Source organism: Trachypithecus francoisi, unplaced genomic scaffold (assembly GCF_009764315.1).
Source record: "Trachypithecus francoisi isolate TF-2019V2 unplaced genomic scaffold, Tfra_2.0 Lachesis_group0, whole genome shotgun sequence".
NCBI lineage: Eukaryota > Metazoa > Chordata > Mammalia > Primates > Cercopithecidae > Trachypithecus > Trachypithecus francoisi.
In genome coordinates this window covers 15,934,298-16,077,183 of record NW_022681453.1, presented here as the reverse complement: position 1 = coordinate 16,077,183, position 142,886 = coordinate 15,934,298, and the positions used below count along the sequence as shown (strand labels likewise).

General features: G+C 44.3%; 5 protein-coding genes and 1 long non-coding RNA gene across 24 annotated transcripts; 3 read left to right on the top strand and 3 right to left on the bottom strand.

The window, feature by feature from the left end:
- Positions 1 to 48: 48 nt before the first annotated feature.
- FBXW12 (F-box and WD repeat domain containing 12) lies at positions 49 to 14,982 on the bottom strand. Its single transcript, XM_033206136.1, has 10 exons — positions 14,574 to 14,982; positions 14,086 to 14,123; positions 13,727 to 13,884; positions 12,064 to 12,182; positions 9,024 to 9,233; positions 7,973 to 8,131; positions 6,628 to 6,838; positions 5,619 to 5,797; positions 5,412 to 5,542; positions 49 to 327 (listed from the first exon to the last, which is right to left on the bottom strand). Exons 1-10 carry the CDS (start codon positions 14,661 to 14,663, stop codon positions 231 to 233), a joined length of 1,392 nt encoding a protein of 463 aa, XP_033062027.1. The 5' UTR covers positions 14,664 to 14,982; the 3' UTR covers positions 49 to 230.
- Positions 14,983 to 32,896: 17,914 nt separating this feature from the next.
- LOC117076377 lies at positions 32,897 to 36,238 on the bottom strand. Its single transcript, XR_004434348.1, has 3 exons — positions 36,107 to 36,238; positions 33,591 to 33,787; positions 32,897 to 33,448 (listed from the first exon to the last, which is right to left on the bottom strand). It is a non-coding gene; the product is annotated as an uncharacterized LOC117076377 (long non-coding RNA).
- Positions 36,239 to 54,436: 18,198 nt separating this feature from the next.
- On the top strand, positions 54,437 to 87,596 carry SPINK8 (serine peptidase inhibitor Kazal type 8 (putative)). Its single transcript, XM_033206124.1, has 6 exons — positions 54,437 to 54,624; positions 56,197 to 56,276; positions 68,040 to 68,089; positions 69,497 to 69,618; positions 76,850 to 76,892; positions 87,132 to 87,596. Exons 2-6 carry the CDS (start codon positions 56,210 to 56,212, stop codon positions 87,141 to 87,143), a joined length of 294 nt encoding a protein of 97 aa, XP_033062015.1. The 5' UTR covers positions 54,437 to 54,624; positions 56,197 to 56,209; the 3' UTR covers positions 87,144 to 87,596.
- On the top strand, positions 78,501 to 79,383 carry LOC117080812 (60S ribosomal protein L7-like). Its single transcript, XM_033206115.1, has one exon. The coding sequence runs from the start codon at positions 78,542 to 78,544 to the stop codon at positions 79,286 to 79,288; it is 747 nt and encodes a 248-aa protein (XP_033062006.1). The 5' UTR covers positions 78,501 to 78,541; the 3' UTR covers positions 79,289 to 79,383.
- Positions 87,597 to 92,797: 5,201 nt separating the features above from the next.
- On the top strand, positions 92,798 to 100,648 carry NME6 (NME/NM23 nucleoside diphosphate kinase 6). Of its 9 annotated transcripts, none has more exons than XM_033206004.1 (7): positions 92,798 to 93,053; positions 93,771 to 94,119; positions 95,822 to 95,918; positions 97,814 to 97,916; positions 98,483 to 98,522; positions 99,409 to 99,569; positions 99,841 to 100,648. In XM_033206004.1, the coding sequence occupies exons 2-7, from the start codon at positions 94,106 to 94,108 to the stop codon at positions 100,005 to 100,007; spliced, it is 582 nt and encodes a 193-aa protein (XP_033061895.1). In that variant the 5' UTR covers positions 92,798 to 93,053; positions 93,771 to 94,105; the 3' UTR covers positions 100,008 to 100,648. The 9 variants fall into 9 exon arrangements, with proteins under 9 accessions (XP_033061895.1, XP_033061903.1, XP_033061909.1 ...); XM_033206012.1 differs by having other exon boundaries at positions 92,798 to 93,110; XM_033206018.1 differs by having other exon boundaries at positions 92,798 to 93,127.
- LOC117080711 (zinc finger protein 875-like) lies at positions 100,465 to 142,679 on the bottom strand. 11 transcript variants are annotated; one of them, XR_004435924.1, is made up of 6 exons: positions 142,216 to 142,656; positions 136,991 to 137,043; positions 132,559 to 132,685; positions 120,917 to 124,930; positions 117,294 to 117,500; positions 100,465 to 100,860 (listed from the first exon to the last, which is right to left on the bottom strand). XR_004435924.1 is itself a non-coding variant. In XM_033205949.1 (4 exons), exon 4 carries the CDS (start codon positions 124,251 to 124,253, stop codon positions 123,138 to 123,140), a length of 1,116 nt encoding a protein of 371 aa, XP_033061840.1. In that variant the 5' UTR covers positions 124,254 to 124,930; positions 132,559 to 132,685; positions 136,991 to 137,043; positions 142,216 to 142,656; the 3' UTR covers positions 120,278 to 123,137. The 11 variants fall into 11 exon arrangements, 5 of the variants coding, with proteins under 5 accessions (XP_033061840.1, XP_033061849.1, XP_033061858.1 ...); XR_004435941.1 differs by lacking the exon at positions 100,465 to 100,860 and adding an exon at positions 115,242 to 115,853 and having other exon boundaries at positions 120,917 to 121,229; positions 142,216 to 142,679; XR_004435940.1 differs by lacking the exons at positions 100,465 to 100,860; positions 120,917 to 124,930 and adding an exon at positions 115,242 to 115,853 and having other exon boundaries at positions 142,216 to 142,673.
- Between the last annotated feature and the right edge of the window lie 207 nt (positions 142,680 to 142,886).

Below are 142,886 nucleotides of genomic sequence, written 5' to 3'. Positions count from 1 at the left end.
GCCCAACCTGGAGTGCAACGGCACAATCACAGCTCATTGCAGCCGCAAACTCCTGGGCTCAAAGGATCCTCCCACCTCAGCCTCCCGAGTAGCAGGGACTACAGCCATGTGACACCACTTCAGGCCACAACATCTAAATTTCACTAAAATAATCATTCTGGGCTTGCAAATGGAATTCTCTTTACTACATTGCAGAAGATGATGCAAGGTCAATTTTGTTAGTTTCCATATTACATATTCAAAGAATACATCACCAGAGTGCTGGATTCACTTACTGTCACCTTAAGTACTATGCTTGCATTATCACACATCACACTGGAGATGCAGCTGTTAATGGAAAAATAAGATCATCAGTGAACAAAAGAGAAAGTAGGTATATCCATTGTTAATACTGAATTAGAACTTGACTAAGATATCAATATTCTTTCCAGGGAAAGTTACACTGATTATTATTTGCAGGAATAGCAATCTCAACCTGCTTTCAAATATTATTGCCAGAATTGTCAGCATCTGATTTGACAGATTATCTAGTTTAATGATGATTGGAGAGGTTTTTTGTTTTTTAATACAGGGCCTCGCTGTGCTGCCCAGGCTGGAGTGCAGTGGCACCATGTCAGTTCACTGCAACCTCCATCTTCTGGTTTCAAATGATCCTTCCAACTCAGCCTCCCAAGTAGTTGTGACTACAGGCACACACCACCACGCCCAGCTAATTTTTAAAAATATTATCTTGTAGGCCAGGCATGGTGGCTTACGCCTGTAATCCCAGCACTTTGGGAGGCCGAGGTGGGTGGATCACGAGGTCAGGAGATCAAGACCATCCTGGTTAACACGGTGAAACCCCATCTCTACTAAAACTACAAAAAATTAGCCAGCATGGTGGTGCACGCCTGTAGTCCCAGCTACTTGGGAGGCTAAGGCAGGAGGATTGCTTGAACCTGGGAGGTGGAGGTTGTAGTCAGCCGAGATCGTGCTACTGCACTCCGGCCTGGGCGACACAGTGAGATTCCATCTCAAAAACTATATATATAATATATATATATTAGATATATATGTATATATATTTTTTCTTGTAGAGATGGGGTCTCAGCATGTTGCCCAGGCTGGTCTCAAACTCCTGCACTCAAGTGATCTGCCTGCCTTAGCCTTCCAAAGTGCTGGGATTATAGGCATGAGCCATTGTGCCCAGCCCTGGATTTTTATTTTAAAATAGAATTCTGCTCCCTTTTGAGTATACCTGTTCTACTGCAATAGAATATCATAAGAGATGCCACGCTTCCCTCCCCACTGTGTGATGAGGAGATGGTGGGATCATAGCTCTGTTGTCAATCCTTACTCTGCATTAATGAAGTGGCAGTTTTACCCTCTCCACCAGAAGCCCAGAAACTGTAGGGTTAGTACCCTGTTGACCACTCCTGCCTTGCACTAACTCAAGTAAAGGTGATACTTCTCCCCCTCCCCACCAGGCCCTGAAGACACTGAGATGGAATCCTGTCAACTATCTCCCCGAGTGCACTGACGTGAGTAGAAATGGTACCCCAGAGCAGGTGTGGTGACTGACTTCTATAATCCCAGCACTTTGGGAGGCCAAGGTGGGTGGATTACCTGAGGTCAGGAGTTCTAGACCAGCCTGACCTACATGGCAAAACCCCATCTCTACTAAAAATACAAAAATTAGCTGAGCACAGTGGTGCATGCCTGTAGTCCCAGCTACTTGGGAGGCTGAGGCAGAAGAATTGCTTGAAACTGGGAGGTGGAGGTTGTGGTGAGCCGAGATCGTGCCACTGGCACTCCAGCCTGGGCAAAAGAGTGAGACCGTCTCAAAAAAAAAAAAAAAGAAATGGTACCCCTTCCTCTGCCCACAAAGCACTGCAGAGATAATAGCTGAAAATGTCCCCAAATTCATAGACCTATAGATTCAAAAAGTTAATCAAACCCAAACAGGTTAAACTCAAAGAATTTCATACCAGACATATCCTAATCAAATTTCTGAGAATGAAAAACAAAGGAAATAACCTGTACTCAACCAGAGCAAAATGACACATTATCTAGAGATACAAAGATTTGAATGACAATGGATTTCTCATCAGACATCATGGAAGCCAGAAGGAAGAGGCAAAACATTTTTCAAATACTAAAAGAAGTTAATACACCGATTAAAACAGAGTATCCCTGGTCAGCAGCAGAATGTTATAAACAAACAACAAATAAAGCACACAGAGTGTAGAAGGACCCCAAATAGCCAAAGCCATCTTGAGCAAACCTCATTACCACATTTGCTGGAGGCATCACATTACCAGATTTTAAAATACATCACAAAACTATAGTAATCAAAACATCCTGGTTGTGTGTGTGTGTGTTTTTTTTTTTTTTTTTTTTTTTTTTTGAGATGGAGTCTCACTCTGTCGCCCAGGCAGGAGTGCAGTGGCGTGATCTCGGCTCACTGCAAGCTCTGCCTCCTGGGTTCACGCCATTCTCCCGCCTCAGCCTCTCAAGAAGCTGGGACTACGGTGTCCGCCACCATGCCCAGCTAATTTTTTTTGTATTTTTAGTAGAGACAGGGTTTCACCATGTTAGCCAGGTTGGTCTTGATCTCCTGACCTTGTGATCCACCTGCCTCGGCCTCCCAAAGTGCTGGGATTACAGGCGTGAGCCACCACACCTGGCCAGTTCTTGTGTTTTTATCCCCAGAGACAAACCGTAAACAAACAAAAAATCCAGCATGGTACTGACATACATACAGTTACATTGTTCAGTGGAATGGGATAGAAGGCCCAGAAATAAACCCTCACATTTAAGGTCAATTGATTTTTGTTTTAAACAAAAGTACCAAGAACAGTCAATGGAGAAAGGACAGTCTCTTCAATAAATGGTATTGGCAATGAAAAAGGAAAACTACAGACTGATATCCCTGATGAACACAGATGCAAAAATCCTCTAGAAAATAGTAGCAAACTGAATCCAACAGCAAATCAAAAAGCTAATTCACCATGATCAAGTAGGCTTCATTCCCGGGAGCAAGGTTGGTTCAACACATGCAAGTCAATAAACATGATTCCCCACATAAACAGAATTAAAAACAAAAAACCATATGATCATCTCAATAGACACAGAAAAAGCTTTCAATAAAATGCAGTATCCCTTTGTGACAAAAACCCTCAAGAAACTAGGCATTGAAGGAGCATACCTTGAAATAAGAGCCATCAATGACAAATCCACAGGCAATGTCATAATGAATGGGCAAAAACTGGAAACATTCCCTTTGAGAACTGGAACAAGACAAGGATGCCTACTCCTACCACTGCTAGTAAACATAGTAGTGACTAGTAGTGACTAGTAGTGACAGCAGTGATAGCTCTAGCTAGGAAGCCCCAGCCAGAGCAGTCAGCCAAGAGAAAGAAATAAAGGGCATCCAAATAGAAAAAGAGGAAGTAAAACTATCTCGTTGTGGACAATATGACAATATGATTTTGTGTGTGTGTGTGTGTGTGTGTCTGTCTGTCTGTCTGTCTGTGTGTATAGATATATATAATACGTTTTTTTTTTTTTGAGGTGGAGTCTCGCTCTCTTGCCAGGGCTGGAGTACAGTGGCCGGATCTCAGCTCACTGCAAGCTCCGCCTTCCGGGTTCCCGCCATTCTCCTGCCTCAGCCCCCCGAGTAGCTGGGACTACAGGCGCCCGCCACCTCGCCCGGCTAGTTTCTTATATTTTTTAGTAGAGACGGGGTTTCACCGTGTTAGCCAGGATGGTCTCGATCTGCCGACCTCGTGATCCGCTCATCTCGGCCTCCCAAAGTGCTGGGATTACAGGCTTGAGCCACCGCGCCCGGCCCAGAGAGGGTCTTGTTGTGTCACTCGGTCTGGAGTGCAGTGGCACAGTCATGGCCCATTGCAGCCTCAACTTCTGGGCTCAAGTGATCTTCACACCTCAGCTTCTTGTGTAGCTGGGACCACCAGTGCACACCATCATGCTTGGCTAATTTTTTTTTTTTTTTTTGTAGAGACAGGGTCTCTGTATGTTGCCAGGGCTTGTCTTGAACTCCAGGGCTCAAGTGATCATCTTGCCTCAGCCTCCCAAATTGCTGGGAATACATGCATGAGCCACTATGCTCCGCGCCCGGCCCATAAGATGGTAATTTAAACAATCTCTTATGTTTGGGCACTTAGGGAGTTTCCAGCTCTTGACTATCACAACTGCTGTAATGAACAGCCAGCGTACTTGAATGATTAGAGGTATAGCTTCACAGTAAATTCTTTTTAGTGGTGTTGGCAGTGCAAAGGATATATGTATTTTCTTAGATGTCGCCAAAAAAGCACTATAAGCAGTATAATGACTAGCAATAATCTGGAAGAAAATGCCTGCAAAGCCTTGAGAGTCAAGACTTCTATGTATACTACGTAAAGCTCAAGACAAACAATTTAAAGGCAAGCAAACCAGGGGCAAAAATCAACAAAATGGAGGGAAAGGCAGCTCACTGAAGCAGCAACCAAGTGGCTAATGAATTCACAAAAGGTACAACTTAGCAAGAAAACACAGGGCATTGAGGACATAATCTATCCACTGCTCATGGGAATATAAATTGAGAGCCACTTTGGGAAGACTTTTTTTTTTTTTTTTTTTTTTTTTTGAGGCGGAGTCTCGCTCTGTCGCCCGGACTGGAGTGCAGTGGCCGGATCTCAGCTCACTGCAAGCTCCGCCTCCCGGGTTTACGCCATTCTCCTGCCTCAGCCTCCCAAGTAGCTGGGACTACAGGCGCCCGCCACCTCGCCCGGCTAGTTTTTGTATTTTTAGTAGAGACGGGGTTTCACTGTGTTAGCCAGGATGGTCTCGATCTCCTGACCTCGTGATCCGCCCGTCTCGGCCTCCCAAAGTGCTGGGATTACAGGCTTGAGCCACGGGAAGACTTTTAACATCTATTGCAAGTGCCATGACTTCAAGAACTAGCGATTCTCTTTTCAGGCATGAGTTTATTGATATCTATCCTCAAAGAATCTTAAAAAAAAAAAAAAAAAAATCCCTGTTCTCCCTTCATTCCTCTTGATGTAGAAATTAGAAGTTTTTGGCCAGGTACGGTGGCTCACGCCGTAATCCCAGCACTTTGGGAGGCCGAGGCAGGCGGATCACGAGGTCAGGAGATCGAGAGGTCGGGAGATCGAGATCATCCTGGGCAACATGGTGAAATCCCTTCTCTACTGAAAATACAAAAATTAGCCAGGTGTGGTGGCACCATGCCTTTAATCCCAGCTAGTTGGGAGGCTGAGGCAGGAGAATTGCTAGAACCCGGGAGTCGGAGGTTGCAGTGAGCTGAGATCACGCCACTGCACTCCAGCCTGGTGACAAAGGGAGATTCCATCTCAAAAAAAAAAAAAAAAAGTGTTCAGGGAATGTTTAGGTCACAAAACAGAGCTTACCCGTGTGTTGTGGGATCATGCCATATGTTTTCCAGGTGACAGCAGCTCCTGAGGTATGGATGGCGGCCTCCTTCTTCCCACATGTACACGTGCACAGAGTTCTTGGATGTGGTGAGCACATAGCGAGGATCCTTCCAAGGATAGCCAGAGTGAGTGGCCAAGGAGTCAAAGTCAGATCAAAAAGCAGTGGAGGAGAATCATACATACCACCCAGAAGTTGTTGATGGCTGCCTGGTGGTCCTCGAATCGTTGCAGCAGAAAGCCAGTGATGCTGAAGAGTAACAAGTATGGCCCATTGGTAAAGACAATCGTATATCCATCGTTGGCTCCCATCCAAATAGGGGACTCCAGATGAGCTGCCAACTGGAAACTTGCAATCTCATATGCTGTTTTCATGTAAAACACACATATATACACACACATAAGGAAGTAAATATCAGATCATTGAATAAGAACAATATCCTCATACTGAATAAAAAAGCATAGTCCCCACTTCCACAGACTTCATTCCAGGGAGGAAAATGAAGGGTAGCCCAGTGGCCTGACAAATACATATCACTGACTGTGGTTAACAGGCGCTAGGACACGTGAACAGAAGTTTGTGGACAGTAAACAATCCCCTGGGCATTGAGGCAAAACCTGTAGTGGGAAGGAACATTGGAATGCAGGACCTAAAACATGATGGAAATCTATATGTGTTCACCCAAGAGGGCAGGGTCGGGGTAGAGATCAGCATGGGTATTAGAGCCAAACTAGGGAGGGTTCACCCCTAGCTAAAGAAATCCCCTGCTCCTGGCTGGGCACGGTGGCTCACGCCTGTAATCCCAGCACTTTGGGAGGCCGAGGCAGGCTGATCATGAGGTCAGGAGATCGAGACCATCCTGGCTAACGTGGTGAAACCTTGTCTCTACTAAAAATACAAAAAATTAGCCTGGCGTGCTGGCGGGCGCCTGTAGTCCCAGCTACTTGGGAGGCTGAGGCAGGAGAATGGTGTGAACCCGGGAGGCGGAGCTTGCCGTGAGCTGAGATCGCGCCACTGCACTCCAGCCTGGGCGACAGAGTGAGACTCCGTCTCAAAAAAAAAAAAAAAAAAAAAAAAAAAAAAAAAAAGAAATCCCCTGCTCCCTTTTTACAGACTGACCCATTTATTATAGCTAACATGAATGACTGTGTAATGAGGAAGAGAAACAAGCATTTCTAATATGGCACAGCCTACCTTGGATGACTGTTTGGCCTCCAGTCCTCTTGGTTGTTAGATCAAAGGTGATAAATTCTGTCTTTTTTCCGGTGTTACTTTGGGACATCAGTGTTATTCTGTTTTTCACCTCTGGGGTCCAGCAGGCGCTGACACATAATTTATGTGGGAGAGAGGTAGACAGAGGAGCACTGCCTTCTGATGGTCTCACTAAGGACTCTGTGAGGAATACCTAAAGAGAGCATCGCGTGCGCGGTCAGGGGAAGGGAACTTATAGCCTCTCAGTACAGGAGTGACTCCAGAAGAGCCTTCTTAGAAATTCTCATCTTGTGGCTAAAGCTTTGTTCAACATCTCAGGAGTGATGAGAGGTCACTGCTTATCACTCCAGCATACAAGGAACTCACTGTCTTCCTATCCTTCCTGTCCCATTCACAGAACAGTGTCCCTGAAGCATGCCAAGGGGTTACAAAACCATCTCACCATGTTGAACCCTTGGTCAAGTTGAGGTTGGCTAAGCAGATTTTCCCTTCTTGGAGAACAAGTCAAGGACTGTGTGGCTTTTACTACCTGCCTTCTGAACTCCTCCCTCTTTGGTGCCCAGTCCACCAGTGCCCCTCTACAAAAGGTCTGCTCAAAGGCCAAAGCCTTCCTCAGAGTGATATTCAGAGGCTGTTGCATATTCAGTTACTTTTGGACTTCTCTATACTTTCCAGCCAACATAGATAAAAGTAAAGAAGGCAAAAGAGAACAAGGTCAAAGATATTTTTGTAAAAAAAAAAAAAATTTTTTTTTTTAAGAGGTAGGGTCTCGCCATGTTGCGCAGGCGGGAGTGCAGTGGCTATTCACAGGAGCAATCCCACTACTGATCAGCATGGGAATTTTGACCTGTTCTGTTTCTGACCTGGGTCAGTTGACCCCTCCTTAGGCAACTTGGTGGTCCCCTGCTCCCAGGAGGTGAACGTATTGATGCCAGATTTAGTGTGGACACCCTATCAGCATAGCACTCTATGGCCTGGAACTCCTGGGCTCAAGCGATCCTCCCGCTTCAGCCTTCTGAGTAGGTAGGACTATAGGTGCATGCCACCATGCCCAGCAATCCCTATTTCTTGATACCTGTCTCACCCTCCTCCATCTCTTTGGCAAATTCGGGCTTCATGAATGAGTTTTCATTAACATTTGCCACAGCAACTGGATGTTGTTGCCTCAAAGAACATTGTTTCCTGACCATCACAATGGATTCCCCTTGTGATGTGGTCTGAGAGAGGGAGCAGTGTGCCTGGTCCTCACTGAGCTCTACAGTTTCTCTGCATGCTTCCTAACTTGACATTCCCATCCTGAAGTTCAAATACACAGAACAGCACCTACCTGTGGCAAGGTACGACTATATGTCCCACATGCAAATACCCATTTCTTGTCAGGAGAGCAGTGTAGAAGTGCAATACCATATTGAAATGCAGTAACTTTAGAAACATCCCTTAATCCAGGCAGTGTAAATGTGTAGATGTCACCTGCAACATCGCCAACCTGAAACCAAAACATCCCCACCACATCAATAGGAAGATATGTGAAATCCTAAAGTACAGAGTAGGCAGCACTGTCAGCTACAAGATATGCCACCGTTTCTTCAATCATATAATGGAGATCAAAACCTCTGACCAGTCTAGCTTGAGACACTGTTGGGATAATCCCGTGGAATACAACTTTCCAAGACCCAAAGCATTCTTCTCAAGGACAGTTATTCATTAGCACATCAACACTATGCTTTTTCTCAATGTCACCCAAAGCCATCTCTCTCCCTCGACTGTCCCCAACCAAGTTCATGGACTGGACAATAACACACACTTGAAAGAAGAGGCACATATAAAGTAATTCAGAAAAGTTTTTGGCTTTTTGTTTTTAGAAGAATGGCTGGGGAAATGTACTTGAGGCAAGTCAAGGGCCAAGATAGCATGGAGGCTTGTATAACATTCATTGATATATTGTGATTGACTCATAGGGTATGTAGAAGGGATGACTACAAGAGAAATAGGCTGGGTGCGGTGGCTTATACCTGTAATCCCAGCACTTGGGAGGCTGCGGTGGGCAGATCACGAGGTCAGGAGTTCAAGACCAGCCTGGTCAGCATGGTGAAACCCTGTTTCTACTAAAAATACAAAAAATTAGCCGGGCATGGTGGCGTGTGCCTGTAGTCCCAGCTACTCAGGAGGCTGAGGCAGGAGAATTGCTTGAACCCAGCAGGCAGAGGTTGCAGTGAGCCAAGATTGCACCACTGCACTTGAGCCTGGGCAACAGAGTGAGACTCCATCTCAAAAAAAAAAAAAGAAAAAAAGGCATAGGACAGTAATGTGACACAGATGCCTGACAAAACAGCAGGCATTTGATTTTTTGGTCCCCTGTAAATTCAGGGCTCACTTACCGTCAGGAATGGGCCATCCTTTGTGAGATAGGCTTCCATGCAGTAACAGGACTCTGGCATGGGGAGAATGGCCAGAGCATCCCTGTCCTGACAATTCCACACTTTGATAGTTTTTTTCCGATCCATAGTGATGGCAAGATGCATCTGAGGGAGGGTTACCAGATTTGAGAAATAGAACTCCTGGACTGGGCTTGACCAGATCATGGTACCCTAGAGAACAAGAGTAACGCAATCTGTGTTCAAGGAACTCTTACATCTACTGTACTTTCATTCTGTCCATGTTTATTTGGAAGTCTCTTCCAAATCAGATCTTCTTGCTTCTGGCAAAAGATATAAAAATTCCCCACATCTCAATATTTTGGAGGAGTGAACATGAAAACAGGCACTACGCACTATGCTCAGAGACAAGAACTTGGTACATAATAGGTGCAAAGAATGATCAGACTTCCTGAGTTCAAATCACCTCTGCCTCCTACTAACAGTACAGCTTCAGCAAGTTGCTTTCTATCATGCCTTCTAATGAGGCTGTCATTACCTTTCACAACTCATGAAACATACTTAGAATTCTGCCTAGGACACAGTAGGAACCCAGAACGTATTAACTATCGTTAAAATTGTTATTCATTCATCAAGCTTGTACATTACATACAAGATAGAATAGTTCTTTCTAGATGATTCTTTAGCCTTTAAAAAAATTGTGAAGTAGGCTGGGTGCAGTGGCTCAAGCCTGTAATCCCAGCACTTTGGGAGGCTGAGATGGGCGGATCACGAGGTCAGCAGATCGAGACCATCCTGGCTAACACGGTGAAACCCCGTCTCTACTAAAAAATACAAAAAACTAGCCGGGCAAGGTGGCGGGCGCCTGTAGTCCCGGCTACTCGGGAGGCTGAGGCAGGAGAATGGCGTGAACCCAGGAGGTGGAGCTTGCAGTGAGCTGAGATCCGGCCACTGCACTCCAGCCTGGGCGACAGAGTGAGACTCCATCTCAAAAAAAAAAAAAAAATTGTGAAGTATATCATACAAGAAAAGAGCACGAAGTTTAATGAATTATCACAAGTGAATGCCAATGTGCCACTTGTAAGCCCTCCCAAAGTCCTCTTTGCATGTGCTCTATTTAACAACTCCCCCATGGCTCCCCACACTCAAATGTAATCACTATTTTGATTCCTCACACTATAACAAGTTGCCTATGCAGTAATATCTATGGCCACATAACCAAGCACCCCAAAATTTAGTGGCTTGAAACAGGCTTATTGCTAACTCAGTTTCTTTTGATCAGAAATTCAGGGGCAGCTTGACTGGGTAGTTCTGGCTGTAGGTCTCTCATGAGGATGAAGTCAAGTTTCACTTCCAAGATGGCTTCTCATATAGCTGTGTAAGTTGATGTTGGCTACTGGCAGGGGTCCTCAGTCCCTCACCCCACAGCTCTTCTCTGGAGGGCTGCTTGAGAGCTCTCATAACACTGTGACTGGATTTCCAAGAGCTAATGACCCATGAGTAAAGAATTGTCTTCTGTGACATAGCTTCAGAAATTACACATCATAATTTCCACAATACTCTATTGGTTCCACAGGTCAGCCCTATTCACTGCGGCAGTGGACTACACAAGATTGATTGTTATTGTTGGGCAAAGATATTTGGGCCATCTCAAGAGACTGGCAGCCATAGCCTGCCCCATAGCCTCCAGTGATTCACTTTCCCCTACGTGAAAATATATCCACCATCTCCCAAAGCTCTCAAATGTCTCATACCATGATAGTATCATTGCAGAATCTAGGATCTCATTGTTTCTAGGTCCAGGTATAGATGAAGCTCTGTAGATTCAGTTTATCTTGATGTGAAAATCTTTGAACTAAATATACAAGTTATCTGTCCCTCACCATCCCCAAAGTACAAGTGTGGGGTAAGCACAGGATAATGGTCGCTGTCATTCAGAAAAGGTGAAAATGGAAAAAGAGGAATCACTGCTACAGGAAATTTTGAAATCCAATAGAAAACATGCTGGCAATTTGTTGATTAGGACTCAAGGCCCAAGAAAGATTTTTGATGACTCTTGGTTCTACTCTCTAGGTTCTTGATTCTGTCTGAGTCATCCTTTACTTTCTATATATGGTGGCCCAATTTTTTAGCTAAATTGTTTTGGTAGTCTGCTTCCTGCCAAAGTTCTGAAATCCAAAAAGCCTCTTTTCCTTTTGTGTGTTTTGGCCCCTTTAAATCCAAGTTGGCAGTGTTTCTGCCAATGTAATTCTCTTTAACAAAAACTTTGTGGGTCTAAGAACCTCACTGCAGTTTATACAATTAGACAAAAGCCACACTCAATTTTGAGATAAATCCTCTGTGCACCTTGGAGATCATCTGAGCTAGAGACCACTTTCTGAAAAAGCCAGTATAACAAATGCCACTCATTGACAAAGAGGCAATAGAACAGGTAACAAACATGCACAAAACCCAAAAATTGTCTCACAAAGGCACTCCCTGTTATTGATAGAAAATAAGACCTTATACACATTTATAGATAGAAACACAAATTAAAAAGTAAATTCTCAGCCAAGCGCAGTGGCTCACGCTTGTAATCAAAGCACTTTGGGAGGCCGAGGTAGGCGGATCACGAGGTCAGGAGATTGAGACCATCCTGGCTAACACGGTGAAACCCCATCTTTACAAAAATACAAAAGAATTAGCTGGGCGTGGTGATGGGCACCTGTAGTCCCAGCTACTTGGGAGGCTGAGGCAGGAGAATGGCGTGAACCCGGGAGGCGGAGCTTGCAGTGAGCCGAGATTGCACCATTGCACTCCAGCCTGGGCAACAGAGTGAGACTCCATCTCAAAAAACAAACAACAAACAAAAACAACAACAAACATGAGTTCTATGTGTGTCTATGGTCCAAATGAAAAGGTCACAAATTACATGATAGAAAACCTGATTTGACACTTTGTTTTTGTTACCACTTCCGAGTATTTTTCTCTCAGCACTTCCGTTTCACATACAGAACAGGATGGATGCAATGCAGTACTTTTGCTACATATTGGCCAGACTCACCTCTTGCACATCCCAGGCACAAAGCTCTTGCTTTGGAGATACACTACAAATGATTGATTTCTCCTGTTCTTTCATTGTCAGGCTATTTCCTGAGAGATAAGCCAACTCCATCTCATATGCTAGAAGGAAACACAGGAGACTTGGCCACCAGATAGTTAAGGGATGATCCAAACCAAAAGAAGATAATTTCAAATATTTCTGTACCCTCTTAGGAAGGTTTGGGTAACAATATGGAGAAGATAGAAATTGGGGTCCAGAGTCATCCAAACACAGGTTCCCATGGCAGACTGGCCATTTGGGAGATGTTGGCCAACTTGCTTTTCCTTTTCATCCTCAGTTTCCAAAGATATAAAAGGCATATTAAAATATCTCCATCAGAGAACTTTTCTGAGTTTTAAAAGAGTTATCAAGTCCAGGCACAGTGGTTCACGCCTGTAATCAGAGCATTTTGGGAAGCTGAGGTGGGCTGATCACTTGAGGCCAGGAGTTCGAGACTGGTCTGGCCAACATGTTGAAACCCTGTCTCTACTAAAAATACAAAAATTAGCATGGTGGCAGGTGCCTGTAATCCCAGCTACTTGGGAGGCTGAGGCATGAGAATTGCCTGAACCCAGGAGGCGGAGGTTGCAGTAAGCCAAGATCATGCCACTGCACTCCAGCCTGGGTGACAAAATGAGACTGTCTAAAAAAAAAAAAAAAAAATGTTACCAGGGTTAGGTCAGGTACAATGGCTCATGCCTGGGAGGCTAAGGTTGGAGGATCGCTTGAGCTCAGGAGTTCAAGACCAGCCTGGGTAACAAAGTAATACCTAATCTGTACAAAAAATTAAAAAACTATGGCTGGGCATGGTGGCTTATGCCTGGAATCCCAGCAATTTGGGATGCCAAGGCAGGTGGATCACTTGAGGTCAGGAGTTCAAGACCAGCCTGGCAAATATGGTGAAACTCCATCTGTACTAAAAATACAAAAATTAGCTAGGCATAGTGGTAAATGCCTGTAATCCCAGCTACTCAGGAGGCTAAGGCAGGAGAATCACTCGAACCCAGGAGACAGAGGCTGCAGTGAGCTGAGATTGTGCCATTGCCCTCCAGCCTAGATGACAGAGCAAGACTTAACCTCAAAAAAAAAAAAAAAGTTAGCTGGTTGTGGTGGGACACCCCTGTAGTCCCAGTTACACAGGAGGCTGAAGCAGGAGGATCTCTTGAGCCCAGGAGGTTGAGGCTTTATCTCTATAAAATTTTTTAAAAATTAGCCTGGGTGACAGGGCCAGACCCTGTCTCTAAATAAATGCATACGTAGGCTCTACTGCTACAGCCTCAACCTCCTGGGCTCAAGAGATCCTCCTGTTTTTTAAAGTTTCCCATTAATTTTTTTTAATTTTTATCCTGGGAGGGATGAGAAGCCTTAGGAAAAAGGGAGTAACAGGACCTGATTTTATGTTGTGAAAAAAATCACTCTAGTTTCTTCATTCAGCACAGATGGTGGGGACAAGAGAGGAAGCAGGGAGACATCGCATGGCTATCACGACAAACCAGTCTGGTTCAATTTTAATTCCTTTTCCTTTCACTGAGTGAGAACACACAACTGCGCACAGCAAAAATCAAATCGAGTGGACCTCTGAAAACAAGTTGCTCATGTTCCTCTAGGGCACCTGTCCCCATACCGATGTTCTTAGTTACTTTGTAGATAAAGTTATGCGGCTGTGCCAATGCCAACTGAAGCTCCTTCCTTCTTTGATGCAGGAAAAATTGCTTCCATGTGTGTGTGCCCAGGTGTTGATCGGTGAAGTTGCTGCAGTCCCATCTCTGCAGAGATAGCGACCTGGAAACAGAATCACAGTCCCATCAGGCTGTTCTCAGTCAGTTCACCTCCTCAGAGCCCCGGTTATATCACAACCCCCTACTCACACTAACTTTCCTGTGTATATCTCACAACACAGCCACACACAGGCCTCGGCACACAGCACGGGTGCGCAGTCAGATGATCTCTCCCCTTCCCTCCTTACTCTTTCCCTTTCCTTACCTCCACAGGAAATCGCTCTCTGCAATCCTATTCCAATGCTATGGGAGAGAAGGGAAGAGACAAGCAGGCAATCAGTTACATCAGAGAGTAGGGGCAATGTTCTGCTATTATTTGTTCTGGGAGCTGGGCCCGCACAGGCTAATCAGCTGGGATTCCAGCTCTCGAAGCATTCCCCAGTGTGGGGAGATAAGGAAATGGTAACAACAGAGACCTGTCACTGCTCATACAAGCACTGGGTATTCTCATGAGTTCACACAAAGACATTCTGATTTCCTAGGGCTTGAAATGGGAGCCTCAAGGACTGTTTAGTCAGTACAACTCCTGGATGTCAGCTTGTCCTTTCCGTTTAACAGAATATGAGGCCTTCAGAGTGAAGGATGCTAACCCCCAAAGCCTCAATGTAGCCCTCTGCTATTCTGCAAAGTGGTGCTCAAACTGGTCGAGAGAAGCAGCTGGAGTGGGGGCAGAGGGAGGTGGAACACCTTTACCTTGTTCACCTGGGAAGCCTGCAGTAAGCCAAACAGGTCCAGGAAAGAGAAGATTCGCTTCAAAGCTAAGTCAGGCAGTTGGATCTCCATTTCACACAGCCTGAACCCACATCCACTTTCCTTTCTCCTCTCCGGGCTGCTCTGAATTTAAAGGCTTTGCCAAAGTCTGCAGCACTTGTAAAGATTTTCACCTGTGCCCATCCGTGTGCGGTAGAAACAAGCTGCAGGTGTGCAGACTCCCGGGCTGACCTCCATCCCGGCCTGTCTCCGGGGCCTCATCCACACAGCTGGCGGCATCCCTACCTAAACCCACTTGTTAGTGCTGTTCATTGTTTACAGGAGCTCAGCAACACCTGTGCACTGTGAGCTGGAGGTGCAGAACCTGGGGCAGCCCCAGCTGCAGATGAAGTTGTCAGGACCCTCTAGGAAATGTCACCGAATGCACTCACTTTGATCAGATCCCAGTGTCTCAACTCCTGGAATTGGAGTCAGTTTGCCCCATGTCTGTGCCTACCTTGGGATCTTGAATCTGGTGAGTGGGGCTCATCTCTCAGCGCCAGCATGGCTTCTGGGTTTCTACCTTCTCACATTTAACTTTGCAGTGGAGGAGAAAGAACGTGCCAAGCCAGCTTCTCCACAGAGGTCCACGCAAAGGGGACAGGCCTTGCTGGGGATGGCTCTCCCAGCTGGTGGCTTTCCCTGGGATGTGACGCTTTCCCACAGTTACAGATCTCCCAAGAACCTGACAACTCATTCTGGGATTTTCTAAAGACCGTGTCATAGCCTGAGTGTTTGTGTCCTCTCAAAATTCCTATGTTGAAATTCTTACCCTCAGTGTGATTGGAGGTGGGGGGCCTTTGGGAGGTAAGTGGGTCACAGGTAGTGAGTCCTTATGATGGGACCAGTGCCCTAATAAAAGGGACCCCAGAACACTCTCTAGCCCTGTTTATGTCATATGAGGACATGAGAAGGTGTCAGCTGCAACCTGGAAGAAGGCCCACACCAAACCTGACCGTGCCAACAGGTGAATCTTGGACTTCTCACCTCTAAAATTTTGAGAAATAAATTTGTTGTTTGTAAGCCACCCAGTCTATGGTATTTCGCCGCAGCTTAAAATGGGGGTCCCTCTGTGAGGCTCAGCAGCCAACCCTTCTTAAAACTGCTGCCTCCAGGCAGACACACAGGAGTGGTTGTCGGGAGTCCCATTTATTACACAGTAGTAAGAGAGAGGAAAATTACAAATTGAAATGGTGAGGAATTAAAAAGGAAAAGCAAAGATCAAGAAGCACCTAAAGGGGCATGGGGAAAGGCGAGACAAGGGGTGTGTGGAGAGAAGTGAGAGAAAGACGAGGGGAAAAGATTTGTATTTCATTAAAAGGAAATAATGCAGAGAGCCAGGGCCGTGGAAGGACACAGGAAGAAAGCTTGGAACAGACTCTACTGTAGAGGAACAGAATTAATGCAAAGATATAGAGGTCTGAGAAATAAAACACTTTAAAATATGACAAGGGAAGAGAAGAAACAGTAAAATAAAGGATATTTTTAAAGTATTAAAACACAAATATTATAAAACATACAGATAGGAAATATAAGTGTAAGTGAACTGTGAGACAAGACAGAGGAGAAAGAAGGCAAACATAAGGAAACTGAAACAAATTGCCAAATGGTGAATGAATGAATTTGAAATAGAGGAACGGGGGCCAGGTGTGGTGGCTCACGCCTGTAATCCCAGCACTTTGGGAGGCCGAGGCGGGTGGATCACCAGGTCAGGAGCTTGGCCAACATAGTGAAACCTTGTCTCTACTAAAAATACAAAAAATTAGCTGAGCATGGTGGCGGGTGCCTATAATCCCAGCTACTTGGGAGGCTGAGGCAGGAGAATTGCTTGAAGCTGGGAGGTGAAGGTTGCAGTGAGCTGAGATCGCGCCACTACACTCCAGCCTGGGCGACAGTGCGAGACTCCATCTCAAAAAAAAAGATATAGAGAGAGAGAGAAACGGGAAGGTGTGTTGGGGGGTGGTGGGGTGGGATGCTACCAGAAAAGGGCAGAGAAAGACATATTGCAACAATAAAGACACATCTAAATGTCACAGGAGTCAAGAGATGTAAAATTTGAGAGAAGTGAAATGGTAACTCCGTAATAGTCTAAGCACAAGATAAGATGCAGGTGAGAGAATGGCCTGGACATTGTCTAGGAGAATGTAGATTAAAGCAGGCAGCTGGGGAAACCTGAGAAGAGGGATCGATAAGGAGTCGGGCAGCTTGAGAGTAGGACAGGGAGGGAGGGACGGCACAGCACGGGAAGTAAAGGGGGCATAGCAAGGGGAGAAGTAACAGCAAACATTTCATGGTGCCTTCTGCAGGCGAGGCACCTGTCTAAACAATTTACATGGGCTCATCTATTTAATCCTCACAATGACTAGATGAGGTAAGTCCTATTACTGGCCACCTTGCAAGGTGCTCCGTGTTCTCTTAGATTCTGAATTTGTCTGGCATCCATTCATCACAGGGCCAGTTGTATTCTCTCTATATTTTTAATTTTCTGTATTCTTGATGCTCTGGCATTTGTGATCTTGCTAACTGGGGAGAGACTCCCCCTCCCAGGCCTAGCCAGATAGCAAAGGGGAGTGCCTTTTAAGCAAACGAACCAAGCTAGAGCCCACACCCCCAATCATCTCCTTTACCAAACTCTCACACAGCAAGTTAATATTCCTCCCGCCCTAAATCAACCCAGGGCCAGGTACCAGACAACTAGGGACAGCCCCTATGCCTCAAAGCCAGCCAGAACCATTTAAACTGCCCATTCTAAAAGGCTTACCCTATTCTGCCCTCTGCCTTTCTTACAGAAAACACAATAAAGGCTCAGGCCTATGCTGCCCCGCCCCTTCTGCCTCCTGACTGCCCTTGGTGCTCTCCATGTGGCCCTGCATGGGGAACCAGGCCTCTTGTTTATAGGGATCCGTGAGTATAAACTCCTTCCTTCGTGACAATCATTGCTGTGTCTACACGCTTCGCCACACCTGATTAAAACCAATCCCAGGCACCAGTTTTAGAACACATAGGTGGGAGCCAACACATACAGAAGTTAGGTGACTTGCCCACAGTGACACCCCTGGGAAGTGGCACCGGGTTTGAACCCCAGCAGTCAGCCCCAGAGCCAGTGCTCTTAGCTGTTATGCTCTAATGGCTCAAAGAGAAGAGGGAATTGGGAAAACTTGGAATGATTAGGAGAAGAATGAAAGTGGATATATTTTTAGCCTTGAGTTTAAAATGCTAAAAAACTGAACAAAACGTGGTCCGGTAGTCCCAGCCACTCATGAGGCTGAAGCATGAGAACTGCTTGAGCCCAGGAGGTGGAGGCTGCTGTGAGCCATGATCAGGCCACTGCACTCCAGCCTGGCAACACAATTAGACCCTGTTTCAAAAAAAAAAAAGATACAAAATGTGTTCAAAGAGATGAAGTAAAGACAATGCTGACTAAATAGGAAAGAACACAGAAGATACATTTTTTAAAAATGGTGACAAAGGGAAACATCAAAGAGAGGAAACATGAAAGAGATTTTTAAGAGAAATAAGGAAGGACCACAGAAGTCAGCCTGTTGTCCCTGGCTCAGCCTGGGGGACTCAACTGTCCCCAGTGCAAACAGGGCGTGACTGACTTCTGTCTGGCTCCAGAGGTATGGGGCTCAGGTGGGCAATCTCAGCCCACATTGGGGTACAATTATTGCGTCACATCCACTGGCCCTGATACATTCCCTGGTGGGAGTCACTGGAGAGAGTGCAAAAGGGTAACAAATTATGCTTCCACTACAAAGTAGCTTTGGGACAAATTTATGGTTCCATTTATACAGAGAAGCAAAATGATAGACTTGGTACCCTGACTCTTCCAGAGGCACGTTTTGTGTTCATGGGAACCTCAAGGATGTAAGAAGCCAGGGATGGGGACTGAGTGCTGTAAGCTGTATAGTGACTCTGCAGAGCCTATCAGAGCCTATGTAAATGTGAGACATCGAACTTTGTGAAATATGAGGAAACTTTTAAAAATCATGATTGGGAATCCATGTGAAATTTAAAATGTAAAATTTACAGTTAAACGGTATCAAGTAGATCCTAAATTGGTATTTTAAATTTGCTCACAATTACTTAAGTAAATATTCATGCACATGGATAATGATGGAGGAGAATATATTAAAATGAATATATTCCTGCTATGGGTTCATGATTCTGTTTATCTAAAACTTCCTTTTAATATTTTATTTTTGAACTGGAAAGGATAACAGACAAAACTTGATACAAATAAACATATATAATTCTGTCTCCAGAATGCTAGGCTAAGAGGGTTTTTTCTTTCCTTCTGTGGTTGCTGGGCCTAATGTAAAGAAATAGAGGCACCTTTGATTAAGATTCATGCAACTGATAACTTGTTATAATGGAAATAAAAATCATAATTTTAAAAGGTTGTGCAAATGGTCTCACAGGAGACTAACATGTTTACAGGGATGACACTGGCTTCCAGTTCAAGGGAGTCCATGGGTAAGCCACCCACGGTCCCCAAGAGAAGGAAGCACAGCCATTCATGTGAGAGAACAGTTTTTCCCGATTCTCAATTCTTAAGCAGGTTTTTTTTTTTTTGTATGTGAAATATTAAAAATCACTCCTACCATGGCTACCACTCTCAGTAGCTTTACTGAGACTGGGGCTTAAAACACACCCCAGCCTCTCCCAAAAGTGAGCTCACTTCCTCCAAGCGGGGCAAGGAAGGTTTCCTTTCAAATGTGGGTGTTGTAGTTGAGGTGCATGATTCAGGTGTGAGTTTTGTTCACTGCCACTTATGCAGGTTTGCTCAGTCATGGTGAGGAGGCCCTGCTCTAAGGGGTCCCTGCAGGGGGAAGGAGCTAGGCTTGCCCATCAGAGGAAGGTGGGAGTTCAGCCCAGCTGTGCCTCTCTCTGGGTGGGAGTCTCTGAGAAGATCACGTAATTTCAATGTATCTTGGCTCTTTATCTGAAGAATGGAACTCAGGTGGGTTTGCTGAAAGGCGTAACTTTAAAAAGAAATGTCTAGCATGGTTCTGGCCTTATGGTAGATGCTAAAGTCTGTGAAATCTGTATCTCCGAGCCAGGTGGAATTTGGGGAACACTTTCCCAGAAAGTCTGGTCACCAGTCCTTCAGGTCCACCAGTGTACTCCCTATAACAACTCTGAGGGGGCAGTGACACAGGGCAGTTATCACCTGGTCAAAGGCACACTTGTTGATATTCTGTCTAGTTATTCTGTCAATTGTTGAGAAAACAGTGTTGAAATTTCAACTATAATTGTAGATTTGTCTATTTTTCCTTGCAGCTCTATCCATTTTTCCTTCATGTATTTTCCAGCCCTGTTATTTGGTATATATACATTTAGAATTATGTCTTGGTTAATGACCCTTTTACTATTAGGTAATGTTTCTCTTTGTCCCTGGTAATTTTCTTGCTCTGAAATCTAATTTACCTGATGTCAATATAACTACTACTGTTTTCTTTTTATTATTGCTTGCATAGTATATTGTTTTCCATCCTTTTACTTCCAATCTACCTGTACAATTATATTTGAGGTGAGTTTCATGTATACAGCACATAGTTGGGTCATTTTAAAAATACACTGTGCCAGGTCTTTCAATTGATGTATTTGTACCATTTACATTTAGTGGAATTATTGATATTTTAGGTCTTAACACTGTCATTTTATTTATTTTTAAGTTTTCTGTGTTCTTTTTCATTTCTTTGCCCTCTTTTCCTTGCCTTCCTGTGGGTTACATGAATATTTTTTAGAATTCTACTTTGATTTTTCTATGATGTTTTTGAGTGTATTTTTTTACATAGATTTTTAAAATGATAGTACTATGTATTTTTTGAGTGTATTTTTTTACATAGATTTTTAAAATGATAGTACTATGTATTACATTATATGTATATAACTTATCACAATCTACTGAGGCCCACATTTTATAAGTTTGAGTGATGTTTAGAGACCGTATGTCCCTTTAAGTCTATTTACTCTCTTCTATTTATAATATAATTGTCTTAAATATTTCCTGTGTATCCATCTAGAACAATATCAATGTTATAAGTTTTGCTTCATCTGTTCAAAGAGAAGAAAAATATATTTACCTATAATTTTTCTCTTTCTGTTATTATTTCTTCCTTCCTGATGTTCCAAGATTCCACATGAAGTAGGATCATGCTGTATTTGTCTTTGTGCCTGGCTTATTTCCTTTAATACTGTTCTGTAGGTGCATCCATGTTGTTGCAAATGACAGAATTTCCTTCTTTTTAAAGGCTGAATAGCATTCCCTTTTCTTTATCCATTCAGCTGCTGATGGACCCTGTGGTTGTTTCCATATCTTGGCTATTGTGAATAATGCTGCAGTGAATATAGGAGAGCAGATACCTCTTGGACATAACTGATTTCAATTCCTTTGGATATATACTCAGAAATGAGACTGCTGAATCTATGGTAGTCTTGTTTTCAATTTATTGAGGAACTTCTATACTGTTTTCCGTAATGGCTGTACCAATTTACATTCCCACCAGCAGTGTACAAGAGTTCATTTTTCTCCATATCCTCATTAATACTTTCTATTTTTTGTCTTTTGATAATCAAATAGCCTTCCTCACAGGTGTGCGGTGATATTTCACTGTGGGTTTAATTTGTATTTCCTTAATGGTTATTGATATTGAGCATTTTTTCCATATACCTCATGGCCATTTGTATGTCTTCTTTGGAAAAATATCTATTCAGGTCTTTTGTTGATATTTAAATCAGGTTATTTGTTTTCTCACTAGTGAGCTGTTTGAGTAGTACCTTATATATTTTTTATATTAACCATTTAGATGTGTCATTTGCAAATATTTTCTCCTACTCCATAGGTTGTCTCTTCACTCTATTGATTGATTTCTTTGCTCTGCAGAAACTTTTTAGTTTGATGCAATCCCATTTGTCTATTTTTGCTTTTGTTGCCTGTGCTTTTGGGGTCATATAAAAAAAAAATCGTTGCCCAGACCAATGTCATGGAGGTTCCCCCAATTCTCTTCTCTTACAGTTTTACAGTTTGAAGTCTTACATTTAAATCTTTAATCCATTTTGAGTTGATTTTTGTATATTGTATGAGATGATGGTATGATTTTGTTCTTCTGTCTGTACATATCCAGTTTTCCAACACTCCACTCAACCTCATATGACACACACATGCCAGGGCTGGGGATGCAGTTAGTTGTTACTGCTCCCCACTGACAATGTGGAGCAGAGTACATGTTTGTTACTGTTTGGCAGTGATCAAAATTCTGCTTTCCATTAGGTGTCTTCTGATAGCACCCCAATAGGGATGAGGAGAGGTGTCTCACTACCACCAGGTAGGGGTGAAAATCCAGAACCCCCATGTGGTTTCCAGTAATACCATGGGGAAGATCTCATTACTGCTGGGCAGGGATAAAGAGTTCTGGTTCTTCACTCAGTCTTCTGTGACATCCTTTTCGGAAGAGCACTTTGTTTCACCTTGGTGAAGGTGGAAGTCTAGGTTCCCCATTAAATTTTTGCTGGCATGGAGAGGGGTGAGGCCACAGCTTTTTTTCCATAGTGTTTGACTGCAGTAGAGCTGTTATTGTGTAAATGTTTACTGTCTTAGTAGAGATGGTAGCAGTGGTCCATCTAGAGTGGCTACTGCCAAGACACTGGCTGAAGCAGGGAGGTGGGCTAGGGCCTCTAATTTCACACAGGAGGCAGGAGCTCTGCCCTCCCGCCCCCCGCCCCCCGCCCCGCCATCCTGTACAGGGCTTCCAGTTCCACGGAGCAGGCAGTAGCCCTGTCCTTCCAGGAACAGCTGCAGCAGCCCAAACCACACTGCAGACCTAGGCCTCTCACTCCATAGAGCAGGCAGGAGCCCCATCCTCCCAGGTGGGGCTGCAGCTGTCTAAGTCATGGCTGTTGCTGCCCAAGTCGTGGCTGCTGATCAAGCCTCCCCGTGGTCTTGCAGATCTGGAAGTAGGCAGGAGGCCTGCTCTCCTGGGTGCAGCTGTAGCTGTTCAAACTGGCTGTAGACTCGGGCATTCTAACACTCTTTGGGGCCCAGGAAGGCCCCCCTGCCCTCACAGGCTCACAAGTGTCTGCTCCTACTGCCTGGTCTCTTCCCGCTTCCAGCACCAGCTCTGATCTTGGAGCAAAGTCAAGGCCAAGCCTGGGTGCCATGAATAGTAGCAAGAGGCAGACAGATTCCTGGGTGGAAGGGGGCAGGTTCCCAGGTAGGGCCTGAAGGGTGGAGGCTGAGCTGCCAGTCCCACCAACCGGAGTGGGAAACTGTGGTGCCTTTTCTGGGCCTGCCCATGGCCATCCATGGACCAACTGGCAGGCACTTCTTCCCTTCTGAGGCCCATAAAAGCCCTGGGCTCAGCTAGAGCTGAGGAGATGACAGGATGACCAGCTGCAGAGAGGAGCTACCCTCTTTTTTTTTTTTTTTTTTTTTTTTGAGACGGAGTCTCGCTCTGTCGCCCAGGCTGGAGTGCAGTGGCCGGATCTCAGCTCACTGCAAGCTCCGCCTCCCGGGTTTACGCCATTCTCTCGCCTCAGCCTCCCGAGTAGCTGGGACTACAGGCGCCCGCCACCTCGCCCGGCTAGTTTTTTGTATTTTTTTAGTAGAGACGGGGTTTCACCGTGTTAGCCAGGATGGTCTCGATCTCCTGACCTCGTGATCCGCCCGTCTCGGCCTCCCAAAGTGCTGGGATTACAGGCTTGAGCCACCGCGCCCGGCCTGAGCTACCCTCTTTGCTGAGAATTTCAGAGACCTGCAGAGACATCAGGACTATCAGCTACAGAGAGGAGCGACCCACTCCAGTGCCTCCTCTTGGCTAGGAGCTGGGCGGGCGTCAGGATGACTAGCTGCAGATTGGAGCTACCCTCTCCAGGACCTCCTCTCTGCTGAAAGCTACAGATGACAGGACGACTTGCCGGCAGAGAGGAGCCAGCCATATCAGGGCCTCCTTTCTGCAGAGAGCTGAACACTCGATGGGACACCTGTCTGCAGAGAGGAGGTACCCACTGTGGGTCTCCTCTGAGCTGTTCCAACACTCAATAAAACTCCTCTTTGTCTTGCTCACCCTCTACTTTCTGCATACCTCATTCTTCCTGGATGCAGGACAAGAACCCAGGCAAAGGCATCACCAGCTGCAGAAGTTTCCAGCCAGAAAAGCAACACCCCAAAGATGCTGTAACACTAGGCTGCCCCTTTCTTAGTTACTTGGCTGAAGGAGGCTTTTCTGGGAGCTTTTTTTCTGCATGCCTGTTGGTGTTTTGGGGTTGCCAGCTTCTCCAGCACACAATCCAGAAGATATGAGGCAAAAAGAAAATCCAGGGAACTCACAGCTGTGTTGTTCCTCAGGTCCTGAGGTCACTAGCTGGCCTGACTTCTTCTTCCCACCTTTCAGAGTTGTCTTATATTTGTTTTATAAACAATGTTCAGAGTTACAGCAGGAGTATAGGGCTAAGTGTCTCTTCTCTATCTGGTCCCTACAGTTAATTTTAATTGTTGATGTTTAGAGAGGTGAACATTAAATTCTATGAGTGCTGTATACATTGAGATTTACACATTCACTTTCTATGCTCCTGAGAAACAAAAGCAGAAGTAAGTCACCTGTTCTCTCAAACCTTCAATTTCCTCAGTCTCTTCTGTGCCTCCAAACTGCATCCCTCTGGTCACAAATTCAGCTCTGTAATTTATCATCTATTCAGCAAATATTTAGTGTGTACCTACTCTTTGCATTTCCTTATATAAGCCCTGGGGCTCACCAGAGAAAGAATTCAGGCTTTACTTTTCCTGTTCTGTCTGACTAGCTCAGAAGATTCCAAGGAAGCAAAAGAGCACAGGTAACGCTAGGTTGGCAAGCTCTAGGGAGGCGAGGCAGTTGCTCTGCCAATCCCTGTTGAGTTCCCAGCCTCTTGCAGTTTCCTCTGACCAGTCCACAGACCTGGCCCAGTGCCTGACACATAGTAGGTATTTAGTTAATATTTGTTGAATGTGTAACTGATTGAGTGGATGAATGAATATCTATATGAGAGAGAAAAGTTTGGAAAGATGAAGAAGAAATAAAAGAACAAACAGAGACCATGAAAGATAAAAATAATGGCAGAGACAGAAACTTGGAAGCAAGACAAAGCGATCCAGGAGCCTGACCCAGGCTCCTCTGCTCACTGTTCTCAGTTGTAGGGATCTAGGCAGAGTGGGAAGAAAATTCTGTTCCACCAAAGTGCAGTTGCTTGGTTTTGAAGCCACCAGATAATCCTGAGTATCTCTGCCCCAAGATGCTTGGAGGAGACCTATCCATCCTGAGTGTCAGGAAGAAGGACCACACAAGTACTTGCCTGGGCCTGGCTGAGAGTCCCACCCCTGTTCATTGTACCACACGGTGGCACTTATGAACTACCACTCTTAGTATTCAGGGAAGGCTGAGGAAGGGGACAATGACAGTAGAATGGAAATTTGCATAGGTGGGCAGCCACCTACAACTCATGCCAGCCTGTAGGGCTGTTTGTGGGTAGCAGGAAGGCTTGGAGACCCAGGGCTAACAAGGAGCCCTGCCTCTACCCAGTCATGTCCTGGGGAGGCCACACAACCTGAGAGTCTCCCCCTTATCTATGTGAGGAATCTGGGGCTGTTTCATGCCAGAAGGGGTCTTAGCACGTCCACAGCCAGCAAACTCAGGCCATGAGTGTCACTACTTCCCTCCTCCCCTCTCTCCACACCCCATCCCAGGGACCATGACTTGGTCCTTGTACTCTGCCATAATGAGTCCTGAGCCACCCCACGGTCTTCCTCCACCCTGCTCTCTGCCTGGGCATGGGATGAAAGTGTTCTCCCATAATGAATTTCAATTTACAGGATGGGCATGGATCTCCCAAGGCCACACAGGAGCCAGAGGAGACAATGTAAAGGGCAGGCCCAATGGGCAGAAATGAGAGCATCTGGAAATGTGGAATGGGAGAGAAGTCTGGTCAGGAGGTCTTGAAAGCTGCACTGCCAAGTGGAGTCATGAGGGTCCTGAGCAGTAAATAAAATCATGTGGCCAGAGGGTTTGGGAGGGCCCTCAAATGATCCTGTGGGACATAGGGTTGCTGTGGACCAAGGCAAGAGCATTGGGAATGGAGTGTGGGGTTGGGACCAAGAGTCTCAGCAGAGAGGGAAAGGGATTTATAGGTTCCAGTGCTTTCATGCAGGAAATGGGGGCCACAGAGAGGTCCATGGAAAGAGGTGTCTAGGCTGGGCAGATAGAAGGCAACGTGATGAGACATTCTTGAAGACCAGGAACCCAGCAGAAAACATGAGTCTGTGGGGAGAGGAGGACATCGCTTTGCATGCATTGAATTTAGAAGCTGCCTGAAGGGCTGTGAAAATGGAACTTCATGTGCTCATTGAATAACCATGTGTTCGGCGCCCTCAGGTGCACTCAGAAGGTACATGGCTAGAACAGGTCTTCACAGATTCAGAGCCATTGTCTTGGGTGAGGTGACAGGCACATGGGAGGGAGATGGTTCGTATGGCATCTGCCATGCACACTGGGGCACTCGATACAAACCCAGGTGGTAAGGGAAGCACCAGCGCCATGGCAGTCTGACAGCAGAACTGCAGGCCGGGCACAGTGGCTCATGCCTGTAATCCCAGCACTTTGGGAGGCTGAGGCGGGCGGATCATGAGGTCAGGAGTTCGAGACCAGCCTGGCCAATATGGTGAAATCCCACCTCTACTAAAAATACAAAAAATAGCTGGGTGTGGTGGCGCATGCCTGTAGTCCCAGCTACTTGGGAGGCTGAGGCAGGAGAATTGCTTGGGCCCAGGAGGTGGAGGTTGCAGGGAGCTGAGGTTGTGCCACTGTACTCCAGCCTGAGCAACAGAGCGAGACTCTGTCTCAAAAAAAAAAAAAGAGCTGTGGGCCCATGGCAGGGCCAGGGCTTTCCCTGGACCTGCACAAAGAAAGAGAACTCATTGCTCATGACTTGTTCCTTTCTTCACCCACCAGATGTCCAGGAACTTTACCATACTTTGGACACTTCCTACCTTACTGCCATTGTTCCAAGTACCAAATCCTCAAAGTTACCAATGAAGACATTTCTATTCTGTTTCCCTCCTAAAAGAAGAAAACTCTAAGGCCCAGAGAACTGCGACACACTGAATATTCAACTTCCAGTCTTGCTGGCACATGTTGAACAGGCCCTGTAGTTCCTCTGTGGTATAATTCCTCTCCTCCCTGAATATGGCCAGTATTTCTCTGTGGAGAATATTGTGAATTAACCTAGTTAACCCTACGGTTGTGTAATGACACCGTAATTGAGGTATAGAACACTTCCATTTCCCGCCTCTCCTCCCAAATTCCCCTGTACTCCTCTGTGGTGGCTTTTGATAAATTGAAGTTATTTTACGAAATCCAGTATGTCAATTTTGTTCTTTAATGGACTGTGTTTCCTTTTTCAGATACATTTGCCCACCACAAAGTCACTTATTACTTGAATCTTTATTCTTTTTCACATTTCATATATAAACCTGTGATTACTGTGAATGACTTTTTCTGTAGGGATAGCCAACGGACATGGCACCATGTGTTGAAAAGACCATTCTTTTTTTTTCTTTTCTCATCCTCTGACTCTCAAGACTGTTCTTTGTTATATTTCTCTGACCTCTTTGCTTAAAATCAAGTGATTGTATATATGTTGATCTGTTTCTGGATTCTCCATTATGCTCCACTGATCTATGTAAGTGATTAATTTATTCACTTCTTTATCAAGACTGAGGTAAAATTATGTTAATCAGACAAGGCACTGAGATGACAGGAGACCAATTTGCAGCATTTTAAGATTGCATTTGTTTTTTTTTTTTTTTTGAGACAGGGTCTTGCTATGTCACCCAGACTGGATTGCCATAGTGCAATCTCTGCTCACTTCAACCTCCGCCTCCTGGGTTCAAGCAATTCTCCTGCCTCAGCCTCCTGAGTAGCTGGGATTACAGGTGCCTGCCACCATGCCCAGCTAATTTTTGTAATTTTAGCAGAGACGAGGTTTCACCATATTGGTCGGGCTGGTCTCGAACTCCTGACCTCAAGGGATCCACCTGACTTGGCCTCCCAAAGTGCTGACAGCTGAGATTACAGGCATGAACCACCATGCCCAGCCAAGATTGCGCTACATTTAAGATCTACTTCTGGATCACCTTGATGTTACCTCAGGTGTGCACCTTGAGGTCACCCAGCCCAAAGCGTAGTATATTTACTAAGGGGGCCCTTGACTTGGTTGGGCCTTGAAATTCATTGTTTTCCTTTTTAGCCAGGAGAGACTGGGACATATGTTAGGGGCTTTCTACCCACCTTCTTATTCCCCTACTCAATGCAGTCCAAGAATCTGACACATACCTGAAATGGAAGGAAAAACCAAACCAGGTGTTAGGGTCTCATCCTTCTACCTCCTTTCCCTGGGATATTGGCCACCCACATCCTGACTGCTTGCCATCGTGCATTCCAATTTTGTCACTTTGTTTTGTCCACCTCTTGGTCTCTTAGCAGCAACTCCGCCTAGACCTCCTTGTGCCCGGGTTTTCAGGCTCCTTCGTGCTATTAACAGCCAAACGCCCATAGGCAAAAATCAGATAATGAATTCTGGCTTACCACACCAGTTCACTTCCTTTTGCCATCTGCCCACTCAAATCCATGTTGCCTAGGCAGCTCTCTGAAGGTTTCATACAGATTAATTTTTAAAAATCTTATTTCCTTCTTAATCTGTTTTTCATGGGAGCACAAGTTTTCCACAAATCACTCCAACAGCCAGAAAAGGAAGTCTGGATCCCTGGTTTCAATGAGGTCTATGTACTGATGACTCCCATTATCTGTATACCCTTCCCTCTCTCACACTATATGTGAGTTAAAAACTGTACAACTAGTTGTCTTCTTAGCATCTGTACTTTTGTGTTTAAAAGGCAGCTGAGAGTTTGCATGTTTGAAACAGAATTATCTCCGCTTCAATAAACATACATTCTCCCTGTGTTCCCACTCACAGTAAAGGCCACTAAGATTTATTACCTTGTTCAGGCCAGAAATCTCAGTGTTTTTTTGGATTTCTCTTTGCTAATGAAGCTAACTGCCCTCATCGTCTCTGTAGTCCTTCATCACCCCCTTCACGGCTCAGCTCAAACACCATCGCCACATAAACCTCTTCCTAAAATAACACTTCTCATCCAGCTTGGTCCTTCATGCTACTTTATTTGTCATTACCCTCAACAGCCCCTGTAATTAGATTGTAAATAAATTATTAAGTAAATGTATTTATTTATTTGCTTACTGTCTGTTTCCTTCTGCGGAATATAATTTCTTTGATGAAAGGAATCTGCCCCTCTGATTCACTTCTGAATAAACATAGTCCAGGCTTGTTCTGGTGCGTGTGATTTAATTATAACCTGATGAATGATGGGATGGATGAATAAATTCTAAGCTGATGAGAATTACAAGTACTCTAAACATGGTCACTAGCAACCATGGTTAACACAGAAGAACCCTTGCTTGATGTAAGGGCACACAAATTTAAAATGAGGCTTACTTCTGGTTGAAAATAAGGGAAGAAATTTCCCTCCCTTCCCTTTTCTTAGAGTATTTACTTTAGAAAATTTGTCACTGTAAATTCTTTTTCTGTCTCAAAATGCATGTAGGCTGAGTACAGTGGCTCACGCCTATAATCCCAGCACTTTGGGAGACTGAGGCAGGTGGATCGCTTGAGCCCGGGAGTTTGAGACCAGCCTGGGCAACAGGGAGACTCCGTCTCTACAAAAAATGCAAAAATTAGCTGGGTGTGGTGGTGCACACCTGTAGTCCCAGCTACTCAGGTGGCTGAGGCAGAAGGATCCATTGAGCTTGGGAGGTCAAGGATGCAGTAAGCCATGCTCGTGCCACTGCACTCCAGCCTAGGTGACACAGTGAGACCCTGCCTCAAAAAAAAAAAAAAAAGGAAACAAAACAAAACAAAAAAACAAACAACAACAACAAAAGCTTTTAAGAAGCTAAATATGCTTCTTGCCAACTTTATGACCCAGGATGTCTTTGTCAAAGACCTGGGAGCCATAGGGGCACTGTCTCCCTTGATGTGTACATTTCATTGAAACATAAGAGCACCCCTATCTCCCCGTTTCCATCAGGGGTAGGAGTATAACTCCACTGGGTGCCTTGCTCCCAGTTGCAAAACTACCTCCTGTCATAAAGATCAAAGTTTATTTTACTTTTGTATGAAACCATTACTAACACAGATGGATACCCCAATTACCAGGTGAATTTAGGCTGAACTATGTGCAATAAATGGTACTATCAAGTTATCTTACTTGAAGACTAATTAAGGACTAATTACTGTTTATTTTTGAGAACATGTATGTAACAGATCGTATCTGCTTGGCTATATGAAAGGGTGAGATTTCTTTCTGTCTCTGCAGTCTCTTAGTGCATCGTCTGTGATGCACATTACATTCTGGTTGAGTGCTTATTAAAACTATTTTATTTCTCAGCCGGGTGTTGGGGCTCACGGTGGTAATTCCAGCACTTTGGGAGGCTGAGGTAGGAGGATCGCTTGAGGCCAAGAGTTTAAAACCAGCCTGGCCAATGTGGCAAAACCCTCTCTGTACTAAAGAACACAAAACTTAGCCGGGTCTGGTGGTGCATGCCTGTAATCCCAGCTACTTGGGAGTCTGAGGCACGAGAATTGCCTGAATCCAGGAGGTGAATGTTGCAGTGAGCCAAGATCGTGCCATTGTATTCCAACCTGGGTGACAGAGTGAGACCCTATCTCACAAAATTAAATTAAAAATAAAAATGAAACTATTTTATTTCTTTTACCTTTGTGAAGAGGTTTTCTGAGTTGGGAGAATATTTTGTTTTTAATTATATATTTCCACAACACTGGCAAAGATAGAAAAAAAATATTTGTCTTGAGATTACATAAATTTCAGACGTATTCTAAACATGCTCATTTGTCCCCAAAGCAATATTCCAAAGGGCTAGATAAACATGAGTCATATCCAACATAAATGAAGATGAAGTCACAATCAAAGATCTAGCTACATGAGCTGGAAGAGGGTTAGTTGTATTTTATATTTTCCCACCCTTTTATGAGGAAAAATATAGTAGAATTATAGAATTAGTTTTCGCAATAGAAAGAAATACAATATAAAAAAATACATAATAGGTATTGCTGGACAATCCCAAACTGCCACCTGCCTTTTTCCGAACAGAGTTACGTTTTTCAGATATATGTTTGATAGACCCATGGAGTTACAGATGAGGCCCCCCAGGGGCTTTCTCAAGTGACAATTGACACTGAATATCTTGATAAAGAGAATAGATTTTTCTTGTTCTGGGGGAAGATATGCAAATTAGGAGAGGGCTTAATTATAGACGATTGATACAAATTTGAATGCTCATGGGTAGTTTTTTCTAGGGAGAGAAAGAGAAAAATCTAGACTTGGAGTAGTTGCAAAAATGGGTACAATTTCCCATGCCTCCTGGTGTGTGTGGTCCTTTACAATGAGACTTTGCAGCTCCTCCCAAGATGAGTCCTACTTCTCTACCTCTTGAATCAGATCTGGCTTTGTGACTTCCTTTGGCCAATACAGAGCCCCCAAAATGTCACTGTGTCATCTCAGAGCCTATGCTGCAAGAGGACAGGCATGCTTCCCCTCTCTCTCTGGGAACCATGCCCATGCCAAGCAATCCTGGGCTAGCCTGTTGGATGGCAGAGATGCACAGCCTAATTACTCCTGTCATAGAGTGGACCACCATCATCCTCCAGCCACGTAAGTGATGCCACTCGAGACAAGCAGCACCTGAGTGACCTGCTGCTTGGCTGCAGATGTGTGCATGAGCCCAGCTGAGATGCAGCTAAGTCAGAAACCGTTTAGAAGGATAGCCTTCTAAAGGACTGAGCCGGGCCCACAAAAGAATGAGCTAAATAAATGGTTTATTTAAAGCAGCAAAGTTTTAGGGGTGGTTTGTATGTAGCAATATAACTAATAAAACAATGCATAGTCAAATGCTTTTGACATCAGGAGGCCTCTTGAATAAACTTCATATTCAAATTTACTTTCCAGCTAAGTCCTCTTGATTTTGAAAGAGCTGTATTTCTTTCTTTCTTTCTTTTTTTTTTTTTTTTTGCTGGAAGAGCTGTATTTCAAAAACCCATTCTGTTTACATGGAAAATTTAAACATTGCTGAAGGTTTGCAGATACATAATTTAAGAAAAGAGAAAATGTATTCTGCTGACTAGATCACGACAATAAATATAAACCTGCAAAATAACAGAAAAAAATCACATCATAGCTCAGGCACAATCATTCCAGTCTAATATGAAGAAATCTGATGTTTCCCTTGCTCTCTTCTACACATGGGGATCACAAGGACCTTACTGAATCTCTGCCAAAGTCATATCTCAAGAGCCATTATTTAGGTTGAAGGTTGATATTTTCCATATCAATGAAGGTTATTCCAGTTTCTGGAACAGTAAGCACCACAATTTTTCATTGAGATAAATTGCCTGAATCCAGAGATAACACGTGAAGTTTATCTGCCCCTGGCACAGGAGTTTGATGTGGCTCCACCATCCTGTGTGGCCTCAGAGCCCACTATATGCAAGTGGGATGAAAAACAGTGAAGACACAACCATGCCTTAACCACCCCGGCCTAGCAGTCACCCACAGGACTTGGTGTCTGGCAAGTGTGGCAGCCCATGGGTAGTGGGTCCTCAAAAGATCCCATCCAGATGCAAAGAGGATTGACACGTCTACGTGAAGGACAAACATGTTTTTTGCCACATTCCACCAAATAGCATCTATTCATCTAAGTTTAATTTCACTATTTTTCCCGTGGAAAATTCTTCCCATTCATTGTAAATTGGTGTTTCAATTTTTCTTTGTAAGTACCCATGATTATAAAAAAATATCAGCCTTTGAAAAAGTGTATTTCAGGCCGGGCGCGGTGTCTCACGCCTGTAATCCCAGCACTTTGGGAGGCCGAGGTGGGTGGATCACTTGAGGTCAGGAGTTCAAGACCAGCCTGACCACCATGGTGAAGCCCCATCTCAACTAAAAATACAAAAATTAGTCGGGCATGGTGGTGGGCACCTGCAATCCCAGCTACTTGGGAGGCTGAGGCAGGAGAATCGCTTGAACCCAGGAGGCAGAGGTTGCAGTGAGCCACAATGGTGCCACTGCACTCCAGCCTGGGTGACACAGTGAGATTCCGTCTCAAAAAAAAAAAAGTGTATTTCTACTTCATGATTATTTTCTTTCATTTAGGAAAATTCATAATTTCTCCCCACAATTAGGTGTCTCAGTGGCTCTCAATTTGGTTAGCCACATCCTCCTAGTGAGAGTAAATCAGCAACTCTCAGACCACATGAGTGTAGGGTGCCCATGGCTGATATTTATAATCTTGAAATCTTAAAGACCCCTGTTAAATGTCTTCTAATGAGAAAATGTCTTTTCCCGAAATGAATAAGGATTTAGAGAAAATACGATTCTCTGAACTTGCTCTGTGCTTTGAACACGTTTATAAGCAATTTGGCAAGTTTCTCAGGTCCTCAATGAAGAGGAATAGAGTGGTTCCACTGATTGTCCGGGGATGGAAGCTCTGATTCACTCACTAGATTGCACTGAGATGTGTGTCAGACACTGCTGGTGCTCCCTTGGCCCACCTAAGTTCACCTGCAGCCGTAGGGCAGGACAGCTTCCCGTGTGCTATCATCTTCATTATATCTCACATCTGGGCATCTCTTCTCTGCCTGAGGCTTTCTCTGGTATCACGTGAGCTTACTTGTTCGAACACAGGCAGGTACCAAGACTGTGGGGGTAAAAGTCAAACCCTGGGGCATGGGAGTTGATGGACAAATGTTGCAGCTTTACATACTCAACCGGGAGGATTCCGAGTTTGTTTCACAGCATTTCTCAGTGATTCCCCAAGTGGGAGTGAGCAGAAACCTCACCTTGGATGGCTTTTCTACCTTCCTTGTCTCATTTCCCCACTTCCGCACTTTTGTTTTTCAGGACCATCTTCCAAGTAAAGGCTGGCTTTGCAAACGGGGGGCCTTGATCCAGAAGGATTTGTGGCAAAAGGCAAATAGGTCTTTTTGTTCCTAGGGACAAGATTGGATGGGCAGCCAGTGATGATACTGCTCAGCTTCTATGACCAGAAATGAAAAAGATCAGGCGTACAGAAGATTCATGTCAGCCACCAAGCAGAAAATGATGACCCTTCCCACAATTTTGATATCCGAATGAGTTCTTGCACATAGGGCCCATTGCTTGAATGGGGACCTGGGTATCATTGAGAATGCAAGCAACAGAACCTCTGCAAATATAGAAAACTTGTATCTACCTAGTCTTTGCAGTGGGACCTCTGGCCATGGACCCAAGTAATAAACACTAGGGAAGGGAATATGCCTAGATTTATTGAGGACTGTTGGATATAGATAATGAGCTCACCCTGATACTAGGATGATAAAAATGTTAAACTGGGGCATGTGGGCACCAGAGGATACATGGCCCAAGTCTATCTTTTTTTTTTTTTTTTTTTTGAGACAGAGTCTTGCTCTGTCGCCCAGGCTGGAGTGCAGTGGCCGGATCTCAACTCACTGCAAACTCCGCCTCCGGGGTTCACACCATTCTCCCGCCTCAGCCTCCCGAGTAGCTGGGACTACAGGCGCCCACCACCTCGCCTGGCTAGTTTTTTTGTATTTTTTTTTTGTTTGTTTTGTTTTGTTTTTTGAGATGGAGTCTTGCTCATCACCCAGGCTGGAGTGCAGTGGCGTGATCTCGGCTCACTGCAAGCTCCGCCTCCCGGGTTCACGCCATTCTCCTGCCTCAGCCTCCCGAGTAGCTGGGACTACAGGCGCCTGCCAACGCGCCCGGCTAATTTTTTGTATTTTTAGCAGAGACGGGGTTTCACCGTCTTAGCCAGGATGGTCTCGATCTCCTGACCTTGTGATCCACCCGCCTTGGCCTCCCAAAGTGCTGGGATTACAGGCTTGAGCCACCGCGCGCGGCCCAATTTTTTTGTATCTTTAGTAGAGATGGGTTTCACCATGCTGGCCAGGCTGGCCTTGAGCTCCTGACCTCAAGTGATTCACCTGCCTCAGCCTCCCAAAGTGCTGGGATTACAGGTGTGAGCCACCGCGCCCCGCCCAAGTCCATCTTCTGTTGGATGCAGTGGTTCTGCAAACTTACCCTATTGTCAGCTCCCTGGTCTATAATTATAAAATTATGATGGCAGCTGGCAGAGCACACATACTGGTTTTATGACCCATAAAGTAAAATTCTACAGTAAGTAGAAGTAAGTGATTATTCCCAAAACTGCCTTGATTGATCAAAATATTGTAAAGCAGAGTCATACTTCACTCAGGTAGAATTGCAGCCATGAAGATAAAGGGGATATAGGACCCATCATAGCCCAAGAATGGCTACTGCAAAAACAAGATGGATCAGGGCAGATGAGAGTCAACTACCCTAACCCTGTGGTTATTTCATAAGCAGCTGCGGTGCATATTGTGTTAACCTTACAGGACTAGATCAACAGGCTCTGGCAGGTGGTATGTGCCTATTTATCTGAAGAATGTGTTCTTTTTCATCTTTATCAGCAAAGATGATCAAAAGCGATTTTCATTTACCTCGGTAAGAAAGCAGTTCATGTTTCTCTCTTTCCACAGATGATGGCAACTTTTCTGTACTATGTCACAATGTATCTGAAGGGATCCTGATCATTTTGACATTTTACTATACTGAGAACATCATGCTAATTGAATCTCACAGATAGGAAGTAGGTTCTCTGGGTGACATGGTATGACATATGTGTACCAGAGGATATGATAAATGCTAAAAATCCTTCCTCTTTTCACCTTTAAAAGATTTAATAAGTTTCTTACATAACAATATTTGCCTCCACTTCCTAGACTTCTCCAAAACCACAGTTTAAATGAGGCTGCTATAACCATCAATCCCTCAAAAACTTCCTTCATGCTTAATTCAGGAGTTACTCCTATAGTGTTACATTAAAGTCTCTCTGAATAGTTTTGGACAAAATCAGCATTTCCTCTTTGTTGAGATGGCATTGGTGGGAGAAAAAAAATGGTCTTTATGTATTTCTATCTCCTTGGCAGTTCCACTCTTTTAAAAATATATATCTAATTTTCTTTTGTTAGTAAGAATCTTCACTGGGAAGTTCCACTCTTTCTTGTGTTTCTATTTCACTATTTCTATCATAAATGTCTGGGTATTTAATATTTGTGAGGAAGTATGTGGAATCACACATCAGGGAAATTTATCCCTCAAAGGAACCATAAGTCTATCTGGAAAGTAGAATTCAATTCTCTACACTCATTTATTGCATCTGAGGATATCTGCTTCCCATCACTCTGGAAATTGCTGGAAAGTTTCTCTTCTAATTATTTTTGACAATCTCTTTGGGTATTTTCATTAACCACTAGTAGTTTACAACAATTAATACCTTGGATGAAATGTTTTTAGAGAATTAGCGTGATGTCCACATAGCCATTCTTGGGCTATGATGGGTCCTATATCCCCTTTATCTTCATGGCTGCAAATTCTACCTGAGTGAAGTATGACTCTGCTTTACAATATTTTGATCAATCAAGGCAGTTTTGGGAATAATCACTTACTTCTACTTACTGTAGAATTTTCATTAGTGCTGCAGATGACATCATAATCACAGCTCTGGAAAGAAATGAGGTCAGAGGTTCCCAAAGTTATAACCCAGAGTTTAGCTGCTCCTGATCACACACAGAGAGACTGTCATCCCTGAGCCACAGTCCTAGCAGCAGAGGTCAGTTAGATGAGTATTCATATATTTCAGGCAAGAGGAAATGTTGTAAGAGATGCCAACGTGGCTCTCCAGTGAAGACAAAGAGTTCTTTCCTGGAATTGCAGCTCTGATCAAGGCGCTTCCTCTTGATCAGCCTTAGCTATATCGCTTCCTAAGTCTTCCAGCCAAAGTGCTGTCTGAATTTATCTACGTATTCTTGCTGATAAAAGTACTTTTATCACCTTAGTCTGCAAAATAAACATTATAGCACACACATCTCAAGATATTTTAATACTGTCATGCACGGCATAACGTTTCAGTCCACAATGAACCACATATATGACAGTGGTCCCATAATATTATAATGGAGCTGAAAACTCCTTTTGCTAAGTGACATCTTAATGATGCTGACCCCATATAGGCCTAAGCTAATGTGCTTGTGTCTCAGTTTTTTTTTTTTTTTTTTTGAGACAGAGTTTAACTCTGTTGCCCAGGCTGGAGTGCAGTGGTGCGATCTCAGTTCTTCGCAGCCTCCACCTCATGGGTTCAAACAATTCTCCTGCCTCAGCCTCCAGAGTAGCTGGGATTACAGGTACTCCTGCACCATGCCTGGCTAATTTTTGTATTTTTAGTAGAGATGGGGTTTCACCATGTTGGTCAGGCTGGTCTCAAATTCCTAACCTCAGGTGATCCGCCCACCTCGGCTTCCCAAAGTGCTGGGATTACAGGCGTGGGCCACTGTGTCTGGTCTGGTGTCTTAGATTTTAACAAAAGTTTAAAAAGTGAAAAAAAAAAAAAGAAAAAAAAGAAAAAAGCTTATATATAAGGATATCAAGAACATATTTTTGTACAGTCATATAATGTTTGTGTTTTAAGCTTTCTGTTATTACAAAGTAGACAAAACTTTTTTAAAAGTTTATAAAGTAAAAAGTTAAAGTAAGTTAACGTTACTTTATCATTGAAGAAAAAAATTTTTAAATTAGTGTAGCCTCAGTGTTCAGTGTTAAATTTACAAGAGTGTACAGTAATGTCCTCAGCCTTCACATTCACCCACCACTCACTCACTGACTCACCCAGAGCAACTTCCAGTCCTGCAAGCTCTATTCATGATAAGTGCCCTATACAAGTGGTACCATTTTTGTCTTTTATACCATATTTATGGTATACCTTTTTTATGTTTAGATATGTTTAGGGTACAGAAATGCTTACCACATGTCACAATTGCCTACAGTACTCAGTACAGTAGCGTGCTATACAGGTTTGTAGTCTAAGAGCCATACACTATACCGTAGTAGGCTATACCATTTCAGGTTGTGTAAGTATACTCTATGATGTTCACACAACGATGAAATCGCCTAATGACGCATTTCTTAGAATGTATCCCCATCATTAAGCGATGCATGACTATAGTTAGATGAGATCATCAAAGCAATTATCACATGAATTATATTTAATATATGTCCATCTACCACTTTCTCTCTGGGTTCTGGCTGGATGAGCCTGATGTATTTTTTTATTGAGAAAATGATTCACTTGAATGCTTACGAACAGGCTTGCAGTCCCATTTGTATCATCTTCAGTTAAGCATTAGTGGGCCTGAGAAAGCGTCCGTCAGTGTGGAGTCTGAGCCTATCACTGTATGTTGAACATCATGAAATCACTGGCTTAAGAGAAGAAAGCAGTGGCTTAAGAGAAGTTCTTAAGAGAAGAAAGCAAACTAAACACTTGCCAGTAACATTGGAGTTACTGGATTTATTTTCATATAGAATATAAAGCTGAGACATTTCCCCTCATACTTGACTTTTATGATCACCTTTATACCATCACACTTCCAAAATGTGACCTTGTCATCTTCTGTAAGCTCTAAGAGACTCTAAAATATTGCAACATGAAAAGTGCCATGTCAGTAGTAATGCCAAAGTGGCAGTGCTGCGTTGCTTGTGCAAAAAAATTGTCAAAGTTTGGAGAGTGAGAGTGTACATGGATTTTAGGGAGACTGTCTCCTCAATTTTTAATCAAGTCCAGAGGCCAATAGATGATAATAAATCCATCCAGGCTTCTTCTGAGCTGTATTCATACTGCATTGTGCTTTTCCTCTTAAGCAATCTACTCTTTTTAATAATCTCAGCTCATATCTGTGTTCAAAGACCTACTGTTTTAGAGAAGTACACATTTTATATAACATGTATGCATTGTACATAATTGACATATATGTATATTATGATACATATATATACACACACACATATATATATATATCATTTTTTGAAGCACCTAATACCAGATCAATCCCTTTGGAAATTAAGCTTATATAGTGAGTTGTTATCTTTCACTTAATGATTATTGCCTATTTTATTAGTCTTCAGCTTTTCTGTTTCAGATTCCTGCCCACTTTTATTGTTTGTTTACTTTTCTTAACTCCTTTTCTCTTATTTATTTGAGTGCTGTTATCCTGGCTTCTATCTTTATCATAGACCCTTCTGTAGATTTTAAAAATATTTTTTAAATATTATTTTCATTTTTCATTTTTCATTATTTAGTCTTTAATGTTAGTCAAGCATTGATTCACTGATGGAAAAAATTCTTCAATAGAAAATTATAATCAAACATCACTCTTACCTTTATAAAAAACCAAAACTTCAAGGCCTGGCACGGTGGCTCACGCCTGTAATCCCAGGACTTTGGGAGGCTGAGGCGGGCGGATCACGAGGTCAGGAGTTCGAGACCAGCCTGACCAACTGGTGAAACCCCGTCTCTACTAAAAATACAAAAATTAGCTGGGCATGGTGGCACATGCCTGTAATCCCAACTACTCAGGAGGCTGAGGCAGAAGAATTGCTTGCGCCTGGGAGGCAGAGGTTGCAGTGAGCTGAGATGGTGCCACTGCACTCCAGCTTGGGCAACAGAGCGAGACTCCGTCTCAAAAAAACAAAACAAAAAACAAAACAAAACTTCATATTTAATCTCGACTATTACTATTCTGTGACGCTCTAACTCCATTTGCTCACTTCTTTTCTTTCTCTCTCTCCCCTTCTTTCCCCACCTGCTCATCTGCTTATGTTTCTCTCTTTCTTTCTTTTCTCTCTCTCTCTCTTTCTTTCTTTCTTTCTTCTTACTCTGTCACCGAGGCTGGAGTGCAGTGGTGCATCTCGGCTCACTGAAACCTCTGCCTCCCTGGTTCAAGCTATTCTCCTGCCCCAGCCTCTGGAGTAGCTGGGGTTACAGGTATGTGCCACCATGCCTGGCTAATTTTTGTATTTTTAATAGAGACGGGGTTTCACCATGTTGGTCAGGGTGGTCTCGAACTCCTGACCTCAGGTGATCCACCCTCCTCAGCCTCCCAAAGTGCTGAGATTACAAGCATGAGCCACCACGCCCAGCATGCTTGTCTTTAAATATCTTAAAAATATACTGGCTTTCTATAATATGGCAAAATCTAGGTTGCTTGATTCCCTGTCTTTGTGTTCTATGTCTCAAACTTAAATGATTTTCTAATTCAGACTCTCTTGTCATATTAAATATTCCATTATATGTGTACTTTGAAACTGGGATAATTTTCTTTTCATAAACACACACATTTAGCATTCTATATCTTACCACTTTCTGAGAACTTGGAATGGAATATTCTGCAGTATGGGTTAGATTTGGAAAGGGCTCAGATATTCTGAACCTTTCTGTCCCTAATTACTTAGATTTCATTTAGGATAATCTAAGAATACCCATTTGCTGTTTAACACTGACTCTAATTAAAGTTGATTTTTAAAGTGTTTTATTTTATTTTATTTGGAGATGGAGTCTTGCTCTGTCACCCATGCTAGAGTGCAGTGGCACCATCTTGGCTCACTGCAAACTCTGCCTCCTGTGCTCAAGCAGTTCTCCTGCCTCAGACTCCTGCATAGTTTTATTATAGGCCCACGCCATCATGCCCGGCTAATTTTCATATTTTCAGTACAGGCAGGGTTTCACCATTTTGGCCAGACTGGTCTTGAACTCCTGACCTCAAGTGTTCCGCCCACCTTGGCCTCCCAAAGTGCTGGAATTACAGGCATGAGCCACCACGCCCAGCCAAAGTGTTTTAGAATTCTAAATGTTCCTGTGCCATCTTCCATAAAATGTTATTTCACATACAAATACTACGAACAATATTAAAAATTTTCTATTTATGTGTGACCATGTAGTCCTCTACCAACGTCCTATTTCTTTTGAGAGAGTCTCATACTGTTGCCCAGGCTGGAGTGCAGTGGCACCATCTTGGCTCACTGCAACCTCCGTCTCCTGGGTTCAAGCAATTCTCCTGCCTCAGCCTCCCAAGTAGCTGAGATTACAGGCACATGCCACCACGCCCAGCTAATTTTTGTAATTTTAGTAGAGATGGGGTTTCACCATATTAGCCAAGCTGGTATTGAACTCCTGGCCTCAAGTGATGTCCCCGACTTGGCCTCCCAAAGTGCTGGGATTATAAGCATAAGCCACTGCACCCGGCCTAACATCCGATTTCTAAGAGATGAATTCAGAGTTTTTCCTGGAGATTCTAAGCATTAGCACAGAGATGATTCTTAACCACATCTGTTTACGTGAGATTCTGAAGCATGGCCTGCACTATCTTAAGTCCTAACCTGGAGGTGCCTACCATGCCAAATGAAGATAAATTAAGATTTTTCTATGATTCATTGAAAGCTGTCCACCTGTAAGGGAAAATTAGTTTTAATATTTTCTTTCTAGTGCCCCATCAGTAGAGCCTCACTTTGTTTTTATGTGTCAAATGACTGGTTTGGATTAGATTTCAGCAACCTTCAGGGTCTGACATTCTCGATTCTCAGTGATTAGTACTTGGGGAATTTAAAGTGATTGTTTAAAATATTAAATTTTAGTAATAGTTTCATGCATCATGTTAAATTTTATTAAAATGTATGTATGCATACAAAATATATGTACTTTGCATGCATACATTTTGTATGCATACATATATTTTAATAAAATTTAACATGAATATATATATATATTTTTGAGACAAGGTCATTCTCTGACACCCAGGCTGGAGTGCAGTGGTGTGAGCTCAGCTCACTGTAGCCTCAAACTTGTGGGCTCAAGCAATCCTCCAACCTCAGCATCCCTGAGTAGCTGGGACTACAAGCACACACCACTACACCTGGCTAATTTTTTAATTTTTTTGTAGAGACAGGGGTATTGTTATGTTACCGAGGTTGGTCTTGAACTCCTGGCCTCAAGTGATCTTCCTGTCTTGGCCTCCCAAAGCCCTGGGATTACAAGCATGAGCCACTGTGCCTGGCTTAAAAAATATTTAAATATATATGATACATATAAACATTTACGATACCATGCCCATTCCAGAGTAGGCACTGAATAAATGTTTTCTTCAACTCTCTATATACTGCCTTTGTTATTATAATTATTATTATTATTTGTAATGTAATAAGCTAAGTAAGCTCTTGACTATATCATTCATTTGGAAAACCAGTCAGGCAGCACTGACTAAATTGCCTGTAAACTGAGGCAAGCATTGTCTTTCTGGGCTTTTACCTGCTTGCCTGTTTCATTGGATATGCAGATAAAAGGGAAACTGTGCGAAGAACTTTTCTTAAAAGGACCTTACCTGGTTTTGAGGAATCCACAAGCATTCAACCTAGCACAAGTAAAATATGCGCTGAGTTGGGTAAGGATGCACACAAATTTGAACATGTTTCAGAAGGGTAAGAATTAGGGCATGAATTCTCTACCATTGCCACAGTTCACCTATAGGTCACCAAACTTTTGGTGTCCTAATTTCAAACCTCAAGAGAAGATGCCCAGTAACAACAGAGTTTACTCCTTTCCAGAGCTTACCATTCATCTAAAGGTGGAAATAATCACTCAACGAATGAATGCATTCCAAATAACATTTTTGATGGAGATCATTGAAATGGAGATCTATAAAGCAAGATAAGGGAATCAAATAATAGAATAAAATATGTATTAAGTCAGGGAGAGTTTCACTGAAGAGGTTAGCTCAGCAGAGAACACTTCTTCTTTTTTTTTTTTTTTTGAGACTTGCTCAGTCACCCAGTCTGGAGTGCAGTGGCGCGATATTGGCTCACTGCAAGCTCCGCCTCCCGGGTTCCCTCCATTCTCCTGCCTCAGCCTCCCAAGTAGCTGGGACTGCAGGCGCCCGCCGCCACGCCCGGCTAATTTTTTTTGCATTTTTAGTAGAGACGGGGTTTCACCGTGTTAGCCAGGATGGTCTCGATCTCCTGACCTCGTGATCCACCCGCCTTGGCCTCCCAAAGTGCTGGGATTACAGGCGTGAGCCACCGCGCCGGGCCCAGAGAACACTTCTTACTTCCTAATGTGATGATCTGTCCTGGAGAATGGTCCATGTGTGGTTAGGAACATGTATTCTGCAGTTGTTGAATGGAATATTCTATAAATGTCTGTTAGGTCCAGTTGGTCTATGGTGTAGTTTCAGCCCAGTGTTTCTTTTTTTTTTTTCTGAGAGGGAGTCTCGCTCTGTCGCTCGGGCTGGAGTGCAGTGGCCAGATCTCAGCTCACTGCAAGCTCCGCCTCCCGGGTTCCCGCCATTCTCCTGCCTCAGCCTCCCGAGTAGCTGGGACTACAGGCGCCTGCCACTTTGCCCGGCTAGTTTTTTGTATTTTTTAGTAGAGACGGGGTTTCACTGTGTTAGCCAGGATGGTTTCGATCTCCTGACCTCCTGATCCACCCGTCTTGGCCTCCCAAAGTGCTGGGATTACAGGCTTGAGCCACCGCGCCCGGCCATCAGCCCAGTGTTTCTTTGTTGACTTTCTGTCTGGATATTTCAACTGTTGTGATTGAGGAAGTAGGCTGGCTAGCTGCCATGGGCAAGAAGACTAGGTGAGTGCCTGTGACAGACGCTCTCTGGTGGTTCAGGGCCACCTCCAGACCAGCTGTCAATCCTGGAGTGGGTGCTTGGGGCCCAATGGCTGCATGGGCCTCCCTGCAGTGTAGGTCAGCCAGTGTCCCTGGGTGATAGGATGCCTTGTGGGTTTGGGCTCAGGATCCCAGTCATTCCTTTGGACCTACACTCCAGGCATCCAGGGTTTTGGTGCTGTAGGTACCCATGTGAATTTAGTGGAATTATGGCAGGACCTCAGGGATGGAGGGGTTTTGCCGCTACCAGTCCCCAGGTAGGCCTCACTACAGATATGGGTCCTGTTTCAAGATGGCCCCATGCTAGCCGTTAAGGTCATGGGGATTGGGGATGTCAAGGGGGTTCCTGCTTTGGGATAATGTAGCCAGGCAGACTCCTGGCAACTGTTCACATTGAACTCTGCCCCGTGAGGACAGGGGCAGTTGGGGGATGCTCCTGTAGCAATGACTTCTGGCATCTGTGGTGGTGTTGGGGACAGCCAAGGGTCTTCAGCTTACCTTTTTCCTGGAAGAAGTCCTCCCTGGCTCCCATCCAATCCTGGCAGGGGAGACAGTATGCAGAGGCAGATGCCTCACTCCCCACCCTATGGCACGCTCCTGGGCTCCTGTGCTCTGCGAGAGTTTCGCTCTTCTCCTCGTGCTCTCCCTCGCACTTCTCAGCCACTCTAGACAAAATATAGTTGATTATTTATTGTTTTGCTTTCTTTTTTGGGGCGGGAAGTAGGGGAGGAACAAGAGCCAGGCAACTCTAGTGTAAGCCATCTTGCTGACCTCACTCGCCTATCACAATGTTATTTCTGGTATAAAATTTGGAAGAACTTCCAAGACTTAAGTGACACTGCTATATAAAACCCTTTCAATTCCCATCTACTTACTTATTGTAAACATGATTTTTCAGTGTCTGGAAAACAAAGAATAAATGTAGAACTGATGTTGAATCCTGAGTCATTCTAGCAACAAGTAATACTCAAGGGTAGATATTTAAACTAACTGAAAAGCATTAGCAAGCATCAACCATATATTAGTCTGTTCTGGCACTGCTTTAAAGAAATATGTGCGGCCGGGCACAATGACTCATGCCTGTAATCCCAGCATTTTGGGAAGCCAAGTGGGTGGATCCCTTGAGGTCAGCAGTTCAAGACCAGCTTGGCCAACATGGTGAAACGCTGTCTCTACTAAAAATACAAAAATTTGCTGGGTGTGGTGGTGCATGCCTGTAATCCCAGCTACTTGGGAGGCCGAGGCACGAGAATCACTTGAACCTAGGAGGTAGCAGTTGCAGTGAGGCAAGATCGTGCCACTGTACTCCAGCTTGGGTGACACGGTGAGACTCCGTCTCAAGAAAAGAAGAAAGAAAGAAAGAAAGAGAGAGAGAGAGGAAGGAAGGAAGGAAGGAAGGAAGGAAGGAAGGAGGAAGGAAGGAAGGAAGGAAGGAAGGAAGGACGGAAGAAGGGAAAGGAGAGGAGGGAAGGGAGGGAAGGGAGGGAAGGAAGGGAAGGAAGGGAAGGAAGGGAAGGGAAGGAAGCCGGGCGCGGTGACTCAAGCCTGTAATCTCAGCACTTTGGGAGGCCGAGACGGGCGGATCACAAGGTCAGGAGATCGAGACCATCCTGGTTAACACGGTGAAACCCCGTCTCTACTAAAAAATACAAAAAACTAGCTGGGTGAGGTGGCAGGCACCTGTAGTCCCAGTTACTCGGGAGGCTGAGGCAGGAGAATGTTGTAAACCTGGGAGGCGGAGCTTGCAGTGAGCTGAGATCCAGCCACTGCACTCCAGCCTGGGCGACAGAGCAAGACTCTGTCTCAAAAAAAAAAAAGAAAGAAAGAAAGAAAGAAAGAAAGAAAGAAAGAAAGAAAGAAAGAAATACGTGAAACTAGGTAATTTATGAAGAGAAGAGGTTTAATTGGCTCATGGTTCCAATAGAACATAGCCTCCGTAGAAGGCTGTATAGACTTCTACGTTTGGGGAGGCCTCAGGAAACTTACAATTATGGCAGAAGGCAAAGCAGGAAGAAGGCATCTTACATGGCCAGAGCAGGAGGAAGAGAGAGAATAGGGAGGTGCTACACACCTTCAAACAACCAGTTATTGCAAGAACTTGCTATCACGAGAACAGCATCAAGGGAGATGGTGTTAAACTATGCGAAACCACCACCATGATATAATCATCTCCCACCAGGCCCCACCTCCAACACTGGGGATTACAATGTGACATGAGATTTGGTGGGGACACAGATCCAAAGCAAATTAATCCATCACATTAAGAAATGTATAATTAGGCTGGGTACGGTTGCTCATGCCTGTAATCCCAGCACTTTGGTAGGCTGAGGCAGGTGGATCACGAGGTCAGGAGTTCGAGACCAACCTGGCCAACATGGTGAAACCCCGTCTCTACTAAAAATACAAAAATTAGCTGGGCACGGTGGCATGTGCCTGTAATCCAGCCACTCAGGAGGCTGAGGCAGGAGAATCACTTGAATCCAGGAGGTGGAGGTTGCAGTAAGTCAAGATTGCACCACTGCACTCCAGCCTTGAGGACAGAGTGAGACTCCATCTCAAAAAAAAAGAAATGTACCTCTATGTTAAATAATATCGAATTTCATAGTATAACTATGTTTTGATCAACATGTACTACTAACTGTGATAATAACTCAGTTCAAGAGAAACAGATTAAAACTTTATATCCTATCATCCCAGGAAATTTGAAAAATCCATTTATTTGCATATTTCTGCTGATGAAAAGTAGAAAAGCATGATCAGTAACGCACCGTCAAGCATAACATTGAAATAAAAGTTATATGGAGAAAGCAGAATGAAATGGTCATTCAAGCAAAAAAAGAAATGACGTAAATTTCTGACTGAGTTCATCCATGTGGTTTTCAAATATACAATGTGAAATCAAATTGCCATAGAATGTAAATTCCATGGGATATATCTAAAATAATGATTTTTTAAAAAAATAGTAATATTTAAACTAGGCCAGTAATTGAGTTATTTGTAACTATTTAAACTTTTTTTTTAAAGACAGTTTTGCAGGCTTTGAGTCCCCTCCCTTTGTATAGGAGCTCTGTTTTCACTCTATTAAATCTTGCAACTGCACACTCTTCTGGTCTGTGTTTGTTCCAGCTCAAGCTGAGCTTTCACTCACTGTCCACCACTGCTGAAAGCCACCATAGCAGACCTGCCATTGACTTCCACCCCTCCAGATTGGGCAGGATGTCCGCTATGCTTCTGATCCAGCAAGGCGCCCATTGCCGCTCCCAGTCAGGCTAGAGGCTTGCCATTGTTCCTGCACAGCTTAAGTGCCGGGGTTCATCCTAATCGAGCTGAACACTAGTTGCTGGGTTCCAGGGTTCTCTTCCGTGACCCACGGCTTCTAGTAGAGCTATAACACTCACCACATAGCCCAAGGTTCCATTCCTTGGAATCCATGAGGCCAAGAACTCCAGGTCAGAGAACAAAAGGCTTGTCACCATCTTGGGAGTGGCCAGCCACCATCTTGGGAGCTCTAAGAACAAAGACCTGCCTGGTAACATCTGGTGGCCCGTATGAGGATTCTCCAAAGCGGTGAGTAATATTGGACCACTTTTGCTTGCTATCCTGTCCTATCCTTCCTTAGAATCAGAGGAAATACCGGGCAACTGTCAGCCAGTTAAAAACTATTAGCATAGCCACTGGACCTAAGACTCAACTATGAGGCTTTCAGGGAAAAGGCTTTCTAACAACCCCCAACCCTTCTGGGTTGGGAGCGTTCGTCTGCCTGGAACCAGCTTCTGCTTTCACAGTTTCCTGGGGGATACCAAGGGCCGACTAGAGGCAGAAAGCTGTCACCCTGAACTCCTAGCATTGGCCGATCAAGATCATAGTGCAGCCAGAAGTCTCTACTCAACAGTTGCCCATGTGTGTGCCCCTACCTTTCCTTCTGACCCATACCTCCTGGGTCCTGACCATGACTTTCTTGAAAGTGTAGCCCCCAAAATTCTCCTTACTTCTGAATCTACTTCCTTCAATCCCTGCCTCCTGGGTACTAATGCTTCAGACTTTCATTTCCTCTCCCAAGTATTAGAGCAAGTTGTATCTCCAAAGGGATCTAAGGAAGCTCTATGCTGCGGCCTTAGGTACCTAGGCTATGAACCCAGGGAGTCTTGCCCCTGGTGTCCCTCCCAATTTAGGTATACAGCTCTCGACATGGGCAGTTATGTGGGACCTGTTCCCCACCACCCTTGCCAGGGCCTCAAGTTTGTAAATGGCTAGGAGGATTGCTCTCCCATCGTGTAAGATGCTCTCCTCCCCTAGTTTCTACCCAGCTTACTCCCCGCTGCAATACAATCTCCAAGCCTTGGCTCCTTGGCCAGGACCTTAGAACTGATAACCCAGTATTTTAACAACTGGAACTGGGTCTACAACAACATAATAGATCAGGATGAAGATGAATTGAGTAAATTAAAGGGAGGCACATGTTCCTACAGTAGCAAATGGGGGCAATGAGCAAACATCCTTCTGCTGTGTTTCCAAAATCCACCTAAAAAAAGAAAGAAAGAGAGAGGAAGAGACAGAAAGTCAAAGAGAGAGAGAAAGAAAAAAGGGAAAGAGAGAGGTAGTGAAGAAAAAACAGTGTACCCTATTCCTTTAAAAGCCAAGGTAAATTTAAACCTATAATTGATAATTAAAGATCTCCTTCATGACCCTATAGCACTCCAATACTACTTTGTTGTCAGTGTAAACAAGGGCGGAGCCCAAAAACACTGTGACCACTGACAACCCGTAGCCTTCCTATCAAAACTCCTTAACCGAGTAACCTGTGGATGGCCCAAATGCATTCAATCTGTAGCAGCAACTGCTTTGCTAACAGAAGAAAGTAGAAAAACAACCTTTAGAGGAAACCTCATTGTGAACACACCTCGCCTAAGTTTAGAACGATCCTAAGTTTAAAAAAAAAAAAGGCCGGGCGCGGTGGCTCACGCCTGTAATCCCAGCACTTTGGGAGGCTGAGACGGGCGGATCACGAGGTCAGGAGATCAAGACCATCCTGGCTAACATGGTGAAACCCTGTCTCTACTAAAAAATACAAAAATCTAGCCAGGCGAGGTGGCGGGCGCCTGTAGTCCCAGCTACTTGGGAGGCTGAGGCAGAAGAATGGCGTAAACCCGGGAGGCGGAGCTTGCAGTGAGCTGAGATCCAGCCACTGCAGTCCAGCCTGGGCGAGAGAGCGAGACTCCGTCTCAAAAAAAAAAAAAAAAAGTAGCTTAGTAACCCAAAAATCTTGAAGTATGGGGCTAGTCTGTTAGAAAAAGGTGGTTTAACACTAACCACTGATAATTCCCTTAACCCAGCAGATTTCCTAACAGGGGATTTAAATCTTAATCACCATATAAACGTCCAACCAGACCTGGGAGGAACTCCCTTCAGGACGGGACGATAGATGGTTCCTCCCAGGAAAAAAACCACAGTGGGTATTCAGTAATTGATAAGGAGACTCTTGTGGAAGTGGAGTTAGAATTGACTAATAATTGTTCTGCTCAAACATGTGAGCTGTTTGCACTCAGCCAAGCCTTAAAGTACTTACAAAACCAGCAAGCCCATCTTTTCCTCCTTGCTCTCTTTCTCATAGGAAAAAGGCACATAGGATAAACAGGATCCATCTCTCATATTTCATACCCAAAAGGACTTAATCCAGGGCAACAAAAAGCTTAAGATCGATAATTAAGGCATATTCCTACAAAGGAAAAGAAAGACAAAGGCCCTAGTGGGCTAAAACTCTATCTCAATCCTGACTCAAAATGTTACCTACACCCTCTCTGAAACAAATTTGCATAAGAACTGTTTATGAAAATGCATCTTGGCCAGGTGCAGTGGTTTACATCGTAATCCCAACACTTTGGGAGGCCGAGGCGGGTGGATCATGAGGTCAGGAGATCGAGACCATCCCGGCTAACATGGTGAAACTCCGTCTCTACTAAAAAATACAAAAAGTTAGCCAGGCATGGTGGCAGGTGCCTGTAGTCCCAGCTACGCGGGAGGCTGAGGCAGGAGAATGGTGTGAACCCAGGAGGCAGAGCTTGCAGTGAGCCAAGATCGTGCTACTGCACCCCAGGCTAGGCAACAGAGCAAGACTCCATCTCAACAACAACAAAAAAATGCATCTTAATGGGGCAACTGGGTTGTTATGAAATACTCAGAAACTCAGCTGAGCTCTAGAACTCACCCGAGTGCAAAAGAAATGTTGTGCAGCTTGGTAAAGGACCACTAGAATCCAGCAGCCCGGACCCCTTTCTTTGTGGTCCAGAAAGGCGGGAAAAGAGGTGCAGGACTGCTACATTGGTGAGTGTAACTAATCCAATAAGCAGAGGTCCGTGGGTGGTTACGCACCCTGGAAAGGAATAAGCATTAGGACCATAGAGGATGCTCTAGGACTAATGCTCATCGGAACATAGGGTGCTGGCATCCCTATGTTCTTTTTAAACATTCCCCGCCAGGCAAAAACGCCCATAAGATGTATTCTGGAGAATTAGGACCAATGTAACCCTCAGACGCTAAGAAACAAACGACTGATATTCTTCTGCAGTACCCCTGGCCACAATATCCTCTTCAAGAGGGAGAAACCTGCCCTCCAAGGGAAGTATAAATTATAACACAATCTTTTTTTTTTTTTTGAGTCAGAGTCTCGCTCTGTCGCCCAGGCTGGAGTGCAGTGGCGCGATCTCGGCTCATTGCAAGTTCCGCCTCCCGGGTTCGCCATTCTCCTGCCTCAGCCTCCCGAGTAGCTGGGACTACAGGCGCCCGCCACCATGCCTGGCTTATTTTTTGTATTTTTAGTAGAGATGGGATTTCACCGTGTTAGCCAAGATGGTCTCGATCTCCTGATCTCATGATCCGCCCACCTCGGCCTCCCAAAGTTCTGAGATTACAGGCGTGAGCCACCGCGCCTGGCCTATAACACCATCTTACAGCTAGACTTCTTTTGTAGAAAATAGGGCAAATGGAATGAAGTGCCATATGTGCAAACTTTCTTTTCATTAAGAGACAACTTGCGATTATGTTAAAAGTGTAATTTATGCCCTACAGGAAGCCCTCAGAGTCTACCTCCCTGCCCCGGCGTTCCCCCAGCTCCTTCTCCAACTAATAAGGATCCCCCTTCAACCCAAACGGTCTGAAAGGAGATAGAGAAAGGGGTAAACAATGAACCAAAGAGTGCCAATATTCCCCAGTTATGCTCCCTCCAAGTGGTGCGAGGAGGAGAATTTGGCCCAGCCAGAGTGCATGTACCTTTCTCCCTCTCGGACTTGAAGCAAATTAAAATAGACCTAGGTAAATTCTCAGATAACCCTGATGGCTATGTTGATGTTTTACAAGGGTTAGGACAATCCTTTGATCTGACATGGAGAGATATAATGTTGCTGCTAAATCAGACACTAACCCCAAATGAGAGAAGTGCCGCCATAACTGCAGCCCGAGAGTTTGGCGATCTCTGGTATCTCAGTCAGGTCAATGATAGGATGACAACAGAGGAAAGAGAACAATTCCCCACGGGCCAGCAGGCAGTTCCCAGTGTAGACCCTCATTAGGATGCAGAATCAGAACGTGGAGATTGGTGTCGCAGACATTTGCTAACTTGCGTGCTAGAAAAACTAGGAAGAACCTATAAATTATTCAGTGATGTCCACTATAACACAGGGAAAGGAAGAAAATCCCACTGCCTTTCTGGAGAGACTAAGGGAGGCATTGAGGAAGCATACCTCTCTGTCACCTGAATTTATTGAAGGTCAACTAATCTTAAAGGATAAGTTTATCACTCAGTCAGCTGCAGACATTAGAAAAAAACTTCAAAAGTCCACCTTAGGCCTGGAGCAAAACTTAGAACCCTAATGAACTTGGCAACTTAGGTTTTTTTTTAAACAGAGATCAGGAGGAGCAGATAGAATGGGACAAATGGGATAAAAGAGGGCCACCGCTTTATTCATGGCCCTCAGGCAAGCGGACTTTGGAGGCTCTGGAAAAGGGAAAGGCTGAGCAAATCAAATGCCTAATAGGGCTTGCTTCCAGTGTGGTCTACAAAGACACTTTAAAAAGATTGTCCAAATAGAAATAAGCCACCCCCTCATCCATGCCCCTATGTCAAGGGAATCACTGGAAGGCGCACTGCCCCAGGAGATGAAGGTCCTCTGAGTCAGAAGCCACTAACCAGATGATCCAGCAGCAGGACTGAGGGTGCCCAGGGTAAGCGCCAGCCCATGCCATCACCCTCACAGAGCCCCAGGTATACTTGACCATTGAGGGCCAGGAGGTTAACTGTCTCCTGGACATTGGCACGACCTTCTCAGTCTTACTCTCCTGTCCCGGATAACTGTCCTCCAGATCTGTCACTATCCGAGGGGTCGTAGGACAGGCAGCCACTAGATGCTTCTCCCAGCCACTAAGTGGTGACTAGGGAACTTTACTCTTTCACATGCCTTTCTAATTATGCCTGAAAGCCCCACTTCCTTGTTAGGGAGAGACATTCCAGCAAAAGCAGGGGCCATTATACACTAGAATTAGGAGAAGGAAAAAGGGTAAATACAGACTCTAAGTAGGCTTACCTAGTCCTCCATGCCCACGCAGCAATATGGAGAGAAAGGGAATTCCCAACTTCCGAGGGAACACCTATCAAACATCGGGAAGCCATTAGCAGATTATTATTGGCTGTACAGAAACCTAAAAAGGCGGCAGTCTGACACTGCCGGGGTCATCAGAAAGGAAAGGGAAGGGAAATAGAAGGGAACCACCAAGCAGATATTGAAGCCAAAAGAGCCGCAAGGCGGGACCCTCCATTAGAAATGCTCATAGAAGGACCCCTAGTATAGGGTAATCCCCTCCATGCCGCTGTCCTACCGGTAGCTCCCCTTACCAAGAGCTTCTGTGGAGAATGCGGCTTCCCAGAAATATTGAAGCCTCATCGTATAGCAGTTTTTCTAAAGGAAACCCCACTTTCATCCCCACACTCATATGCACTTCAGGCCATACATTTCAATCCCTGTGTCTTTAACCTCCTTGTTAAGTCTGTCTCTTCCAGAATCAAAGCTGTAAAACTACAAATGGTTCTTCAAATGGAGCCCCAGATGCAGTCCATGACTAAGACCTACTGCGTACCCCTGGACCAGCCTGCTAGCCTGTGCTCTGATGTTGATGACACAGAAGCCACCCCTCCAGAGGAAATCGCAACTGCACGACCCCTGCTACACCCGAATTCAGCAGGAAGCAGTTAGAGCAGTTGTCAGCCAACCTCCCAAACAGCACTTGGGTTTTCCTGTTGAGAGGGGGAACTGAGAGACAGGACTAGCTGGATTTGCTAGGTTGGCAAAGAATTCCTAAGCCTAGCTGGGGAAGGTGACTGCACCCACCTTTAAACACGGGGCTTGTAACTCAGCTCAAGCCCGACCAATCAGGTAGTAAAGAGGGCTCACTAAAATATAAATTAGGCTAAAGGCAGGAGGTAAAGAAATAGTCTAATCATATATCACCTGAGAACACAGAGGGAGGGACAATGATTGGGATATAAACCCAGGCATTCGAGCAGGGAGTGGCAACCCCCTTTGGGTCCCCTCCCTTTGTATGGGAGCTCTGTTTCCACTCTATTAAATCTTGCAACTGCACACACACACACACAAAAAGACAGTTTTGCTGTGTCACCCAGGCTAGAGTGCAGTGACGCGATCTCAGCTTACTGCAACCTCCGCCTCTTAGGTTCAAGCCATTCTCGTGCCTCAGCCTCATGAGTAGCTGGGATTACAGGCACATGCAACCATGCTCAGTTTTTTATTTTTTGCATTTTTAGTAGAGACAGGGTCTCATCATGTTGGCCAAGCTGGTCTTGAACTCCTGGCCTCAAGTGATCCGCCTGCCTCAGCCTCCCAAAGTGCTGAGATTACAAGCTTGAGCCACGGTACTCAGCCTATTAAAATTTCTGATGAAAAATGTTACATGTCATTTAAAAAAAAAAAAAAAAATATATATATATATATATATATAAAAGCACGCACCAAATTTAGAGGGATTAAAAGCAAAAATTTTGAAGACCACCATGGTAGACACTGTGGTTGATCAGAGCAGTGCTGAGAAAATACACTTAACCTCCCAGAACTATGTGGCATGTCCCCAGTTAAGGCCATTCATTTAGGACTTAGACCTAAGGAATTTATGATACCCAATAACTTCTGAACTTCGACTTTAAAAAATGTTAGCGTTTTGAGAAATTTTTATTCAAATGGTCGAACAGGCTATCGTTTAAGGGAATGAGCACTCTATCTCCAGATTTCTCTACTCTGCTAAGTAAGACTGAACTTGGAGGATTCCATATAAGGTAATTTTCTGCTTTAAAACCCTGTAAGTCAGGCCAGATCAGTGGCTCACACCTGTAATCTCAATGCTTTGGGAGGCCAAGCAAGACGGTCACTTGAGGCTAGGAGTTCAAGGCTGCAGTGAACTGTGAAAGAAATAAAAATAGGCCGGGCGCGGTGGCTCAAGCCTGTAATCCCAGCACTTTGGGAGGCCGAGACGGGCGGATCACGAGGTCAGGAGATCGAGACCATCCTGGCTAACACGGTGAAACCCCATCTCTACTAAAAATACAAAAACTAGCCGGGCGAGGTGGCGGGCGCCTGTAGTCCCAGCTACTCGGGAGGCTGAGGCAGGAGAATGGCGTAAACCGGGAGGCGGAGCTTGCAGTGAGCTGAGATCCGGCCACTGCACTCCAGTCCGGGCGACAGAGTGAGACTCCGCCTCAAAAAAAAAAAAAAAAGAAATAAAAATAAATAGAACCTCTATGAGTCAATACAGAAATAATCTAAAGTAGATGTTTCAATAAAGTGAATACTTTTGACTTGATAAAATAACTGCACATGCAGATGTGGTAATTTATAGTATTGTGTCAATATCTGAAGCCATCTTGAATGTAGTAATTATAATGCAAATTAAAATGTAGGAATTCAAAAATTGTGTATGACATATATCTAAAATGGTACGTTCAGCTTTGGCAAGAACAGCTAGATTTTGGCATAGTACTGGACAGTACATACCACCCTCAGAAATTTGAAATATGAACTCACAAGATTTAGGCATTATAGAATTTAGAGTTGAAAGAAATAGATTTGAATCATATCTATACTTCCTAATTTCAAAGCTCACTCTCTTCTACTGCCAGGCATTGGAACCTTGAAAAGACAAATAAGCTTTGCCTCCCTTCCTTGTTCATTATGAACAAACTATCAACAAAAACCATCCTGTTTTCAGCCAGTTTCTCAGAGCAACCACGGGAGTCACAGCAGGTAAAGTGGACTTCTAAATTTGCAAACTTTTAAGGGTTGTATTATTTATTACTTGTTTTTTTCTCAGGGGAGGTCTTGGGTAGAAATTACCTAGATATAGAATGAAAAATGTTTGCCTGGAAAATGTGTAGGATGAAGAGAATAGAAGCTACACCAAAGTAACAACTCTAGGGAAGATTACAAGTATAGGAGTGAGGTTTTGGTGTTTTGTCCCTTCCTGTTTCTTACTGTCTGTTGACTTACACATGTTGTTGAGTGACTGCCCTTCAGAGATAGGGTCCAGGCCAGGCGCCGTGGCTCAAGCCTGTAATCCCAGCACTTTGGGAGGCCAAGATGGGCGGATCACGAGGTCAGGAGATCGAGACCATCCTGGCTAACACGGTGAAACCCCGTCTCTACTAAAAAAAAAAAAAAAACAAAAAACTAGCCGGGCGACGTGGCGGGCGCCTGTAGTCCCAGCTACTCGGGAGGCTGAGGCAGGAGAATGGCGGGAACCCGGGAGGCGGAGCTTGTAGTGATCTGAGATCCGGCCACTGTACTCCAGCATGGGTGACAGAGCCAGACTCCGTCTCAAAAAAAAAAAGAGATGGGGTCCTACTGTGTTGCCCAGGCTGGTCTCAAACTCCTGGGCTCAAGTGATCCTCCTGCCTTGGCCTCCCAAAATGCTGGGATTTCAGGCATGAGCCACCATGCCCAGCTACTTTTTTTTTTTGAGACGGAGTCTCGCTGTCACCCAGGCTGGAGTGCAGTGGCGCAATCTCAGCTCACTGCAAGCTCTGCCTCCTGGGTTCACGCCATTCTTCTGCCTCAGCCTCCTGAGTAGCTGGGACTACAGTCACCCGCCACCACACCAAGCTAACTTTTTGTATTTTTAGTAGAGACAGAGTTTCACCGTGTTAGCCAGGATGGTCTCGATCTCCTGACCTCGTGATCCAAAATACAAAATTAGCTGGGCATGGTGGTGCATGCCTGTAATCCCAAGTATTCGGGAGGCTGAGGCAGGAGAATCGCTTGAATCCAGGAGGCGGAGGTTGCGGTGAGCTGATATTATGCCATTGCACTCCAGCCTGGGCAACAAGAGCAAAACTCTGTCTCAAAAAAAAAAAAAAAAGGAAACATGAAGGTCACAAGGCAGTGGTATAACATATTCAAAGTGCTAAAAGGAGAAAAAGCTATCATCCAAGAATCTTATATGCAGCAAAGTGACATTTCCATAAGCCTCCCAAAGGTCTGGGATTACAGGCATGAGTCACCACGCCTGGCACACCCGGCTACTTTTAAATATTTTATTGAAAAACTCTTGGTGTTTATTCTTTCCCTTGCAAGTATTCTTTACTAACTCTTTTTCTGGCATCTTCTAAAATTCTTTTTTTAACATTTTTTTTTCAAATGTCCAACGATTTTAGGGAAATGAATTAAACAATTGAGTTGCATCAGACACAATTCATTCCAAATGACCCGAGGAAGGGACAAAGTATTTAGACTTCATTTCCTGGTCAGTGAGGGATCTCTGTGAGAACTTGTACTTCGCATAGGTGTTTGTCCTACATAAAAAGTTGTATATTTCCACAGTTCTTCTGTCACCATGAAGGGGACCTGCTCAGATGCCATCCTTGTTCTAGCTACCTCCATGTGGATAGCCTTTGCAATTGGTGAGTTATGTGTCCTTGCTCTGCCCACATTTTCTGCAGTAAATCTAGAATCATGAGAAAATTAGAGATGGAAGTGGAAGTGCTGTTCAGTTTTATTTAATCCTAATTTCTCATGTTACAAAAGTAGACATTAAAACCCAGAGAAAGGGTTCACACAATGTTGTTAGTATCAAAGCTAGGAGTCGAATCCAAACCATCGAAGTCCAGGAACATTGAACTTTCCAAAATGCCAGGTTACTACCTAAGGTATTTAAACCTCAGAAATGTACATTTCTAGAGTTTGTATATTTACATATCTCAAATCAAAAAAAGAACCTCATTAGGCTATGTGGAAATAGACTCAGATATTATTCTGGTTAATGGTGGGTTTTAGCAAAAGTTGTGCTTATAGTTAAGTGTAGGGAATCTCTGAAGGCCTCAACATGTCATTTTTCTATTCGGTTTCTGCAACTCTTTCCTACTTGTCTTCAATCTCTTACTTTCCATTGGTACTGTGTCTCACTTAAAACATTTTTTTCAAGCCTCTCACATCTTAGGGGAGTTCTGTAACAAGCTGAAAACTATTTTTCATAACTCTCATATCTTACATAAAAAAACAAATAGGCCTGGTCCCTCTCCTCCCCTTCCCTCTCCAATTTAATCATCTGTTGACAAATTTAGGTATACTTCTACACTTCCTCACCTTTCATTCAATCCTCACCCCCACTGCTACTGAACGTATCAGTCATTGGCATCAGCCTCCCTGCAAGCCCGCTGTGTTCCCTTCTGGCTGAGTCTCATCCTCTGTTGGGAACACATCATAACTCAACCAAGGTGGACCACTCCATCTTTCTTGCAAATCACCCTTTCCTTGTTCTCATAGTTGTATGGCCTCATATTGTTTCCTCAAACCTATTTCTCCACTGTATGCCCATAACCTGTGACTAAGTTCCATTGATAGAACACTTCATATATCATGTAAATTTGTGGGTTTTCCACATTTCCACAACAGTGACTTCCTCAGTGAAGGTTCTCATCATTTCATGAAAATGTTTTTATATTCTCCTTAACCATTCCCTTTGCCTCTAACTTGACTTACTCTCACCCATGTACCACTGCTACAATAGTTCTCATTTTTAGTGCAAATCTTATCTCACTTCTGCTGTAATAAACACAAAAGCCTTTGTAATGTGGCTCTTAACTACTATGCTGGGTTTCCCAGCACCCATTTATTTACACATCCAATAAATACATACTGTGTGTTGCCCTTATGCCAGTAACTGGGCTAGACACTGGTTACGTAGCAGGAATGGTACCTGGACACACCAGTGGTGGAAGATATATAGATATCATGGTTCATTCCAAATATGAACGCACTTTTTTTTTTTTTTTTTTTTGAGACAGAGTCTTGCTTTTACCCAGGCTGGAGTGCAGTGATGTGATCTCGGCTCACTACAACCTCCACCTCCTGGGTTCAAGCAAGTCTCCCACCTCAGCCCCCAAAGTGGCTGGAACTATAAGCATGTGCCACCATGCCTGGCTAAATTTTTTGTATGTTTAGTAGAGATGGGGTTTGACCATGTTGGCCAGGGTAGTCTTGAACATCTGACCTCAAGTGATCCATTGGCTTGTCCTCCTAAAGTGCTGAGATTAAGGCATGAGTCACCTCATCCAGCCACACTTTTTCTTTTCTTTTTTTTTTTTTTGAGATGTAGTCTCCCTTAACCGCCCAGGCTGGAGTTCAGTGGCACCATTTTGGCTCACTGCAACCACTGTCTCCCAGGTTCAAGTGATTCTCCCATCTCAGCCTTCCGAGTAGCTGGGATTACAGGCACCCGCCATCATGCCCGGCTAATTTTTGTATTTTAGTCGACAGGGTTTCACCATGTTGGTCAGGCTGGTCTTGAACTCCTGACCTAAGGTGATCCGCCCGCCTCGGCCTCCTAAACTGCTGGGATTACAGGCATGAGCCACCACACCCAGCCCGGCCACACATTTTGATAAGTGTTTCAAAAGGTAGGAACAGTGAGAATGTGTAGAACTTAAGCCACTGCCTATCTTTCCCCTCCCCTTCCCAGCACAATGTGATGAAAGATCTACTCTGGACAGATATGGCCAAGATGAGTTTTTCTTTTCTCCCTAAGCTTACAGGGGACAATGGTATATCTCTCTGGGAAGGACACGTCATCAACATTTTTCATTCCCCCATACCTCTGTGTTGCTGAGGCTAAATTCCAGGAGAATGAGTCCAAGAGGCAGAGTCCTGTCTTTTCCCACCCATCTGCTACTTGTGAGACTGAGGCTCTATCCCAGGTGAGGCAGACTGAGAGTAGTGGGGCCATGATTGCCCTCACCCTAGCTTAGTGTATTAGTCCATTTTCACACTGCTATAAAGATACTACCTGAGATTGGGTAATTTATAAACAAAAGAGGTTTAATTGACTCACAGTTCAGTATGGCTGGGGAGGGCTCAGGAAACTTACAATCATGCTGGAAGGCAAAGGGGAAGCAAGGCACATCTTACTATGGTGAAGCAGGAGACTTAGAGAGTGAGAGAGCAAGGAAGTGCCATACTTTAAAACTCTCAGCTCTCGTGAGAACTCACTCACTATCACAAGAACAGCATGGGGGAACCCACCCCCGCGATTCAAACACCTCCCACTAGGCTCCTCCCTTAACAGGTGACACAGGTGGGGATTACAATTTGAGATGAGATTTGGCTGGGGACACCCACAAATCATATCACTTAGCTTGTAGGTGGGAGGTTCCATGCTGGAAGAAACAAACTGAGAAGATTAGAGGCTATCACAAGAACAGCATTCTTACCATTATTACATAGTGTTCTGCTTGTAAAGCAGGTTATTGCTCTGAAATAAGCAGGCTACTGTCCAGAGCAATGACATAGATATTTTGCCCAGGGAGAAAGGCAGGTCATAAGAACAGAGATCTCCAGAGATTTCTGAAAATCAACCAACCAAATAAAGAAAAACACGTTCTGACTGTATTTGTGTGGTGAAGTTTAAGCCTAAGGACACTGTTTTGGTCCATTTTGTCCTGCTATAACAGAATACCTAAGACTGAGTAATTGATAAAGAACAGAGGTTTATTTCTTACAGTTCTGGAAGGTGAAAGGTCCAAAGTTGAGGAGCCCACATCTTGCAAGTCCTTCTTGCTGTGTTATGCATGATAGAAGGTGGAGGGGCAAGAGAACACGCACATGTGTGCACACACACAAGAGGAATGAATTCATCTGTTTATCAGGAACCATTCTTGCAATAACATCATTAATCCATTCATGAGGGCAGAGCCCTCATGACCTAATTGCTTCCCAAAGACCTCATCTCTCAACACTGTTGTGTTGGGGATTATGTTTCTAATACATGAACTTTGGGAGACACACTCAAACCATAGCAGGCACTCTCAAAAACAAGAGAGATTTTGATGGGTAGCAATTAAGAGAAGGCAGGTGGCTCCATGAAAACAATAAGCTAAGCCATAGGTCAACTAGTCTACCAGAAAGAATCAGGAAAAAGACTGCTAAAAAGAGCCCCCCCTGTGGGTAGGGGGGTCAGGGCAAACCTCATCTCAAAACGATCCTGTAGAGGGATCCAAATTTAATTGGATCAGACTGTGGAGGAATTTATGCCTCAGAGAATTGTCGAAAGCAATAGAGCAATCATGTAGCAATTAGCAGAATGTAACATCTGGTGTGATACCAATAGAGGCAACATCTTAACAGAGAAATCAGAGAAAGAGATAGTCAAACTTAGCCCTGCTAAAACCACTGTCACCCCAAGATGACTGGGCACATGGCCAAAGCTGTATCCTCTGAAGAGTGACATCAGGCCGGGCACAGTGGCTCACGCCTGTAATCTCAACATTTTGGGAGGCTGCGGCAGGCAGATCACTTGAGGTCAGGAGTTTGTGACCAGCCTGGTCAACATGGTAAAACCCTGTTTCTACTAAAAATGCAAAAATTAGCTAGGCAAGGTGGCTCATGCCTGTAATCCAAGCTACTTGGGAGGCTGAGGCAGGAGAATCGGTTGAACCTGGGAGGCAGCAGTTGCAGTGAGCCGCGATCACACCAGTGCACTCCAGCCTGGGCAACAGAGTGAGACTCTGTCTCAAAAATAAATAAAGAAAGAAAAGAAAAGAAAAGGAAAGTGTGACATCAGAGGCTTCACACTGCAGGGGAAATAGATTTCACTAAAACATTCCAGCAACATCATTAAACAAATTACAAGCAAACAACAACAAATCCTGAGAATGGAGAGAAGTCAGTATCCAGAGTTGCTATAATATACTATCTAAATATCTAGTTTTCATAAAAAATTATGAGACAAGAAAAAAAAAAAAGCATGAGATCCATACAAAGGAGGAAAAAGGCAAGCAACAGAGACTACCTGTGAGAGGGTCCAGACAAAACCATCAAAAGAACTAATATAAATATTTACAAAAACTGAAGGAACTCATGCTTCCAGAAGTGAAGGAAGATAAAATGATGATGTCTTATCAATAAGCAGAGACAAATTCAATTTTTAAAAAGAATGGAAACTCTGGGGTTGAAAACTATAATAAATAAAAACATTCACTAGAAAGCACAACAGTAGATTGTTCTTCTAGCAGAAGAAAGAATCAGTAAACTTGAAGACAAAACAACTGAGATTATGCTATCTTAAGAACAGAGAGAAAAAAATACTGAAAAAAAGAGCAGTCTCTTAGAAATGTGGGACACCATTAAGAATATGAACATACACATAATGAAAGAAGCAGAGGAGAAAAAGAGAAAAAGAAGAGAATGGAAATACTTGAAGAGATAATGGCTGAAAAATTCCAAATTCTGATGAAAAACCTTAATCTGTGCATCCAAGAAGTTCAATGAACTTCTGGTAGGACAAACACAAAGACATTCATATGTAGACACATCATTATCAAACTACCTAAAGACAAAGACCAAGAGAAAATCTTGAAAGCAGCAAAAGAAGCAAAACGTCTTTGCAAGTGATTTTTCAGTAGGATTAACAACTGATTTCACATCAGGAAGCATAAGCCGGGCGCAGTGGCTCACATCTATAATCCCAGCACTTTGGGAGGCTGAGTTGGGCGCATCACCTCAGGTTGGGAGTTTGAGACCAGCCTGACCAACATGGAGAAACACCATCTCTACTAAAAATACAAAATTAGCCGGGCATGGTGGTGCATGCCTGTAATCCCAAGTATTCGGGAGGCTGAGGCAGGAGAATCGCTTGAATCCAGGAGGCGGAGGTTGCAGTGAGCTGATATTATGCCATTGCACTCCAGCCTGGGCAACAAGAGCAAAACTCTGTCTCAAAAAAAAAAAAAAAGGAAACATGAAGGTCACAAGGCAGTGGTATAACATATTCAAAGTGCTAAAAGGAGAAAAAGCTATCATCCAAGAATCTTATATGCAGCAAAGTGACATTTCCATTAAAAAAAGGTGGAATTAAGACATTCCCAGATAAACAAGAACTGAGAGAACTTTTTTCTAGCAGAATTACCTCACTAAAAACACCAAAGGAAGTTCTTCAGGCTGAAAGCAAGAGGCAGACAAAAATTCAAATCCACATAAACAACACACAGCAAGGTAAAGATAAGTAATTATAAAAGGATAAATGCACATTTCTTCTCCTTTCTTATTTTAACTGAGTTTAAAAATCATTGTATAATTAGCAGGGCATGATGGAGGGTACCTGTAATCCCAGCTACTTGGAAGGCTGAGGCATGAGAATCACTTGAACGCGGGAGGCGGAGGTTGCAGTGAGCCGAGATCATGCCATTGCACTCTAGCCTGGGTGATAGAGCAAGACTCAGTCTCAAAAAAAAAAAAAAAATATTTGTATAAAATCATATATATGGGCCAGCATGGTGTCTTGTGTCTGTAATCCTAGTACTTTGGAGGCCAAGATGGGAGGATTGTTTGAGCCTAGGAGTTTGAGGCCAGCTTGGGCAACATAGCAAGATCCCATCTTTTAAAAGATAAATTACTAAAAACTTTTAGACCATATGTATGCAATTATATTTTTCTGTCTACAGCATATAGAAATGTAATGTATTTGACAATAAAAGCACAAAAGAGATGAGTGGGAACTCATCCCACAAAGCAGGATTGATGCAAAGAAATGACACCAGATGGTAACTTAAATCTATAGGAACAAATGAAGAGAACAAAAAATGGCAAATAAGAAGGTTAATATAAGAAAGGATGGGTCAGGCATGGTGGCTCATGCCTGTAATCCCAGCACTCTGGGAGGCCAAGGCGGGTGGATCACGAGGTCAGGAGTTTGAGACCATCCTGGCCAGCATCGTGAAACCCTGTCTCTAATAAAAATACAAAAAATTAGCAGGGTGTGGCAGCATGTGCCTGTAGTCCTGGCTAGTCAGAAGACTGAGGCAGGAGAATTGCTTGAACCTGGCAGGTGGAGGTTGCAGTGAGCCAAAATTGTGCCACTGTACTCCAGTCTGGGCAACAGAGTGAGACAGCATCTTAAAAAAAAAAAAAAAAAAAAAAAGGAAGGATGGCCGGGCGTGGCGGCTCACACCTGTAATCCCAGCACTTTGGGAGGCCGAGGTGGGCAGATCACCTGAGGTCGGGAGTTTGAGACCAACCTGACCAACATGGAGAAACCCCATCTCTACTAAAAATACAAAATTAGGCATGGTGGTGCAGACCTGTAGTCCCAGCTACTGGGGAGGCTGAGGCAGGAGAATCTCTTGAACTAGGGAGGTGGAGGTTGCAATGAACCAAGAATGCATCAGTGCACTCCAGCCTGGGCAACAGAGTGAGCCGCTGTCTCAAAAAAAAAAAAAAAAAATTACAACATTACATTAAAAAATACTTATGCAACAGAAACCAGTGAAGGAGGACTTGAGATAAAAGGAGACATACACAAAACAAAAAGTAAAATGGCAGGTATAAGTCAATTCAACTATAGCAATGAAAATGTTAAATGTGAATGAATTACACAATCCAATCAAAAGGCAGAAACTGTCAGACTGAACAGAAGAAAAACCAACATCCAACTATATGCTTTCTATGGAGATACTCCCTAGATTCAAAAACATGAATAAGCTGAAAGTAAAATGATGAGAAAAATATATCATGCAAACTGCAACCATAAAAAGCTGGAATGGTTATACTAATATCAGACAAAATAGACTTCAAAACAAAAATGTTACTACAAATGAAGAGAGACATTCTATGATAAAGGGTCAGTCTATCAGGAAGATAAAACAATTATGAACATGTATGTACCTAAAAATAAAGCCCCAAATATATGAAGCAAACTAACAGAATTGAAGGGAGAAATTGATAATACAACAATAATAGTTGAAGACATCAGCTCACACTTTTAATAATGGCTAAAACATAGGCCAGGCGTGGTGGCTTACGCCTGTAATCCCAACACTTTGGGAGGCCGAGGCAGACAGATCACCTGAGGTCAGGAGTTCGAGACCAGCCTGACCAACGTGGAGAAATCCTGTCTCTAATAAAAATACAAAAATCAGCCAGGCATGGTGGCACATGCCTGTAATGCTAGCTACTTGAGAGGCTGAGGCAAGAGAATCACTTGAACCCAGGAGGCAGAGGTTGTGGTGAGCTGAGATTGCGCCATTGCACTCCAGCCTGGGCAACAAGAGTGAAACTCCATCTCAAAAAAATAAAAATAAAAATAATAATGGCTAAAACAGCTAGACAGAAGACCAATAAGGAAATAGAAGACTAGAACAACACTATTAAACAACTAGATCTAACAGACATCTACAGACTACACCATCCGACAACATCAGAATACACATACTGCTCAGGTGCACATGCAATGTTCTCCAGGATAGGCTATATCCTAGATCATAAAACAAGCCTCAATAAATCTAAAAGGATTGAAATTCTTTTAGTAAAGTAAAGTACTTTTTCTACTTTATAGAAATATTTCTTTGAATGTATTTCTATATGTTCTCTATATAGAAATGTAATATATTTGACAATAACAGCACAAAGGAGGTGAGTAGGAGCAACATTGCTCTCACCACTACTATTTAACATTGTACTGGAGGTTCTAGACAGGGTAATTAGGCAAGAGAAAATGAATAAAAGTTTTCCAGATAGGATTGGAAGAAGTAAAATGATATCTATTTGTAGATGACATAATTCTGTGAATAGAAAGTCCTAAGGAATACTCTAAAAACTGTTAGGGTTAATAGCAAGTTTGCAGAATACAAGAGCAATATACAAAAATCATTTGTATTTCTACACACTACTAATGAACATCCTGAAAATGAAATTAAGAAACCAATTTCACTTACAGTAGCATCAAAACTAATAAAATACCTAAGGATAATTTACCAAAGGAGGTGAAAGACTTGTACACTGAAAACTACAAAACATTGATGAAAGAAATTCAAGAAGACCTAAACCAACATAAAAATATCCCACCTTCATGGATTGGAAGACTTAACATTGTTAAGATGTCAATACTCTAGAAATCAATCTACAGATTCCATGCAAATCCTATCACAGTCCCAGCTGGCATTTTCACAGAAATGGAAAAGCTGATCCTAAAATTCATATGGAAAAGCAAAAGACTAACAATAGACAAAACAATCTTGAAAAAAAAAACAAAGTTGAAGTACTCACACTTTTCAGTTTCAAAGCTTACTACAAAGTTACAGACATCAAGACAGTTTGGTACTAGCATGAGAATAGATATACAGGTCAATGTTTGAGTCATACGTTTTATGTAAAAGAAAAAGAAATACAGATCAATAAAATATAAGAACCCAGGGGAAAAACACCTTACATTTGGAGTGAATTGATTTTAACAAGGTCTTAAGACAATTCAGTGGACGATAATCTTTTTTTTTTTTTTTTGAGGCGGAGTCTCGCTCTGTTGCCCGGACTGGAGTGCAGTGGCCGGATCTCAGCTCACTGCAAGCTCCGCCTCCCGGGTTCACGCCATTCTCCTGCCTCAGCCTCCCGAGTAGCTGGGACTACAGGCGCCCGCCATCTCGCCCGGCTAGTTTTTTTTTGTATTTTTAGTAGAGACGGGGTTTCACCGTGTTAGCCAGGATGGTCTCGATCTCCTGACCTCGTGATCCGCCCGTCTCGGCCTCCCAAAGTGCTGGGATTACAGGCTTGAGCCACCGCGCCCGGCCGGACGATAATCTTTTTAAACAAATGCTGCTAGGACAATGGGATATCTATATACAAAAGAATAAATTAGGACCTTTTCCATGGACACAAATTATAATGCCCTAACATGGATCACAGAACTAAATGTAAGAGCTAAAATTATAAAACTATTAGAAGAAAACCATATGAGTGAATTTTGTGACCTTGAATTAGGCAAAGCCTTCTTAATGGTGGCACCAAAGGCAGAAAGGAACAACAAAAACAAAAAGATCAATTGGACTTTTAAAAACTTTTGTGATTCAAACAATACCAATAAAGATACCAATATGGCCAGGAGTGGTGGCTCATGCCTGTAATCCCAGCACTTTAGGAGGCTGAGGCAGGCAGATCACCTGAGGTACTGAAAATACAAAAATTAGCTGGGCATGGTAGTGCACACCTGTAATCCCAGCTACTCAGGTGGCTGAGGCACGAAAATTGCTTGAACCTGGGAGGTGGAGGTTGCAGTAAGCAGAGATCATGCCACTGCACTCCAACCTGTGTGACAGAGCGAGGCTCTGTTTCAAAAAACAAAACCAAACCAACCAACCAAACAAAAACAACAGAGATACCACTTCACACCTACTAGGATGGCTATAAGCAAAAAGAGACATAGTAACAAGTGTTAGCAAGGATGTGAAGAAATTGAAGCCATCGTGCATTGCTGGTGGGAATGTAAAATGCAGCCACTTTGGAAAATAGCCTGGCAACTCCTTAAAAGGTTTAAATATGACTGGCAATTCCACACTTTGTATATACTCAAGGGAAATAAAAACACATGACCACACAAAAATGTGTGCATAAATATTCATAGCAGCTTTATTCATAACAGCAAAAAAGTGAAAGCAACTCAAATGTCCATTAACTGATTAATGGATAAATGTGGAATATACATAAATTGAATATTATTTAGCTATAAAAAGGAATGAAGTACTGATACAAGCTACAATATAGTTAAAACATTAAAACACAGACACAAAAAACCACATACTTCATTGCATGACTCCATTTATATGAAATGTCCAGAGAAGCAAATCTATAGAAACTGAAAGTAGAGGATGGGCTTGGTGGCTCACATCTGTAATCCCAGAACTTTGAGAGGCTGAGGTGGGCAGATCACCTGAGGTCAGGAGTTCGAGACCAGCCTGGCCATCTCTACTAAAAATACAAAAATTAGCCAGGTGTGGTGGCATGCACCTGTAATCCTAGCTACTTAGAAGGCTGAGACAGGATAATCACTTAAACCCAGGAGGCGGAGGTTACAGTGAGCCGAGATCGCGCCACTGCATTCCAGCTTAGGTGACAGAGTGAGATTCTGTCTTTAAAAAAAAGAAAAAAAAAAGAAAGTGGATTATTGTTCTTCAGAGGCGAGGGTGGGGCAGGAGGGGAAATTGTTGAGAGAGGGGCATGATAAACCACTGCTAATGGTTACAGGGTTTATTTTTGGGGTGATGATGGCATAACTGTGAATATACTAAGAACCATCAAACTGTACACTTTAGGTGAATCTTTTAAAAAGAAAAAAAAAAATCCTCTATATGATGGTAAACACCAGTAAATTCAGCTGGGCCTGGTGGCTCACATCTGTAATCCCAGCACTTTAGGAGGCTGAGTGGGAGAATTGCTTAAGCCCAGGAGTTCAAGACCAGCCTGTACAACATAGTGAGACCTCAGCTCCACCCAAAAAAATCAAGAAAATGAGTTGGGCGTGGTGGTGCATGCCTGTAGTCCCAGTCACTTGGGAGGCTAAGGTAGGAGGATTACTTGAGTCCAGGTAGTTAAGGCTTCAGTGAGCTGATATCCTGTCAGTGTACTCCAGCCTGGGTGATAGAGCAAGACTCTGTCTCAAAACATTTTTTTTTTTAGACGAAGTCTTGCTATTTCGCCCAGGCTGGAGTGTAATGGCGCAATCTTGGCTCACTGCAACCTCCACCTCCCGGGTTCAAGCCATTCTCCTGCCTCAGCATCCCAAGTAGCTGGGACTACAGGCTTGCACCACCACGCCTGGCTAATTTTTGTATTTTTAGTAGAGATAGGGTTTCACGATGTTGGCCAGGCTGGTCAAAATATTTTTTTTTTAATCTGGTAAAATTCTATGATATGTGAATTATACTCAAGAAAGCTGATATATATGAGAGTTGATAACATATCATACATATTATATACTATTATATCATATGATTATAATATATACGTATATAAAATTTTATATACTATGCAATTGCAAAGATTGCTTTGGATTGAATATGTAAACCTTAATGAAACTCAGCATCTTTTAGGGCATCTCAATATAATGAATTCATGGTAATTTGTAACTTAGAGCATGTTTACTAAAAATAACTGACAAGGATTATAGAAGTTGTTACTTATGAAATGGAAGAGCTAGAATTAAGATCTCCACTTTACAAGAAGGTAAAGGCAGATATTTCCTGATTCTTCACTCCTTTAGAGGGCAGCTTGCATCAAAGAGGATCCCAGTCTCTTCTAATGGGGTTTGATGCTTCCTGTGTGCCAGCTAGGGTTCCCCTCGTCTTACCTTTTTCCCTGACGGCAGAAGACAGAGAAGCAACTTTTCTTTATGTGCTTTTGTCTTCCAGACTTCCCCCTTCCTATGGCCTCTGAAAGAGGTCAGCTAGGCGAAACAAAAGTGAGTACTGCTTGGTTCCCAAGAACAGCAATGGGGAGAGAGCCAGTTTCCCCAAAAGCCCCAGCTCTTTCTTCTGGGAGGTGGGCAGTGGAGGGGGCATGCATGGGAATAACAGAACAATAAAAGCTGAGTCACCAAGTATGTGTAGCACATTTTATATATTCCTGAGCCCTCTCCTCAAGGGTTCTCCCAATCAGTTTACATAACTCACCTGTGGGGTAGAAAGCAAGTATTTTGCACCAATAAATGGATGAGGATGTCGTGGCACAACTTCAGGTAGGTCCTATGCCGCAGTGGATACTCTTTCCACCGTGATATGCCAGGCATACCCCTGCCTCCCTCATACCAAGGCCCTATGTGGTATTTTCTCCATCGCCTTCCTTCGGTGCCTTCAACCTGCTGTGACAAGTTTGAGCCCCTGCCATCTGAGACATCACATATGGCAATGTTCATCAGATTTTTTTTTTTTTTCCTGAGACGGAGTCTCACTCTGTCGCCCAGGTTGGAGTGCAGTGGCATGATCTCAGCTCACTGCAACCTCCGCCTCTCAGGTTGAAGCAATTCTTCTGCCTCAGCCTCCCGAGTAGCTTGGACTACAGGTGCCTGCCACCATGCCCAGCTAATTTTTGTATTTTTAGTAGAGATGGGGGTTTCACCATGTTGGCCAGGCTGGTCTCAAACTCCTGACCTCGTGGTCTGCCCACCTTGGCCTCCCAAAGTGCTGGGATTACAGGCATGAGCCACCGTGCCTGGCCATTCATTAGAAATTTTAACCTGGAAAGACATTTCCCTAATTTTGTTCTCTGTAACCTAACAACCATATTTTGTGGTTGGTACAAAAATATGATTGTTAAGTTACAGAGGGCAGGTATTTTTATCTTAATAAAGAATTTATGGGAGACTGGAGAGTGCACAGATTATATATTATTTTACAAGTATATATATATTGTGGGTGGTAACTGTTGGGGTCAAACACTGAGGCTTCTGAATCCTGTTCTCTGAACTCCTGGTCTGGTGCTCATATTCCATCCACCTCCCAAGCTACACATCGTAACGGCCAAAGGACCTGGATGAAAGTGCCTGAAGCCGGGCGCGGTGGCTCAAGCCTGTAATCCCAGCACTTTGGGAGGCCGAGACGGGCGGATCACGAGGTCAGGAGATCGAGACCATCCTGGCTAACACAGTGAAACCCCGTCTCTACTAAAAAATACAAAAAAACTAGCCAGGCAAGATGGCGGGTGCCTGTAGTCCCAGCTACTCGGGAGGCTGAGGCAGGAGAATGGCGTAAACCTGGGAGGCGGAGCTTGCAGTGAGCTGAGATCTGGCCACTGCACTCCAGCCTGGGCGACAGAGCGAGACTCCGTCTCAAAAAAAAAAAAAAAAAGAGTGTGTGTGTCTTTCCTTCAGGTTGAATGCCTCAAGAATATAAATAACTGCTGGTTTTTGTCCTACATCAAGCCCAGTGAACCTATTTGTGGCAGTGACAAGGTTACCTACAGTAGTGAGTGCCATCTCTGCTCCAAAATTCTGTAAGTCCTAATTTTGTTCTCCCTTTCTTTCAAATCAAGAGGCTAAGGGTGGTCAAAAGAGGGTGATGACCTCAGCCCACTTCCTACATCATCCAATGAGATCTTCTCTCCAGACATTCCTCCAGTATTTGTTCCTCCCTTTCTTCCATCCCTCTCTGTGACCTCAAAAGGTACATGTGATCCTATTCAGACAATGCAGAAACAGAAATCCACAAGGTGAGGGCACTGTGTGTGACCTGTTCAAGCGTCAAGTGGAGGCACTCAGAAACAAGCAGCCACAGCATTTAGATCATGTGACCCTACGTGAAGGTCATCCTCATGCCCCCTCAGGCCAAAGAACAGAAACAAAGAACAAAAAGAAGAGGAAGAGGAAGCTGGGTGAAGAATCTTCCCAGCTAATAGTTTATTGGTCCTAAAATGGATATTATTTTCCAAAACAACTTTCTTTAGCTTTCAACTTAGTATGTGGTTTAGTCTCTGCACCTATCACATGTTAGAAGCTTTGAGTAACACACAAGTGAACTGCCCAATTGTTGAGCCCAAGGGGAATAGCAAGGAGGAGGGGTTTGCATCAAGGAAACTCCCTATAGAGATAGGAGGAGGATTCTCTGACATCTGCTTTCTCCTTTAAGGAGAAAAGCCACACCCTTGTCTAACTAAGGCTTACAGGTTGAGTGTAGTATCTTAAGAGAGAAAAGCAGAAACATAAGAGTAGATCAGAATTAGTTCTTTCTCTCCTTCCTCTTCTTAGCTTCTCCTCCAGAGAAGGAATAAGAATCTTCTTGATCAGGATGAGAGATATTTGGCTGGGCAGGATAGGACTTTCTTGTATTCTTGGCTGAATAAACACTAAAGCTTACACTAGAACCCATAAAAGAATTGTAAGGTAAACAACTTTGGTGTCAGCCTCAATCACTGGCACAGACACCGACACCTGGCCGTCAGAAAGCATCACCTGGGGAATGCGCAGCATCACAGAGTCAAACGATGCTGGAACCAGGAGACATCTGAGAGATGGCCTCCAAAGAGCTCCCTTTCAGTGTATCTTAGGAATTATTCAGGCTGAGCACAGTGGCTCATGCCTGTAATCCCAGCACTTTGGGAGGCCGAGGTGGGAGGATCACCTGAGGTCAGGAGTTCGAGACCAGCCTGGCCAACATGACAAAACCCCATCTCTACTAAAAATACAAAAATTAGCTGAGTGTGGCGGTGCATGCCTGTAATCCCAGCTACTCAAGAGGATGAGGCAGAAGAATCCCTTGAACCCAGGAGGCGGAGGTTGCAGTGAGCTGAGATTGCACCATTGCACTCCAGCCTAGGAGATAAAGCAAATCTCCATCTAAAAAAAAAAAAAAAAAAAAAAAAGAAATTATTCTCTTAGCAGTTGCACTGGAGATCACAAGTTAAATTTTAATTTATACCAATCTAATTTGGATCAATACCAACTTAATTACAAAAATTTTTAAAAATATTTTTGCCTAGAGGGGTGGCTCAAGCCTGTAATCCCAACACTTTGGGAAGCCAAGGCAAAAGGATTGCTTGAGCCTGGGGATTTGAGACATGAGCAACGAGATCCTGTCTCTACAAAAAAATTAAAAACTTAGCCAGGTGTGGTGGCACATGCCTATAGTCCTAGCTACTTGGAAGTCTGAGGCAGGATGATTGCTTGAACCCAGGAGTTCAAGGCTGCAGTGAGCCATGATCATGCCACTGCACTCTAGCCTGGGCAACGGAGCAAAATTCTTTTGAGACGGGCAGATCACGAGGTCAGGAGATCGAGACCATCCTGGCTAACATGGTGAAACCCCCTCTCTACTAAAAATACAAAAAATTAGGCGGGCATGGTGGCGGGCGCCTGTAGTCCCAGCTACTCAGGAGGCTGAGGCAGGAGAATGGCATGAACCCAGGAGGTGGAGCTTGCAGTGAGCCGATATCGCACCACTGCACTCCAGCCTGGGCGACAGAGCAAGACTCTGTCTCAAATAAATAAATAAATAAATGCTTTTTTTTCTTTTCTTTTTTTTTTTGAGACTTAGTTTTGCTCTTGTTGCCCATGTTGGAGTGCAATGCTGTGGTCTCAACTCACTGCAACCTCTGCCTCCTGGGTTCAAGTGATTCTCCTGCCTCAGCTTCCCGAGTAGGTGGGATTACAGGCGCACAGCAACAAGTCCAGCTAATTTTTGTATTTTGTAGAGATGGGGTTTCACCATGTTGGCCAAGCTGGTCTCAAACTCCTGACCTCAGGTGATCTGCCCACCTCGACCTCCCAAAGAGCTGGGATTACAGGCGTTCCAACACCAGTCTTCTCCCTCCAGGTGCTACCAGGCTGCTGGTTTTCACCATGATTGTGGGTGGTTGTTTTTCGTTACTACCATGGAACTGGGGATGCTGCAGATGGGTTCAGAGCAAGATAAAATGCCACGAAGCTCACTATTCTTACTGAGATGCAGCAATTTTTCTTGAATAGATGTTCCTTGGATTGCTGCATGGTTTGATTTTTTTTTTTAATTCCCAGAATTCTTGAAAACTTAATTCTGACCTTTTATGTCAGTGTTCTTGTTGCTTTTGTGGAGGAGAGAATTTTTAAAGATTCTTCTCCATTTTCACTGTCCATGCCAAAGGGCTCACTTTTGAATGAAGACACTGAGACCTGAGGGGAGCAACTTATCAAAGTTCTTATAACTATAAATGGGTGCAAATGCATATTTTTAAAGATTGAGATAAAATTCATATGACATAAAATGAACCATTTTAAAGTGAACGAATTGGTAGCATTTAGTACATTTACAATGTTATAAAACTGCCACCTTTGTTACTTTCAAAACATTTTTGTCACTCTAGAATAAAACCTCATGTCCATTAAGCAATTAACTGCCCATTCCCTCCTCCCCACAGTCCCTGGCAACTAGCAATAGACTTTCTGTTTTTACGGATTTACTATTCTGTATATTTCACATAACTGGAATTATACAACATATGATCTTTGTGTCTGGCTTCTTTCACTTACATAATCATTTTGAGGTTCATCCACATTGTGGCATATGTCTTCATTTGTTTTTGTATTACTGAATAGTTTTCCATTATGTGTATATACCACAATTTTTTTTTTATGTATTCATTGATGGAAATGTGTGTTGTTTCCACATTTAACTATTGTGAATAGTGCTGTCACAGACATTTGTGTACAAGTATTTATTTGAGGACCTCTTTTCAGGCTTCTGGTTATACACCTAGGGATGGAATTTGCTGAGTCACATGGTAATTGTGTGTTTAACTTTTTGAGGAACCATCATACTTTTCCATAGCGGCTAACCATTTTACATTCTTCCAGAAATATGAGAGCTCCAATTTCTTCACATCCTTGCTAGTACTTTTTAAAAATATTATTATGTCCATCCTTGTGGGTATGAAATGGTATCTCATCAAGTTTTCTTTTACATTTCTCTAATGACTAATGAGGTTGGACATCTTTTCATGTACTATTTCTTTTTTGAAGAAATATCTACTCAAGTCCTTTGCCCATTTTTAAAAATTATGTTGTCTTTTTATTTTTCAGTTGTAAGAATTCTTTATATATTCTGAATACTAAATACTATGATTTTCAAATATTCCCCCCCATTCTATAGGTTGCCTTTTACTTTCATGATAATGTTCTTTGATGCACAGAGTTTTTAATTTTTATGAAATCAATTTGTCTAATTTTTCTTTTGTTGCTCCTGCATTTGATATTACACCCAAGAAACCGCTGTAAAATACAAAGGCATAAAGATTTTCTTATAATTTTTCTTCTAAGAGTTTAGTAGTTTTAGCCCATTGATCCATTTTTGAATTAAATTTTATAAATGGTGTAAGATAGAGGTCTAACTTTTTTTTTTTTTTCTTTTTGAGACAGGGTCTCGCTCTGTCACCCAGGCTGGAGTGCAAGTGGCACAATCTCAGCTCACTGCAACCTCCGCCTCCTAGGTTCAAGCAATTCTCCTGCCTCAGCATCCCCAGTGGCTGGGATTACAGGTGCCCACCACCAACCCTGGGTAATTTTTGTATTTTTATTTTTATTTTTTTTATTTTTTTTATTTTTTATTTTTTTTTTTTGAGACAGAGTCTCACTCTGTCGCCAGGGCTGGAGTGCAGTGGCCAGATCTCAGCTCACTGCAAGCTCCGCCTCCCGGGTTCACGCCATTCTCCTGCCTCAGCCTCCCAAGTAGCTGGGACTACAGGCGTCCGCCACCTCGCCCGGCTAGTTTTTTGTATTTTTTAGTAGAGACGGGGTTTCACAGTGTTAGCCAGGATGGTCTCGATCTCCTGACCTCGTGATCCGCCCGTCTCGGCCTCCCAAAGTGCTGGGATTACAGGCTTGAGCCACCGCGCCCGGCCAATTTTTGTATTTTTAATAGAGATGGGGTTTCAGCATGTTGGTCAGGCTGGTCTCAAATTCCTGATGTCAGGTGATCTGCCCGACTCGGCCTCCCAAAATGCTGGAATTACAGGCGTGAGCCACCATGCCCGTCCTGTCTAATGTTATTATTTTGCATGTGGTTATCCAGTTGTCCCAGCTTTATTTGTTGAAGAAACTATCCTTTCCCCCCATTGAATGGCCTTGGCACCCTTGTTGAAAATCAACTGGCCATAGATATATGAGTTTATTTTTGGATCCTTGATTCTTTTCTTTTGTTCTGTGTTTATAGCCTAATACCAGTACCAGTACCACTGATTATTGTATATTTATTTATTTATTTATTTATTTTTGGAGACAGGGTCTTACTGTGTCTCCCAAGTGGGAGAGCGGTGGTATAATCATAGCTCACTGCAGTCTTGACCTCCTGGGCCCACACAATCCTCCTGCCTCAGCCTCCCAAGGAGCTGAGACTGCAAGATTATTGTAGTGTTATAGTAAGTTTTTGAAACTGGACATTTGGAGTTTTCCAATTTTGTTTCTTTTTCAAGATGATTTTGGCTACTCAGGGCCCTTTGCAATTCTGTATGAATTTCAAGATTGACTTTTCTATTTCCACAAAATATAAATGCCACTGGAATTTTGATAGGGATTGCATTGAATCTGTAGATTGCTTTGGGAAGTGTTGTCATCTTAAATTAATTCTTCCAATCAGTGAGCATGGGACATCATTCATTTATTTAGGCCTTCTTTATTTATTTTCAACAGTTTCAGTTTTGTGGTTTTCAGTGTACAAGTCTTTCACCTCCAGGATTATTACTAAGTATTTTCTTTTTTGGATGCTGTTATAAACTGAATTGTTTTCTTAATTTTATTTTCAAATTGTTCATTGCTGATTTATAGTTATAGAAATACAACTGATTTTTGTGTGTTAATCTTGTACTCTGCAACTTGCTGAATTTGTTAGCTTTAGTCATTTTTTATATTAGTTCTTTGGGATTTTCTACATAGAGAATCATATCGTCTTTGAATAGAGATCATTTTACTTCTTCCTTTCCAATTTGGATGCCTTTTATTTCTTTTTCTTTCCTAATTGCTCTGCCTAGAATTTCCAGTCCAATGTTGAATCTCAGTGGTGAAAGCAGGTATTCATGTCTTGTGCCTGATCTTAGACAGGTCTTTCAGTCTTTCACCATTGAGTATGATGTTAGCTATGGGTTTTTCATAAGTGTTCTTTATCATGTTGAAGAAGTTCTCTTCTATTCCTAGTTTTCTGGGTGTTTTATTATGAGATGATGTTGGATTTTGTTGAATATTATGTGCGTATGTTTTGAATCAATTGGTATTATCATGCGATGTTTTTCTGTCATTCTATTAATGTGATATTATTAAATTGGCTGATTTTTTTTTTTGAACCGCTCTAAATTCTTGGGACAAAGCCCATTCTGTCATGGTATATAATCCAGTGTGGTTGGATTCAATTTGTTGGTATTTTTCTGAGAATCTTTGCATCTATATCCATAAAGGATATTGGTCTATAGTTTTCGTTTTTTTTTTTTTTTGAAACGGAGTCTCACTCTGTCACCCAGGCTGGAGTGCAGTGGCCGGATCTCAGCTCACTGCAAGCTCCGCCTCCCGGGTTCACGCCATTCTCCTGCCTCAGCCTCTGGAGTAGCTGGGACTACAGGCGCCAGCCATCTCGCCCGGCTAGCTTTTTGTATGTTTTAGTAGAGATGGGGTTTCACCGTGTTAGCCAGGATGGTCTCGAACTCCTGACCTTGTGATCCGCCCGTCTCGGCCTCCCAAAGTGCTGGGATTACAGGCTTGAGCCACCGCGCCCGGCCTATAGTTTTCTTTTATGTGATGTCTTTGCCTGTCTTTGATAACATGGTAATGCTGGCCTCATAGAATGAAGTAGCAAGTGTTCCCTCCTCTTTTATTATTTGGAAGAGTTTAAGAAAGATTGGTATTAAACATTTAAAAAATATTTGGTAGGCCAGGTGCAGTGGCTCATGCCTGTAATCCCTGCACTCTGGGAGGCCGAAGCGGGTGGATCACCTGAGGTCAGGAGTTCAAGACCAGCCTGGCCAACATGATGAAACCCAGTCTCTACTAAAAACACAAAAAATTAGCTGGGCCTGGTAGCACATGCCTGTAATCCCAGCTACTTGGGAGGCTGAGGCAGGAGAATTGCTTGAACCCAGGAGGCGGAGGTTGCAGAGAGCTGAGGTCACACCACTGCACTTCAGCCTGGGCAACAAGAGCAAAATTACATCTCAAAAAAAAAAAAAGGTAGAATTCAGTAGTAAAGCCATCTAGTCTTTGTCGGGACATTTTTTTATTACTGATTCAGTATCTTTACTTGTCATAGATTGGTTGAGATTTTTTATTTCTTATTGAGTAAGTTTTGATAATTTGTGTGTTTCTAGGAATTTGTTCATTTCATTCAGAATATCTAATCTGTTGACATACAGTTCTTCATAGTATTCTCTTATAATCCTTTGTGTTTCTGTAAGGTCAGTGGCGAAGTTTCAGCTTTCATCAAATGCATATTTTAACTTTAAGACACATTCTTTTTCTAATCCTCTGTATTTCTACTTGCATTTTCAAAGGCTATTTTGAACTTCTGTATTTTATTGTAAGCTGAGTATGTTTTCCATATTCAATCTCTTTGACAAATAATAATTCATATAGTAGAATTTTAAAATATTTGTTAAGAATTCATTATTAGCAGAATGTTTATTTCCCAAACTTAGCCAAAGATTATCAAGTAAAATTTAGTCACAATTTATGATACACCATACAGCAAAAATAATTTCAAAATATAATTTCTTTCAGATTTGAAGGGCTTAACATAACTAAACTGTATGATGGACAATGTGTAAGTAAAGACACTTTTATTTTTTATTTTTAGAAGTAAACTAGATAAGAGCTCACTGTTTTAGAGGGTTTTAAATGTTTTGTTATGAAAAGTTTCAAACATACATAAAAGTAGAGACAATAATAGATCCCATAAGCCTATCATGTATATTCAATAAATTATAATGGTTTTGCCACATTTCCTCCCTCTATTCTTTTATTTCTCTTTTTTCTTTGATGAAGTATATTAACACAGGTCTCAGACATCATGTCATTCACTCCTACATACTTCAGAGTTCCTCTCTAATAAGTTTGGGCATTTCCTTACATACTCAAAAGGTGGTATTACAACTAATTATTTCATTGTCATCTTCTAATACATACTTCATATTTGAATCTCCCCACCCAAAAATAATACCTTCTGGAGGAAGAAATGTAATTTAGCCCGGTAATTCAGCAGTAAGGAACATCTATTTCACCCTTGCTCTTCCCTCTCATGTCCAGTATCTAGGATATTAATGAAAGACACTAATTGAAATGTGAACAGTTATTCTGAGAGTGAATGGGCCAGGACTTGCCTGAGCCCCAGGTCTAGAGATTGTGTCCCTGACTTCAGGGTTATATTCCAAAGCAAGAACTCAGCCGAAGCCATAGAGATCATTATTGCATTATGAGGCATGGCAACAAAACTGGGAGAAATCAATGTAGAAGAGAAAATAAAGAGGGTGGGAGGTAAAGCAGGTAAAACAGGACAATTATATAATTTAGTAATAATTTTACAACAAGGTCTTCTGACACCATCTCCATGACAAACTCACGGGGCTCATCTGATTTACAGATGAGCACACATATTACTCACTTAGTGACGGTCCATTACCTGAATGTTCTCTAGTTCCACTAAAGAGAAATCACAAGAACTTTTAGACACTTTCATGATTTGGGGTAACTATGAAAAGATCTCACATGATTTCTACTTCTGTCAGATTCTTGCTGAGCTGGGCTCACTCATTTAAAATCCTGCTAAATCCCTCTTTTTATACCTGGACCGTACCTCAGTCTATGACTCTTGTCAAATAACTCTCTGGTCTTATATCCATTTTAAACTTTTAACATCAAAGAGGTGGTTTTAAACTTAAGGATATCTATAGAATGGTGTTCAAAGTGTTCTAAGAATCACTTATGCGCCAAAATAAAGACTAATATTTAATAGGGGAGAAGAGTTTTAGGGACAGGTAGAAAGAGCGATTGGTAAGGAAGATATCACATCAGTATAAAATGATAGAATTTTCCCTAAATCAGAATGATCCAGAAAAGAATTGTGTGGCATCCAAATACAGTGAGCTTCCTTTCATCACATTTGGACTAGAAAATCCTAAATCTTCTAGGGGAGATCCCTATATCATATTGGGACCTCAACAGTCTATTTAAGACAAAGATGCATTTTATTCATTTATTTCAAATGCAAACATTAATTGTGCCATGGATAAAAAGTTAACTATAGGAGACCACCTGAAAATTTTACTGCAGAGCACAATTCTATCTCTCTACCAAGGCTCTGATGAAATTGTTTATATAATTAATATTGCTTTTATAAAGTAATTCAGAAAGCTCAGATGCCAAGGATTTGCAGAGATTAAGAATGCAGACTGGCTCTTTTTTCCGGTTGGAACCATGGAGGTTGCAGAAGAGAAGAAGAAGAAGGTTCCTGCTGTGCCAGAAACCCTTAAGAAAAAGCGAAGGAATTTCGCAGAGCTGAAGGTCAAGCGCCTGAGAAAGAAGTTTGCCCAAAAGATGCTTCGAAAGGCAAGGAGGAAGCTTATCTATGAAAAAGCGAAGCACTATCACAAGGAATATAGGCAGATGTACAGAACTGAAATTCGAATGGCGAAGATGGCAAGAAAAGCTGGCAACTTCTATGTACCTGCTGAACCCAAATTGGCGTTTGTCATCAGGATCAGAGGTATCAATGGCGTGAGCCCAAAGGTCCGAAAGGTATTGCAGCTTCTTCGCCTCCGTCAAATCTTCAATGGAACCTTTGTGAAGCTCAACAAGGCTTCGATTAACATGCTGAGGATTGTAGAACCATATATTGCATGGGGGTACCCCAATCTGAAGTCAGTAAATGAGCTAATCTACAAGCGTGGTTATGGCAAAATCAATAAGAAGCGAATTGCTTTGACAGATAACGCTTTGATTGCTCGATCTCTTGGTAAATATGGCATCATCTGCATGGAGGATCTGATTCATGAGATCTATACTGTTGGAAAACGCTTCAAAGAGGCAAATAACTTCCTGTGGCCCTTCAAATTATCTTCTCCACGAGGTGGAATGAAGAAAAAGACCACCCATTTTGTAGAAGGTGGAGATGCTGGCAACAGGGAGGACCAGATCAACAGGCTTATTAGAAGAATGAACTAAGGTGTCTACCATGATTATTTTTCGAGTCTCCTCAGCTTAATAAACAGTACCTGCTCTCAAAATGAAAAAAAAAAAAAAAAAAAAAAAAAAAAAAAGAATGCAGACTGAAGTCAGAACTCATTGCACAAACTAAGTGATCTAGAGCTAGTACCACTGACAGCTTTAGTTATTCTTATGTACGGGTAGTGAACCCAGTTATCCCAAGTACAGAATGTGATGTCTGGGGAAGAGCGTTGAAGAAAAAGTCACAAGTTTTTCAGTTAATACCTCTATGACTCAGCTAGAATTCATCTCTCTGGGTTATCATGAAACTCAGATGTACACTTGAATGAACTCAAACGAGATGCAGGCTTAATAAAGATATGTACTCATATATATGAGTATATAATTGCATTATGAGCCAACCATAATGATGAACTACAATGAGCTATTGGCACCTTCCCCTAAATCAGTCCTTAGAGAATCAATTGGAGTTTGAGGAAACTAATAATTCCAGAAGAGGTGGGGAGTAGGGGGATGGAGAGGGAAAGAGAGAGTAGGAAGAGAAAGAAGAAAAGAAGATATGAAAATAGAGGAAGGAGAAGGAGGAAGAGGAAGTGGAAAAAAGAAGGAAGGGAGGAAAAGAAGGAAGGAAGGAAAATGAAGGAAGGAAGGAAAATGGAAGGAAGGAAGGAAAGACGGACAGAAGGAAGGAAGGAAGGAAGAAAGGAAGGATGGAAGCAAGGAAGGAAGGGGAAAGAGAAGAGAAAATAAAGGAAAAAGAGGGGAAGGGGAAGGGGAAACCTGAGACACTCTTAGGGAGCTGCAAAGCTGTCTTGAACTGACCCATGCTTGGTGGAGAAGGATGGCCCCCTTGAGGGAGGGTGACCAGAGGCATCAATACAAAGGAGGCCTGAAGGATAGGGTGCTGCCTATCCAGCACCTGCAGGATTGGGTGCTGCCCTTGCCTTAGTTCATGCAGCCTGGGAGTGTTAATTATTGACCCTTCACTATGGAAAATGGCAGCAACAACCCTGAGAGCAGGGCCATTTCTGAGGAATAATGTCATGGCAGTGTCAAAGCCTCACTGGGGCAAAGAACTGAAGAAAAGAGGTGGGGACTGGCCAGTTACCCTTGGCATTTACCCCTCCTTTCTCCTCCTCCAAACCACCAAGGCTGGTAGGTTACATACTAGAGAGACTGCCTTCTAAATGATACGGAGATATGGAAAGCAAAGAGATATGAAGAATAAGCTACTTGTGCCAAAATCTATGTAAGGAGTCCCAGAAGATAATGAAAATAAAAACAGAATAAATATTTGAATAAATAATAGTAAATATTCCAGAAATAAAACTATGAAGGACCTCAGTTTGAAAGGGCTCAGTAGAGTGGCAAAGAGGAAAGATGCCTTCACATGGATGCATTATAATAAAATTATAAATATCAAAGATAAAGAGAAATTATAAAAACTTCTAAAGAAAAGATTCCCTCTAAAGAAAAAACATCAGACTGGCATCAGATTTCACATAACACTGGATGCAAGCAGACAAGGAAGGCCGGGCATGGTGACCCATGCCTGTAATCCCAGCACTTTGGGAGGCTGAGGAGGGCAGATCACCTGAGGTCGGGAATTTGAGATCATCCTGGCCAACAGGGTGAAACCCATCTCTACTAAAAATACAAAAATTAGCCCGGCGTGGTGGCAGGCACCTGTCATCCCAGTTACTTGGGAGGCTGAGGCAGGAGGATCACTTGAACCCAGGAGGCAGAGGTTGCAGTGAGCCGAGATCGCACCACTGCACTCCAGCCTTGGCAACAGAGCGAGGATCCATCATAAAAAAAAAAAAAAAAAAAAAAAAAAAAATCAAGAAATGGGCCAGGTGCGGTGGCTCTTGCCTGTAATCCTAGCACTTTGGGAGGCCGAGGTGGAAAGATCAGAGCAAGGCTCCATCTCAAAACAAAAAAACAAAACAAACAAACAAAAAACAAGACAAGGAATATGTGTGTACATGTAATGTGTGTATATAATCCTCAGAAGTTAAAAGGGAAAAAATATATATCTTAATCTGTTTTGTGCTGCTATAACAGAACACCCCAAACTGGGTAATTTATAAACAATAGAAACTTATTGCTTGTGGTGCTGGAGGCTGGGAAGTCCACTATCAAAATGCCAGCATCTTGTGAGGGCCTTCCTGCTGTGTTGTCCCATGGCAAAAGGCGGAAGGGTCAAAAAGCATGTACTCATGCACACATGCACATGTGTGTGTGAGAGAGAGAGTAGAAGGGATCTAAACTCGTCATTTTATCTGAAACCTGCTCCCACAATAACTAACACATTCCTGTGATAATGGCATCAATCCATTCATGAGGGCAGAGCCCTCAAGACATAATAAGTAATTAAAGGTTCCACCTCTCAACACTGTTGCATTGGGGATTATTTTTCCAAGACATGAACTTTGGGGGACACGTTCAAACCATAGCAATATATATCACAGAATGTTATATCCAGCCAAGTTTTCCTTCTTTCCTTCTTTCTTTCTCGCCTTCCTTCTTTCTTTCCTTCCTTCTCTTTCTCTTTCTTTTCTTCTCCCTTCCTTTCGTTTTTCCTCACTTTCCTTTCCTTTATTTTTTCCTTTCCTCTTGCCTTGCCTTTACCTTTGCCCTTGTCTTTTTGTCTTTGCCTTGTCCTGCCCCAGGCTTTGCCCCTTGCCCTGGCAAATTCCTTGACCCTGGCCCTGTCCCTTGCCTGGCCCTGGGCCCTGGCCTTGCCCCTGGTTCTGTCCCTCACATCTAGCCTTGCCCAGCCACATGCCTTGTCCCTTGCCCTGCCTCATACCTCTTGCCCTGCCCCATGACTTGCCCCTTGCCCTGTCCCCTGCCCTGCCCCTTGACCTGCCCCCTTGACCTGCCCCATAACCTGGCCCTTGCCCTGCCCCTGGCCTTGCCCCATGCCCTGCCTTATGTCTTTCCTTGCCCTGTCCCATGCCTTGGCACTTGCCCCTCATTCCTTGCTTTGCCCCTTGTCCCACCCCTCACCTTGCTTTTCCCTGCTTCTTGCCTTGCCTTGCTCCTTGCCTTTCTTTGTCCCTTTCCCCTTCCCTGTTTCCCCTTCCTCCTTCCCCCTTGCCCCTTTCCTTACTCTTTGCCTTGCCTTGCCTCACTCTGTCATCCAGGCTGAAGTGCAGTGGTGCAATCACAGCTCATGTAGGCTCAACCTCCTATGCTCAACCGATCCTCCCATGTACCTGGGACTACGAGCACACAACACTGCACTGGGCTAATTTTTGTATTTTTTGTAGAGATGGCATCTCACTATTTTTCCCAGGTAGGTCTCAAACTCCTGGACTCAAGCAGTCTTCCCATCTAGGCTTCCCACAGTGCTGGGATTACAGGCATGAGCCACCATACCCAACCCCAAATTATCTTTCAAATGTTCAAAGACGATAAAAAGTTATATTCTTTTTTTTTTTTTTTTTTTTTGAGACGGAGTCTCGCTCTGTCGCCCAGGCTGGAGTGCAGTGGCGGGATCTCAGCTCACTGCAAGCTCCACCTCCTGGGTTTACACCATTCTCCTGCCTCAGCCTCCCGAGTAGCTGGGACTACAGGCGCCCGCCACCTCGCCTGGCTAGTTTTTTGTATTTTTTTAGTAGAGATGGGGTTTCACCATGTTAGCCAGGATGGTCTCGATCTCCTGACCTCGTGATCCACCCGTCTCAGCCTCCCAAAGTGCTGGGATTACAGGCTTGAGCCACCACGCCCGGCCAAAAGTTATATTCTTAAGAATATAATTAATGGCTCACGCCTGCAATTCCAGCACTTTGGGAGGCCAAGGTCAGTAGACCACCTGAGGTCAGGGGTTCGAGACCAGCCTGATCAACATGGCAAAACCCCATCTATAATAAAAAATACAAAAATTAGCCAGACATGGTGGTGCACACCTGTAGTCCCAGCTACTCAGGAGGCAGAGGCAGGAGGATCGCTTGAATCAAGGAGGCAGAGGTTGCAGTGAGCCAAGATCATGCCACCGCACTCCAGCCTGAGCAACAGAGTGAGACTCCATCTCAAAAAAAAAAAAAAAAAAAAGGCCAGGTGTAATCCCAGCACTTTGGGAGGCTGAGGCGGGTGGATCATGAGATCAGGAGATCAAGACCATCCTAGCTAACACGGTGTAACCCCATCTCTACTAAAAATACAAAACATTAGCCAGGTGTGGTGGCATGCACCTGTAGTCCCAGCTACTTGGGAGGCTGAGGCAGGAGAATGGCGTGAACCCAGGAGGCGGAGCTTGCAGTGAGCTGAGATCGCACCACTGCACTCCAGCCTGGGTGACAGAGTGAGACTCCATCTCAAAAAGAAAAGAAAAGAAAAGAAAATTTTAAATGGGAATGAGCAAGAGAGAGATGAAAGAGGAAAATACTAAATGAAAAAAATCCTAATATAAAAGTAATTACAGTAAATATGAATAGGTTATACTCAGTGAATCAAAAGACAGATATTCTCAGACTGGATAACTGAATAAAGAAAAAGAAGATCCAACAAAATGTTGCCTACAAAGACATACTTGATTTTTAAAGGACACAGAGAAACAGAAAATAAATATATGCACCCAAGCATGAGGATCAGTTATAGGCTAAAAGAAAGCTGAAGCTACAAACCTATCTGACAAAACAGAAATTTGAGACTCCTTCCCTTTGAGTTTAGACACAAGTCATGAACACTTGTTTAACACAATACCAGAGAGCCTGAGCTACTCTCTCTATATATATATAATATTTATATATAATATTATATATTATATATAATAAATATATATAATAAATATATATATAATATATATATTATATATAATATATATATTATATATAATATTATATGTTATATATATAAATATATATATATAATATTATATGTTATATATAATAAATATATATATAATATTTGCAAAGTGTAGAAGAGATTGCTAACCATCCACCCTAATATAATGTGCAGGGTGCACCAGCAGCCCAGGGAAGAGCTGACTTTGCGGTTCAGGTCTGAAGGTTATCTTCTGGCAGAATTCCTTGTTGTTCAGGGGTGGGAGGTTGGGTGGGAGTAGCTCTTTTTGTTCTATTAATACCTTAAACTGATTGGATGGGGCCTACCCACATTATGAAGGGCAGTATGCTTTACCCGAAGTCCCCTAATTTAAATGTTAATCTCATCCAAAAACACCCTCACCAAAATATCTAGAACAATGTTCAACCAAGTATCTGGACACTGTGACACAGCCAAGGTGACAAATAAAAGTAACCATCACAAAGCCTATCACTAAATCCCTTCTTGGAAGATGGCTGCACTCCAAGGCAAAGCACCTCCCCAGAGACTGCTACATGAGCATTGTTATTTTCCTTGAGTCTTTCCATTTTCGTGTCTGTTTGCTAAATGACACTTTGACAAGAACAATGACATGATAATCATCAATTCTGGCATGGGCTGAATCACAAATATTAACACTATTAAGGGGGTTCTGGGCCAGGCGCGGTAGCTCACGCCTGTAATCCCAGCACTTTGGGAGGCCAAGGCAGGTGGATCACCTGAAGTCAGGGGTTCGAGAGCAGCCTGACCAATATGATGAAACCTGTCTCTACTAAAAATGCAAAAATTAGCCAGGCATGGTGGCGCATGCCTGTAATCTCAGCTACTCAGGAGGCTCGGGCAAGAGAATCGCCTGAACCCGGGAGGCAGAGGTTGCAGTAAGCCGAGATCACACCATTGCACTGCAGCCTGGGCAACAAGAGCGAAACTGTCTCAAAAAACAAAACGGTGGGGGGGGGGGGGGGGGGGGGCGGGGGGGCGGTTCTGAAAATCTGCTGGATGTATGAGCAAACTCAAAGGAGAAAACTTTAAAACGTGACCAAAGGATATTTAAGATCATATGAATAAATGGAGAGACAGTTTATGCTCCAGATTATAACTTAAGTATTATGACTATGTTAGTTTTCTCTATTCTAAAACTTCATTTCATTCCCAATCAATAACCAGTTGAATTTAAGATCGCTGATAAATGAAAAACACTATGGATAAATGAGTAAACAGCTCACAGAACTAGAGGAGCTGTTGCAATAAGCTAGAAAATAGAATGTACATGCAAATAAGCAACAAGAAAACCGACAGCTGCAAAGGCTATGGTTTTATTATAGAAGAATAAAGACAAAAGGCTAATTATATAAAGGATATTCAAAAGCTCATAAATAATCAGGGGCAGGCCGGGCGCGGTGGCTCAAGCCTGTAATCCCAGCACTCTGGGAGGCCGAGACGGGTGGATCACGACGTCAGGAGATCGAGACCATCCTGGCGAACACGGTGAAACCCCATCTCTACTAAAAAATACAAAAAACTAGCCAGGCGAGGTGGTGGGCACCTGTAGTCCCAACTACTTGGGAGGCTGAGGCAGGAGAATGGCATGAACCCGGGAGGCAGAGCTTGCAGTGAGCTGAGATCCGGCCACTGCACTCCAGCCTGGGCGACAGAGTGAGACTCCGTCTCAAAAAAAAAAAAAAAAAAAAAAAAAAAATATATATCAGGGACAAATTTGAATTGAAATACAATGAAATGCCTATTTGCCTATCATACTAGAAAAAATCAGAAGGCTGGGTATGTCCATTGTTAGTTGGACATGGAGATATCTGTACTCTCATGATCTATGGTGACAGTGAAGACAATTACAGACACTTTGGGAAGCAATCTGCCATTTTTAGGCAAAGTAAGAAATTAAATATATTCATATCTCATGGTCCAGCATTTCCAACCCTAGGAAATCACAAAAAGATTCCCTCATCGCTTCGTAAAATGACATGTATGTCTATTGCAGGGTTATTCAATGTGGCAGGTGGCAGGTATGGGGACAGCCTGAGTGAGACTAGTCAAGAAATCAATAGGTAAACTGTGGAAGGTAGTCCTTACAGATTTCAATGCAGCTTTCAGAAGAAATGAGATGTGCCATTAGCAATATGGATAGATCTTAAAATACTACACTGAGAGGAAAAGCAAGGGACCGAATAATACAAGTAACATGACAGCATTATATAAACTAAAAATAAACACTATATATATTTGGCACAAACATAAAAAGACACACACTGAACTCATTGAAATCACTGACTCTGGTGTGAGGAGAAAGGGAATGAATGAATTAGTGAATGAATGAATGAATAGTGGCTCCTCCCTACAGCCCTTCAGCAAAGCAGCATAGAAACTGTTTTTGATAGGATCTCACACACACACAAAAAAGAGATCTGTAAAAGGAAGACTAGTGATATCACTGATTGCCAGCCATGTGCCCTGCACCGCATCATATGCTTTGCCTGTATCTCCACTCCTGTGTTCCTCACAGCCCTGCCAAGAGGAAAGCATTGCTATTAGCTACATTTCATATTCAAAGGAGCAGGGGTCTAGAAAGTTCATGTGACTTGCCCAAACCCACAGAGCTAGGAACTGGCAGGGCTGGGCCTTGAATCCAGTGGCCAACCTCTAGACTCTGTTCCTTAACACCACCTTCTATGCCTCCCATATCCCCCAACAGGCCTCTGCCAGGATCCTGCTTCATGTCAACTCCACTGCCTCTACCTGCTTGGGAGTTTCCAGAGGCTCTCCTGGGGTCCAAAGGCTCACCCAGACATCCCCATCCTTTGCTTTCCTCTTTTCTACCTACTTCCACTCTGCTTTTTTCTTCTCCAGTGAAATTAGAATGTCTCTAACTTGCCTTAATTCAGAGAATAATTGTTTAGCATTTCCCCTGCTGGACTATGGTTGTGGCTACCAATGTGGTGGCTTTTCTCTTGACTTCCTCAAGTTTGATTTCTCTAAGCAGATACTTCTCTTGCAGGAAAACTCTTGAACGTACCACGAAGAATTATAAAACCTACTGAATCTCCAGATGGCCAAGTGAAACAATGGTTGCCTCTTCAAATACATCCCCTTTAATTACTAATGGTTGGATCAAACTCGTTGATTTCTGTCTTCAATAAATGGTTCTCAGCAGAAAACCTGGCTGGCAAACATTTCTCTTGGTTAATAAGAATCTTTTAAAAATATCAGATATTCTATTTTCTCATCCCAAATCTACATGACTCATGCCATGGGTTCCCTCTGTTTTTACACAGATTGTGAGCAAATGACCACAGAAATCTAAAATCTTAGTAAGAAGAGCAAGTTTTGTGGTGTTTTTAACTTGCCCTATACCCATTCTCCCTACCCCAACTCTGTTGTAGGCTTAAATTAAACCAACCCTGATATCATGGTGGAAACCAGCTCCTAAAAGACACGAAAGGGGGAAGAACAGGTTTGGAGGTCCCCAAAAACACCATTTCCAGAAAATGATCATTATTTGATTTGCCTGGCAGTTCCCTAGGGACCCCCTCTAGCAGGCTTGCCTTTGACTTTTTGTTTTGTTTTGTTTTAACCTGACTGAGAGTTTTCTCACCAAGAACTTTTTCCCTGAGGCATCTGTCAAAAACAGCCTCAATTTTTAAAATTTGCAACAACCTTAAGCAGTGATAACATTTGGGACAAACAAATAACCAAAAAAAAAAAAAATCTTAAAAGAAAAAGCTGAGAATAGAATGTCCATGGAGCTTTTGAAAAGCTCTGGCATATTTCTGGGAATCTAGAAGACCATAGGCATGAGCAGGTTTGTAATATGTCTAGGAGAATCTTTAGAAGGCCCTATATGCTCACCTCGGCTGACTTTAATGCTCTGAATAGCAAGAAATGAAGTCTAAAGCAGAGTTGTAAACTGCCTGCCTGACCATTGAAGGCATGGCTCAATACATACAGAACACCTCAGCAAAGGCAGAAAGACTTATTGATTCCAAGTATTTAAAAACACTATGTCCAATCATTAGATGACCACTAAACTAATGGAACAGAGCCTTCAATGGTTACATACTACCAAGAATACATACTTTAAAAAATTAGTTGATAAAAATCACTAGACAAATTAATAGCAGCAATAACAAACCCAGGGGAAGGGGAGAATCTGATTTCCAAAGTTGCCACATTATGTTATTTAAAACATCCAGTTGTCAACGAAATATTATGACACAAACAAAGAAACAAGAAAGACTGGCCCATACACAAGAAAAAATATCAGTCAATAGAAATTGTTGCCAAGAAAGCTCCAATGTTGGACTTACTAGACAAAGACTTTAAATCAGCCCAGGCAGGTGACTCATGGCTATAATCCCAACACTTTGGGGGCCTGAGGTGAAAGGACCACTTGAGGCCAGGAGTTCAAGACCAGCCTGGACAACATAGCAAGACCCTATCTCTACAAAAAAATTAAAAATTACCAGGCATGCTGGCATGTGCCTGTAGTCCTAGCTACTCAGGAAGCTGAGGTGGGAGGATTGCTTGAGCCCAGGAGTTTTAGGCTACAGTGAGCTATGATTGTGCCACTGCATTCTAGCCTGGGTAACAGCAAGGCCTTATTAAAAACAATACACATACATACATGTATACATATTTTTGCAAAGAGATAAACTATGTCTAAAGAAATAAAGTATAAGAATGATGTGTGAACAAGTAGAGAACATCATAAAGAAATTATTTTTTAAAAATATAACTTTCTTGAGGTGATAAGTACAATAGCTAAAATGACAAATTCACTAGAGAGGCTCCATAGCAAAGTTGAACAGGCTCAGAAGAAAGAACAAGTGAATTTGAAGAAAGATTGACATTATCCAGTGTGAGGAGCAGAAAGAAAAAGGAACAGAGCCCTGGAAGCCTGTGGGATATAATCAAGCAAGACAACATGAAGATAATAGTAGTCCAGGAAGGAGAATGGAAGAAAGAAAAGGGCAGAAAGATATTTGAAGAAATAATGGCTGAAAATATCTCAAAATTTTCAAAGAATGTTAACATACACATCCAAGCAACTCAGCAAACTCCAAGTAGGACAACCTCAAAGAAATCCACACCTATACACATCATAATCTCCATCAAAAGCCAAAGACCAAGAGAGAAGTTTGAAAGCAGCAAAAGAGAAGTAAATCATTAAGTACAAATGATCCTCAGTAAGATTAACATCTAGTTTCTCATCAGAAACCATGGAGGCCAGAAAGCAGTAGGATAACATATTCAAAGTGCTAACAGAAAAAAATATCAGCCAAGAATTCTATATCCATAAAGAAAATCCTTCAGAAATGAAAGAGAGCAGTGGCTCACACCTGTAATCCCAGCACTCAGGGAGGCTGAGGCAGGTGGATCATCTGAGATCAGAAGTTCAAGACCAGCCTGGCCAACATAGTGAAACCCTCTCTACTAAAAATACAAAATTAGCTGGGTACAGTGTTGCATGCCTGTAATCCCAGCTGCTTGGGAGGCTAAGGCAGGAGAATTGCTTGAACCTAGAAGGCAGAGGTTTCAGTGAGCCAAGATTGCACCATTGCACTCCAGCATGGGCAACAAGAGCAAAACTCCATCTCAAAAAAAGAAAAAGAGAAAAAGAAAGAAAAGAAAAGAAAAAAAAAATGAAGGAGAAAGTAAGACAGACCAACAAAACTAATAAAAGCCTAAATAATTTGTGTCCAGCAGATCCACCCTACAGGAAATACTAAAGGGAATACTTTAGGCTGAAATGAAAGGACACTTAAATCAACACGGGGAAAAAGAACTGGTAGAGGTAACTACACAGGTAAAGACAGTATAAATATATGGTTTTGTTTGTAAATCTTTTATTCTCCTATATGACTTAAAAGACAACTGCATAAAGCAAGAGCTAATAATAAATAATAACAGCCGGGAGCAGTGGTTCACGCCTGTAATCCCAAAACTTTGGGAGGCCAAGGCGGGCAATCCATTGCCTGAGGTCGGGAGTTCAAGACCAGTCTGGCCAGCACGGTGAAACCCTGTCTCCACTAAAAATACAAAAATTAGCCGGGTGTGGTGGCAGGCGCCTGTAATTCCAGCTACTCGGCAAGCTGAGGCAGGAGAATCGCTTGAACCCAGGAGGCGGAGGCTGCAGTGAGCTGAGATCGCACCATTCCACTCCAGCCTGGGCAACCGAGTGAGACTCCACCTCAAAAAAAAAAATAATAACGCTGGGCGCGGTGGCTCACGCCTTTAATCCCAGCACTTTGGGAGGCGGAGACGAGCAGATCACGAGGTCAGGAGATCGAGACCATCCTGGCTAACACGATGAAACCCCGTCTCTACTTAAATACAAAAAAAAAAAATTAGCCGGGCGTGGTGGCGGGCTCCTGTAGCCCCAGCTACTCAGGAGGCTGAGGCAGAAGAATGGCGTGAACCCGGGAGGCGGAGCTTGCAGTGAGGAGAGATCGCGCCACTGCACTCCAGCCTGGGCGACAGAGCGAGACTCCGTCTCCAAAAAAATAAAAATAAAAAAAAATAATAATAACAATATTATATGCTTAATGATGTGCCACAGGTTTCTGAGGCTCTGTTCCTCTTTTTCTAACTTGTTGAGATGGAGGCTTACTAAATTTCCAGTCCTTCTTTTCTAATATATGTATTTTAGGCTACAAATTTCCATCTAAGCAAGGCTTTAGCAGTATCAATTTTTTAAAAATTTTATCTAAGTACAGTATACATACAGAATTCACATAAGCGTAGCATCGAATGAGGACCTGGTCAGTACTGTTTCTAAATGTTTAGTAAATGTTTTTTATTACTACTGTGAATTGTCCTTTGTCTCTTATGCCATAGCATCCTGGCAATGGGGAGGGGTTTGAGGGTGGGATGGTAAAGGGATTCTGGGATTCCATTTTATTGGAACATTTTTTCCCCCTTGCTTCTCATAAGGTGACTGTTGGGGAGAGATCTGTGTCACTTATTGCAGTTTGTTACATGCTGGAATGCTGCAGATTTTGGAATGCCATCTATATCAGTTGTCTGGAATTTGGCTTCACATAGGGTTCTTGTCTTCTTGTTCAGCTGGGTTGCTACTGGTTTGCTGGGACTTCTGGAGTCCTGATGATCATTCTGCAAAGGAAGACTCAGGGATGGCAATGTTGGCTGTGGCCCTCATCTGCAGGGCCATAGTGGTTATTGTGTTGTTTCTTTTGCTGTGTTCTAGAACAGGGGCTTTACTGAACCACCCATATCCTCTGTCTGAGAGCTCTGCAACTTACAAGGACTGTTCTCTTCCTTCAGGGGCTGGGATGACTTGCTGATTTAAGCCTCTTTGTTGAGATACAGAGACGTAGTCATAATGACTGGGATTTTTGTTGCTCATCTTCGAGGAAGATTTGTTTAGGCTTGCCACATTATCCACCAAATCTTGTATTTAGAGTAGTTTGCTGGCTAACTCACTGGGTCCTTTGGCCTACTGCAGTTTCAGCTGCTACAGCTCCCTCTGTCTGTGACTCAGGATAGGGAGAAGTACTGGGTTGTCATTTTTGGAGTCAGGGTTGGAGGCCTGGGGTTTGAGAATCAGAGGTCATGGGTTGAGGTTTAGGGATTAGAGGTTGGGATTAGGAGGTTAGAAGATAAGCATCAAGGCCTCAGGATCTAGAGACCAGGTCTAGGATTAAAGGGTTATAAATTTAGGGACTAGGGCTTGGGTTAGGATTGGAACTGAGTATCAGAGGAGTTAAGGTTAGAGTAGGGGGTGGTGGTCAGGGCTCAAAACAAAAAGAGAAGAAATGCAAAGGTCTCTGGAGAGACTGGAAAAACTTTCCTCAGAAGTTCCCAAAGGTGACTGGGTATCAAGAAACTAATGGGAAGTGGCTTCTTATTGCTGCAGAGAGAGAAGCCATGAGGAGTTGGGGACAAACCTTCCAAGAGGGCAATACCTGTGTAGGCAGACACTGAAGTCAGTTAAATGTGCAAGTTAAGTCTTTAAATTGATGACAGTTATCGTTTATTTTCACTCTTCTCATTCTCAATGATTTCCCTCAAAAAAACTCCAAGAAACCAAAACACATTTTTTTTTTACCTTTATTAAGCCTGTCACCAAGTTTCTGGTCACACCTGCCACAGGTGACCCCCGATCCATTCTCCCTGTCCCCATCCTCTCCATACATCCCAGTACACACCAGGAACACCCCCAGTTCTAATCTCCTCACCCTGGTCTGCTTCAACAGACTCCAGAGTAACGCAACCACCAACCTGCTGCCCGGATTCCTAATTACATGTGAAAGGCCGTTATGACTTGCTTCCCTCAGGCCCTATGCACACCTGGGCTCCAGCCACGGATTCTCCTTCATCAACCCCCATATTAGTTAGCTACGATCTTTCGTGCCAAGCTCAAAAGACTTTGAAGGGCTGCCTGTGCCCTCGCGATCGGGCGCTTAAGTTCTTTGCCCTCCGCGTACTTCCGACAAATACTGGGCATCAACCATGTTCCAGGAACTACCCTAGACATAGAAAATAACAAGGTGGGCAAGGTTCCCGTCGGTGTCCCTGCTGGCCCGCAACGCCCCCGCCGGCCCGCCACCCTGAACGGGCCCGTCCGGTCCTCTGGCTTCCGCCACTTTGCGTAGCACTGCGTCGGCACCCGGCCCGGCACTCCCTTCCGCCGAGGGCGCCCATGCCGGCTTCCGAGGGGCGGTTCCCACAAGCCAGTTCCGCCGCCCAGGACGGCTTCATCCTCTACTCCCGTCGCGGCAAGTGCACCCGCCTAGGAAACCCGCTGCCCGCTAGGGTTCCTCACACCTCGCTTCACCTCGCTGCGCAACCGAACGAGGACCCCGAGCAGGGCTGCCCAACAAGCGCCTGAAGGACCCCGGGAGGGCCGCAGGCTATCCAGCGTGGCGCCTGGTGGCCGGGCCCTGTGCGGGAGGACAAGGTGAACCCGGAGCCGGACTTCGGCTGCACTGGGGCTCCGAATGACCTAGAATCTGGGGTGGGCTTAGGCCAGGGGTAGGAGGGCTGCGCGGTTGTAGGCCTAGAGAAGTAGGGGGGTCGAGAGTTGAAGCCGTGAGCCCGGGGGGCTGGAGGGCGTGGCCACAGGGGTAGAGGCGCAGATTCGGGCCGTGCATGGGTGGACTAGGACTGGGCCGCCGCCCTCCAGGAATCCGAGTGGTGGCCCGCTCGAGTGCTGGGGGGCAATGTACCGATAGCTTTACTTTTTTTTGGAGACGGAGTCTGGCTCTGTCGCCAGCCTGGAGTGCGATGTTGCGATCTTGGCTCACTGCAGCCTCCGACTCCAGAGTTCAAACAATACTCCTGCTTCAGCCTCCCTAGTAGCTGTGAGTATAGGTGCGCGCCGTCACGCCTGGCTAATTTGTGTGTGTGTGTGTGCGCGTATTTTTAGTAGAGACGGGGTTTCACCATGTTCGCCAGGATGGTCTTGATCTCCTGACCTCGTGATCCGCCCGCCTCGGTCTTTCAAAGTGCTGGGATTACAGGCGTGAGACACCAAGCCCTGCCTAAAATTTTTAATTCTCTGATGGAGTCACCTTTAAGTCGAACAGGATTCTCGACGTGTCCGTTTGTTGTAAACCAAGAGTGAAGACCGCCACAACTTAGCTGCATTAATAAAGGAACCATGTCCTCCCTACAGGCCGCGTGTTCTTGTTAGGAGAACCCCAGCAGCCTGACCTTGGAATAGCTGGATCAGATGCATTCATTGGTTCATTCAGATACTGTTAAGAGCCAGCGGTGTGCTAGGTACTTCTTACACCTTCTGATGGAGAAGATGGAACTGAAGGAAACTTGCAAGGAGCTGTGAGAAAGTACAACAGGAAGTGAGCTAAGATCATTAAGGTGAGCATGAGGCAACCTCACACATTCAGGACTGCGAAAACTCACACAAAGGCTGTCAAGCCAGAAGGTCTTTCGAAACTGAAAGGCCCATGAGGTTGGAGCCAGAGAAACTTACGGAGTGTGGGGTTCCAGATGAGGCTAGAGAGGTACGTGGGGAACCACAAGATCATGCAGAGCCTGGGAGGCCGTGATAAGGATTTTGGTTTTTATTCTAAGAGCAGGGTGCCCTTTAAAGGGTTAAGGAGGGGAACCATATGATTAGATTTGCATGTTTGGTTCACTTTGGCTGCTGTGTGGAGATTGTAGAGGTTGGCAGGACAGAAACTGGGAGACCAAAGAGGAGGCTGTCAAGATGTCCAGAGAGGAATGATGATGTCTTAGAGTTACGGTGATAGTAGTTGAGGATTGGAGAATGGTATGGGTTTTGAGATATATTAGGTAGGGAAAATTGCCCGAAGTTAGTGATTGTGTGGATATGAAGAGTGAGGGAGGGGAGGTGTCATGGACGTCTCTGTAGACAGCTGCTGAAAATGACATGTTACCACCTGTGGCATTAGGGAGAATGGGTTGGCTGATCTTGTGCTGGTTAGATTGGGCGTGGCTTTATGGTTTGAGTGGAAAATCAGCTTGAAAACTGTAGAAAGGACATGAATAGAGGAGACCATGACATAATTTCTTTGCTTGCACCAAATTCTAATACCACCTTTAACATGATTGACAGGCTTTGGGATAAGATAAATGAGAATGTTGTCTAGACTTTGTCCCTGCCTGTGTTCATGGAAGCCTTCTCTGTATTTATTGACAAATGAGAGACTTTATACACACACACACACACATAGTAGAGTCAGGGTCTTGCTTTGTTGCCCAGGTCAAACTCCTGACCTCAAGTACTGATATTACAAGTGTGAGCCACTACACATGGCCAAATGAGAGATAATAGAGATAAGATTTTGAGACAAAGTCTTTACTCCTGCAGAGGTGATCAATTTTTCACATATAACTCGGATTTCACAGTTGGAAAAGACCTCAAAATTCCCGTTAGTCCAGTTTATAAAATGCTTTTATGTCCATTATATCATTTCTACAATGTTGAGCTCTTACACCATGCTAGACACTAGGAATACAAAGATGAATAGAATTAAGACTATATAGGTTTATTTAGTAAATAAAATTGATCAAGCACCTTTGTGCCAGGCACTGTTTCAAATGCAAAATGGTTATGACTTGTTCCTGACATTGGAGTTGCGTGTTGACAGGTCTTGCCACTGAGGACAGCTGAGTGTATTAACAGGTTTGATTTGGGCATAGGAGATCCTGATCTCTCCATAATATTAGAATAGAGATGGTGTTTATCCAGCAGACTTTTTGGTATCCTGGCAGCACCTCAGTTCCTGTCCATCAATATTCCAATTCTAGATTTGACAGGAGAGCACTATGAGATGGAAGATTTTAAGAGATTATACCCTTGTGGATAGGCTGTTGAGGAGTATAAGTTGCAAATCCTCTGTAAAATACAAAAGGAAGTTAGGAAGGGATATTGGCAGAGACAGTATTTAAACTTGAGTTTCTTTTGAATGGGTAACTCCTTCATAGGCTTACAGTTGCACCAGATTGTATACTCCACGGGGAAACTTGAATGCTCCCTCCACCACTCCCCTCCCTTGATCCCATGAGCCCAAATGGGCAATTAAATAAAATAATGTATATGGCTTTAAGATGAAACTGTCAGGTTCTTTATGAGTGTCAGGAGTGAGAGCACACGTTGGCTTGCAAGGCTACATGGCTTCAATGTAGGGAAGGCTGGGAGTGCAGTCCTGAAGGGTTCCTAATACAGCTTTCTAATGGCAGGAGTGAGATGGCCTCAATCTTGCGAAGCCCTCAGGCGCTCCAGCTCACTCTAGCCCTGATCAAGCCTGATGCAGTCGCCCATCCACTGATTCTGGAGGTAAGAATGAATCCTAAGCCTCTACCACATGCCCTGGGAATTGCCACCGCTTCAGGTGCCATCAGGCCACTTATGGTGACTGACAACACAGACTTGTGCTGGATGCTGTGGAGGCAAAGCTAGAAGCCATGAACTCTGACCTGCGGAGGCTAAGAATCTATTGGAGACTTGAGGCAGATCTAAAATATAAGAAAGGACCCAAAGCAATAATAGAACCAAATCTCAAGACAATGTATATGTGTTCGTTTCTATTGCTACATAACACATTACTCCAGACTTGAGAGCTTAAAACAACACTCATTTGTTACTTCACAGTTCAGTAGTTTAAAGGTCCATAGACTTGGCTGAGTTGTTTGCTTAACGTCTCAAAAGGCCAAAGTCAAGGTATTGGCTGACCAGGCCCTTATCTGGAGGGTCTGGGGGAAGAATTCACTTCCAAACTCATTCAGGTTGTTGGCAGAGTTGGTTTCTTAAGATGGAAGGACTGGCCGGGCGCGGTGGCTCAAGCCTGTAATCCCAGCACTTTGGGAGGCCGAGACGGGTGGATCACGAGGTCAGGAGATCGAGACCATCCTGGCTAACACGGTGAAACCCCGTCTCTACTAAAAAATACAAAAAACTAGCCGGGTGAGGTGGTGGGCGCCTGTAGTCCCAGCTACTCGGGAGGCTGAGGCAGGAGAATGGCGTAAACCCAGGAGGCGGAGCTTGCAGTGAGCTGAGATCCGGCCACTGCACTCCAGCCTGGGCGGCAGAGCGAGACTCTGTCTCAAAAAAAAAAAAAAAAAAAAAAGATGGAAGGACAGGCTGCCATTCTCTGTTGGCCTTCAGGCAGGAACTCCTGTCAGTTTCTAGAGACCACTCACATCCCTCATCACATGGCCCACTCTGTCTTCAAGACAGCTACAGTGCATTGAATCCTTCTCATGCTTTGAATCTGACTTCCTCAGCCTCTAGCCAGAGAAAATGCCTGGCATTGAGCCTTCACAATTCTAATCCCACAGGGCTCATGTGATTAGGCCCACCTGGATAAACTTCCTTTTGATTACAGCAGAATCAACTGATGAGTAACTTATTATACCTCCAAAATCCCTATTGTTATGTAATGTAACATAATCATATTGCATCATATTCACAGTCCTGGAGATTCGGGTGGGAAATCTTGGTGGGGCTCGGGGTCATTTTCACATTCTGCGTACCATAGTTTAATAAATACTAACGGAGTAGCACTGCTAAGTAAGCCCACTCTGGTGCAGAGGAAGATCCAGGCAGTCAGGAATGGGAGCCTGGAAGTGGCAGGACTCAACTGGGCCTCAAAGGAATGGTAAACTTTGGTTAGTGCCAGGAGAAGGACAGGTGTTGCACAGAAGGGAGATGCTGAGGAAGGAATGCATGTGATGGGTCTGAGGGCCGCAGGCAGCCTGGATTGGTGAGACTAGAGAATTGGTACAGAGCAAGGAAAGTATGACCTTGAGCACTGGGCTAAAGTGGTTGCACTTCGTTCCTTAAATAACAGGAACTACTTAACACTTGATCAGAGTGTGACATGTTAATTACAGAGTTTCTCATCTATCAAGTGTGATGGTTTGGAGGGAGTGAGAGAAACTCAAGGCAGGACCACTAATAAGACTTTTACGATGGTCTGAGTGGTGGGTCCTGTGGTCTTGAGCTCAAGGGGCTACAGGTATAGAAAAGTAGAGACAGTGCATCCTATCCCCTTTCACCCAAGGTGCACACTGTAGCTGCATGACTGAAGGTCTTGACCTAACCCCACCTCGTCTTCTCACCCTCCAGTGGGACAAACCCTCAAGTCCTGAGCAACAAGTGGTCCTCATGGTTTCTTTTGGTCAGTTGCAGTCTCCTGATTGATTTTTATTTTGGGGGTGGTCTTTATTCAGGCTGTTCATCAGCAGATTCTAAGCAACAAGTTCCTGATTGTACGAATGAGAGAACTACTGTGGAGAAAGGAAGACTGCCAGAAGTTTTACCGAGAGCACGAAGGTAGGATCAGTAGTCCTCTGAATGGAAGGTGCCTCAATCCGAAGAGGCCAGTAAGAGAGATTTTACCTGGAACACAATGGCAAGCTCTCTGACCTACCAACCGTGTACAGTTGCAGCCAGTTTTCTAAAATCTTGGTTTAAAACACACACTTTTCATGATTATCCATCTTTTTTTCCCAAGGAGGGTTCTACCGTGTAGTCCCAACCAGAAACTTAGTTTTATGTCCTGATGTCAGTAGTTAACACACAGTGAATGAATATTCACCGTCAGACATTGTCCTCATGCTCATTTTTTCATTCAGTTTTCCCAACAACTCTAAAAAGTAAGTGTTATTGTATCCCTCGTACACAGATTAGGAAGCCAAGTTTTGGAGGTTAATGATTTACCCAAAACTACGCAGGTTGTAAGTGGCAGACCTTAGATTCAGACCCAGGTTTGTCAGACTCCAAGGTGCTTGTTCTTTTCTCTAAAACAATTTTTATTCTAGGTAAGGAGGTAGAAGTACAGAAAGTTGCCTTGGGCACCAGGATGAAGGTATCTTGATGAAGGTCCTCTCTCTTTGCAGGGCGTTTTTTCTATCAGCGGCTGGTGGAGTTCATGGCCAGGTACTTCTAATTTGGTTCCAGCATCTTTATCCACTGAGGCGAATCTCCCTGCCCCTAAATGGATTTGTTCATTTCACTGCCATTCTTTAAAGCTGTAATCAGGCCAGGCACGTGGCTCATGCCTGTAATCCCAGCACTTTGGGAGGCCAAGGCGGGTGGATCACTTGAGGTCAGGAGTTTGAGACCAGCCTGGCCAACATGGTGAAACCCCGTCTCTACTAAAATTACAAAAACTTAGCCCAGCATGGTGGCAGGTGCCTATAATCCCAGCTACTCAGGAGGCTGAGGCAGGAGAATCGCTTGAACCTGGGAGGCGGAGGTTGAAGTGAACCAAGATCGTGGTACTGCACTCCAGCTTGGGCAAAGAGAGTGAAACTTTGTCTCAAAAAAAAAAAAAACAAAAAAAAATACAAAAAAATTAGCCAGGCATGGTGGTGGGTGCCTGTAATCCCAGCTACTCGGGAGGCTGTGGCGGGAGAATCACTTGAATTCGGGAAGTAAAGGTTGCAGTGAGCCGAGATTGCACCATCGTACTCCAGCCTGGGCAACAGAGTGAGATTCCATCTCAGAAAATAAAGTTGTAATCAATGTCAAGTCTGAAGAAATGTGGGTCTGGGCTGTCACTGAGCCAATGCTGACCTGTTAGGCACCTGTCCTGTGGTGGTTTAGCAAAGTCCCGTTGAATGCTGCATAGCCACCCTGCTGATCTCTTCAGGCTTTATGTACACCAGCAGGGGCTCCATGTCTCCTATTTGAAGCAGCACTGGTGCTCAGCTGGAAAGGCAGGAAAACTCTTATAGAGTGTATGTTTATTCAGGCCCTGTTCACAGCACACCCTCCTAGTGTAGATGGCCAGATTCCTCACATTTGCTTGTTTTGTTCACAGCGGGCCAATCCGAGCCTACATCCTTGCCCACAAGGATGCCATCCAGCTCTGGAGGACGCTCATGGGACCCACCAGAGTGTTCCGAGCACGCCATGTGGCCCCAGATTCCATTCGTGGGAGTTTCGGCCTCACCGACACCCGCAACACCACCCACGGTTCGGGTGAGTCCCCTGTCCATAGCCATAGAATATTTTGGGGTTAGCGGGCAGGCTGTGTGATAGAGTTGACAGCCAGGTCCCTCCAATGAGCTTTCTTCCATTTGTGTTTCTGGTCTTTGTAGCCATGTTGGCAGATGTGGCCTGTGGACTTTCTTTACATGCCCCAGGACTGAAGGGGCAGGCAGAGTAGAGGCTCAGGATTCTGAACCTGATTATGACTGCCTCTTACTTCTACCATGTGAGAACCCCTTCTCTGTCTTATCTCCCCTTACAGACTCTGTGGTTTCAGCCAGCAGAGAGATTGCAGCCTTCTTCCCTGACTTCAGTGAACAGCGCTGGTATGAGGAGGAAGAGCCCCAGTTGCGCTGTGGCCCTGTGTGCTATAGCCCAGAGGGAGGTGTCCACTATGTAGCTGGAACAGGAGACTTAGGACCAGCCTGATGCAGGTCTGTGAAGACAGTGCCTGGACTTTTCTCCTAGACATCTAGTCTAAAACATTCTCCTAGGACCAGGGAAGCCTGGGCTCATACTGCCATTTCTTCTGGGCACCACCACCTGCCTGAGGGCCTAGCTCACTGTAGCACATCCTCCAGAATCTAGCTTTCTATCTACCTCTTCTCTGGAATGTTCATGGTGGTTCAGAAGAATGATGACTCCTCTTTGCTGAGAACTGTTCATCCTTTCTCAAGAAGAAGCTTGCCAGGCCGGGTGCGGTAGCTCACGCCTGTAATCCCAGCACTTTGGGAGGCTGAGGCAGGCAGATCATGAGGTTAGGAGTTCGAGACCAGCCTGACCAACATGGTGAAACCCCGTCTCTACTAAAAATACAAAAATTAGCGGGGCGTGGTGGTGCATGCCTGTAATCCCAGCTACTCAGAGGCTGAGGCAGGAGAATTGCTTGAACCCAGGAGGCAGAGGGTGCAGTGAGCCGAGATTGTGTCATTGCACTCTAGCCTGGGCGACAGAACAAGACTGTCTCAAAAAAAAAAAAAAAAAGCTTGTCTAATTGACTTGCCTAAAAAATGCAGTGACTCCAAACAACATTTGGCCTATCTTCCTCAATAAAAGTCAGTGTTCTCCTGAATCCTTTATGCTGCCACATTTAGGGGAAACTTTTCAGGCTTCATCATTCTGACTTCGCAGCAGCATTCAGTATTGCTTCATTCTTCAGAAACACTCTCTTCTCTTGGATTTTCTGATCCCGCACCGTTGATTTTCTCCTCCGCGTTTTTCTTCATCTCCTTTATCAGCTTATGCAAACATTTATTTTCATAAATTCTCTATTCAAGACATGCTGAAAAATGCAAAGATGGTTAAGATATGATTGGGTTCTCAAGTTGCTAATTATGAATTTCGGTAATCAGCCAACATGTGGCAGAGATGGAGAAGTGCCCTAACAGGTATAAACTCCTGTGGGAGAACAGAGGAAAGAAGGTTTCCTTTGGCTGGGTGAGGAGGTGAAGGAGATAGGGTGGAAAAGCTTTTACAAAAGATGTAGCTGGCTTTGGAACTAAGCCTCAAGGTCAAATAGGGTACCCATAGGAGGGGTCTGGGGCACTAGACAGTCTGTTTATTTTCAGGAATATATGGGTCAGTTTGGTATGTGTGTGACCTAGGAAACCTGTGATACTTCTTATGACAGGTCTTGACTTTTCTTTCTCAGTACATATGTATTTTTCTTTTTGGTGGCCTTGAAACCTTTGAGTTGAAAATTCCCTTCACCATCTACCACTTTCACTAATGGTAGACCAGGAAATTTGGACCCACTGAACATAGAGAACAACTAGAAAAGCTGTGCAAAATATAAACAGCATTTGTCTAAAACATCAGCTGGCAATATAGAACCAAAATTCAGGACAAGAAGGAAACTCAGAGAAGTGAGCCTGGGACTTAGAGCCACTTTTCCCATAAGGGCACCTGCTGATTCTGGAAGAGGCAGCTGAGAGGCTAAGAAGCTGAGCAGAACTTTCAACAACAACTTGTGTTAGGGAGCCAGCTTCATGAGTGCTGGCAGCAAACACAAGATTACTTGGGCAGAGACTACTGCTCAGGGCACAGCAGGCAGTGTGTTAGCCTTGGTCCTACTTGCCCTCCAAGTCCTACAGGGCAACCCTGGCAGGCCCAGGAAAGTGTTACACACAGCAGGTTTGCATCACTGCTAAGGAACCACAATCTTGGGGAGATACTATCTCTGTCTTCTAAGGCCATTTGCTATACAAAAATCCTTGAAATAGCTGGGGACAGTGGCTTACGCCTATAATCCTGGCACTTTGGGAGGCCGAGGTGGGCAGATCACCTGAGGTTGGGAGCTCGAGAATAACCTGACCAACATGGAGAAACCCTATCTCTACTAAAAATACAAAAATTAGCTAAGCATGTTGGCGCATGCCTATAATCCCAGTTATTCGGGAGGCTGAGGCAGGAGAATCGTTTGAACCCGGGAGGCAGAGGTTGCGGTGAGCCAAGATGATGCCATTGCACTTCAGCCTGGGCAACAAGAGTGAAACTCCATCTCAAAAAAAAAAAAAAAAAAAAAATCCTTGAAATAGTCTGGAACAAAATTTGTCAACATCTCAGCTCACGAGACACCCAGAAGCACGAGAGACACAGAATTATCTCCCAATATAGTTGTCTCATAAAAACCTGGCTCCCATAAATATGGAAAAGGAGAAAACTAGAATAAACCCTGTGGTGTCGAATTGGAGATATCAGTGTGAACTCGTTTTTCAATCTATAGAGATAGATTGAAAATTATTGAAAACATTGTAAATGTTTATGTATGTATGTAGGTACGTATAGTCCCTTGCACTGACATGAGAGCAATGACACTCCAATGGTAATGACCACACCCAGCACCCAGGTCCACCAAAAAACAAGCCTATGGACTGAATTATATCCCCCTAAAATTCATATGTTGAAGCCCTAACCCCCAATGTGATGACACTTGGAAATGGGACATTTGGGAGATAATTAAGTTTAGATGGCCAGATGCAGGCCGGGCGCGGTGGCTCAAGCCTGTAATCCCAGCACTTTGGGAGGCCGAGACGGGCGGATCACGAGGTCAGGAGATCGAGACCATCCTGGTTAATACGGTGAAACCCTGTCTCTACTTAAAAATACAAAAAAACTAGCCGGGCGACGAGGCGGGCGCCTGTAGTCCCAGCTACTCGGGAGGCTGAGGCAGGAGAATGGCGTAAACCCGGGAGGCGGAGCTTGCAGCGAGCTGAGATCCGGCCACTGCACTCCAGCCTGGGTGGCAGAGCAAGACTCCGTCTCAAAAAAAAAAAAAAAAAAAAAGACTCCATCTCAAAAAAAAAAAAAAAAAAGCTAAGTATTTGAAGTGATGGATATGTTAACTAGCTTGATTTAATTATTCCACCTTGTAGCCACAGATTGTGACATCATTTTGTAACCTATAAATTTATACAATTGTAAATTGTCATTTACAGTAAGAAGTAATTTGTTGCATCTTTTTAGAAAAATAAAATAATTTTTTACATCTGTGTAGTTCAGGTAAAAAATAATATTTAAATTTTTAATAAAATTTAAAATAAAAATGGTGGCACATGCCTGTAGTCATAGCTACTTGGGAGGCTGAGGCAGGAGGATCACTTGAGCCTGGAAGGTGGAGGCTGCAGCAAGCTGTGATTGTGTCAGTGCCCTCCAGCCTGGGTGACAGCGAGATCCTGTCTCAAAAAAAAAAAAATCCATTGTATTTGTTTCTGGTTTACCCTTCTTACATTTCTTTTTGAAAAAATGTATGTGTTTCCCCTTCCTCCTCACACAAAAGATAACATCCTTCATAATACTCTTTTGCACTTTGTTTTTTCTTTAACCCTAAAATATCATCTAGAAGTCACTTCATATAAGCTCATAACGGTCTTCTTTATTCTGTGTTTTACAGCTGTGTAATACTCCATGTGTGGGCATACCATAATCTGTTCAATAACAGGCATTTAAATGGTCTCCAAAATTTTGCTATTACAATTAATGTCACATTGAACAATTGTGAACATGTGTTGGTTTTACCCCCATCTTTAGCTGTGCACATTAATTACCTATTGCTACAGTATTGCTGTGTAACCACTCCAAAATTTAGATTTAATAATCTTTTCTCACAGGTTTTCAGATGAAGACTGTAGGTGTGGGGCATCTGTGAGCTCAGGTGGGAGCAGTAAGGGAGGAGCAGCTAAGAGGAAAGAGGGAGGGAAACACTGAGTCCTGCACCTATGTCTGAAATCATTCTCAGATGTGTGTGGTGTGCTGCTCTCCACATCCACTGCTCCATCCTGGCCCAAGCGACCTTCATCTCTTGCTGGTTCTCAAGCTTCCCAACTTGTCTCTTCCACTTACCCATCCCCTCTCTCAATCTACCTCTCCACACGCATTAAAAAAGTATTATTTTTTAGGCCAGGTGTGGTGGCTCACGCGTGTAATCCCAGCACTTTAGGAGGTCGAGGTTGGCAGCCTGACCAACATGGTGAAACCCTGTCTCTACTAAAAATACAAAATTATCTGGGCATGGTGGTGCATGCCTATAATCCCGGCTACTCGAGATGCTGAGGCAAAAGAATCGCTTGAACCCAGGAGGTTGCGGTGAGCTGAGATCACGCCATTGCACTCCAGCCTGGGCAACAAGAGCGAAACTCTGTCTCAAAAAAAAAAAAAATTATTTTTTAATGTCCATCTCTTCAGGTCATCCCCATTTAAAACTCTCCACTGCACACTGAATAAAGACCAGCACTTCCCCACAGCACCCTTCAGTGTCCTCTCACCACTCACCTACTCCTAGTGCTGAGGCTTGATGGACATTCTCTACCTGCTAGGGTCGTTACCCATGAGGTCCCTCCACTTCCTGCCTGGCTCATTTCCTGTTTCTCCTTCAGGTCCCAACTTAAATGTACTTTCCATAGGAAGGCCTTCCTACATCCTGCAGTGCAACTAGGTTCTCCCAGTTCTGTACTCTGTCATACAGTGTATCATGCTCTTCCTAACATGTACCACCATTATAATTAAGTCAAGAGTCCTATCTTTTTTTTTTTCTTAAATACTAGTCAAGTGCAGTAGTGAGAAGGGGGAAAGAGTAGAACAAGGCGTTCAACCTGTAACTGACTGTGAACAATTGAGATAATTCACTACTTTCAGACCAGCCTCATAGCTTATTTATTTAAAATCGGGCCTTCTGCCTGGAGAACAAATTTCATTAGTGCAAAGGCTGTTTTCTTCATGCCTATATCCCTGTCACCCCAGCACAGTACCAGGCATATTGGTCCTTTATTAATGGTAATGAATAGTATCCATACTCTAATCTTTGACATTATTAGAATGCCTCCATCTCTAAATTCTTTTTTTTTTTTTTTTGAGACAGTGTCTCACTCTGTCACCTAGGCTGGAATGCAGTGGTGTGATCTCGGCTCACTGCCACCTCTGCCTCCCGGACTCAGGTGATCCTCCCACCTGAGCCTCCCAGGTAGCTGGGACTACAGACATGCTCCATCATGCTGGACGAATTTTTGTATTTTTTGTAGAGATAGGGTTTTGCCATGTTGCCCAGGCTAGTCTTAAACTCCTGGGCTCAAGCAATTCACCCGTCTCGGCCTCTCAAAGTGCTAGGATTACAGGCATGAGCCACCACACTCTTACTTTTAAGCTAAAAAAGAAAATCTTAAATCAGCAAATCTTACTCTTAAGTCATAGTCCCTTCTACATCCCTCTCTCATGTCTCCCATGTCTTCCTAGACCATCCACTCCTCCACTTTCCTAGATATATTCATGTATTCTCCTTTCTCTTCAAACCTCCAACACCTCCTCCCCATTCCTCACTCTCCAGCTGTTGACCTTACTTCCTATTTCAGGAGGGTAACAAAAACAGCCAGAAGAGAAACTTTCCAGACTCCTAAGACCATATTCAGCCACCTATCTGCATCTGTGCTTATGTACTCTGCTTCCTTGGATGAACAACGGGCAAACCTTCCCAGTTCCTATTTAAAGCTACCCCAATCTGTGCAGAAGATCCTGTCTCCTCCCACCTACTCAAGGCATTACTCTGGCAATTATTTCCTCTCTTTCTTGGATCATCAAGAGACAGATCTTACAAACATGCTGTATTTTCTCTTATTTATTTATTTTTATTTTTATTTTTTTCTTGAGATGGAGTCTCACTCTGTCCTCCAGGCTGGACTGCAGTGGTACAATCTCAGCTCACTGCAACCTCTGCCTCCTGGGCCCAAGAGATCCTCCTGCCTCAGCCTCCTGAGTACCTGGGACTACAGGTGCGTGCCACCAAGCCTGGCTAATTTTTTTATTTTTTGTAGAGCCAGGTTTTCATCATGTTCCCTAGGCTGGTCTCGAATTCCTGAGCTCAAGTGATCCACCTGCCTCAGCCTCCCAAAGTGCTGGGATTACATGTGTGAGCCACTGCGCCTGGTCCACAGTCTACATTTGAGGCTCATGTTCAAGGTTGAGTTACAAGGCCCAAAGTCCACTTCCAAAGTCCAGGCTCAGGCACAGAAGTCCAAGGTCTAATTTTAGGTCCACTTCTAGATCTTAAATCATCCCAAGGCCCAGATTAAATCCATGTCTGAAGTCCAGGGTTCAATATCCAGTACCAGGTCAAGTTTCAGCTCTAAGATCTAGATCTAAGTCCAAGGTTATGCATAATTCATTCTGAGTTATAGGACTGAGGACCAGGAATTAGGTTCAACTCTAAGGTCTGATGGTCACGTCTAAGGTCCAAATCCATGACTGAAGCTTAGGTCCAAAGAATACAGGTCCAGGAGCAAAGGAAAATTTCATTACCAAAACTTGCAAGTGAGGTCCAAATCTTATCCCTAGGTCCAGATCCAGGTCCAAGTCAAAGGTCCAAATCCAGGTACAATTTCCATGTTTAAGGTGAGATCCATGGCCCAGTAAAAAGCAAGGTCTGAGATCCAGGTCCAAGATCCAGGTAGAGATTGAATTTCCAGTTATAAAGTCAAATACAAGAAATAAAGGTCACCTCCAGGTTTAAATTTCAGATCCAAGGTCCAAGATACAGTTCCAAGGACTCAGTGTTGGTCCATGTGCAAGGACCAAGTCCATGTCCCAAATCAAATCAAGGCCTGCATCTAGGTCCAACATCTAAGACCAGGTCCAGATCCAGAACCAAAGATGAGGTCCACAGCCATGGACAAATTCTAGTCCAAGGTCCAAGTCCAAAGTCCAAGTCAGTTTACAAGATTCAGATCATGGTCCTAAGTCCAAGATACAGATGGAGGAATGAGTCCCATGTCCAAGACCCAAGAATGATTCAGATCCATTTCATGACCAAGGTTTAGGTCTAAGGTGAGTTCCAAAATGCAGAACAAATCCAAGTAAGAGGTTTAGTTCCAAGGTGCAGGTTCAAAGCCAAAGATCCAGGCTCATGTCCAGGTGCAGGAGCCCTGATCTTAGACTTCCCAGTCTAAGAAATTTCTGCTGGGTACAGTGGCATATGCCTGGAGTCCCAGCTCTCAGGAGGCTGAGACAAGATGATTGCTTGAGCCCTGGAGTTTGAGGCCAGCCTGAGTAACAGAGCAAGAACCTGTCTCTGTAAATTACCCAGTCTCGGGTATTTTGTTACAGCAGCACCCCCATAGAGGAGTATTTTGTTATTCTTACCCTCCACCCCAGGGAACATAGACCACAGCCACAGCACCATAGCCAAAGTACACCATTGCTGTTTTATAAGACTGACTGTAATATTAGACTAGCAGAAAGGGAAACTTTGAGTCATCAAATCCCCTAATAAAATAGGTTCTTTAGGCTGAGTGCCATGGCTCACACCTGTAATCCCAGTGCTTTGGGAGGCTGAAGCAAAAGGATGCTCAAAGCCAGCAGTTTGAGATCAACTTGGGCAACATAGTGAGACCCTGTCTCTACCGAAAAAAAAAAAAGAAAATTTAACTAGGTGTAGTAGTGTATACCTGTAGTCCTAGCTACTCAGAAGGCTGAAGTAGGAGGATTGTTTGAGCCCAGGAGTTTTAGGCTATAGTGAGCTATGCTCATGCCCCTGCACTCCAGCCTGCATGACAGAGTGAAACTCTGTTTCTAAAAAATTACAATAGGTCCTTGACAGCTCAGATGGAAAGCCCAGCTCAATAGCGTGCACAGCTACAATATGGGATTAGAGGCCCAAGATTGCCTGAGTCTCTCAGAGCGAGAAGCCTGGGACTAAGGAGAATTTCCAAAGGGGCAGAGGGCAGGGTAAGGCAGGGAGGGTGTGCGGCTCAAGAGAGCTGGGGCTGGAGGCTTGAGTCAAACCAAGAATGATTAAAATTGAGAAATTCCAACAGTTCCCCCACCCCCAAAAGTAGAGGCCAGAATTCTCATGCAATTGTGTCAGAGAATTCTGGCATTGGGAGTGAGAAGGGTAAGATATAATCTCTCTGAAAAGCATTTCAGTCATTTATAAACCTCTGTGATTCAAAGTTTTCTCATTATAAATGGGGATGTCAGTCTCTTCCTAAAGCTTTACACTTCTTATTTTAGGTCCCGGGAGAGCAAATAGCTCCTCCCATCCCACTTTGAGCATTTTACAGAAGCAGGTAGTTTGGGTTGGTTTGTCTTCTGGTTAGCCATTGAAGATTTGTAACTCATGGGCCTGGGAACTGTGGGCCAAGACTGGAATTTTAGGTTTCCTATAGGTTTGCCTGTCCCTACAAAGGTAATACAGATGCTCCTCAGTTTAACAATGAGGTTACATCCGGATAAACCCATCTTAAATTGAAAATATTGTAAGACAAAAATGCATTTAATACATCTAACCTACTGGATGGACATCATAGCTTAGCCTCACCTACCTAAACGTGCTTAGAACACTTACATTAGGCCAGGCATGGTGGCTCATGCCTATAATCCCAGCACCCTGGGAGGTTGAGGTGGGGGGATCACTTGAGGCCAGGAGTTCAAGACCAGCCTGGGCAACATGGTGAGACCCTGTCTCTACCAAAAAATAAAATAAAATAAAAAATATTAGCTGGGTGTGGTGGCACATTCATGTAGTCTCAGCTACTTGGGAAGCTGAGATGGGAGGATTGCTTCAGCCCTGGAGGAGAAGGTTGTAGTGAACCAAGATTGCACCACTGCACTCTAGCCTGAGTGACAGAGTGAGACACTGCCACAAAAGCAAACAAAACACTTACACTAGTCTATGGTTGGGCAAAATTATCAGTCAGCACAGTGAACTGTAGTGTCCATTGTTTACCCTGGTGATGTGTGGCTGCCTGGGAGCTATGGCTCACTGCCGCTGCCCAGCATCATGACAGTATCATATTGCATGTTGCTAGCCTGGGAAAAGATCAAAATTCAAAATTCTAAGTACAGTTTCTACTGAGTGCATAAAATTTTTACACCATCATAAAGCTGAAAGATGGAAGTCAAACCATTGTAAGTGGCGGACTTTCTGTGCTATGGATGACTGGGTGGTAACCGGGTCTCTGGCAGTGCAACCACAGTTGAGTGGCTTTTTTCTCTCTCCCAAAATAACATCTCTTCCCAGACACTAGACATGTTTTTCCTACATAGTCTCAATCTGGGATGTTTGTATCTTATCCATGGCTCTGACCCCCAACTCTTTTCCATCTTTGGATGTTCCAGGTGGGGTTTCCCTACACATTTCCAATGTAAAGAAACCTCACCCACAAATTTTAGATGATCCTGTAAGTGAAAAATTGCAATAAAATGGAGAACTTGGATTTAAGGAAACAAGGACAATGAGTATAGACTGTTTCCTTAAGTTTGATTGTGACTTAAGGAGAAATATATCAAGTTTAGGGAAATTTGGCAGCTTATGGACATTTTGAAGGACTGGTAAAACATAAATTGATTTATAGGCTCTAGTTCTTTGCCAAAAGAGAGGAACAGAGGATACAGGAGAGTAAGAAGACAACTGAGATTATGAGTTCCCACAGAATATAAATTTGAAAGGGAACCCTCCCAACACAAATTATAATTCAGGTGAGAGCTCTTCCTCTGGTTTAGTGGTCCCAGGAGTCACAGGCTTACACCTGTCTTTTTAACAGCTCTTGTGTCTATGTGATACGGTTTGGCTGTGTCCCCACCCAAATCTCATCTTGAATTTAGCTCCCATAATTCCTACATGTTGTGGGAGGGACCTGGTGGGAGGTAATTGAATCTGGGGTTGGGTCTTTCCTGTGCTATTCTTGTGATAGTGAGTAAGTCTCATGAGACCTGATGGTTTTATAAACGGAAGCTCCCCTACACAAGCTATCTTGCCTGCCACCATGTAAGACATGACTTTGCTCCTCATTTGCCTTCAGCCATGATTGTGAGGCCTCCCCAGCCATGTGAACTGTAAGTCAATTCAACTTATTTTCTTTATAAATTGCCCAGTCTCAGGTATGCTTTACTAGCAGCATGAGAATGGACTAATACACTACGCTTCAGGGCCTCCCAAAAGCAGAGCATGAGATGGCAACTTGTGTACAGGTAGTTTATTTTAGGAAGGGAAATCAGAAAACAGGCATCGGGACACTAAAAGAATAAAAGAAAGGAGAAGGGAAGGCCATCCCAAGCATAGGGTATTGAGCTGGTTACCACTGTGGACAATGGGCTTCAATCTAGTTGGTGGTCCTCTGTCTGCCACCAAAGCCTAGGAGGCTGGTTGTTTGCCCATTGGTTTCCATCATCCATTGTCAGTGATTTGCCAGGGAGACCTAACCCGTTTGCAGTCCCAGACTTGCCTACTACCAGAAAGGCTGAGGGGCTCTTGCAGGCTTCCCACACTGCATCAGCAGAGAAGCTCCTTCAAGGAGCAAGAAAGAAACGGTGAAGAGGTCTTTGATTTCACCTGAGTGCAGCTATGGTCAGGGTAGGAATGTGAGCCAAAAGGACGTGAGATGGGGCCTAAAAGTTGTCCAGTGCCATCCTCCCCTGCCTGTGTTTGGGTCTGCCCGTGTGCCAGCTCTGCATGTAGCTCAGCATATCACAGAGCCAGGCAAGAACCCAGTGAGCCACGATCTCTACTTAAAACTGAACGTAAGTGGATTAGTGGTAAAGATAACATTTCCCATCATTACAACTGGGCCTGAAGCCATAATTGATTCTTATTACCTCCCTCCTTTACCAACCATATTATAGTTCCTGCCCCCAGAGCCAGCCTTTACAGGTCAAAGATGCTTACCTCCTAGGAAAACGCAGACTTTCACTTCCAAGAGGTCAGATGCCTTAGCTGACTTACCCTGATAGAGAGCTGTGATTGCTGCAAGTGCCCACTGATGGTTATGCCTGGGTATGGAAGCATTCACAGAACCTCCTGGGTTCAAATAAACTTGAGTAGCAACATCACCAATGCATGATAATCAGGGTCAATGACCTATGTAAGTATAATGGCTCCTCCCTTTTCCTGCCAGCCTACCATCATGGGAAAGCCAGAACGGCCAAGTTAGTAACAGCATTAGTTTAGCAGACACTTCCTGTGCTCTTTGGTAGAAACCTCTCCCCACTCTGTCCCCAGTAACAAGGAATTCTAAGCTGGAAGGATCCAATGTTCTAGGGATAAGAAGTACAAATGTTCACCAGGTACTGTTTCTGCAGTGCCTTATCATAGAGGTTTCCAGCTTGGAAAATATCAATAGGCCACGTTGTAATCTCACATAAGAGGTCCCTGGAGATGGGTCTGGTGTAGCAGACACCTAAATCTTGCTTGTATCAGAATTCGACTTTTTTTTTGAGACGGAGTCCCACTCTGTTGCCAAGGCTGGGGTGCAATGGTGTGATCTCTGCTCACTGCAACCTCTGCCTCCCAGGTTCAAATGATTCTCCTGCCTCAGCCTCCTGAGTAGCTGGGATTACAGCTGCCAGCCACCTCACTAATTTTTGTATTTTTAGTAGAGATGGGGTTTCACCATGTTGGTCAGGATGGTCTCAAACTCCTGATCTCAGGTGATCCACTCACCTCGACCTCCCAAAGTGCTGGGATTACAGGTGTGAGCCACCGCGCCTGGCCAGAATTAGTCAGATTTTAGGAGACCAGAGGAATTTGAAGGACCAGGCTGCCTGGGGACAAGGAATTGAACAGAACAACCCCTCAGACCCAAACTCCAGATGTTTCCAGAATCCCAGGCTAAAGCCAAGTACCATTACTTATTAGCTGTGTGAACATGGCCAAGTTATCTACATTTGTTTTTATTCGCTCATCTATAAGACAGGCATGCTATTGTTACCAACATCATATATTTGGTAGTCTCTCTTCTTTGCTTGGGAACAGATCAGATGGTAGAGATGGGATTTCACTGTGTTGGCCAGGCCAGTCTCGAACTCCTGACCTCAAATGATCTGCCAGCTTCAGCCTCCCAAAGTGCTGGGATTACAGATGTGAGCCACTGTGCCTGGCCCAGATATACCAGATTTTTTAAATCTTCAGTATAGATTCAGCTTGAGAACAAGAGGTAATATAGAAATCCATAAAAGCTTGGATATTTCAAAAGACAGATACCTCTTCCCAGTATCTATTAGAACATTTCACAGATTTTCTCATTTATCAGGCTCCCATCACACAAAATTCTCCCCCATGAATTGGAATCTCCAAGTTCAAACCCTCATCTAACCATCTCCCACCCATGCATTCATCATTCCACAACTTCTCCTTTGGGCTTCTTCTTTTTTTTTTTTTTGAAACGGAGTCTCGCTCTGTCACCCAGGCGCAATCTCGGCTCACTGCAAGCTCCGCATCCTGGGTTCACGCCATTCTCCTGCCTCAGCCTCCCAAGTAGCTGGGACTACTGGCACCCGCCACCACGCCCAGCTAATTTTTTGTATTTTTAGTAGAGACGGGGTTTCACCGTGTTAGCCAGGATGGTCTCAATCTCCTGACCTTGTGGTCCGCCCGCCTTTGCCTCCCAAAGTGCTGGGATTACAGGCATGAGCCACCGCACCTGGCCGGGCTTATTCTTCTTAATCAAACATGGCCCTGGGGAATCAGGGCCCTTGAATCACCCAAGTCAGGGTGAACAGTGGGATTCATTTCCCCCAAAGGCGAGCAGCCCCGGATTCCTAATCTGAGCCCAGCATTATCTCAGTTCTCCGGGAGTTATGCAGGATTCACAAGTCCTGAGTTCTAAGGTTCTGAGAGCCCATGATCCCTTGAAGACTCATTAGAAATGCCCAAGTCTCACTCCACCCTTGCCGGTTCTTTTCTTGGAGAGGTTTACCATGGGACCCAGCATCTGAATCACAGGAGTCAGTTGTGGAGATCTTGATTCTCACCTCACTCCAAGGCCTAAAAAGAGGAATTCCTGAGGCCAAGACATGAAGGGACCCTTCAAGATGGGAAAGGAGGGTTAACAAGGCAGGGGAGAGAAGGGAGTGATGTTGGAAAGGAACAGCTGCAGAAAACCAAGACCCCTGGGATTGCACTGAGCGAGCACTCCCACAAAGGCTTATGAGAAAGTGGCCTCTAAATGCAGACCATTAAGATGCTAAAATTGGCAAAGTGAGGTGGAGCCATTCCTCAGAGAGGGAGAAGGTAGGAGATCAGTGACAGCTGAACCGACCTTGGGAAGTCCTATCCTCATTCCCCAAATGTTGGGCAAGCAGCAGAGGTGGCAAGTAGCCCCTCCAGAGCCCTCTGTGGCTCCTCCCAAAGCACTCTTCCCCATCATCCTACCCTGCGGGCACCACTTCAATAAAATTTGGGAAACAAAGGGAGAATTCAGTGCTGAAGAATAAGTCCGCAGGGAGGGATAAAGAGTAGTCCCTAGGTGTGTGCTGAGGGAGAAGTTGCACTGAGGGACAAAGCTCAAGGAAATGGGATGAAGGATTTGGAGGGCCAAATACAACAACCAAAAAATGGGCAGAGCCAGGGAACCTTAGGGTGGGGTTGAAGGATGAGGTTGACAGTGAGACAGGCTGCCTTGATCTCAGTTTGACTTACTGGGGCTTGCAGTCATTTGAATGAGGCCTCCTATTAAGCGAGGAGACCACCCCTCATATTGTCTTATGCCCAACTTCTGCCTCCAAAGAAAGAAAAAATAAAAAATAAAAGGCAGAAATGAAATCCACAAGCAGACAGCCTGGTGCCACACCCTGGGCCTGGTCGTTAAAGATCGACCCCGACTTAATTGGTTAGGTTATCTATAGATTACAGACATTGTATAGAAAAGCACTGTGAAAATCCCTATCCTGTTCTGTTCTGATCTAATTACTGGTGCATGCGGCCCCCAGTCACATACCCCCTGCTTGCTCAATCGATCATGACCCTCTCACGAGCACCCCCTTAGAGTTGTGAGCCCTTAAAAGGGACAGGAATTGCTCATTCGGGGAGTTCAGCTCTTGAGACAGGAGTCTTGCCAATGCCCCTGGCCGAATAAACCCCTTCCTTCTTTAACTCAGTGTCTGAGGAGTTTTGTCTGCGGCTCATCCTGCTACACTATCATCCTTCAGAAATGAGCTGTCAGCCCCTACACCAGAGACTCAGCTACTCCTTTCCCCACCCTCTCCTTCACCTGCAACCCTTTATTGCGAAGATCTCACAACATCTCGAGCTTGTTACCGCAGAGATGAGGCCATTACAGCCCTGGTTTCATCCTCTTTTCAAAGAGACAAAGGAAGGGGTGATTCTTGACTAGAAGGCACCCAAAGCCATCGGCCCTGGCCTGGACAGAGGTCCCCTCTGCATCTTGTTGGATATAAAATGCTCTGGGGATAAATGCTCGGTGCCACAAAGTAAAACCAGCACTCAGGCAAATTTTCTCAGCAAGGCAATTTACTTCTGCAAAAGGGTGCCACGTGTGTAAATCAAGATCACAAGAGCACACAGAACAAGGGAAACCAAGGGGGTTTTATCTTTAACACAGTCCCTATCTCTGTGTCACTCCCCCATGGCTTGTGGCCGGACTGGTCTGAGCTGACCCGATGGGCTACTTGTACATATTTTCCTAAATATAAAAGGGGAGGGGGATGTGAGGTACAGAGGTGGAGCATGTAAGACGTGCAGTTTCAGGGAAAGAAAGGATACAGGTAACCAAGGGAACAGATGTGAGTTATTGATTAGAGCTGATGGGAAGGCACGTAGGCTGTTTACAGTAACTAGGGGCAAGGAAGAACAAGAAAGTTGAATTTGAGAACAAGGATAAGGAAGTTAACAGGCTAAACCCTTTGCAGAGAAAATCAGAAAGATTTATTGCATCTTACAATTCCTCCCTTTTAATTTTCTTATGATCCTTTCTCTTCAAACTTTTTAAACATGTCTTGGCTTTACCATTTGATTTGATCTAAAAGGAAAAGCTTACTTGAATAAGGTAGAGGAGAACGAATGGAGGCTTTAGTAAGTGCTGTTTGTACAATTATTTGTATTAGCCCACGGATGCATGGTATGACACAACACCCAATGAGAATGAGGACGCCTACTACAACTGCAAGGGAAATAAGAACCGACACCATGATTCCTTTCCATTTACCAAACCACTTTCCTAGTCATCCTCAAATGGGGTCATTGACTCCAGAATTTTTAGCTAATTCATTGGATAAAGTGGTAAGTCTCTGCAAGGCCTTTGTTATGCTCCCATCCGGGGCAGTGTTGTTTGGGATGAAGGTACAACATTGGGTTTTAATTATAACACAGACTCCACCTTTTTCGGCTAATAACATGTCTAGAGCTATTCTGTTTTCCCAAGCCATTTGGCTAGTAGGCCCTAATTGGTCAGCTATTCCTTTGATAGCATCCCTGGTGTAATTAATAAACCACTGCTGGTTATAATAGATGTAATTTATCCAAGCTAAATTTTTATTAATAGTTACCCATGGAAATATGGATTCAAATCCTGCAGCTATTTGGTCTCGGGCTTTGAACCTATCAGGCACTCCCTGTGGGACTCCAATGACATCTATGTAAACTTGAGAGTCAAAAGACTGATAAGGGCTTCTCTTATTTTTCGGTGTTGTGGTTTTTCTTTCTCTGGTTGATGAAATGACAGGGTGAAAGGGATAGCCAATTGGACAAGAGCATAAGTACTGCTCCAGTTACTTAGCAGTATCCAGTAAGGGTCCACCACAATACCACCATACATCAGCTGGAGGATGACTAAGAGCAGACTGATGGGTAAGCTCTTGGAAGGGCTTAAGCTCACTGCGTCCCATTAAGCTTCCCAGGAATGCCAAATTCTCCCCCTGTTGTGAAAGACATGAGGTGAAGTTGACATTGGGAGATGGAAGCTGGATGGTCCTCAGGGGCTGACCCACAGGGTGTTGGACTTTGGGATATAGCAGAGAGAGCGCTTGGCATGATTTGTTGCTCCAGGCTGTGGAATCCTGGGAAAAAAAAAAAAACTAGCACACAGCACATGCCTGGTTGATCAAAGTGGACCTAGTGGAAAGGGGACAATCTGGATCTCTGGTCTGCAGTGCGCACAAGCATAACAATTGCTTTTTTTTTTTAACATGCGGACAGAATATTGAATCCATTCCAACCAGGCATTTACATCTTGATATCCTGTTTCAGTTGTTAGGCTTTGTCTTAAATCTTTTACTTCTACAATATTTACTTTGGCGTTGTTTTTAGGTAGAGTAGAAGTTTCGGATAAAGAAGAAGAAGGGGGGTCAACAAAACGTATTTTAAAGAAGCCTATATGGTCATATCCATTGGCCTCCACTCCTAATCCATACAAGCGTTCTAAAGGGGGCGCAGGATTGGTGGACGTAGGGGCATTAATAGAGATTGTTACTGGGTTACAGTGGTCAAGTTGACAACTAGAGGGGGTGATTCCTTTGGTAAGGCGGAGGTAAGATTTTAGGTCGGTACAGCTTTCTGGGGAGGTCCCACCATATTCTCTGGTAGTTAGGATGACATCTGCCCACTGAGAACATATCTCCCAACTTAGGGTGCCTTGGTACCCCCGCCATGAGCAAGGCACGGGGTCAATGGCTTCTCTGAAGGGGCAGAGGTATTTTTTTTTTTCTTTTTTTGAGATGGAGTCTTGCTCTATCGCCCAGGCTGGAGTGCAGTGGCGTGATCTTGGCTCACTGCAAGCTCCGCCTCCCAGGTTCACGCCATTCTCCTGCCTCAGCCTCCCAAGTAGCTGGGACTACAGGCGCCCGCCACCACGCCTGACTAATTTTTTGTATTTTTAGTAGAGATGGGGTTTCACCATGTTAGCCAGGATGGTCTCGATCTCCTGACCTCGTGATCCACCCGCCTCAGCCTCCCAAAGTGCTGGGATTACAGGCATGAGCCACCGCACCCAGCTGGGGCAGAGGTATTTTTCTAAAGTAGAGACATATCTTTCCCCGTGTTCATCCTTTTGACAAGGCATGACAAGGCAAGCATCAAAGATAATGATTTGGGGTGAGTCTGACCTAGTTACATTGATAACAAGGTCAGCAAGAGAATGAGGAAAGAAGAAAGGGGAATAGAATAGATAAGAGTGTTAAACTTTTCTTTTTTTTTTTTTTTTTTGAGACGAAGTCTTGCTCTTTCGCCCTGGCTGGAGTGCAGTGGCTGGATCTCGGCTCACTGCAAGCTCCGCCTCCCGGGTTCACGCCATTCTCCTGCCTCAGCCTCCGGAGTAGCTGGGACTACAGGCGCCCGCCACCTCGCCCGGCTAGTTTTTTGTATTTTTAGTAGAGACGGGGTTTCACCGTGTTAGCCAGGATGGTCTCCATCTCCTGACCTCGTGATCCACCGGTCTCGGCCTCCCAAAGTGCTGGGATTACAGGCTTGAGTCACCGCGCCCGGCCTAAACTTTTCTTAACCTTAGGTTTGAGGGGTTTTTTTCCCTTGGATAATGGCCCACGACTTCAGGAATGGCGGTGCTTTCTTGACTCAGGTGTGATTGGTCCACCTTTTCTTGCTGTTTGGACTGCAGTTTCAGTGGTTAGAGGCCCTAGGCCAGCTCCTCAGGCTGGTGTCGAGGTACTGGAAACTCTAGGGGTGGTGCCTGTACTGGAAAATTGTGAGTTCTGAGGGAAGAGAAAGTGGAAGTATAAACCAAGTATGTAGGAATGTTGGATTGCTTTGAGAGGTAGTTTGGATTCTTAGTAGGGTAATAGGAAGTCAGAAGACATTTGATTTATGGCAACCAAGTCTCTAGACTTGTTTGGCTAAGGGTATAAATTCCTATACACATATAAACTTTGACTGTGCTATACATGGCTTGGGGTCTTTAATGGGTCCTCTAATGTAGGTAGGGATAAGAGGTTTCCTTCATAAGAGGTTTGAATAACATTTCTCTGAGTTCCCTTTAGCGCCTACAGGAGAAACGCTCCTGCAGCGTTATCTGATTTGCTAGGTTATTTTCTGGCTTACCTGATTTGCTAGGTTATTTTCTTGACTCTTGAAAGACAGGCTTTTTGGTGCCTGGGGACATGGACAATAGCTATTTTTTTCTTTTCTGGTAATTGAAGGTTACTTAACACTTCGGTGATTAACTCCTCATAAACAAGGCTTTAACTTTTACTATTAATTCAGTCTGAAATTTTCTAAATGTATGAGCCACCGTAAAAGCATATTTAGAATTAGTATAGATGGATCCTTCCGGGTCCTGCAGGTAGTTTAAAGCTTGACTAAGTGCAGACAGCTTATAAATTTGAATAGACTAATTACTAAACACTTTGATTTTCTCTCGGAACTTTTATTAATCACTGAACACCTGTTGCATTCTTTTTCCCTTAATCACTTTTGAAGGGGGTTTCTCTTGTTTGGCCGGACGTGTGTATGGTAATCAGTTAAATCTAAACATGTGTGCCTTCTTTTTAGATTTGGATCTCTCATTAAGAAACTTGTGGCCGGGCGCGGTGGCTCACGCCTGTAATCCCAGCACTTTGGGAGGCCGAGGCGGGTGGATCACAAGGTCAGGAGATCGAGACCATCCTGGCTAAGACGGTGAAACCCCGTCTCTGCTAAAAATACAAAAAATTAGCCGGGCGCGTTGGCAGGCGCCTGTAGTCCCAGCTACTCGGGAGGCTGAGACAGGAGAATGGCATGAACCCGGGAGGCGGAGCTTGCAGTGAGCCGAGATCACGCCACTGCACTCCAGCCTGGGTGATGAGCAAGACTCCATCTCAAAAAAAAAAAAAAAAAAGAAACTTGCTAGGTTACACGAATTATCAGTAGTTAATGTTAAACCATCCTTTTTAACAGGATAGCCTCACACTTATTTATACACATGTAATTCTTTTCTGCTAGCACATTTTAATATAAGTGACTTTAAGAGGTCGGATGCGGTGGCTCACACCTGTAATCCCAGCACTTTGGGAGGCCGAGGTGGGTGGATCACAAGGTCAGGAGATCGAGACCATCCTGGCTAACACAGTGAAACCCCGTCTCTACTAAAAAATACAAAAAAATTAGCCAGGCGTGGTGGCGGGTTTGTATAGTCCCAGCTACTCAGGGAGCTGAGGCAGGAGAATGGCGTGAACCTGGGAGGCGGAACATGCAGTGAGCCGAGATCACACCACTGCACTCCAGCCTGGGCGACAGAGGGAGACTCCATCTCAAAAAAAAAAAAAAGTGACTTTAAAGAACCAAAATTCTTTTCTGGTGGATATTTTTACTTTTAACACTGACCTGACCACAATAAATGCTAGTGGATATATCAGCTGAAAGATTATTTACTACTTGCTTAGGAACTTAGCTGCAGGGATACCTAGCTGCTTGGAGCTGAGGCTTAGGCCCCGTATTACTTGGCCTTGGCAAAAGTAAGGCAGATGTCCCATAATGCAGTCTGCTCGGGGCATAGGCTGGGGCCTGGCCCATGTGTCTTGCAGAGCCGCTGTCAATATGGTGCTGGGACCTTGGACCAGCCAGGGGGCAGGAGCATGGGCTTTGCCTGCCACTGGGGCGTACTATGGGTGGGACGATGCCGACAAGTTGCAGTGGATCCTTGATGTTACTAGCTCAGCAAAGGCTACCTGGCGAATTAGGAGTTCTTTTTGGGAGGATGACTTAGGCTGGGCCTGAGGGGAAGGATTGGGTGTATTAGGAGGGGGACTAGGGGTATTAGGTGGAGGATGGTCTAGGGGATTCCATGTGCTGTTCTCTTTGCCAGGATCCCCCCCTTCTCTCACTGGTTCTACAGTAGGGGCAGGTGCATAAGGGAAAAGGGAGGACAGGTCTTCACTTCCAACAAAGAGCATAGTCCAGTTCTTCTTGAGAAACTGGGCTTTTTTTTTTTTTTTGAGACAGAGTCTCACTCTGTCGCCCAGGCTGGAGTGCAGTGGCCGGGTCTCAGCTCACTGCAAGCTCCGCCTCCCGGGTTTACGCCATTCTCCTGCCTCAGCCTCCCGAGTAGTTGGGATTACAGACACCTGCCACCTCGCCCGGATAGTTTTTTGTATTTTTTTTTTTTCAGTAGAGAGGGGGTTTCACCATGTTAGCCAGGATGGTCTCGATCTCCTGACCTCGTGATCCGCCTGTCTCGGCCTCCCAAAGTGGTGGGATTACAGGCTTGAGCCACCGCGCCCGGCCGAAACTGGGCTTTTATTACTTACATGTTTAATTAAAAGTTGATATAGTATACCCTTAGTCAATCCAAACTTTGGCCAGAAGATTGAGGGACTGAGGATAGGTCTTTGAGACCAAATAGAACAGCAATTATTTTATCATGTTCCTTTGTCTTATGTTTAGTTCTCTTGTTATCTTTCCAACCTTTTAGCATGAGACCTAAGGGGCTATCAGGTGGTATATCTTTGAGACCTCGGGGACTATCAGGCAGTGTATCTTTGTTGCTAACTTTATCTTTTTTTGCTTGTATTATTTACCATACTGGGTCCTGGCTAGGCTCAATCTCTCATATTAGGAATCTCTTGCCTAGCAGGGGCTTGCTGTGGCTCAACCCCTCATATTAGGGATCTCTTGCCTGTCCTTCACTGAAAGCTTTGCTAAGGCTCAATTCACCTATCCTTTAGCTCCACCTGCTGGAGGTTCCTTGCACCCTTCTTTCACTGTCCACTCTGGCTGCTTCCCTTGAGGGAATGTTCCAGGTCACTCTTAGCATTGATGGCAGGTCAGTATAAATCCCAGACAGGACCCCTAAAGGGCCACCCTAAGCCATATGAGATGACCATGGAACCGCAGATTGGACTCACTCCGCACAGCAGTAGTGCTTGTTACCATTCATGCACTTTCTTTTTTCTTTTTTTTTTTTTGTATTTTTTAGTAGAGACGGGGGTTTCACTGTGTTAACGAGGATGGTCTCGATCTCCTGACCTCGTGATCCGCCCGTCTCGGCCTCCCAAAGTGCTGGGATTACAGGCTTGAGCCACCGCGCCCGGCCTCATGCACTTTCAACCTCCAGAATGCCCCGACCCCCACAAAACCACTAGAGAAGTATTTTGTCACCCCTGTGATGTTTTCTACCTTGGTCTGTGCAGTCTACCTGGTCACCGCAGTATTGCAAGTCTTTCTTCCCTGCGTTGTTGACAGTCTGTCCAGGTTTATTCGTCACAACAGGTGGGTCTCAATCTCTTGTCCCTGAGGCCAGGGCAACAGGGCGGTGGGTTGTGTCTCCCCTGGGTAGGTTGACTGAAGACCCCTTCCCAAAGAAGAATGGGGACCCCGGACGAGCCCCTAGAATTGCTGGATATAAAATGCTCCAGGAATAAATGCTCGGTGCCATGAAGTAAAACCAGCACTCAGGCAAAAGTTTAATTCTCTCAGCAAGGTAATTTACTTCTACAGAAGGGTGCCACCTGTGTCAATTAAGATCACACGAGCACATAGAGAGAGAGACCAGGGGTTTTTTATCCTTAACACAGTCCCTATCTCTGTGTCACTCCCCCATGGGCTGGGGTTGGACCGCACAATCTGAGCTGACCCAACTGGCCACTTGCACATATTTTCCTAAATATAGAAGGGGAGGGGGACATGAGGTACAGAGGTGTAGTGTGTAGTTTCAGAGGAACAATGGCTACCGGTAACCAAGGGAACAGATGTGAGTTATTGATTAGAGCTGACAGGAAGGGGGTAGGCTGTTTACAGTAACTAGAGGCAAGGAAGAACAAGAAAGTTGAGTTTGAGAACAAGGATAAGGAAGTTAACAGGCTAAACCCTTTGAAGAGAAATTCAAAAAGACTTATTGCATCTTACAATCTCTTCCTGTGACTGCCTGGACCTGACAGTCCTCCTGCCGGACCAGACCTGTGCGGTGTCTCTACAGTGCCTACATGGATTTTAATAGAAAATGAACACTTTTTTCTCCCCCTCATATTTAAAGTAGTTGTTTGATCGTTAATTTTTCCACTTTTGTTTTTCTATGGGAGAAGTAACTTCGAGGTCTTGTGGAATGATGGTGTCCCACCCTTCCCCTGCACAGCAACCCCTGCACACACACATACGCACACTTTCTGTGGCTTTTAGCTCAGGCCATGGACACTTCCTGTGGCTTTTAGCTCAGGCCATGGGAAATGGGCATTAGGGTGGTAGGCCAGGCAGTGGGGAGATCCTACATTCCAGGTACCCCTAGCCCTTCCCCTAACCAGGCTAACCTTGGGGATTCCCTGGAGATCAACCACTTCCAGTGAGAGGGAGTGGACAAAAGCCTCTGGATCAGCCATTCCTTCTCTCTCCAAGTCCTTCTTCCTCTCCAGCATCAAAACCAAGCCTAAGTATTTTGAGGTTACACAAACATCTTTCCCCTTCTTTTCTGTGGCAGTCTCTTAGCAAATAAAGGCACTGGGGCCTGAGTGGACAGCTCTCCAAGGTACACTCATTGACATAGGGTGTCAGTTAGGGCCAGCCCCAGGCCAAGGGAGTAAGGTAAACTGTCAGAACCTGGGCCATATGGGCCCTGGGAGTGTGAGGAGAGACAAATGGCTAAAGGCCCTAGCACTATTCCTGGATGTAATTTAGCCACCCGAGCATGGCTAAAACACTGGGTACTGAGATTGGACGATTTAAGAGGGGCTGTGTTTAAAAACTCTTAAACCTGGTATTGGAAGGTCAATGATGTGGCATTGCTAGATCCCTGTCATTGAAGGCCAAGGTGGTGTGGCTATAACGTTTAAGTCCTGAGTCTGAAGAACTTTTAGAGTATGGTTAAAGAATCTTCGACTTGGGACTGGAGGGTTAGGAAGGGGACCTGGTTAAGGAGTCCCTCAGATTGTAGAGTTGGAAACTGAACTCTGAGTAAAATCTAAAGGTGGGGTAGGAGAGGACACAGCAAAGGCTAGAGATGTAGAAAAAAATAAAGCAGGAGGCTGTCATAGAAGCCAATGGAAGAACACAGTTGCAGGAGGAAGTAGTCAGATGCAAAGACCATTCCTCTAAGGGGACCGTCACTTGACAGCTCTGCCCTGAGAAGTTAGATCTCTGCCATCTTCACATCTGCAGGAATGTAAGTGGTCAGAAGGCTGTCCCCAAAGCCCTTAGAACGAGAGTGGGGTGGGTGTACAGTGGATAGATTTGACTCCCAGTATCTCTTAAGGGGCCACTTCCAGCCAACACTTTACTCTCACTCCATGAAGAAGGCTTCTCCCGAGTGTGTCCTCTGACATGTGGCAAGGAATGATGTCCACGTACAGCTCTGTCCACATTACCTTACAAACACGACTTCTCCCTGAGCATTTCTGCTGGTGTGGCTGATGGCTGACTTGCGAAAATCACATCCTCACTCCTTGCACCTCTAAAGCTTTTCCCCAAATGTGTCTTCTGGTGTATGTTGAGCTGTGACTTCCTCCTAAAGCCTCGCCCACACTCCGTGCAAGGATAAGGCTTCTCCCCCGAGTGTATCCTCTGATGTAAGCTGAGAGTGGATTTGTGGCTAAAGTTTCGCCCACACTCGATGCACGCATAAGGCTTCTCTCCTGTGTGTGTCCTCCAGTGTCTGTTGAGGAGTATCTTCCAGCCAAATCCCCGCCCACATTCCCCACACACATAAGGCTTCTCCCCGAATGTGTCTGCTCATGTGCGAGGAGAGTTGATTTATCACGAAAGCCTCGCCCACACTGGCTGCACACATAAGGTTTCTCCCCGGAGTGTGTAATCCGGTGGTAGTGGAGGGTTGACTGAGCTATAAAGCCTCGCCCACACTCTCCGCAGACATAAGGCTTTTCTCCTGTGTGTGTCCTCTGGTGTCTGATGAGCTGTGATTTCGTGATAAAGACTCGCCCACACTCTGTGCATGCATAAGGCTTGTCCCTAGAGTGTATCCTCTGATGTACACTAAGAGCGGACTTGAGGCTAAAGTTTCGCCCACACTCAAAGCACGTGTAAGGCTTCTCTCCCGTGTGTGTCCTCCAGTGTCCATTGAGGAATATCCTCCGGCTAAATCCCCACCCACATTCCCCACACACATAAGGCTTCTCCCCTGAGTGTGTTCTCCGATGTGATTTGAGCGTTGACTTCTGGCTAAATCCATGCCCACACTCCTCACACACATGAGGCTTCACCTCTGAATGTGTCCACTGGTGTAAGAGAGTCGATTTAGCATGAAAGCCTCGCCCACACTCTCTGCAAACAAAAGGCTTCTCATCTGAATGTATCCTCTGGTGTGTGTTGAGACATGATCTCCTTACAAAGGAGGAGTCGGCCACAGTCCCTGCACACGTAAGGCTTATCCCCTGTGTGAATTCTCTGGTGCTTAATGAGTTCTGACTTTTCACGAAAGCCTCGCCCACACACTGTGCACATAAATGACTTCTCCCTTGTGTGTGTCCTCTGATGTCTGATGAGGTATGGCTTGCAGCTAAAGCCTCACCCACACTGGCTGCACACATAAGATTTCTCCCCAGTGTGTGTACTCAGAGGACTGACTCAACTATAAAGCCTCGCCCACACTCTCCGCAGACATAAGGCTTTTCTCCTGTGTGTGTCCTCTGGTGTATGATGAGCTGTGACTTCCTGCTAAAGCCGCGCCCACACTCCCTGCACACCTGTGACTGCCTTTTGTCTGAAGATTTTTCTGCTGTGACTGCCTTCTGTCTGAACAGGTTTGACTTCTGGTTAAAAGCTAGTGCACACTCTCCAAACCTGACTGCTCCAAACCCTGGGGTTTCTGCCCTCTTGGAAATTCTGTCTACTTCCTCAGAGCTTGCATTCTGGGCTGGGCTGAGCTATATCTCTAATATTCTGTTGCCTCCCTGAGAGCTTATTGGTGGTCTCTGGAACAGGCTAGAGAATCCCACTAAAGTCCCCCTCTCATTTGTACTCCAAAACAAGGGTCTGACGCCTCCTTCCACTTGTTGATCTTCTGCTTCAGCCCCCCTGTGATTTTTATCAGAAGGACATTGTGGCTGTGGCTGATCCTCTGGGCAGGGGTTTCCTGGGTGGAGCTGATTTCCTGCATGGAAACCTGGAATAGGATGATTGTGTAGCTCATCTTGGCTGAGGAATTGCTGACTGCCAAAGGCCAGAGGGCAAGAAGGGCAGGTGTGGACTTCTGGCTTTGATTCTGCTGAAGACAGAAAGTTGCCAGTCAGAAAAGTCACAGGAAGGGCTGACTGGGCTCCTGTTTTATGGTAAGACCTGGCCCATTAATCATTCTAAATGAGTAAAGTCTTTCTCCCCAAGATGTGCTATGCAGGACCTGTATTTCCATTCAACTTCTTCAAACTTTTGATTTGGAAATCATTTCAAACAGACAGAAAAGCTGCAAGAATATGAATAATACAAAGGGCGGGTACAGTGGATCATGCCTGTTAATCCCAGCACTTTGGGAGGCCAAGGTGGGCGGACTGCCTGAGCTCAGGACTTCAAGACTAGCCTGGGCAACACGGTGAATGCCGTCACAAAAAAAGTTCCTGATGTATCCCGTGATTAGATTCAGATTATACATTGCACTCCATTTTTACCTATTACATATTTTACTTTAATTCAAAAAAAACCCACAGCTGAATCTATTCTATATATTATCCCAACAGAGAATCTTCCAAGTAGGCATCTGAGACATCCTCAGCTCTGTAAATATCTACAATTATACTAAAATTATCTTCTACCATAATCACATAATGCCACAAGCATTTGTTTCCACTGAGAGAGAACACTCTTTGTGACCTATATGGGAATGCTCTTTGTGACTTTTCCTTTGAGAAGAAAGGATGGATTGAGGTAGGAGTCACTTAGTCTCGACGTCCGCCAGTGTAGAATGCAGTACAGAATAGTAGTTGAAGAATGTGCATAGGAAGCCTTCATCTGAGCTTCCCCACTTATCAGTAGATATTTATTAGAGGAAGATTACATGCCAGGTTCTACAGAAGCAAGGATTCATCAGTGGAGAAGACAGGCACAACTGACTTAAAGGAGGCTGGCTCTTGGTCCTCTAATCCAAGATCTGCTCTTCCCTGTTTTCCACAAGTCAGCAAATACAGCAATGTTACCATTTAGCTGCACTTTCCTAAGAAATATCAAAATTAAATTGCAACTGTTTCTAACCAGCTGAAGATAACAACCATGAACGTTTTGTAATCCAGGAGGCCAGACCCTTTATCAGCCTAACTGATGACCCTTGCCTAACTAATACATAGGATAATTTTTTTTTTTTTTTTGCGACGGAGTCTCACTCTGTTGCCAGGCTCGAGTGCAGTGGCACGATCTCGGCTCACTGCAACCTCTGCCTCCCGGGTTCAAGTGATTCTCCCGCCTTAGCCTCCCAAGTAGCTGGGACTACAGGTGCCCATCACTCCACCCAGCTAATTTCTGTATTTTTAGTAGAGATGGGGTTTCACCATGTTGGGCAGGATGGTCTCAATCTCTTGACCTCGTGATCCACCCACCTCACAGCCTCCCAAAGTGCTGGGATTACAGGCGTGAGTCACCGCGCCTGGCCCTTTTTTTTTTTTTTTTTGGAGACAGTTTCACTCTTGTCGCCCAGCCTGGAGTGCGACGGTGGGGTCTCCGCTCACTGCAACCTCCACCTCCTGGGTTCAAGCAATTCTCCTGCCTCATCCTCCTGAGTGGTTGGGATTACAGGCGCATGCCACCATAACCGGCTAGTTTTTGTATTTTTAGTAGAGAGGCGGTTTCACCATGTTGGCCAGACTGGTTTCGAACTCCTGATCTCAGGTGATCCCACCCTCCTCGGCCTCCCAAAGTGCTGGGATTACAAGTGTGAGCCACTGCGCTGGCCAGGAGAATTGTTTTAACCAAACATGTATAGACCCATGGATTCATTCCATCCTATGCAGAGTCCTGGTCTTTCACATTTAATTAGCACAAATGCCATAAAACTGCCTTCCTACTATTTAGTAGTCCTCTCTGTGAACTATTCAGTAAGGTTTCTTTACTATTCATTCCCTTGCCTGACAATTAAATAAACTCAAAATTTTTATTTATTCACTTGTATAAAGTTCCGATGGTCTTTATTACCTGAATTTGGATTGTAAGCTCTATTACTATTATTATTATCCTTAATAATAACAGACCCCATAATAAATATCACTTACTATGGGCCCAGCATTGTGCTTTGTGCTATGTAGGGCTTTACATAAAGACCAAATTTAATCCTTGTATTATCATTTCATAGATCGGGAAATTGAAGTTTAGAAGGATTAGTAACTTTGTGTCCACAGTCATAAAGTAAGAAAAGACAAGACAGGGTTCAGGATGCCAAAATATGTGTTCCTAAATACTTTCAATACACCACGAATAACTCTGAGCTGTTTAAAGGCCTATGTTCTATAAATAATGAGATCTTTGCTACTTTGACTAGGCCTTTGAAGAAAAGAAGCCAGTGAGAATTAAGCCCTCTGACACCGATGCAATACCTCTTGGGAAAGCCAACCAACTTTGGCCTTTGAACTACATCTAGGGGCCAGGAGTATTCCAGGCTTTGACTACTCTAGGCTTGCAAAGCTGCCATCCAGACATCCTGATGATCAGATTCCCAGACACCCAGCCCAACTGCTCCAACTCTCAGGACAGGAAGAGGGATGAGGATTACCTAAGCTACACTGTTCCAGAGGAGTCACTGAAACCAGGACCCCTATCCCTCCAGAAGAAATGAAGCCCTGGAGCCACAGAGTGCTGCCCTAGAATCAGGAATCGAAGAATGTGGTGGTGGGAGCGGGTGACTAAAGCCAAATGGGGCAGGGCGCCATGGCTCACGCCTGTAATCTTAACACTTGGGGAGGCCGAGGTGGGTGCATCACTTGAAGTCAGGAGTTCAAGACCAGCCTGGCAAACATGGTGAAATATCATCTCTATTAAAGATACAAAAATTAGCTGGACATGGCGGCAGGCGCCTGTAATCCCAGCTACTTGGGAGGTTGAGGCAGGAGAATCACTTGAACTCAGGAGGCGGAGGTCGCTGTGAGCCAGGATCGCACCATTGTACTCCAGCCTGGGTGACAGAACAAGACTCTGTCTCAAAAAAATTTAAAATAAATAAATAAATAAAAAAGCCAACTGGACCTCCATCCATCCAAAAGAAATTAAGCCCTGGAGCCACAGAGTTCTGTCCTAGAAGAAGGAACAGAAGAATGGAATGGGAATGGGTGACTAAAGCCAATTCTTCCTCTTATTTTATTTTATTTTAATTTTTTGAGACAGAGTCTCTGTTGCCCAGGCTGCAGTGCAATGGTGTGATCCTGGCTCACTGCAACCTCCGCTTCCCAGGTTCAAGCAATTCTCTTGCCTCAGCCTCCCAAGTAGCTGGGACTACAGGGGTGTGCCACCGTGCCCAGCTAACTTTTGTATTTATTTATTTATTTATTTTTATTTTTATTTTTTTTTGAGGCAGAGTCTCACTCTGTCGCCTGGACTGGAGTGCAGTGGCCAGGTCTCAGCTCACTGCAAGCTCCGCCTCCCGGGTTTAAGCCATTCTCCTGCCTCAGCCTCCCGAGTAGCTGGGACTACAGGCGCCCGCCACTTTGCCCGGCTAGTTTTTGTATTTTTAGTAGAGACGGGGTTTCACCGTGTTAGCCAGGATGGTCTCGATCTCCTGACCTCGTGATCCGCCCGTCTCGGCCTCCCAAAGTGCTGGGATTACAGGCTTGAGCCACCGCGCCCGGCCACTTTTGTATTTTTAATAATGATAGGGTTTCACCATGTTGTCCAGGCTGGTCTCGAACTCCTGAGCTCAGGCAATCCACACACCTCAGCCTCCCAAAGAGCAAGGATTACAGGTGTGAGCCACCGCACCTGGCCTTTTTATTTTTATTTATTTATTTATTTATTTTTGAGACGGAGTCTCGCTCTGTCACCTAGGCTGGAATGCAGTGGCGCGATCTCGACTCACTGCAACCTCTGCCTCCCGGGTTCAAGCGATTCTCCTGCCTCAGCCTCCTGAATAGCTGGGATTACAGGCACACGCCACCTCACCTGGCTAATTTTTGTAGTTTTAGTAGAGACAGGGTTTCACCATGTTGGTCATGCTGGTCTCGAACTCCCGACCTCATGATCCGCCCGCCTAGGCCTCCCAATGTGCAGGGATTACAAGCGTGAGCCACTGCACCTGGCCTCTTCCTTCTTTTTTCTACATTTCTAATAAACAAGACCCTTCAACTTAAAAAAAAGGAAGTCCATAATGTTCAGAGTAAAAGCCAAGCTGCTTAGAGGGCCCACTGGGTTCCACCTACTGCTTATTTGACACAGCCTGTTCTCCAGCCTTCATTTGCTCCATCTGAGCCACACTATCCTCCCATCCAGATGACTTACACTGGTTGGTTTCTATGTCTACGGCACCCTTCTCCCATACATATCACTGCTATATTCTAAGAATGCAGAACTAGACCCCGCGTTTAATAGTCAATACATACTTTTGAGTAAATGAGTGACAGGAGCCAAGTTAATTAAAAAAGGACTAGAGGGTTAGGCAGATGTTCTCAATACTGTCAGAACAAAAGCCTCTTTTTTTTTTTTTTTTTTTGAGACGGAGTCTCGCTCTGTCACCCAGGCTGGAGTGCTGTGGCCAGATCTCAGCTCACTGCAAGCTCCGCCTCCCGGGTTTAGGCCATTCTCCTGCCTCAGCCTCCCGAGTAGCTGGGACTACAGGCGCCCGCCACCTCGCCCGGCTAATTTTTTGTATTTTTAGTAGAGACGGGGTTTCACCGTGTTAGCCAGGATGGTCTCGATCTCCTGACCTCGTGATCCGCCCGTCTCGGCCTCCCAAAGTGCTGGGATTACAGGCTTGAGCCACCGCGCCCAGCCAAGCCTCCTTTTTATAACTTATGTTTCATAACATCTCACTTACTGTCCTGAAATAAAATTCATATTTAATTAAATGTACTCATATGCAGAATGTTTTGTGTTTTTTTTCTCTCCAAGATGGAGTCTTGCTCTGTCGCCCAGGCTGGAGTGCAGTGGTGGAATCTCGGCTCACTGCAACCTCCGCCTCCCGGGTTCAAGTGATTCTCCTGCCTCAGCCTCCTGCATAGCTGGGATTACAGGTGCACATCACCATGCCTGGCTGATTTTTTTTTTTTTCTATTTTTAGTAGAGGTGGGGTTACACCATGTTGGCCAGACTGGTCTCAAACTCCTGACCTCGTGATCCGCCGGCCTCAGCCTCCCAAAGTGCTGAGATTATAGGCATGAGCCACCATGCCTGGCCGCAGAATGTTTTAATAATGTAATGCCCTATCCAAAACATAAAAAAGAAAGGAACTGGGCGTGGCGACTCACGCCTGTAATCCCAACACTTTGGGAAGCTGAGGTAGGCAGATCATCTGAGGTCAGTAGTTTGAGACCAGCCTGACCAACATGGTGAAATCCTGTCTCCACTAAAAATACAAAAATTAGCTGGGCATGGCGGCACATGCCTGTAATCCCAGCTACTCAGGAGGCTGAGGCAGGAGAATCACATGAACTGGAGAGGCAGAAGTTGCCATGAGCCGAGATTGCACCACTGCACTCCAGCCTGGGGGACAAGAGCAAAGTTCAGTCTCAAAAAAAAAAAAAAAAGAAAGTAATTTACAACAAAAATATTCATTTCAATATGTAATCTCTTGACAGGGCTACATTATGAGACATACCAGAGCAATCAGGTGCTTACAGGACAAGACAAGTGCTTACACTGTGGACAAGACAGCTACAAATGCAGACACACATGGATGTGCCTTATTGATGACTATGTGTGTTCTAGTGGTGACAGACCTAAGTGTGCTATGCAAGCGGTTACTCAAACACCACAACCAGCACTGCCATGAGTGATGTGATTTTTTTTTCATATTGGTGAACACCTCTTGGTAAAGCTCAAAAACTATTGTCTCTTGATTTACAATCTACCATGCAAAAATTACTTTATGATACTATCTAACATAGATTTATATTCTAGATTCAGAACATTACAAACAGATCCATGGGCTACAGGGGGGAAAAAAAGGAGAGACAGAAGGAGTTGATATAAATTAAGAGAATTTTTTAGAAGATGGAATGTGTGGATCTCATCTGAATCCCGATTCAAATTTGCAAAAAAACTTGAGATGATCTAGGTGTTGGATGATACTGAAGCATTCCTGGTAACTTTGTGAGTTCTGATCATGACACTGTGGTTATATAAGAAAATACTGGGCCTGGCACAGTGGCTCATGCCTGTAATCCCAGCACTTTGGGAGGCTGAGGCAGGTGGATTATCTGAGGTCAGGAGTTCGAGACTAGCCTGGCTAACATGGTGAAACCCTGTTTTCTACTAAAAATGTTTCTACTAAAACACCCGTTTCTACTAAAAATACAAAAAATTAGCGGGGTGTGGTGGTGCGTGCCTGTAATCCCAGCTACTCGGGAGGCTGAGGCAGGAGAATTGCTTGAACCCGGAAGGTGGAGGTTGCAGTGAGCCAAGATCGCATCACTGCACTCCAGCCTGGGCAACAAGAGTGAAACTCCATCTCAAAAAAAATAAATAAATAAAATAAAATGTCCTTATTTATTGGAGTTGCACCGTGATATAACAGGAGTGGTATGTCATGATATTTGAGATTTGCTTTAAATAATTCAGCAATAAGAGAAAAAGTGATGTAGAGAGAAAGGGAAAGATGGATCAAGAACAAAAACAGTTTAACACCTGAAATGGATCCAATGCGATCCAAAGTTTCAGGGTCAAGATTAATTTGAATCAGATTATTTTAAGACAATGTTAACATATTCTTCAGAATCAACAAAATGTATGAGCATAAAGATAGAGAATAACAAGACCAGATGAAATGAGACCAGATCAGATTGGCAAATTGAAAGCTAACTTAAATGAATGAATCTGCACTGAAATAGAAATAAGCAAAACTAGGATTGAAATGAGGCCAATTCAAATGAGATTAAAGCAGTGCAAAATAGGTCTAAGCAGATGCAAGGAGAATAAATCACAACTATTTAATTCATAGCTATGCCAGATGAAGACAAACCTTGAGAAAGCTGCTGAGAGAAATGTGAGGAACTTTGAAAATCTGACTCTCATCAATAACTCAGGAATATCCAGAATGATTTTGTTATTTGCTAACCTAGTAATCAGTTTTAGTTTTTAAATAAGTGAATAAAAACATGATGTATGATATCCAGTAATCTATAAAACATCAAACTGATAGACTTATACCTTAAACCTTAAAGATTTCCAACTTCTAGGTCATAGAAGGCATCTCTTACTATTCTCCTTGTTCTCTGTACTCCAAACACCTTGGCCTCTTTGCTTTTCCTCCATATGCTCCTGCCTCCAAAGCCCTGGCACTGCTTTCCTCTTGTCTGGAGCAGTTTCCCACCTGACCCACATACCCAACCTCCTTACCTCCTTCAAGCCTTTGCTCAAATGTACTTCCTCATAGAGGCCTACCCTGATGACGCAATTTAAAAGTTCAGCCAGTTGCCCCCACACCCAGGCACTTCAGATCTCCCTTAATCTGCTCTACTTATATTTATATATATCTTATACATTTTTTAACTATGTAGCACTTATTATCCTTTGACATATATAATTACCTATATATGCTGCTTATTGTACATTGTCAGTCTACCTATACTAGAATGTAAGCTCCATGAGAGAAGAAATGCTTTATTATTCTATTCACTGATATGTTCTAAGAGATTAAAACATTGGCTGGCACACTGAATATGGTCAGTAAATACTTGAATGGAAAAATGAAGGAAGAGAACATGTCCTCACCCAACGAGACCAGATTCCTGAGATTTTCCAGCATCACTTCTTCGAATAGGTTCCTCTGCTCAAGGTTCAGCCTCTTCCACTCTGCCTCAGTGAAAAGCACAGCCACATCCTCGAAAGTCACTGGTCCCTAAATCAACCAATAAATTCATATTCATCAAGTCACAATTAAGATTCACAGGGAGAATAGAACTGGTGGTCTTGGAGAATCTAGCTACATAAGAAATGGATCTAGGCCAGGCGCAGTGGCTCACACCTGCAATCCCAGCACTTTGGGAGGCCGAGGTGGGAGGTTACCTTTCGGCCTCCCAAAGTGCCAGGATTACAGGCATCAGCCATGGCGCCCGGCCGAATTTTTGTATTTTTAGTAGAGATGGAATTTCACCATGTTGGCCAGGCTGGTCTCAAACTCCTGACCTCAAGCAATCCACCCACCTCGGCCTCCCAAAGCTAGGATTGTGGGCGTGAGCCACTGTGCCCGGCCAAAATTATATAGTTTCTAGAAGAAAATCTTTACAACTTGGAGATAAGCGAAGATTTCTTTGACAGCATACAGACAGCAAAAAACATAAAACAGAAAAGTTGACCAAATTTCATATTTAAAAAACCATTTTATAGTTTTAACAAATTTCATCAAAATTTTAAAACTCTTGCTCATCAAAAGATATTAAGAAAAGGAATAGGTAGGCTCTAGGTTAGAACAAAATATTCACGAAACAAATACATGACAGAAGACGAGCCAGGCACGGTGGCTCATGCCTGTAATCCCAGCACTTCAGGAGGCCGAGGCAGGCAGATCACCTGAAGTCAGGAGTTCGAGACCAGCCTGGCCAACATGATGAAACCACGTCTCTACTAAAAATACAAAAATTAGCCAGGCGTGGTGTCGCATGCCTGTAATCCCAGCTTCTCAGGAGGCTGAAGCAGGAAAATCGCTTGAACCCAGGAGACGGAGATTGCAGTGAACCAAGATCACATCACTGTACTCCAGCGTGGGCAACAGAGGGAGATTCTATCTCAAAAAAAAAGAAAAGTTGTTCTCAAAGAAGTAGAGAGTAGGCCAAGTGCAATGGCTCACACCTGTAATCCCAGCACTTTGAGAGTCCAAGGTGGGAGGACTGCTTGAATCCAGGAGTTCGAGACCAGCCTGGGCAACATAGTGAGACCTCATCTCTACTTAAGTAAAAAAAAAAAAAAAGAAAGAAAGAAAGTAAAGAGTAAAATAGTAGTTACCAGAGGATGGAGAGGGGAAGGGAGAGGAAAGCAGGAGAGAGATTGGTCAATAGGTGCAGAACTACATTATACAAAAGGAATAAGTTCTGGTGTTCTATTGTAAAATAGGAAGCTTAGCGTTAACAATAATAAATTGTATTTTTTTTGTTTTTTTGAGATGGAGTCTTGCTCTGTTGCCTGGGCTGGAGTGCAGTGGCTCGATCTCAGCTCACTGCAACCTCCACCTCCCAAACTCAAGTAATTCTCCTGCCTCAGCCTCCTGAGTAACTGGGATTACAGGCGCCCACCACCACACCCAGCTAATTTTTGTATTTTTAGTAGAGATGAGTTTTCCCCATGTTGGCCAGGCTGGTCTCGAACTACTGACCTCAGGTGATCTGCCCATCTCCGCCTCCCAAAGCGCTGGCATTACAGGTGTGAGCCACCATGCCCAGCCAGAACTGTATATTTCAAAATAGCTAGAAAAGAAGTTTTTGAATGTTCTCATCACAAAGAAATGATAAACGTTTAAGGTGATAGATACACTAATTACCCCAATTTGATCATTACACAATGTCTACATGTGTGAAAACATCACATTGTACCCCATTAAAAGGTACAAACATTATATGTCAATCATAAATTGTTTTAAATGTGCCAAAACTTTGAATAGACACATCAAAAAGGAAGCTATGTGAATGGCTAACAAATAGCTGTAGAAGTGCTGAACTCAACAAATGGTAAATTCAAAATCTGTGCATTTCACTGTAGGTAAATTTGACCTCAGAAAAAATCAGAAACAATATTGAATTCTACTTAATAATATGCATGCTGAAGTATTTAGAGGTGAAATGTATTGAGATCTGCAACTTACTCTGAAGTGCATGAAAACATAAGATGGGCCAGGCACAGTGGCTCATGCCTATAATCCTAGCACTTTGGGAGGCCGAGGTGGGCAGATCACCTGAGGTCAGGAGTTCAAGACCAGCCTGGCCAACACGGTGAAACCCTGTTTCTACTAAAAATACAGAAATTAGCCAGGTGTGGTGCCGCGTGCCTGTAATCCCAGCTACTCTGGATCCTGAAGCAGGAGAATTGCTTGAACTCAGGAGGTAGAGGTTGTAGTGAGCCGAGATTGTACCATTGCACTCCAGCCTGGGCAACAAGAGCGAAACTCCGCCTCAAAAAAAAAAAAGGTTGAGGAGGGAATACAGGAAAATAAAGGCAGTGGCTTCCCTGATAATGAAGTACTTTGCTCCCAAGTCACCCTCATCTGTATCAATCAAGCTTGGCCCCTAGGGCCTGGAAGCCGCCCCAGAGACCGGCACAAAACCTCCTGAGAAGAATGGTGTGGCTGCTATGTCTCCTATACTCTATCCCTTCATGAAGCTACGTGAATTTAATGCAGGCTTAAAGGACATTGTATACCATGAATTTGATTATCAATCCAAACCTAAGACCATTCTTTGTGGCTGTGCATTGTTTTAACAGCTACAGGCTAACATTTAGTCTTTCCCTGTACTATTTTACAGTTTTAGCTGTCTTCATCATAATTATTACCAGTGTCATTAATTTCCTGTCTCTATGCATCATTTCCCAAAGAATCTTGGATCTTTGAGAATAAGGACAGTGAATTTAACAACTCTATTTGGCTAGCTCCCACAATCTCATATAGTCCTCTGCCCAGAAACCAATAAATTAAATTACTGGTACAGAAAAGACCATAAGAGTTGGGGGACAGGGATATGCAACATCAGACAAGGGGGTAAACTCTATGGGGCTCTTCATCTAAAAACATAACCCCGGCCGGGCGCAGTGGCTCAAACCTGTAATCCCAGCACTTTGGGAGGCCGAGGCGGGCGGATCACAAGGTCAGGAGATCGAGACCATCCTGGCTAACACGGTGAAACCCCGTCTCTACTAAAAAATACAAAAAACTAGCTGGGCGAGGTGGCGGGCGCCTGTAGTCTCAGCTACTCGGGAGGCTGAGGCAGGAGAATGGCGTGAACCCGGGAGACGGAGCTTGCAGTGAGCTGAGATCTGGCCAGTGCACTCCAGCTTGGGTGACAGAGCGAGACTCCGTCTCAAAAAAAAAAAAACAAAAAAAACCCCATTTCCTAGAGTTGGAAAATGTGTTCTTTTATCATTGGGTAGTTTTCTAGGAGAAAAAAAAAACAGTCAAGAAGGCATCACAGAAATTAATGGTTTGAGATCAGAGAAATCTGGATTTAATTCCTGACTCTACCATTTGGCCATTCGCATGTCCCTGTGCATAAATCATGTAATCCCTCTAAGCCAGACGATCTCATCTCTCAAATGGGGACGTCACCACCCATCTCCTACAGCTGTTAATGATTTAAACACAAGACTGAAATATTTATGGATTAAATGGTATGATGCCTTGGACTTTCTTTAATCCAATGGGAATGGAGATGAAATAAAACTGGCCATGAGTTGATCATTGCTGAAGTGGGATGAGGATACAGAAGAGTTCATTAACTCTTTTTCCACTTTTGCATCTTTTTTTTTTTTTTTTTTGAGACAGAGTCTTGCTCTGCCGCCCAGGCTGGAGTGCAGTGGCCGACTCTCAGCTCACTGCAAGCTCTGCCTCCCGGGTTCACGCCATTCTCCTGCCTCAGCCTCCCGGGTAGCTGGGACTACAGGCGTCCGGCCACCTCGCCCGGCTAGTTTTTCATATTTTTTAGTATAGACGGGGTTTCACCGTGTTAGCCAGGATGGTTTCGATCTCCTGACCTCGTGATCTGCCCGTCTCGGCCTCCCAAAGTGCTGGGATTACAGGCTGGAGCCACCGCGCCTGGCCGCATCTTTGTTTTCTATAATAAAATGTGAAAAAGAGGTCCAATGTACAAGATAAGACTATTAGATACTATTAAAGTGTTATAATTATTTGTGCAAATGTTGACATAGGGAACTTTTAATAGTGCATTTTAGGATCTTAGTAACCCAAGGTTTTTGTAAAAAGTTACCATTACATTTTAGAATACTCTGAATTAACGTTAAACTTGGTCATGTTTTTGTATAAGTTCAAAAAACAGGAAGATTAAACACAAAAACCATTATAATATGCCTAGAACAATGGCTAACACAAGGCATAAACCACTTAAATGTTAATCACTTCCTCCCTTCCCAAGAAAGAGAGATGAGCCCATTCTCTGAGAAATGAGCCAGCATTTCAGAAAAGAGAAAGGTGGGTCCAGCTCACCAGATATCTAGGCTTCCTTTCCCAAGGCCGGGCAGAATCCTTGGCAGGCAGAGCTGGGGAAAGAAAGAAGCAGTCTTGAGAAGCCAGGCCTACCAGGCCCATCATGAGGATCCCCAAGAGCCCTCTGAGCCTTGACTGTGGTCACCTGAGCCTTCTCAGCCGACCCAGACCCCCAGCTCCTCGCACCTCCTGCCTTATGCTTAAGTCAACTTCTCTATGCTCTGCACCACTTCCCTATTACATTTTTAAAGAAACACTAATTTTAATCAAATGTAGTAAGGTAAACTGTAAGCACTCATCATTTTTCTACCCTAAAAATTAGCAAAACTGTTGAGACAAGGCATCATTTCCCCCATGTGTTATGTGACTCTAGGTAGACATTTTTTTTTTTTTTTTAATTTATGAAAATGGACCGAGCACAGTGGCACGCACCTATAATCCCAGAACTTTGGGAGGCCAAGGTAGGCAGACCACTTGAGGTCAGGAGTTTGAGACCAATCTAACCAACACGGCAAAGAAATCCCATCTCCATTAAAAATACAAAAATTAGCCAGGCATGGTAGTGCACACCTATGATCCCAGTTACTCGGGAAGCTGTGGCAGGAGAATCGCTTGAACCCAGGGGATGAAGGTTCCAGTGAGCAGAGATCACACCACTGTACTCCAGCCTGGGCAACAGCAAAACTCCATCTCAAAAATAGTTTATGAAAAAGATTGGCCGGGCGCGGTGGCTCAAGCCTGTAATCCCAGCACTTTGGGAGGCCGAGACGGGTGGATCACGAGGTCAGGAGATCGAGACCACCCTGGCTAACACGGTGAAACCCCGTCTCTACTAAAAACTACAAAAAACTAGCCGGGCGAGGTGGCGGTGCCTGTAGTCCCAGCTACCCGGGAGGCTGAGGCAGGAGAATGGCGTGAACCCGGGAGGCGGAGCTTGCAGTGAGCTGAGATCCCGCCACCGCACTCCAGCCTGGGCGACAGAGCGAGACTCCGTCTCAAAAAAAAAAAAAAAAAATGTGTCAGGCCGGTTTCAGTGGCTCACACCTGTAATCCCAACACTTTGTGAGGCTGAGGTGGGAGGATCACTTGAATCTAGAGCTTCAAGACCAGCCTGGGCGACAATGAGACCCACAACTCTAATAATAAAAATAATCATTGTGGAATTTATTGATTGATTGAGACAGGGTCTCACTGTTGCCCAGGCTGGAATGCAGTGGCCCAATCTGTGCTCACTACAACCTCCACCTCCTGGGCTCAAGTGATCCTCCCACCTCAACTTCCCTGGGATTACAGGCATGCACCACCACACCTGGCTAATTTTTGTATTTTTTGTAGAGACGGGGTTTCACCATGTTGGCCAGGCTGGTCTCGAACTCCTGACCTCAGGTGATCCACCCACCTCGGCCTCCCAAATGCTGGGCTTACAGGCGTGAGCCACCGTGCCCAGCCTTCCCTGCCATATCTTTGCTGAGGGGAAAGAAGAATGTTTTCCTGATCCTTGAATGTCACTGATTCTGAAAGTTCAGAAAAGGAACTGTGATGTGGTATTTCTAACCTGTGACCTGTGCCTTTGTAGAAGGGACAGAGTCTGGGGAAGGGAGTGCCTCTCAGGCGGAGGAGGGTCTTAGCAGCAGTCGGAAGCTTCCTCCTTGACACCCTTTATTCCAGTGTGAAAGACAGGAACATACTGATAAGGCATACGTGTTTACAAGATACATAGAAAATGGCCAGGCTCTGCATGGTGCCTCATGCCTGTAATTCCAGCACTTCGGGAGGCCAAGGCGGGCGGTAAGTAGTTCAAGACCAGCCTGGCCAACATGGTAAAACCCTATCTCTACTAAAAATGCAAAAATTAGTCAGGTGTGGTGGCGCACGCCTGTAAACACAGCTACTTAGGAGGCTGAGGCAGGAGGATCACTTGAACCCACGAGGAGGAGGTTGCAGTGGGCTGAGATTGCGCCACTGCACTCCAGCCTGGGCAACGAGAATGGGAAACTCCGTCTCAAAGAAAAAAAAAAGAAGCTTATAATTTGTCCCATCTATTTTTGAGCTCCCCAGAGAGTAATAGTACAGTTACTGTGGGGAATTAGGCTAAGGGTAGCCTTGTTCTTGGGTTTGCAAGAAAAAAAAGCCCTAAATGTGATAATGACATCACCCCTGCTGAAATCATCACCCCTGGAAAAACACTCTAAATAGTCCCCAACAACAACTCTGGCTTTTGTACTAAGCTGATGAGGATGTGTCAAGTGATTTAATAAAGACATATACACGATTTCTCCTCTTGCATGCCCTAGAAAACCATCATCCTGGCCCCATAATATGTGCCTACACTATGTATCTATCCAGAGCTGCACATCTTTGTGTAAATGGAGCAGCATTTTAAAATTAAAAAAAAAAATAAAATTATAGTCTTGTTTGATAACTGTCTTGGGTAATTTTCCAAGTTACTGTTTTCCTGACTAAAGTCAGGAGGAAAAAAAAAGCAATCTTACTCTTTCAAGTTCTAAAGTTTTAGAAGAAGAAAAACTGAGTACCATGATTTGGCCACTCCCAGTGGCTACATCTGAGCAAAGCACAAGGCAAGGAGGCAAATCCTTAGTGTTTTCAGCAAAAAAGAGCATCTAAGCCTCACCCTTCCAGAGGGATAGATGGTTCTGATCCCACTGAGCAGGTGGGAAAAAACTGAGGGACACAGAGTAACCTCACACAGCCGAACTAAGGGATCCTATCTCCTGAGTCCCGGCTCTGCCCTTACTCCTTAGGTGCCTCTCCCCAGCATAAGACCACTCACAGGCAAATCATTCAGGGAGGCAAAGAAGTCCCCCAAGAAGGGAACAGGTGCTGAATGACAGGCACACTCCAGGACCTCAGGAGCAGGTGCCTCCGCCCATGTTGGACACATCTGCAAAGCACGTAGGGAAGTCAAAGAACCTTTCTAGCTCTGTGACCACAAATCACCTTCTTTGCCACTCACGACAAGAGGGAAAAGTTATTCTCCTTCTAAAGTTCAACTTAGTGTTACTGTCTTTACTTTCTTTTCTTTTCTTTTTTTTTTTTTTGAGACAGACTTCTGCTCTTGGTGCCCAAGCGTACAGCGGCACGATCTCAGCTCACTGCAACCTCCACCTCCACCTCCACCTCCACCTCCTGGGTTGAATTCTCCTGCCTCAGCCTTCTGAGTTGCTGGGATTACAAGCGCACACCACCAAGCCCGGCTAATTTTTGTATTTTTAGTAGAGACAGAGTTTCACCATGTTGGCCAGGATCGTCTCGAACTCCTGACCTCAGGTGATCCACCCGCCTCATTCTCCCAAAGTGCTGTGATTACAAATGTGAGTCACTGCAACCCGGCCCACCGTCTTTACTTTATTTAGCTTTGCTATCCAATTGAACTGGTCTTGGCACAGCAGGCAGAGACAAAGCCCACTACCCTCAAAGAGTAGATGGAAGGAGGCACAAGGGCTCCCACACAGGACAAACAGCTACATGCTGGACGATGGCTTGGCAAACTACACACAGGCCAAATCCAGCCTGTCACCTGTTGTTATACCACACAAGGGCTAAGAATACTCTTTACTTAAGAAAAAAAAATTTTTTTAACATAAAGATGATGTCTCACTATGTTGCCCAGGCTAGTCTCAAACTTCTGGGCTCAAGTGATGCTAGCCTCAGCTTCCCAAAGTGCTGGGATTATAAGCGTGAGCCACCACGCTGGGCCAGTTTTTACATTTGTAAATGGCTGGAAAAAAAAATCAAAAAGAATATTTCATAATGAAAAGTATACATGAAATTCAATGTTCTTTTTTTTTTTTTATACAGAGCCTTATTCTGCTACCCAAGCTGGAGTGCAGTGACACGATCTCGGCTCATTGAAACCTCTGCCTCCAAGGTTCAAGCAATTCTTGCGCCTCAGCCTCAGAGTAGCTGCGATTACAGGTGTATGGCACCACGCCCAGCTAATTGGTTTTTTTTTTAAGTAGAGATGGGGTGTTGCCATGTTGACCAGGCTGGTCTTGAACTCCTGGGCTCAAGGGATCCATCCGCCTCGGCATCCCAAAGTGCTGGGATTACAGATGTGAGCCACTGCACTCAGCCAAAGTTCAAATTTCAATGTCCATAAAGAAAGTTTTATTGGAACACGGCAATGCTCATTCGTTTACCTATAGTCTTCGGCTGCTTTCACACACCAGCAGACCACTAGCCCTGTGGCCTACAAAGCCTGAAATATTTACCACCTGGCCTTTAAAAGAAAATATTTGCGAGACCAGGTGCAGTGGCTCACGCCTGTAATCCTAGCACTTTGGGAGACCGAGGCGGGAGGATCCCTTGAGCCCAGGAGTTGGGAGACCAGCCTGGGCAACATAGAGAGACACTGTTTATTAAAAAAAAACCAAACACAAAAAGTTTGCCCAGCCCTGTTCTAGACTGCTCCTGTTGGAAGTCATTTGGGGCCAGGCGCGGTAGCTCACACCTATAATCCCAACACTTTGGGAGGCCGAGGCGGGTGGATTATCTGGGGTCAGGAGTTTGAGACCAGCCTGGCCAACATGGTGAAACTCAGTCTCTACTAAAAATACAAAAAAAATAGCCAGGCGTGGTGGCGTGTGCCTATAATTCCAGCCATTTGGGAGGTTGAGGGAGAAGAATCGCTGGAACCTGGGGGAGAGAGGTTGCAGTGAGCGGAGATCGCCCACTGCACTCCAGCCTGGCCAACATGGTGAAACCCCGTCTCTACTAAAAATACAAAAATTAGCCAGGCGTGGTGGAGGGCGCCTGTGATCCCAGCTACTCGGGAGGCTGAGGCAGAGAACTGCTTGAACCCAGGAGACGGAGGTTGCAGTGAACAGAGATCGCGCCACTGCACTCCAACCTGGGCGACAGAACGAGACTCCGTCTCAAAATAAATGATATAATAATATAAAATGCTGTTCTTCAGTTGCACTCTGCACATCTCAAATACTCAACAACCATAAATGGCCAATGACTGCCGGAGTGTACAAGTGCAGGAGGCCCGGCGAAGAGTCGTGGAGTGAGCACCGTGGAGACTGTACGGGACACCTAGGGAGGAACCTGACCCTCCAGGGGAGTAAGAGCCGCTGTAGGGGTAGTCAGCGCCTCACACAGCTCGCACCCCTAGTGCAACTCTCGCGGATACGGCCGACGCCTGCGCGGCGCTTGCGGCTGGAGCACGGGGTGGGGGAGGCGGTCTCGCTGCCCGGACTCACCTTCAGCGGCCAAGCCCAGAAGCTGTTCCCGCGGGGCCCATATCTGCGCGCGCACGCACGGACCCAACGAAGTAGCAGCACTGTGTCTGAAACGGATTCGAACGCGCACCGCAGGCCACTGGGGGCGCCAGAAGAAAGAAACACAACTGGAGGAAGTGCGTCACCGCGCGGCGCGCAGCCTGCCGGGAAGTGTAGTTCTCGGGGGCGAAATGCGACTTGTGCAGGGCGAGAGAAAATGCTGAGGCGCACTTTGACCCTCTAGGTCCCTCTCGGGCGCAATATTTGGGGTTGTGTTTACCACAGGTACCCATAAGCAAAATATAGTGTTGTTTTCCATGGTTGTAAACATTATATAAATACACTTACAACGTAAGAACGCCTGTTACTAGCTCTTTTGCACAGTTCTATAATGACACGTGTTGACCTGTTCATTGTGTGTTCACTGCTGTGTGGTGTCTAATGTAGAAATGGACCAGGACGGGCCGGGCGCGGTGGCTCAAGCCTGTAATCCCAGCACTTTGGGAGGCCAAGGCGGGCAGATCAAGAGGGAGATCGAGACCATCCTGGCTAACATGGTGAAACCCTGTCTGTAGTAAAAAAGATACAAAAAATTAGCTGGGCGTGGTGGCAGGCGCCTGTAGTCCCAGCTACTTGGGAGGCTGAGGCAGGAG

Excerpts from the sequence above, each read along its gene's own strand:
- LOC117080812 (XM_033206115.1), top strand. The coding sequence starts at position 78,542 with ATGGAGGTTGCAGAAGAGAAGAAGAAGAAGGTTCCTGCTGTGCCAGAA.
- FBXW12 (XM_033206136.1), bottom strand. The coding sequence starts at position 14,663 with ATGGAGATCCAACTGCCTGACTTAGCTTTGAAGCGAATCTTCTCTTTC. Across the intron at positions 8,132-9,023 it reads AGGATGGCCCATTCCTGACG|GTTGGCGATGTTGCAGGTGA; the intron begins GTAAGTGAGCCC and ends TTTTGGTTTCAG. Across the intron at positions 6,839-7,972 it reads ATAGTCGTACCTTGCCACAG|GTATTCCTCACAGAGTCCTT; the intron begins GTAGGTGCTGTT and ends TGCTCTCTTTAG.
- NME6 (XM_033206004.1), top strand. Across the intron at positions 95,919-97,813 it reads CCCATCCACTGATTCTGGAG|GCTGTTCATCAGCAGATTCT; the intron begins GTAAGAATGAAT and ends GTCTTTATTCAG. Across the intron at positions 98,523-99,408 it reads CTGGTGGAGTTCATGGCCAG|CGGGCCAATCCGAGCCTACA; the intron begins GTACTTCTAATT and ends TTTTGTTCACAG.
- SPINK8 (XM_033206124.1), top strand. The coding sequence starts at position 56,210 with ATGAAGGGGACCTGCTCAGATGCCATCCTTGTTCTAGCTACCTCCATG. Across the intron at positions 56,277-68,039 it reads GTGGATAGCCTTTGCAATTG|ACTTCCCCCTTCCTATGGCC; the intron begins GTGAGTTATGTG and ends TTTGTCTTCCAG. Across the intron at positions 68,090-69,496 it reads GTCAGCTAGGCGAAACAAAA|GTTGAATGCCTCAAGAATAT; the intron begins GTGAGTACTGCT and ends TCTTTCCTTCAG.
- LOC117080711 (XM_033205949.1), bottom strand. The coding sequence starts at position 124,253 with ATGTGTGCAGCCAGTGTGGGTGAGGCTTTAGCTGCAAGCCATACCTCA.